The 132,884-nt window shown below is 54.9% G+C and overlaps 2 protein-coding genes across 3 annotated transcripts; one reads left to right on the plus strand and one right to left on the minus strand.

The window, feature by feature from the left end:
• Window positions 1-5,681: 5,681 nt before the first annotated feature.
• PIK3CD (phosphatidylinositol-4,5-bisphosphate 3-kinase catalytic subunit delta) lies at window positions 5,682-52,369 on the plus strand. Of its 2 annotated transcripts, none has more exons than XM_054691734.1 (24): window positions 5,682-5,733; window positions 26,915-27,034; window positions 38,688-38,859; window positions 41,684-41,912; window positions 41,997-42,226; window positions 42,563-42,742; window positions 42,990-43,139; window positions 43,587-43,676; window positions 44,717-44,938; window positions 45,407-45,503; window positions 45,589-45,719; window positions 46,136-46,186; window positions 46,257-46,424; window positions 46,495-46,616; window positions 46,791-46,934; window positions 47,069-47,168; window positions 47,284-47,462; window positions 47,545-47,657; window positions 47,830-47,908; window positions 48,271-48,438; window positions 48,936-49,059; window positions 49,143-49,288; window positions 49,477-49,609; window positions 50,271-52,369. In XM_054691734.1, the coding sequence occupies exons 3-24, from the start codon at window positions 38,719-38,721 to the stop codon at window positions 50,406-50,408; spliced, it is 3,135 nt and encodes a 1,044-aa protein (XP_054547709.1). In that variant the 5' UTR covers window positions 5,682-5,733; window positions 26,915-27,034; window positions 38,688-38,718; the 3' UTR covers window positions 50,409-52,369. The 2 variants fall into 2 exon arrangements, with proteins under 2 accessions (XP_054547709.1, XP_037356587.1); XM_037500690.2 differs by lacking the exon at window positions 5,682-5,733 and adding an exon at window positions 25,367-25,391.
• On the minus strand, window positions 51,906-110,813 carry CLSTN1 (calsyntenin 1). Its single transcript, XM_054691155.1, is given in 22 exon segments — window positions 51,906-53,366; window positions 53,593-53,777; window positions 53,906-54,041; window positions 54,966-55,111; window positions 55,527-55,697; window positions 56,137-56,363; window positions 56,887-57,035; window positions 57,546-57,703; window positions 58,637-58,693; window positions 61,656-61,818; window positions 64,345-64,466; window positions 64,810-64,930; window positions 64,932-64,988; window positions 64,990-65,069; window positions 67,325-67,510; window positions 67,610-67,759; window positions 69,078-69,286; window positions 70,794-70,989; window positions 72,135-72,164; window positions 79,240-79,362; window positions 109,800-109,856; window positions 110,396-110,813. Coding segments are annotated over 22 exon segments (3,333 nt in total). The 3' UTR covers window positions 51,906-53,174.
• Window positions 110,814-132,884: the final 22,071 nt, after the last annotated feature.

Raw genomic sequence — 132,884 nt, forward strand, 5'->3', positions numbered from 1 at the left:
TTGGACCAAGAGGCTTTTGAAGCATCCAAGGTGAAGGGTTAGTATCTCCTGTGGTGCTTCCAAGACACCCCCATCCCGTGGCCAAGCTCACACTCTCCTGCTGGTCGCCAGCCTGGTGCTACCCACAGGGCGTGGCCAAGAACGTGACCGAGGAACAAATGCATGATGTCTGGGCTCTGGGAAGAAAGCGATTCCCTTAACGGAGCTGGGCATTTGCCCACATTTTCCTGATCTCAAGCAGGACCGATGGCCATTCACCCTGCAGCCCATGCACCGTGTCCCGGACGCTTTGCCACCCAGTTCCTCGTGTGCCAGCCTTCGTTGGCACATGTTCTGCATCAGGAGTCCACTGAATATGGCTGAACTGATCTGTAACACGAGGCAAGAAAGGTTGGGGACCCCTGGCTGCCCCCCCCCACACCCCAGTGCCTCAAATCACCTAATTCCCGTTGGAGGAAGATGGCTTCGCCCAGCACCCCACCTGATACCAATTTCTGTATTGATTGGGGCTGGGGGGGTGTGGGTGTATACAAATAACAGAAACTGACTCAAGAGAGTTTGTCCTGGACTGAATATTGCCCCCAGCTCCTGCCACGTTCATACTCACCTGCAACCTCCGAAGGTGGCAGATGAGTGAAGGCGAGGGCACGCTAGAGGCAGGTGTCTCCAGAAGAGGGAACTCACACAGGGAGGGGGCAGAGAAGAGGCCACGGTGCAGGCCAGCCTGGGAGACAAATCAGAGGCCTGAGGCCAAAGCCACCTGGGAGGAGGCAGCCCCTCCCCAACACCTTCACGCCAACCTTCTGGCCTCCAGAACTGAGAAAGAACAAATCCATGCTGGTTTTTTTTTTAACATTTATTTATTTATGCATACAAGAACTGGGGTACAGGTGCCTCCCCAATGGTGCAGCGGGTTTAGCACAGCACTGTAAAGCTGTCTGCAGCCACTGTAGCACCAGTTAGATTCCTGGCCGCCAGGGAGCTACCCACATGGCACAGCAGACCTCTCCTGTCTCGCCCGCTGCTCCCCTCAGCAGTGGATTTCAGTGGATCTCCCTGTTCTGCTCCCCACTCTGTCTCTGGTGAATCCTCTCCCCCTCTGATGCCTCTAGCCTGTACCCCAGTTCTTGTATAAATAAATAAATCTTTAAAAAAAAGAACTGGGGTACAGATTAGAGGTACGGGGGTGATAGGATTCACCAGAGATAGAGCAGGGAACAGAACAGGCAGACTGACTGACATACACTGCTGAGGGGAGCAGCGGGGAGACAGGAGAGGTCTGCTGTGCCATGTGGGTAGCTCCCTGGCTGGCCGGGATCGAACCCACGCTACAGAGGCTGCGGACAGCTTCACAGCGCTGCGCTCAACCGCCTGCGCCGCCAGGGAGGCCCATCCACCTCCCAAACATTTTAACCTTCTTTTTTAAATAAACTTTTAACTTTAGAAGAGTCTAATTTACAGAAAAGCTGATCGCGAAACTAGACTAGAGCCTGTCGCACATGCCCACGTCTAATTTCTCCTGTGGCTACGAGACTCGAGCATGTGTGGCAACCAACGAAACAAGATTGACACGTTATTATCCTCCAAAGTCCACCCTGCGTTGCCATCACCTTGGGCTTGAGCTGGTGTCCTTTTTCTGTCCAGGGGGCCTCTGACCTTCAATCCTCCGCTCCTCGGCCTCCTCTGGGCCACCGCAGCTTCTCAAACTTGCTTTATTTTTGTTGATCCCGCCCGTTTGGGGGAGAACCGTTGGGCGTTTTTGTCGAATGTTCCTCATTTTGGTTTATGTGTTTTTTTCTCACGACCAGACTGACATTTCTGGTTCTTGGGAGGAAGCTTACAAGGTGCCTCCGTCACCACGTCACGTCAAGGGTGCGGGGTCTCGCCCTGACCCTGGCTGAGGTGGTGTCCATCAGGGGTCTCCACGATACAGCCCCCTCGGCCCCCACTGTCTCCTTGTAAGGAAACCACCAGGTGCACCCACACTTAGGCGGGGGTTAAGCTGCTGCTCCTGTGAGCAGGTGAGGTGCCTGCGTCCTCCCCAGGGGCACGCGCGGAAAGCGAGACACCCGGGTCTTCTTCCCGCCCTGGCCGTCGGGCCGCTGGAGTCTGATGGGGCACGGGAGTTTGACACTTTTCCTCTGGGACCCCGAGATCCAGCGCTTCCCCACAGCCTCCAGTCTGCCCCCGCCTCTGTCAAGCGGGGTTTACTGCTCTGAATCGCTCTTCATGTCTTCGCTGTTCACTCACGACCAGCACACGCTCCTGCACCTGCGGTGCGAATCCAACTCGGCTTTATTTTGCTGCTCAAGGCGCCAGTTTTGGCCACAGGGAGCTTGTTCAGTTCACGACCAGGTTCCCGTCACCCCCTTCACCGGTCACCCCATCCCCGTGGGATTTCATTTCCGCTGCTCGGAGCCCTCTGTGCTTCCTGGCGCTGCTCGTCCATTTCCTGCCTCCATCCTGGAACCGTTTCTCCCGTGGCTCCCTTCATTGAGGAGATTATCCGAGCCCCAGAGCAGGGGCGGGGCACACTCACTGCCGCCTGGGCCCTACTGTTTTCTAGACCTTTATCCTTGGCAAGGCAAGGCAGTGAGTCTGTGACATGTGACACCGGAGACTTGTTAACAGGAGAAATCACCGCTCGCCACTCCCAGCCTGCCCAGCACCTGCCCGGCTCCGCCTCTCATCCCGCTTTCAGGCCAGGCCCAAACCCCCAGGCCGCTCTGCCCCCTCCTCCGGGCTGTTTCTAGCTGTTTCTATCCCACGTCTCCTGGTCGTTCCTCCAGCACGGCACCTCGCATGGGCTGTTCCCTCTGCTGTTCCTTCTGCCCGATGCCCTCCCCTCAGACACTCTCACAGCCTCTGTAGTCCTCAGGTCACGGTCTGGCCCCACGTCCTGGCCCCAGCCGAGCCCTGACGCCATCGGTCCCTCCATGCCCCCTCCCTGGCTCCCCTCCTGACCTGCCTTATCTCTCTTTGCAGCCTTAGAGCTTTGTGACACTGTAGCTTATTTTTCTTCATAGTTTCTCTTCCCAGTGGAGTTTAGGCTCAGGGAGAGAGGGGGTCCGCTGGTGCCTGCTTGGATCCCAGCTCTGGGTGTAACTGGCCCAGCTCCCCCAGGAGTGTTGCAAAGACGGGGTTACTCCCCTGTACCTGGGTGCAAAGGTGAATCCAACCTCTTGACCCCAGGTCCCGCTGCACACGACCCTCTGCATGGATCTCCAGCAGTGAACGTGTTCATGCGTCACAACCTGCTGTGGCTGCTATTGGGGAGAAGGTGGAAACAATACTCTTTCTGAGCACAGACAGGGCTGTTTGAAGACAGTAAGCGCTTAACTCCCGGCTCCTGGGCGTGCACTCGGCGGCAGGCGCCGCTGGAGCTCAGGACGTGCGCGCACTTAAGCCGAACAATGATCCTGAAAGCAGCCATTATTAGCTTCCCTCGCCAAGGGTGGAGAAATGGGGGACACAGAGAGGTTAAGTCACTTCCCTGAGGTCACACAGCCCCACTGTGGCGGCGCTGGGTGATTTGGCTCCAGGAAGGTCGCTCCTACCACTGAGCTTCACCCCCCTCTTCTTTGCCAAGACGAAAGCGCGAGGGCTAGAGCTGGATAATTGTTGCTCTGCCTGCCATGAAAGGACCCCCGGCAATAGGGGTTCTTGCCAGGACGGGGCCTGAAGGCAGGTATCTGGGGCCCACAGAGAAGGGTCTGAGGAAGCGGGTGCCTCCTAATTACACCCTGTGCGCCCCCTCCTGTCTTCCACGTGGCTCTGGCTGCCCTCTTTGTGGGCACGTATGAGTGTCAGGGGTGAAGCCCCTCAAGATGCCCCTGCATCGCGGGTTGGGTGGCTTTTGGACCGGGGACTTCTCCAAGAGAGGGTGGGGGAACTCAAGGAGGTAGCCCGGAGGCCTGCAGTCTGCCCCCAGCCCCCGCCCCCAGCCTGCTCCCACCACCCAGCCCTGCTAAAGGTGCCCGGGTGGGATCTCGGGAGCAGTGCGTGTTGACACCTCCTTTTAGGGTTGCTGCCAACGCCCCTCCGGGTGGGGTCATCCATGGGAACCTGTAGCTTCCTCCAAACCACACATGGCAGTGGGTAACAATAAAGTGTGAAAGGGATCAGAAACCGTGGGGAGGAAGGGAGAGGCGTGCAGACCAGGAACTTGGGGACTCAGGAGGACAGAACTTGGGTACAGTTAGCTGGAGCTTCCTGGCACCCCAGGCAGAAGCGGGGGATAAGCCCTATGGCACGGTTTCAGAAAGGAAGTGTGTGAAGCCCGGGGAAAGTGAAACTTCTGACACTGGCCGTGGCCCACGGCGGGAAGGTCTGGAGGCAGCTGGCCCCGCAAAGACTGGACCTTCCAGGGCCGCAGCGCTCTTGCCTGGGGAGCGGCGCGGATGAGATCGTCCTGGGGGCGCTGGAGGAGAGGGTGTGCGGCGCGTCTCAGCATGCCACACACCTCCTTCCTGAATATGACAAAACCCGACCTGAAGCGCCCGCAGCACCGACCTGAGGAGGCAGATGTGAACGTGCTCCTCAGCCGGGCCTCCCAGTGGAAACCAGGGGGCAGTGTTGAAACCTCTCACCCGGGCGAGGGACCGGCCCAGCAGTCCTGGGCAGGCTCCCCCCCCCCCCACCTCCCGCCATCGGATTCGCTTTGGTAAATGTCCACTTCCCTTTGGGTTCTTGGCTCTCTCTCCTCGCAGGGGCCCGGAGACCTCTGCCCAGGACCAGTTTTCTCAGCCTGGGGCAGGAGAGAGGCTTTGAGCCTCAGAGGCTTTCTTGGGAAGGGTGTTAGGTCATTCTCCCCCAAAGGGATTGTGGTGCCCCTGGTCTGCAGGTGCGCTCGTCTGCAGGTTGAGAGGCCACAGCTTGCACCCTAGAGCTTAGAAAACGACCATGCAGTACCCCACTCCTCTGCCAGGATACCCTCCGCTCCTCCCCTTGCTGGCCTCTTGGGTAGAAAGAGCCCCTCTTCCAGCCTCAGGCTCCTCTCTGTCCAAGGGAACAAGCGGGTGCTTTGCCTCCCAGACCGCCGTGGCCTGGGCGCGTGAAGCACTTCACTAGCAATCGCCTGGCTCAAATCCCCCCCCACCTTATCCTAGAGGCTTTGAAGCTGCTGTTGTGAACTTGGGGCGCGGGGGTAGTCCCGCCATCCTACACTTCCTACCCACAAAGCCTGGCGGTCGCCAGCCTTGAGCTCCAAGCCCTCGCCCGCCTGCCCCAGCCCAGGGCCCCAGCCCAGGGCCTCGGCTCCAGGGCTGGGCGCTGGGCGCGGAGACTGCAGGGGCCGCCTCTCCCTCTCCCACCCTCCGGGCTTTCTCCGGCCTCTGGTGGAAATTCTCTGGCGTGTTCACGCGGAAGGAGTGGGGGTTTTTATGAACTTTTGGTTGTTTTCCTTTGTATAAAGAGAAATTTTGTTTTGAAGCAGGACAAGGTGCCGTCTCCAGGCGCCCGGGGATGCAGCGCATCCAGCCCCAGGCGGGGCAGCGGCCGAGGGGCCGGGGCGGGCCAAGAGGGGGGCCGGCGAGCGGGCGGGAGGACCTGTTGTTTTTCCTGTTGCAAGTGAAAAGGAAACAAAGTGGGAAGTGCAGCGTGCGGGCTGTCAGCAGGCGGGCGCCCCCTCTGCGCCCCGCCTCCCCGGCTCGAGCCTCACTCGCGCCCAGCGCTGAGCGCCCTCCGAGGCCTCCGGGCCGAGCAGCCCCAGCCCCGCCAGGCGCCCCGGCACCGGTAAGCGCCCGCCTTTCGCTGCGTCGGGGAGGTGGGCAGAGGAGCACCGAGGCCGGAGACTTTGGGGGGTCTCGGGCGCCGTCCTCGTGGCGTGTCTCTGCGCGCAGAGCGGGTGCGCCCGGCCGGGAGAGACTCCCCGCGACCCGGAGCCCGTCCAAGGGGCGCTGCCCCCGCGGGGCGGCCGGCCGGGAGTGGGGCTGCGGCCGCGCGGGCGCCCCAGGCCGGCCGCGGGGTGCCGGCCCCCCCAGGGTCTGGTCCGCGCGCTCCGCGGAGCGCGGCGGCGGAGCCCGGGGCCGCAGCGAGGCGCCGCCAGACGGGAAGCGCTCGGCCCTCGCGCCCGCCCCGCGCCCGCCGCCCACGGAGACGCCCCCGCCTCGTCGCGGGGTGCAGGCTGCGGGCCCACCCCCGGGGGCCCCGCCGTGGCGCGAGGAGAGGGGCGCGCTCGGCCCCGCGCCCTGTGGCGCCCGGCGCGGGCAGCGGAGACCGGCGGCGGGCGGGGGAGCCCTGGGGGTGCTGCCCCGGGGTGGGGGGACCTGCGCCCGGCCAGGCGGGGCGCGCCGGCCCCCCGCGTGCTCACTGCAGCGCGACAGCCCCGGGGCTGCGGCGGAGCCGACCCGGCGAAGCCGCCTCCAGCCGCGCATTTCCGGCTCCTCTTCTTCTTTTTATTGCTCTTGATCTGAATGAGACTTTTTCTTTTTTAACTCGAGTTTCCTGTTTTTATTTAGCCTCCTCTGGGACCGCGGGAGCTGGGAACGCGCGCCCTGGCCTGGGCACCGGGCGGGGACCCCGGCTGCGCCGGCTGGGCTCGGGGCAGGGGAGGCCTGGGGAGCCCCCCAGGACCGAGGCAAGCGCGCTCCCGAGGGGTGAGGGTGGAACGGGTTTTCGGGGTCCGGGTGGGGCGCGACCCGGGGCGACCCACTTGCCAGGTCCTCGCTGGGCACCGCTAGGATCTGCCCTGTGTGGGGGGCGGCAGGGGGGCGGCTCGGCAGCCCCCCGCCGTGATACAAGTCATTCTGTTCATGTGCTCCCTGGAAGAAGGATCTCGAACCCTCCCCCGCCCCCCGACTGTCAAATGGGGGTTTCTTCACCCAGTGCAGAAACCCCAGTGCGCCCACTCTCAGAAATGCCTGGCACAGTTGCATGTGTGTGTGTGGGGGATTGGGGGTGTTAGGATGCTTTTGGGGTATTTGGGGACATTTCCTCTCTCTGGGTCTCCAGGGCGAGATTTCTTGCTCCAGAGAGACTTTGAAACGGAGGCTGGCCCCCCTCACTGCAGGAGAAGCCCCCCAGGCGGGTGGTGTCTGGTGCTGACAGTGGATGCTCCTGGGTCAGGTGTTTGCAATTCTACAAACTAGGAGCTGAGTGTTGTGGAGGGAAGTAAGACTCAGAAGAGTTAAATAACCTGCTGGTGCTCGCAGTTGGCGCGCAGCTGACTCGGAGGAAGGCAAGGCCCCCATCCTCTGGAGGTGCTGCTGTTCACAGATGAAGGAGGATGTTTCTACTAGTTCTCCTGGGGTGAAGGCGGGGAGACACGGGGTGTCCTTTCAAAGAGGCAACCTCAACCCCTGCCCCACACTCCTAAAGCTGACCACTGGCCTTTAGTCACCAAGTTTGATTCTGTGATAAGTGGGGGTGCAAAGACTTGACTTAGGAGGCTGCCACCCCAAACCAAGAGAGACAGGAATAGAACTTTCTTTTCTGTGCACTCCAGAGCTGAAATTGCCAGCACCTTGGGCCTGCCTGCCTGGTGCCCGCTGAGGTTGAGTCTCTCTCTTTTGCTGCTTTCAAAACCTCCTCCAAGTAATGCAAGACACCGGGGTGCAGGACTGGGGATGGCTCTTAAAACCTGCTCGGCGGTTGCGTGCTCTCCAGTTAGCTAAGCTCACCTGCTTCTGCCCTTGGCTCTCCCCACCGCTGCCGCCCACGCCAGCATTGGCCACTCTGCAAACAGAGATGTTTCTGGAATTGGAACAGGTGCCCCAGAGACTCTGCTGCTGCCCCTTCCCAGTGGGACAAGCAGCCTCAAGCTCTCTGCACCCCAGGCCCTTGAAGTCTGTCTTTGCATTGCCCTGTGGGCTGTGCCCTCCAGCTGTCCTAGCCTCAGCAAGTCTTCACTGCGTTCTCTCTCCCTGGGGGCGAGGGGCGGTGCTGAGAACAAGGCCGGCCAGCAGGGGGGTGCAGCCCTTGGGGGGCTGGTGGACACCCCACCACCATCATGAGACCAGCCTCACATGCTGTCGTGTCTGGGTGTGGAAGGAGCTGCTGGGGATGTGGATGGGGGTGAAGGGGTCAGTTCCTGCTTCACCTTGTTTTTCTTCAATTGCACAGTTAAAGGGAGAAGTGAATGTGCAACTTATGAAGCAATTCCCCTTTAGCTGCCTTAGTTTTCACAACCATTTTTGTTTAGAGAACGGTTCCCTCCCTCCCGGAGGCCAGCTGCTTCTGCGGGCCTGAGGGGGGCCTGCGGCCCCACCCAGTGTTTCCTTACTGTGGGACCTTAGAAAAATTCTCAGCCCAGAGGGAAGTTCAGCCACTCCCCAGGGGACAGTCGGGATTCCCAGCAAAGCTGTGGGAGGGGCCGCAGGGCCACAGGCCTGGGAGTATCGGGCACTGCCCCCCACCCCCAAGTCAAGCCGGCCAGGACTGAGATCTGATGCCCGCCGGAGGCTGCCCCCAGCCCGGCTGGTGCAGAAGGGGGGAAAACATTCCCATCTTTGTGCCCTTGTGGGTGTTTTATAAACGCTCAAGACTGCAACCCCCCCTCTCCTTGCTGCTCATGCTCACACTGAATTTTCTCTCATTTGGGTGGTGGAAATCCCCTGCCATCATATCAGAAATGCTGCCAGTTTCAGGATGGAAAAAGAAAGAAAGAAAAACCTGGGAGCCTCCCTCCTCCCTCTTTCCTTGTGGTCAGGCGCCCCAACTTTTACCAAATGATGGCCCATAAGTCCCCAAGGGCCCAAACCCTTCATGGAGTCTGGGGCTGGCCCGCAGTGAAAGTTCCCCTTTCGGCGGCACCAGCCTGAAGCGAACGAGAAGCTGCTCCTCCCGGGAGGGGTGAGCGGGGTGAGCCGGGCTTCTCCCCGCCCTGGTGCTTTCCAAGCCCACCTGCCTCCCAGCCAGGGGCAGCGCCCTGGAGCGCGGGGTGTGGCGTCTCTGAAGTGGCGGTTCAGTCAGCTTCTCTTTCACTCGTTTTGGGGGAAATTGCTCTCCACTCAGAAAACGCCCGCGTGGCTGCGTGGCGGGTGGCGGGTGGCGGGGACGAGGGCAGAGCCGTCACGGAAAGGGCGGCCGAGCTGCTGCGCCCTGGAGGAGCCAGGATTGATTTCCCGAGGCCGCCCTGGCACATGCCCACAGCATGTGGCTTAAAACAACAGAACATTATGCTTTCGTGCTCTGGACCCCAGAAATTCAAAATCTGGGTGCCAGTGGCCCTGGCTCCCTCCAGGGGCCCAGGGAAGAATCCTGCCTGCCTCTTCCAACTCTGCGCCTCTGACTTTCCTTGGCTTGTGGCCGCATCGTGCCGCTCTGGCCTCTGCCTCCTTGTCCTCGGTGTCTGCGCCTTTTTTCCTGTCTGTCTCTCTGCACCGTTACGGGAGAGAAAGGGAAAAGGAGAGGCGCCTGCGCAGTCACAGGCAGGAGGGAGGAGAGCTGCCTTCTGTCCCCTGTGAGGACACTGTCACTGGGTCTAGGGCCCAGGGCAGTCCAGGAGTCGTGGTCCTGGGGTCCTTAGCAGTGACATCAGGAACCGCCCCTTTTTCTCATAATTGTTTTTCCAAATACTTAAGAGGTTGGGGGTGGGGGCTGTTGAGACATGGACTTTTTTTTTTAAAAGATCTATTTATTTATTTATACAAGAACTGGGGTACAGGCCAGAGGTGCGGGGGGTGAGAGGGTTCACCAGAGACAGAGTGGGGAACAGAACAGGTGGATCTACTGAAATACACTGCTGAGGGGAGCAGCAGGGAGACAGGAGAGGTCTGCTGCACCCTGTGGGTAGCTCCCTGGCTGCCAAGGATCGAAATCATGCTGCAGAGGCTGCTGATAGCTTGATAGTGCTGTGCTTAACCCCTTACACCACCAGGAAGGCCCAAGAGATATGGACATCTTTTTGGGGGGAGTGTTGAGCACAATTATCTTTGCAGGGAGCCAGGGGTTCCCTGGGCCTGGTGGTGCTGGGTTCCCCTGGGTCTGGGTGACTTTAGCAAGGATTTCAGGGTCTCTGCTGCTCTGGCCTCCTTCCTTTCTCCCTTCCCCCAAGTTTGTGGATAGCAACTTTTTTTTTAAAGATTTATTTTTATTTATGCACACAAGAGCTGGGATACAGGCCAGAGATGCAGGGGGGTGAGAGGATTCGCTAGAGACAGAGTGGGGAACAGAACAGGCAGATCTACTGAAACACACTGCTGAGGGGAGCAGCGGGCGAGACAGGAGAGGTCTGCTGCGCCATGTGGGTAGCTCCCTGGCTAGCTGGGGATCGAACTTGTGCTGCAGAGGCTGCAGCTTGCTTCACAGGTTGTGTCTTAACCCCTTGCACCACCAGGGAGGATTGATAGCAGGTTTTTTAATAGCTGGCTCTCCTAAAGACAGCTTTCCCCCCTCCCCAGGGTCCCCTGAAAAGATAACTCTAGAGCTCAGGAGGAAGCCATTCTTCCTTTTCGATCTCCCTTCCTGCCTGTCCTTGGCCCAGCCCAGAGACCCCTTCCTCTGCCCCCGGCCACACGGCTACACTTCTAGGAGTTTCTGTGAAGCCACCCCTAGGAGAAGAGGGGACAGAGCTGCTTTGTCCCCCTCTCTGTCCTCTTGAGAGGCCACCATTGTGGGATGGGGCAAGTGGTGCTGGGAGGGATTTGGGGAGCCCCTATGGGGGAAGATTGAGGACACGGTGGGTGTGATGGGGTGCCCCAGGTTTGCTGGAGGGGCAGGACCTCTTTCCTGCCTCCCCCGGAGGTGGGGAGATTGCTTTGCTTTGCTTCGGCTGTGAAATCTGGGAGAAGTGTTTTCTTATCAATAAGGAAGCAGATCATCACACTGTTACTGACACTTGAAAAAATCACTCCTGTATGGGCAGGAGTGGGGCAGGGTGGGGTGGTGCACAGGGGTGGGGGGGCATCGCCATAGGGAAGAAAAAGACTGTCGGGGAGGGGGGGAAATGTCCCCCTGCCTCTGTGGGTTCTTCTTGGGCTGGTGGAGTAATAAAATTGACATCAGGCAGATTAGCAGGAGAAAAAAACCAATTTCATTACCTGCATATGGGGAATCTACACAGACATAAGGATTCCAACCCTGGCGGGTCAAAACGGGGGTCTATCTCCTGAGCTATAGGAGGGGTGAGGGGCCGGGGCTTAAACGGGGGGGGGGGGCGATGGGGAACTCCATGATGGAGAACAGGTGCCCTGGAAGTAACTAACTGTGTGCCCTCCTCTGTAGACGGCTGTTTAGCTAGTTTGGGGTCACTCCCCTCAAAAGGGTCAGGTAAACCTCCACTGGCCCCGAGGAGGCCTGTTGTCATCTGGGTTTGGGAGCTCAACGGCATCCAGGCACCTCACAAGGTGATTACGGTGACTTAAAGAACGAGGATTGCTTTGCTGGAGAGCCAGGAGAAACGTCTGCTCTGGCCCCAGCCCCTCGCCCCTCTCTGACAGAGGAAAAGATCAATCTGTCCTCAGCTTCTGCCCTTTTCCTAGTCGAAGAAATGATCACTGCTCCCTCTTTTGTGCCGAGAAGAATGTAGTTTGAGGGTGTCATCCAGCTCCAGGTTCATCAGCAAACATGTTGGCCCTAAGCATCTCATCGGTACGTGCAGAGCAAGGATGACGTCTCCCTTCTTCTCTGTCATACGAAGTCTCCCCTTCTCTGTCCTGACGCCCCAGGTTCTAAAACAGGATAAACAGTCCCACCCGCTCCGTTATGCTTTGGAACTTACAAGCACGGTCAGTTCTCCATACACGGTGATGACCTGGATTGTTTCTGCTTTGCTAACCTGTCAGAGAGTGTTTTGATGACTCGTCCAGCCCTAAAACCACCCACAGGGTTACCGGTTAGTTTTGTGCCCCAACTATAGAAAGGTTATTTCTGGAGAGAACCCTAATTCTCGGTAAGACCTCAAGTTTGCATTCTTCTAGGTAGTTAAGACAGTGGGGCAGTTTCTTGTGAGCCCGAGGTTCTTGACTGACCTGGATTCCACGTAATCCACACGCAAAGTCTCATATCTTGGGGACAACTGTCGGAACACGTCGGGGAGGCCTGTCCCGAACACCTCCAGTGCTGTCTTCGAATCAGCCAGCCTGGGTTTTAATCCCAATCACGTTTTATCTGCTTGCCCCTTCCAAACCTCCGAAGCCCCAGCTATCACGTCGGGAAAGCATGAACAACCACCCGCCTCTAAGATTTCATATATTGTCACCTGCGAAGCGTGTAAGCCAGGTGCACGCTGACCTTGGAGGAGCTGATGGCTCGTGGATGGTGCGGCACAGATTTATTCCAGGCTGCGCTGCACACGGAATCCCACCCACATAGATGACCGGCCACACGCACGGCTGTCGTTTCTCTGCAGCCTCGGGGCTTGGGAGATTGACCCTGTAGAAAGGATTCACGTTCTACGATACCTGCCTTTTTTCAAATATCTCCATCCTTAAACCATGTGTGACCAGATCGCCCCAGATCCCGTGGCCGCTGCTGCTTTGGGTAGTTTTTTTGTCGTTATGGGCATTTTTAATGAGCTGCAGCTAGGAGGCCTATGCCTTTTTGATTTTTTTTTTTTTTTAGACATTTGCGTACTTCACACTCTTTATTTTTTAATTTTTTTAAGTATTTCTTTTCTTTTCTTTTATTTATTTGTACAAGCACTGGGTACAGTCAGAAGCGCGGGAGGGTGAGAGAATTCACCAGAGCCAGAGCGGGGAGCAGAGAGAACAGGCAGACTGACGAAGTACACTGCTGAGGGGAGCAGCGGGCAGCAGGAGAGGTCTGCGCGCCATGTGGGACCCTCGCCTGGTGGCTGGGGATCGAACAGGCATTGCAGAGGCTGCGGGCAGCTTCGCAACCCAGCGCTCAACCACTGCGCCACCAGGGAGGCCCTGCCTTTTGGATCTTAATTTTTATGTTTCAATGGTGGTAAAATGTACCTAATAATACTGACCATTTTTTAAAAGATTTTATTTATTTTTGTATAGAAAAAACTGGGGTGCAGGCCAGAGATGCGTGGGTGAGAGGATTCACCAGAGACAGAGTGGGGAGCAGAACAGGTGGATCTACTGAAATCCACTGCTGAGGGGAGCAGTGGGGAGACCGGAGAGGTCTGCTGCGCCATGTGGGTAGCTCCCTGCCCGGGGATCAACTCAGGCTGTTGCAGTAGTAGTGCTGAGACTTAACCCCAGGCCACCAGGGAGGCCCCCATTCTGACCATTTTGAAGTATAAGGGTCTGTGGTATTTAGTACCTTCCCATTGTTGTACGACCGTCAGCACTGACCATCTCCAGAACTTTCAGGATTGAAGTTCTTGCCATTAAGAATAGCTCCAGGGGTTGTTGGGGAAAAAACAGCAATAGTCCACCATTCTCCACTCTCCCCCCAAACCCTGGTACCCACCAATCTGCTCCCTGTCCCTGTGAACCTGACCACTCTCAGTACATTGTTTAAGCGGAGTCACACACTATTTGTCTTTTGGTGACTGGCTCAGCCAAGTGCCCTCAGAGTTCAGCCACATTGTAGCGTGTGTCAGATTTTCCTTTTTGTGGCTGAATAATATTCCATCGTGTGGACACACTGCCCTTTGCTCATCCAGTTGTCAGTGCACACTTGGTTTGCTTCTACCTCTTGGTCCTGTGAATAATGCGGCCGTGAACACTGGTGTACGGATAACTGTTCCTTTGTATGATGGTTCTGGATTCTCTTGCATTGATCCCCAAAGTGGAGTGGCTGAATCGTGGTGACTCTGTGCTTAATTTTTTGCGGAGCGAGTCACGTGCTCTTGTCACTTGCTTTCCCCCTTAATAGGACTCGTTAGCATTTTCCTGCCTTGCTTCATGCTCTAGCCCCTTCTCACATGGGGACACCACACCATTTCCTCCAAAACCTGTGAGGGGCATGTACGTCACTTCCAGACACACACAACACACGCCTCATTCTCAAAGTACGGTAATTGATAGGCATGTGTCTTACCCCGCATTTGAGAATTAGTGCATCAAAGGCTTTGAACATTGTTATGGCTTTTGGAGCTAAATGGTTTTCTAAGAAAGATTGAGCCGCTTTATTCAAGTGATATATAATGGTTTCACAAACTCTGCTTGCATTAATATTGAAAAAAGTGTTTTGCAAATAGACCTAAAAGGCAATCATCTTATCTCTGTTCCTTTATTGCGATGAAGTCACAGAGTTTTTGTTTGTTGTGTTTCATTTGCTAACGGGAGGAGCAGCATGAGCTTTGCTGTCGTGCGATGATGCGGAGGTTAAATCCCTCAACTCCACAGCTGTGTGGATTCAGGTTCCCCCATGGCTGCCCCGCCTCCCTACTGTGTGACTTTGCGTAGATTACTTGCCTGCTCTGATCCTCGATTTCCTCGTCTGTAAAATGCAGCTAATGGGACGATTCCTAGGTTTGTTTTAGGATTATATGAGATTAGTTAGAAAGGGACCATCTCCTAATGCAGAGGCAATACTCGGTAAATGGCAGCTGGTATCCATGTTGTCGTTTTAAGTTTGAGTCTCCATCACCCTCAAGACTCCTCTTGTTTCAACGGGAGAGATGATTTACACTTAAGCTAAAAGGATTTGGGTTCGCATCAGAGATCGATTTTCCTGCAATAAAAGGTGGATGGTCCTAGAAGGGAATGGACGGTCCCTCTCTGACAAAGCGGACCCGTCCCTGGCTGCAGGCTGGACCCGGGTGTGAGCTCCTGGGGCAGCAAATGAACTGATGGGGTGAGGCTCACATCACTAAGAGATGAGGACTGCCGGGGGCGGGGGGCTGCAGAGAATCTCAGATCTTAGAGTTCAGCCCCCCAGGTCGGCTTCTCCACGACCCCACCCCTCCCAGCCCCTAGAAATGCGGGATAAAAACGTTCTGATGGTTGAGTCCAGAAATCTTGGTGTACGGTCTGCTTCGTGTTGTTCCGTCTTATCCACACAGAGAGCCCTTCATGCAGTCTGGGAAACTGAGGCAGGCATTTCGGGGGCACGACCCCATGACTGCCCCAGCTCTGCCCGCGGAGCTTCCCTCGCAGCCTCCAGAGTGAAGGGGCTGTGCTTCCCCGCCAGGCCCGGGCTGGGGACGGAAGTTGAGCGCACCAGCGCCCATCCTTGGTCCGCGCTGCTGACTGTGGCCGAAGAGGAAGTCAATGAAAATCAGGATCTTGGTCTAAATAAACTGCCTGGTGTGAGATTTCTTCTAGGGCCCCCCCCCCCCGCTATGTTGACTTTGACAGCTTGTAGGTGACCTTGGAGAGTTGCTTGACCTTTCTGAGCGTTGGGGATGTCGTCTGAAAACCGAGAAATCCATGTCTCTTACTAGATTGTTGTGACGAGGGAAAGTAAGGGCAAACCCTGCGGGAGGTAACTGGGCTCAGGAAGTTGGTGCTTTTGCTGGATGAATGATTTGCAGCTTCCTGGGAGCGAGTGGATTTCCAGTGCCAGGCAGCTTCTGCCTAGGTTGCGGGGTGGGTGGGGGGTGGTTGCTGGTTGGGGGTCAGCTTGGCTCATCTGCTACCTGGCTTGCCCTGTCCTCTCATAGCTTGTTTCACTGTGTGGGCCAGTTCCTCCTCACTCTTGAGTCAGATGGATGCTGTGGAAGATGTTTATGTTTTTCCCTGTGGCTTCCGCTCCTCACAGCGCGTCTCTCCAACATTCACCAGGGAATGTCCAGACCAGGTGACGGCCTAATGCCCCCTTTCTGCAGGTAAAGATGGGAGTGGCTTTGTCCACTGGTGGCAGCCTGTTCATCTCAGGTGTGTCAAAGTCAGAAGTTTTCATTCGTTTTCCTAACTCTCAGGGTCTGAAGGCGCTTAGGGGACAGAGCTGAGGACCGTGGAGGTAGATCTCTTCCTGGCCTTTTCCTTCCTCGAGTGGCAGGAGCTGCCCCTGGACAGGCTTACCTGGCTGGCACTGCAGGTCAGAGCAGGGAGGTCTGTGTCCAGTGACCTTGGCCATGGCAGTGGACCCTGGGCTGGCCACGCAACCTGTGAGGCCTGCTCCCATGAGCCCTTTCAGTGCAAGCTTGTGGGCATGTGGTGGGGATGACAGGTGGCTGGCAGTGACCCTGACCCCCAGGGGTTGCGTGACTCAGCCTTTCCTTCCCACCCCTCTGGCCAGAGATGGGACATGCAGGCCTCCATCCCCCAACCATGACCTTGCTTTGAAGCTCGAGCTTTATTTTTAACACGTTAATTTTACATTCTAGTCCGTGATAAACCGTGTTTGTTTTACTGTGAGGGCTAGTTTCTCCTCACTTTCGAGTCAGATGGATGCTGTGGGAAGATGTTTATGTTTTTCCCCGTGGCTTCCGCTCCTCACAGCGAATCTCTCCAACCAGATCTTGAAAAACGTGGATGGGGGCAAAATAGTCTGAAGGCTCTAGACATAGTCGTGACGAGAAATGCATGGGGCCCTTCTGTCTCTGTGTGGTTTGTTGGCTGAGTAACTGAAACTTTGGTTTAGGTAGAGAAATACTTAAATGCTACACCTCAAATGTAAACACTTTATTTCAGCCTAAAGCATGCAGGGGCACTTTGGGTCACTGATTTTGCTCCTGAAAGGTCAAGGGCTTTGGTTAAATTAGGTCTGGCCTTTTTAGATCAGGCTAAATGGGCAAGCGTGGTTCTTCTGAGGTTCTAGAATTCTCCCCAGGTTTCTGCTGTTGTCTCGCTGGGTCTAATTCAATGGAAAGTGTTCTCGTGATTTGTCTTAATCGAGTTTCTAAAGCATTCAGCTTTGTTTTCATGGAAACAGCTTTCTCTTCTCACACCCATTTTCCATCTACTTCCTTACCGTGCGTTGTTATGAAGGTGAACAGCTGGTGTGGCTCCCTTGGGGACAAGCGCAGCTAACTCTTTTTTTTATTTCATTTAAATATTTTTATTTATTTATTTATACAAGAACTGGGGTACAGGCCAGATGCACGGGAGGGTGAGAGGATTCACCAGAGACAGAGCAGGGAGCAGAACAGGCAGACTGACGAAATACACTGCTGAGGGGAGCAGCGGGCGAGACAGGAGAGGTCTGCCGCGCCATGTGGGGCCCTTGCCGGTGGCCTGGATCGAACCGGCGCTGCACAGGCTGTGGACAGCTTCACAGTGCTGCGCTCAACCACCTGCGCCACCAGGGGAGGCCGCACAGCTAACTCTTGCCAGCCTCAGTGGACAGGTTCGGGTGGCCTGGCCCATGAGGCCACCATGTTTTGAGGAGGGAACGGAAGCACCTCCCTGATTCTGCTAGGCAGGGGGTAAGATGGAGGGATCTAGCTGGGCCAGAGGTAGGGTTTGACCTAGAACCCCTATCCAAACCAGAATGTTCACCAGCGCGAGCACAGCAAACTCTAGAAGGAAGCTGGAGACCAGTTTCTTTTTCTGTGGTTCCAATGAGAAACCTTCATCCTCACGAGCTCTGGGTCCACCTCCATCAGTGTAGCTCGCTGGTTCTTTGCCTGCAACCCCCAAGGCGACCCTGATGAACGATGAGGAGGCTGTTGTTCTGGAAAGAGACTGGGCTGGTCTCAGAGGCTCCCAGGGGCAGAAGCGACCTGGAGACCCACTCTGGGGACCAGGGGGTGACACAGGGACACTCGCCCAGGAGACACTAGCCAGAGGATGCTGATGGAGCAAAGTGTTCAGAGCCAGCTGTATCGCCCCAAAGCTTGCAGGGTGTCTGCTGCTGTGCAGTCTCATGAGAACAGGGGTGGAGGACATGTCAGCCCGTGACTAGGTGGGGAGGTGGGGCTGAGAGCCAAAGAGTGGACCCCAGAAGAATGGAGTAGATAAGAGTTAGGTGGCTAAGACGTGAGGGGGGACCCATGTCCATCAGGACCCCCAGTGGCAGGGGATTAGTGAAGACAGAGAGGAAGAGAGAAGTAAAGTTCGCAGTTTTAAAAGATATCAGTTATTTGGGGGTGTTGATAGGGGGGGCCTAGATCTCCTGGGAATTATATGTGTGCTCTGTTTCTTGAATGTGTGTGCCTGTCTGTACCGTGCAGTTTAAATGGTGGCGAATCAATACAGATGAACGTCTATAAGGCAGAGATTTGCCAAAGGGAGGGACAATCGATCATCCCCCAGGCTAGAAATCCCACCTCCCCACGGCACCTCACCTTTTCAAGATTTGAAATCCTTTTGAAAATCAGGGACCCTATGCCCAGAAAAAGGCTCCTTAGGAAACATTTTTGTGTCTAATTTCAGGGAGTTCCTGGGCCTCCCCAAGTTGGTCGTAGCCTCTATTAGGCTGCCTGGCAGGGCTGTCTGGGTCTGACCACTGGCTTCTCTGCACTGTGAGATTCTGATTCAGACACAACCTCAAAGACCAGAGGGGACAGAAGACCCGACCCGGGGCCGGAAGGTGCTCACCCAGCCCCAGGGTCGGGGTCGGCTCTGAGCCCTTTCTGTTTTCAGTCCCGCCCCCCTCGTAGCCCGATGTGCTTGCTCCACTGCTGTTCAAATCCTTGTTTTGTCCTAAATGTGCTGCTCCTTTTGGGGGGCTTTCAATGACTTCCCTGCATCGTTGGGGATGCGCCACCTCATGGAAGCCCTGGGGCTTCCGGACAGTTGTGTGATCCCCATTCTGCTTGAGGGGCCTGAGTGTAAGGAGGCGGAAAAGCCAGTATAGGAGAGCTGGGGTCAGTCACGTGTGGAGGATGCAAAAGTCAAGGTCGTGTCCAGGCTCCGCTTGTCCGGGTCTTCGTGGCTGTAAGATCGGTCCGCAAAGCCCCCTTTGCTGAAAGGTCACCCGCACCATATCACCAAGACCCCATGCCACCATGTCCCATGCCCCCAGGTCACCATACCCCATGCCACCAAGACACCATGCCCCATGCCACCATGCCCCCAGGTCACCATACACCATGCCACCATGCCCCCATACCCCATGCCACCAGGTCACCATATGCCATGCCACCATGCCCCCATACCACAGGTCACCATACGCCATGCTACCATGCCCCCATGCCCCATGTCACCAGAGGCTTAGCTGCCTGAGACCTTAGCCCCTGGTTCTCTGCTCCGGGCAGTAGGAGGCTGGCCCCCCTAGGTGCTACCCTGGCTCGGGACCAGTGACCCTGCCTGGGTTCCTCCTCCTGCCTTGCAATGGACCAAACTCTGCTGAGCTGTCACGCACATACCGCACGCTCCCCTGGTGTGCGGCCGTCGCCACATCAGTAAGTATTTCCATCCCTCCAGAAAGGAGCCTCCGGCCCTTGCCTGTCATGCCCCGACTCCCGCCAGCCCCCGCCTGAGGCGCTGCCTATTCTCCTTCCTGTCTCCAGGGGAGGCCCGCGCTGGACATTTCATGCAGTGGCCGGCGCAGGGTGCCGTCTGTGCTGGCCGACTCTTCCCACTCAGCCGGGCTCCCTCCCCTGGGCCCTCCCCGGACGCCCACCTCAGGGAGGGCTGTGCGGTCACCGGCACTGATGGGGCTTCTGTTTGCAGCAGCCGGGCCGGTGCTGGTGATCTGCCGCTGCTGGAGAAATGCCAACGGGGCCCGCGTCTCCGCTTCTGGGGCGCAGGGGGGTGGGCACGCGGGTGTTGCACGGGTCTGGGGCTGGAGCCACCTGCCGGGCTTTGTTGGCAGATCTCAGTGACTCGCCTGCTGCAGGCCGGCACCTCCGTTCCTCGCCCCGGGGGCAGCGTGAGTGTCCTCACGATGTGGCCTCCGCGCCGAGCACAGAGAGCAAGAAAGAGTCAGAGTCAGGTCTGAACCTGCGGTCTCTGCAGCCTGAGCTTCGAGGTCCCCTGCCACCCCTTGGCCTCATTCCCTTGGCCACACAGACAGCCCGGCCACGACGGGACTCGCATTACGTGTAGGTGCACACGACGTGCCGTCCAGCAAGAGCACGGTCCCTGGCCACGGCCTTTTTTTTTTTTTTTTTTAAGATTTATATATTTATTTATGTGCACAAGAACTGAGGTGCAGGCCAGAGGTGTGGGATGAGAGGATTCACTAGAGACAGAGTGGGGAGCAGAACAGGCAGATGGACCGAAATACCACACTGCTGAGGGGAGCAGTGGGGAGACAGGAGAGGTCTGCTGCGCCGTGTGGGTAGCTCCCTGGCCGGGGATGGAATTCGCGCTGCAGTGCCTATGGCTGCAGACAGCTTTGCAGTGCTGAGATTTAGCCCCTTGTGCCACAGGGAGGCCCCCTGGCCACAATCTCATGTGGAGAATGGCCCCAGGAGCCCCAGGACCCAGCTTGTCCCCAAAGGGCCAGGGCTGCCTGTATGTCAGCTTGGGCCCCACGCCCTGGGCCTTTCCACCCGTCTGCCCTCTGGACTGGTGACGAGGGAGTGGGGCGTGTCGTGTACACAGCCTTGCGTTTGGTTCCCCCAGGTTTAGCCACTTCTGGTAGATGAATTCATGCAGGTGACCTCCAGGTATCTGTGGATTCTGTTTGCATTTCTCTCTCATTGATGAGCTGGTTTGGGGATTTCCTCTCATTGGGGTTCAACGGTGTTGACTCAAACCGGCCCCAGGCCCCCGCCCGGCCCTTGGCACTTCCTTCCCCTCCAAGCCAACAGTCAGAGGGGGAGCCCAGAGCCCTCCTTTCCTGGGTGGGCCCTGAGACCGTCTCGAGTCTTGGTAAAATGGACACGTACCACGTGCTGAAACCCTGGTCCTCGCGCCCTCGGTAGCCCGACCATCTGCTTTGAGACGCGGTTTCAGGTGGAGGTTGAAGGCGGCCTCTGAGCCCTGCTCTGCCCTGACTGTCAGACCTCAGTTTCTCACCGAGATGATGCTGATAACTACCTTGTGGGGTTGTCTTAAGGATTTACGGATACTGGGGCCTCCCTGGTGGCACAAGGGGTTAAGACACAACCTATGAAGCTGTCTGCAGCCACTGCAGCACGTGTTCGATCCCCGACCAGGGAGCTACCCACATGGCGCAGCAGACCTCTCCTGTCTCCCCGCTGCTCCCCTCAGCAGTGCATTTCAGTCAGTCTGTTCTGTTGCCCACTCTGTCTCTGGTGAATCCTCTCACCCCCCATGACTCTGGCCTGTACCCCAGTTCTTGTGTGCATAAATAAATAAATCTTTTTTTAAAAAAAGGATTTACGGAGACAGCATTCGCGGTAATGCATCACACCCGCTTAGGGGGCCGCACGCCTGTGGGCATTAGTGTGTGCGCTGAATCCGGGGCCAGCACCGGCAGCCCAGCCGGGGAGGAATCCAGGGGGAATCTCCAAGGGGCGACCAGCCGGGGCCTGGAATCCTGGCGTCCGCACTCACATGGGGCGTGAAAGGTGGGGTCAGACAGGACTGTCCAGCTGAGCGCCCACCCGGGGCTTCTCTCTGGGGGCTCATCACTGCATGTTGACTCCGGGCGCCCCGCACCCCTGCGGGCACAGCGGCCGAGAACAAGGCTGGAGCCTGATTCCCAACTGAGGCCGAAGCTGCGGGGCTGCTGATGGCCTGAAGTCTCGAATCTCGACATCCCCTCACTGCTGCTCACCGCTCTGATCAGGGTTTTCCCGAGCCCCCCAGATTTCAGGGGACGGGACCTAACACCACCTCTCCACGGGAGGAGTGTTCCAGAATTTGCCTCCGAGTGTGAAAACCGCCATGACAGAAGTAAAACGCATGTAGCCTCCGACCACTGTGAGGTTTGCTTCAGAAAATGCTGGCGGCTGCTCCCTCTGCTGGGGCCGTCGATATTGTTGTTAGTTTTAGTATCTCTTGGACTGATAGGGAGCCAGAGGCACTCACTGCTGCTTAACTCCCCCCTGGTAGTCTTAACTCCCCCCTGGTAGTCGGTGACCGTGTAGCTCGGGGATGCTGTCTAGTCAGCAGCGCTGGAGGCATTCTCTTCAGTGGCTTCAAAATTGGACCAACTTAAATTTTTCTAGCCCTTGCTTTCATTTTCTTTTAAATACATCTAGACGTTTCTCCAGGAGATTCTAGAAGATCTGTTTCGTGAGTCCTTATGTCCTTTCTCAGGAACCCCGATGTGTGACTCACACCACACCCTACTCTATTCATTCCAGGCACCCTGTTTGTCCCCTGGGTCTAATTTTCTTCCATAAGTATTCACAAGTGATATTTTCCACAAATGGGGGGGGGTGGGTATCTTCTTCTATAAAAGAGAGGAGGAAGCAGAAGTCTGGATGCCCAGGCTGCCATCCTGGCACTGGACCCCAGGAAGCAGCGGGGTACAGTGGGTAAAGGACACTCCCCTGCAGGCCCAACTGGACCCCTGAGTGATGCCACTCTACTGGCCAAGGTCGTGCCATGTGCTCAAAGCCCTTTTAAAATCAGGGAACAGACTCTGGAAGGACTGGGAAAATGCACCCAAATCCGCACCTAACTCCCCAGCTCCCCGTCCTCCCTTTCGCTGGGGGTCCCCTTTCACCACGACCACCAGTGGTTGGGGTGGACCCCACGTGGGCATTGCAAACAGGAGAATCCCTTTTTCTCTGCTGCTCTCCCCTGCCCCCCAAACTCCAGAAGCCTCAATTAAGACAGACGCTGGGTCTACGCTTAGGGAATTGGCAACAGAAAGAAGCTCCAGATTCTAATTAACTTCACTTTTTAACTACAGATGAGCCACATTTTGAGTTAACTGGGGGCGAGAGTCTGAAAGATTAATGTGGAGATGGCAGGAGACCAGGGGCCAGACACCCATGTCATTAGACTCTTCCTTGAGAGGGAAGAGATCAAGGGATCCAAGGGAGGGAAGACTATGCCCCTACCTGGAAATTCTCCCTTCGAGGAGGAACTCTTTCTAGAGTTCTCCTGTTTGCATAATTTAACTTTTCCCCCTTGTTTTTAGTTGCATCTTATTTTTTTTTTCCTGGCTATTGCCATCCTGGTCTTGTCCCTATTCACCATCTTATCTGATCACATCTAAAAATGCTGAGTGCCAGATTTGGATGGGAAGAGCCAAACAATTTCTGGAAGGTTGGTGGCTGGGATGTGGGTGGGCAGCTGGGAGAAGCTCCTACTATGTCTCGGTGATGTGTCCGTGTGGGGACAGGGAGAAGTGGTGACTGAGGGCGCTAACACACTTCCCTCTTACAGAGCTTCTGGAGCATGGCCAGGACTTAAAGAGGGTGGGGTGGGGAGAGCCGAGATGCTTTGCTGCCCCAAGCTTGGGAGCTTTTCAACAGGAGCAGCTCCTTTGGGCTGTAGCAAGTAGAGGGATAGGAATGCAATTTCTCTGCTCTGATTGTCTAACCATGGTGAAAGGAATTCACTCCAACCCTCCCCTGTGTTTCAGGACTTACTATACCTGGGCCTTGCAGGAGCACTCAGGGAACTGCTTTGTCCTCCCTCCGTGCCACCAAGCAGTTGTGGGAGGTTGAGCAAATGATTCCATCTCTTTGTGTCTGTTTCTCACCCGTGAGAACAAACTCTGATTGAGCCTCTATTACACGTGCCCAGGCGCTGTGGTAGAGACTTGCAGGGAGCTGTCTTAACTAATTCACTTCCTTTTTCCCCAAACAATGGGGTATACTGTGTATCACGCCAGAACTTCCCAGAGCAGTTTCGGTATGTCTCTGGAATCCAGGCAGGACGGATTTCAGTGGTTTGTGCCATTTCAAAGAAATTGGATTTTTCTCTTGTCTCCAGAGGAACCAGCATGCAACATTCTCAATCTGAACCCCAAACCTGATCACTGGTTCCCACTGCTGGTGGGTCCTTGTGGTTGAGCTCATCTTCCACTCAGACTGGTGCAGGAGAGAGGGAAGCCTGCAGAACTGGGCCCGGGAGCAGGGCACCCACTGGGGGGGAGGGGTATGCAGCCACCCAAGCCTGTCTGTCCCTTGGAAAAGCTCCTTGGTGGCATGGCCCTGTGAGGTCATTACCCCCCAGACGCGTGTGCTAGGGATACAGCCCTCCCCAGCCAGGATGGCTGGCAGAGAACTCCCAGCCCCTGTCTGCCCATCCAAAGTCCCACCGGAGGCTCATTTCTCACCTTGGGAAACCCCATCCTGTAGTAGGTCAAGGTTGGCCCTGCTAGGGGCTTCTCAGGCCCCATCTGCGCCTGGGATTACAAGCCACCCTGGGTTGTCTTAAACTGCTCCGTTCCCTAGCTCCCTACTGCGGCCTGGGGTGGGAGGAGTAGGGAGGCAGAGGCCTGAGCCCCGAGTTTGCCCTGGCTCTGGATCTCTCCTTGAGATACCAGTGAGCAGAAATCCCAACAGCATTGCTGAGTACCAGGGGTGGGGGAACCAGAGTGGGGTGGGGCTTTCACGAGGGAGCTCCTGGTCTCTGGTTCTGGTCACCCAGGCTCTTCCAAGATTGCTGGGATCCTCCCCGGTTTTTCCGCTTGCCTGTTCCCTGGTGATGCTGGGGTAGGGGGTGCTCCTGGGGGCTCCCACGGGCAGGCGGCTGCCTCATGCGCTCACCTGCAACGCTCCACGGAGGCTGCGCCCGCCCGCCTGGGTGAGCAATTAGGGCCACCAAGGAGGGGACCGCTTTTGTGCATCCCACCCTGGCCCTCTGAGCCGCTCGCACGCCCTCCGCCGCGCCCCCGGGCGCCAAGGGCTTCACCCGGGCTGTGGCGAGCCGGGTGCGAGCGGCTGCCACGACGTCCGACGCCCCGGGGCGCCGCGGCCGCGAGGCTGTGCAGGGGCGTGTGCGCGGCCCAGCGCCTCGCCCTGAGCTTCGGGTTCCTCGCCGCCCCCGCGGGAGCGCCACGCGCCCGGGCCGGCCGAGCGCCCGAGGGAGGCGCGCGCGAGGGCGTCGGGGCGTTTCGCGGACGGGGCTCCCGGTGCGGCCCAGGAGCCGGGAAAGCCCCGCTCACCTGCCCCGGCGGGCGGGGAACTCCGACGGGAGGCAGCCGGACGGGCACGGACGCGCTGGGCAGGAGCCCAGAGTCCGGCGCGGCCAGTACCGGGCGACCCCCGCCCGGACCCCCAGGCCGGCGCCCCGCCCTGGCCGGCGAGTCCCGGGAGCGCGGGGCGGGAGCTGCCCCGCCGGACCGGCGCGCTCACTGCGCGGGTGGCGCTGGCCGGGCCCGGCGCCCGTGCGAGCTCGGCCGGGGCCGCGTGCGCCCGCTGCGCGGCTCCGCGGCGGCCGGGGCGGGGGCGCGAACCCCACGCCGAGGGGGCGGCCCAGCCGGGGAGGGTGAGCAGCCCGCGCGCCCCGCGCCCCGCGGCCACCGGCGTCCAGCGCTTCGTCCGGCCTGGGGGGGAAGAATTTGCCGACGGTGCCCGCGCGGCCGCCTCGGCCCCGCCCCCCCGCCCGACGCCCCCCTCCCGGACGTCACGCCCCGCCCCGCCCCGCCCGCGCCGCCCGCCCCGCCCCGCCCCGCCCCCCCGCCCGCGCCGCCCGCCGTCCGGGCCCCCCCGGGCGCGCCCCTCGCCGATGCCCCGCTCCAGCCCCGGCCGCGGGGCTGCCCTCAGGCCCCCGCGGGCTCGCGCCGCCGCCCGAGGCTCGCGCCGCCCGCCCTCCGGGACCCGCCCGCCGCGTCCCCGGGCGACCGTCTCCGGGAGCGCGGCCCCCGCCCCGGCACCGACACCGGTACGAGCCCACCTGTGCGGCGCCGCGGGGTCCCGGCGCCCCGCCGCACCCGCTTTGTCCCCCGGGGCGGGGGCCGGGGCCGGGCCGCGGGCGCGGGGCGGGCGGGGCGGCGCGCCGGACCCGCGGGAGGCCGAGGAGGGCGCGCTCGCCCTGCGCCCCCCCGGGGCCGCCCGCGCTCCCCAGCCCCGCGCGGCCGCCCCCCTTTGTGCCTGCGGGGTCCGGGTGTGGGTGTCCGCGGCGCGCCCTTGGGGGCGCGCCGGGCCCGGGCGAGGACGCGCCTGTCCGGGGAGCTGTTTACTCGCCGCTGCTCCCCGCCCCCCGCGGCGCCTCCCGGCCGCCCCGGCCGCCCTTGACCCCCGGCCGGAGGGCGCGGCACGGGCCCCCGGGCCGGCCGGCGCGAGCCCCCGAGCCGGAGCCGGACCCTCCTCCCGCCGCCGCCCCGCGAGCGCCGCCGCGGCGCCTCCCGACCTGGATTCCTGCGCGGCCCCGCCCCGCGCCCCGCGCCCCGCGCCCCGCGCCCCGCGCCCCGCGCCCCGCGCCCGCCCCGCGCCCCGCGGCCCCGCGCCCCGCGCCCCGCTTTGTCTCTCCGCCCCTTCCAGCGCCCCTCCCCGCGGGCCGCCGGCGCGCCCCGGCCGGCTGCCCGTCTCCTTCCTCCGCGGCCAGAGGCGAAGTTGTTCCTTCGCCGGGCGCCCTCCCGCGTCTCTCGTGGGGCGCCCGGGGAAGCCCTTGCCACCCTCCTTTGGACGCCGAGCGGAGGGGCCCCCAGACGCGCCTTCCCGGGCTCCCCAGCCGGGTCCCGGGGGCGTCTCCAGAGGCCACCTGGCCGCGGGCTCGGGAGTCGTGGTGGAATCGACACGGTTCCCGGTGACTTCCTGGGGCCGGGCTTTTTGTCTCCGTGAAGCCAATGATTTCGGTTCTTTGCTCGTGGGCGCCCCACCCAGCCTGGTGGGTGCCTCGTGGGTTCGGGGCAGGAGCCCCTGCCTTGGAGGTCGCTGTGCCGGGGCCCAGGGGGGCCAAGGGTGGAGCCACTGCTGGAGCCCGGCTGGCCTTCAGGTGTCTCTCCCTTCAGAAGCCGCCCCCAGGGGACGGAGAAACACCCCAGAGGCAGGGAGTGGGCCCCGCCCTCTTGCCCGCTTTTCCATTCCAGCCGGGAGGGGGGAACTTTCCCCGAGGACGCCACTGGGTGTCGGCGGGAGCCTCAGGTTCCCCAGCCTGCTTTTGTGGCCACTGAGCGGAGCTGGGACCAGGCTCGGCTCAGATCACTTTGCTGCCAACAGCCCAGCGAACTAGAATGACCTGAGTCATCTGTCTGCGGACTGTCCCTGCCTTGGACCCTGGAGCACGCCTGGGGTTGGCTTCAGAGCCACCAAAGGGAGCAAGGGGGGTGGCACCAATGCAGAGGATGGGAAAGACACCCCCCCCCCAAGCAGCATGCAACTGAGGCCAAGTGGTGGCTTTTGAGTAAAGTCTGGTTGGAGGAAGCTCAGTTTCCAAGATTCTCTTTTTACGTTTTTTTCTTTCAGATGGATGAGGAGCTCAGAGGCCGCCAAGGGCAGAATGAGCGTCATCATCGATTTTACAGCATCTGATCCGTCAGGAAGAGACGCTTCTGCTGCAGGTCTTTCTTATTCCACCCCAGAGAGGTAGGTGGGGGGGACGGAGACCAGCGTGGGGAAGAAGAAGAGGCGCTGTCGTGCTCAGGGGTTAAGCATGTGAACAAACCCCGCGCCGCCTGCCTGTGGGGCCACAGGAGACCCTCCCTGTAGGGCTGAAGTCTTCCAAAGGAAGAGAATGACCCAAATCAGTGTGAGGCGCCGGGGAGGGGGGAAGTGAACTAGACCTCGGTCAGCTTCCCAAGAGAGGATGCTGCTGCCTGGGAAGGAGGGCATGGCTTGGCTGTGACACACCCCAAGCCGGTTATTAAGTTGCAGTGTTTGGCGTTTGGCTTGTTCCGGTCGTGGTGGAGCGGGCTGGCCTATGTGGGGGAGAGGAGTCAAAATATTCCTCAAAGGAAGTGGACTGAGTGTTTGCAAGTCGCTTTTATTTCTCAAGGAGTCCTTAGGTGGAGACACGGTTTCTCCTGAAAGTTAACAGTCGCTATCAGTAATAGGATCTTAAACTTCTAGAATGTTAGTTTGGAAGATGAAGGCTGTTTTTTCATCGTGCAAACGAAGACAGAGGTCGCAGATGGACAGGGGCTGGGCATTGGCTAAACACCCCCCTCTGGAGTCCAGAGGTAGCTGGGCGTGCCTAGCGAGCTCCCAGATTGCTGGGCCTGCAGTCCCCTTTGCGCGCTCTGTGGGTACACGTGGGTGTTGGGGGTGCTGGGGGTGCAAGGCGCGATTCTCGTTGTCCCAACACTGGAGCAGCAACATCACTTCAGGAAGGGAAGGGGCATGAGCTTAGGATGGGGTGTCATCCTGGGAGGCCTCCCCACCTCCTTTTCTCTAGATCTTTGCTGCTACTTTCTGAAATTCACTGTTGAGGGGGGTCTCTTTTAAAAGGTCAAAATATTAAATTTAATCTATAAATCACATAAAAGCAGAGAACCACCGTGGTAGAGGTAGAGTCAGGCGCAAAATTCCATTCAGCACCCTGTCCCACTCCCGCCACCCTCAGAAGGGTGAATCCTGGACTCCCCGAAACAAGGTGAAAACCATGGAGGTTGTAGACCTGTGAGGAGGGCAGGGCTTGTTTCTTCTGCATAACCGCTTCTTGTTTCAGAAGCGCTCTTCCAATGGTAATTAGTCCCCATGCTTTTTACTTACACAAAATGCCCATTTACTGGCAGAAGTTTGCAAAATACAAAAAGAAATTGCAAGAACTTGTTTATAGTCACCCCCATAGTCCTAGAGAGTCTTCTGTGTGTCCCCCGCTGAGAGCAAGGGGGAGCACTTTTGAGACTTGATTTCTCCTTATGGTCAGATATTACCACGGGCCTCCGCGCGAACATGCTGACTGGACACGCGTGTCTATCTCTGTTCCGTTTCAAAATGGGATTAAAGGGGTGTGAGCAAAACTTGTGAAAAGTGGAAAACGGTGAAGAGAAGCCACTTAAAGATTGCCACGGGCTGTGGGGGAGCAGGCCGATGTGTCCTCAGAACCCACCACAGACTTGAGAACTGGGCCTCCAGTGTATCCCTGCAGATGGGGGACAGGATGGGCTGGAAACAGGAAGGTGGGTTGAAAGCATGTATTAATTAGATCCACAGATTCCCTCTCAGCTCATGTGGCCATGTGGCTCCGTCCTCTGCCCCAGCAGAGAGTGGCTGGCTTCCTGGAGGCAGTGTTCTCTTAGAGGGGCTCGGGCAGGGTGGTGAGAGGGCAGCTGAGAACAGGGGCAGGACATCTTTTTTAGTAGCTTCCTTCAAAGGGATACGAAAGGTGGGGAGGGTGACATTTTTGAAAATTCATGTATCTTTAAAAATCTTTCTTAAGCCAAGAAAGGCCAACAAATGGTGCAAAGTGCAATGTCTCTTATTCTCTTTTGACTCAGCTCCTAATGACTTTCTGTATTTCAACTATGACTTTAAGTCTTGGGAGTGAGGAGAAAAAACAAACACCCACTCCACCACGGGAATTGAAAAGTACTCACTTCTAAGCCTGTCTTATAGTTAGGGCCATAGTCTGGGCTCCATTGATGAGATGACAGGGAAGGGACGAGGGATGGAGCAGAGGCTCTATCCATATCAACAACACTAAAGGGCAGAAAAGTCAAGTTCTTGGCACAGAAATGGCAACAACACAAACTGGCACCAGTACTCAACAGTAGCAGCTTTGCCATCAGACGTGATTTTGTATTGTGATCTCCACATAGCATACTACAATTATATTTCTTTTTTTTTAAAGATTTATTTATACAAGAACTGGGGTATAGGCCAGAGGCATGGGAGGGTGAGAGGATTCACTAGAGACAGAGCAGGGAGCAGAACAGGCAGACGGACTGAAAACACCGCTGAGGGGAGCAGCAGGCGAGATGAGACAGGAGAGGTCATGCGACATTTGCCGCACCATGTGGGTATCTCCTTGGCCGGCCAGGAATTGAACCGGCGCCGCAGAGGCTGCTGACAGCTTCACAGTGCTGCGCTCAACCCACTGCACCACCGGGGAGGCCCGCATACTACAATTCTATTTCTTTTCTTGCTCAACTTTCTGTTTTTCCTGAAGTTGATAGTTGCCTCATTTTTTTTAATATAAAACCTTATTGATTCACCAGTGCCTCATCTTTTCGTTTGCTTTATTTTTGATGTATCAGTGACTAAATTTTCCTCAGTTCTCCAATAGAACTATGAAATTCCTCACAGTGCTAATATCAGCTAATCTCTCAGCTTCTTTCCTGCTTGATCAGTGAGAGTTTACGACTTTCCTTGCAACCAGGAACTCTGACTGAGAGAGAGTGGTGAATAGAATTCCTGTGAAAAGTCCCAATACTACTCCCGGACAGTTGGTCTAGAAAGCAACGAGCCCAATTTGGAGCAAGATAGCTGAGGCCCTCAGGAGGAAGAGTGCCAAGAAAAAACCAAAAATGGAGCCGATAGGTTATCTGATGTTTTTTTTTTTTTTAGTATATGTGCTGCCGAAGCGAGCACAGGTTATCTGATGTTTTTGATGTATTATAAGTTTTATAGTTTTATTGCCATGTGGAGAAGAGTTACATAGTTGTACATAGAAAAGAAAATTTAAAATAAGGCAACTTTTATTTTAGGAACTATAGTTAACTCTAGGAATAACAAAAATTTGAACAAGAAAGGAAATAAAATCAGAGTACACCATATGGCTTAACTTTGAACAATATTTACATAGTCATGATGACATAAGCACCAAAGACTCATTAGCAAAAAAGTGATCACGTAGCTATATTCAGAAGGTGGTAGACAGGCTGTGTGTGTATTTATGTGTAGGAATGTATCAACTCACCTACGGGAAGAAGTTAAATGTAGACAAGAAATATAAGTGTAATCCTGTTATTCAGAAATGTAGATATTAAAAACTCCCTAAGTCAACTGAAACTGGTTGGTGGTAGTATGTTTGGTTGTGGAGGTCAGGGAATAGCTCAATGTTTTTTCCCCCGCAGCATTTTAGTTCTAAATTATATTTTAAAATCAGGTGCTGATTTTAAACTTTCATAAGAATTAAAGCATAAGACGTGTTACTATGAAGAATGCCATCATCCACGCATAACCTTGCTATTTTCTTTTATTTCATGCTTGTTACCCTAAATGTGTGCATTTCGGTTTCACTTAACGTGGGGAATGTTGCTGGGCTTGTGGTACACACAGGTGGCATTTTACAGACAGTATCCACTGCCACTGTATATGCACATTTACTGTCACTTATTTTCAGTTTATCTTTTTCACCCACAGTACCACAATGAATAACTTGGCATGTAGCTTTTAACAAAAAAATTTACCTTCCTTCCTTAGGACAATCCCTAAATTTCCATAATGACCAGATTTGAGTCCTTGGGTCTTTCTCCTGGTTTTTAAAAAAATTAATTGATGGGGGGCCTCCCCGGTGGCGCAGCGGTTGAGCGCTGGGTTGAGAAGCTGCCAGCGGCCTCCGCAGCGCCGGTTCGATCCCCGGCTGCTCCCCGGCCACCAGAGGAGGGTCCCACATGGCGCGCAGACCTCTCCTGCCGCGCCCGCTGCTCCCCTCAGCAGTGTACCTCGGTCCTTCTGCCTGCTCTGCTCCCCGCTCTGGCTCTGGTGAATTCTCTCACCCTCCCGTGCTTCTGACTGTACCCAGTGCATGTATAAACAAGCAAAGCAAACAAACAAATAAATAAATAAACATGCCTCTATTAAAAAAAAATTAATTGATGGTTATTTTAATTTAGGGGTTACATTTTTAACTCCTCCATATGTGTACTTGTTCCAGTCACACACTGAACCACTGTGCCAATACCCTGTCTACTTCTTTCCCTGTCCTCTTCTCCCTCCTCCCTGTTCCCGCTGATAACCAGTAAATTTTTTCATTAAATCTAAGATTTGTTTTTCCTGTATTTTGCCTGTATATGTTTTTTGATTATTTATATTCCACAAATGAGTGAAACCATCTGTTATCTGTCTTTCACTTCCTGAGTTACTTCATTTAACAAGATCACCTACAGGTCTATCGAGTTCATCACAAAGGACACAATTTTATCATTTTTAACAGCTATATAGTATTCCATTGAATCTATATTCCACAATTTCTTTACCAGTCATCTGTTGATGGGCACTTAGGTTGGTTCCATGACTTGGCAATAGTGGACAGTGCTTCTGTGAACAAAGGGGTACATAAGTCTTTCAGTATTAGAGTTGTCATGTTTTTTGGATAAATACCTAGCAGAGATGTTGCTGGATCCTCTGAAGTTTCCGCTTTTCTTTTCTTAAGAAATCTCCATACCAGGCCTCCCCAGTGGCGCAGCGGTTGAACACTGGGCTGCGAAACTGCCCGCACCCTCTACAGCGCTGGTTCGATCCCCGGCCCCCGGCGAGGGTCCCACATAGCGTGCAGACCTCTCCTGCCGCCCGCTGCTCCCCTCAGCAGTGTACTTCGTCAGTCTGCCTGTTCTACTCTCCGTTCTGGCTCTGGTGAATTCTCTCACCCTCCCGCACTTCTGACCGTACCCAGTGCTTGTATAAATAAATAAATAATCTTTAAAAAAAAAAATCTCCATACCGGTTTCCATAGAGACTAACCAGCTTGCATTCCCACCAGCAGTGAGTGACAGTACCTTTTTCTCCACATCCTCACCAGCATTTGTTGTTTCCATTCTTTTCCATTCATTTGATGTGTGGTGTTGCTGGGCTCCCCCGGGGGGCCGTGAACTGAACCTCACAGAAGATAGTTGGGATCAAACTCGTTGGGTAGTTGGCTCATTTTTCCCCCTGATGGCAGCAGGAGTCAGTTCTTGCTTTAGAACAGAATTTCCAGAGACCTCTACCTCTCGTTCTTTGATGTCAGACTTGGTTTTCCCCCATTGAGGATTTTTTCCTTTTTCAATAGTTAAATAAAAATTACTGTCCTATTAAATAATGTAAGCTCAAGCGAGACATATTTAAAATGGGAGCGAGCAGAAAAAAGCGAGAGAAGCAGGAGACAGAAGTCAGACAAGGACAGAGGGAGCAGCGCTGGTCCTGTCCCCAGCCCCTCTCACATGAATGTGGGGACACCCACACTGCACTTTATCATTTCATCCCTTCCTGTCCTACACCCTCCAGCCTCTTTTCTTCTGTGGCAGGAACTGAGGGTGTCAGACAGTCTTGCAGACAAACCCCTCCTCACTCCTAGGCCTGTCTTCGGGATGGTCTACTGGGCTGCTGGGGATTTCTTTCCAGTCCCCTTTTTGATCACGTGACACCCCAACCAGCTGACCCCCTCTGACAGGAGCTGTGGAGCAGAGGACAGCAGAGATGCAGCCTGCGTTGGAATTTTGGGGCCTCTCTTGCCAAGACTGGCGGCTCTGGCAGACTCCTTTTGTTTGTTTATGCATACAAGAGCTGGGGTGCAGGCCAGAGGTGTAGGGGGGTTAGAGGATTCACCAGAGACAGAGAAGGGAGCAGAACAGGCAGATCTACTGAAATACACTGCTGAGGGGAGCAGCGGGGAGTCAGGAGAGGTCTGCTGCACCATGTGGGTCACCTCCCTGGCCAGGGATCGAACTCGTGCTGCAGTAGCTATGGATTGCTTCACAGTGCTGACGCTTAACACCTGGTGCCACCAGGGAGGCCCTAGAAGTCATCATGTTTCCTTTTAATTCTTTTTTTTCTTCTCCTATTAGCTCCTGACAGTGCCTTTCCCCCCCACACCCTCACCCCCATCACCCCCACCCCCACCATGGGCATCTGGAACAAAGATGCTTCACGTAAATACCTGCTGTGCGAGTGACTAAGCGGGGCTGGCAGGAGCCTGCACCCTCTGGGCTGAGGAGGGTTTCCAGAGGATGTGATTGAAGGATCTCTGGGCTTCTGGCCACCAGAGCAGATGGTAGTTTCTGGAAAGCTCTTTTAGGGCAAGTGTCTGGGAACTCCATGGGGCTGGAGCCTCCAGGTCAAGCCTCTGAAGTGTCCATATGAATCTACCACCTTAGTTGGGCAGCAGGAAGGTGTCAGTTCTTTGCCACGGGTGAGTGGTGGGCAGCGGACACTGACTAGAAGCTCCCGTGAGCCTAAGAAGCTGGCAGAGCAGCCCATGCAGATGCCACGGTGTGGGGAGCCCATCCACGTGGCCTGGCTCCCGTCGCCGGGCTGCTGGTCTCGCATGGCCCTGCCTGGGTTGATGACAGATACTTGGACGATGTGGGTCACCCGCCTTCAAGAAGTTTCTATGACCACGGCTCCTCTCTTGACCTATTGGGGTTGTCATTTTCAGCTCTGAAATTCAAGAGTGGGACGGATGTTTTGTCCTGAAATTCAAGAGTGGGGCAGGTGTTTTGTTCAAGAGTGGGACAGATGTTAAGAACAGGAACGTCTGTGTCTTCCCAGATGGGTAGGAATGGTTCCGGGGGACCCTCGGACTCTTGCTGCAGAGGTGACACCCGAGGGTGCGTGGCAGGCGGGCCAGGGTGCCGCGTTTACCCTCCGCCCCTCCCTGCTGCCCATCCTTGCCCAGCCTGCTGAGCGTGACTCACGTGTCCCCCAGAAGCCGCTTCCCGCAGAGTGTGACTGTGGCACCAAAAAGGGCATCTTTGTGTTGACTAAGTCTGGGCAGTGGCTCCTGGGGAGAGCAGAGCCCCGGCGCATTGGTGACAGCCGCTGGAAAGATGCGGGAGACAGACAGACCCTGGAGACGCCTGTGCAGAGCCTCTCGATGGTGGCGCTTCTAAGGGAATGAAGGGGGACCGTCCAGCCCTGAGCTCGTGGCAAGCCGCTGGTCCGCAGCTGTGCCAGCCGGGGGGCTGTTCCTTAGAGGGGTGCAGCTTCATCCCCAGTCTGGAAGAAGCATTTGTGACTTGGGGTGCTCCATCCCCTGCGCACCCTCCTCTCTTATGAATAAGTTAGGGTCCCCTGGAGGTTCCCTGCGGCTGGTCGGCTGGTGGTGGCGTGAGCACGTCTGTGGGAATCTTGGGAGAAACTCTTCCGCTGGCTGTTTGGAGCCCCTCGAGGGTCACAGCTGGACAAACTGTTCTTCAGCCTGGGCCAGAGAAAATGCATCAATGGCACACATGAAAACAGCGGCCCCCGGGTCTTGAGGGAGACCAGGCCCTGGCCCTGCCGTGTCCCGTCTCCCGCAGGGCCCGTGCTGGTGGGGAGGCGCGAGGCGCGCGGTTCCTTTCTCGCCCGTTTTCTTCACTGATGTGCTGCTGATTCACGTTGCACACAGAGGGTTCTGCTTCGAGATTCCAGAAGGCTCAGAGCCAGGAGGGATTGGTCAGCCTTTGTCTTTGATGGGTCCATGCTGGTCGGCAGGGTGGTCCCGGCCTGCCCAGACCCTCTGCCTCGGGGCCCTCTCCTGTCCCGGGGCGCTCCCTCGTCCGTGACCTGCTTTCCCCAAGTCATTTCTCTGGGACTCTAAAGCGCTCTCCCGGGCACCACACTGGGCTCTGCCCCTTGGCCGACTTCACTGCTGTGCCCGATAAGCAGCGCAGGTGATGGCGCCTAAAGCCGCGCTCTTGCTGCTCCGCTCCCCCAAGTCGAGTCCTCCCCTGCGCTTCCCCACCTTGGTAAATTCCCACCAGTCTCCCCAGCCCAGTGGGGCCCTCATTTTCCCTTCACTGTCCCCTGTCGGATCTCACCCAGCTCCTCAGGAGATCCGACGCCCTGCCTGTCTCCAGCTCCAGCTGCTTCTGCCCACCTGCCCACGCCTGCCACCCTCCCACGCCCGCCGCTCACGCTTCTCGCCAGCCGCCCCGGGCAGGCAGCCGCGCTCGCTCCCTGCGCAGGTGGGACCCTGGGGCGCCTGGCCTAAACCCTGTGGACTGCCACGGCTCTGAGGGATCCCGGTGCCTCCCTGTTCTCAGGGCTGTGGTCCCCACACACCCCGTCAACTCAGCTCACCCCACCCCCGTGTGTGCAGCGGCTGTGGTGTCCACCTTCGGCGGGGATTTTTTTTTTCTCACCAACATTACAGTGAAACGACATTGAATGAAGACACGGTCCGAGGACCGGCGGTTCACGCGCCGCCTACTGCGTCCCCCAGAGGCCGTGGGCCGGGGAAACTCGGGGTCTGAGAGCCAGGCGCCGAGTCCCGCCCGGACCACTTGGATGGAAGGCCTGGCGCTGACGACTCCCCGGCCCCCAGATCGAGACCCTGGAAATGACCAGTGTCGAGAGCCCCCTTAGGATGCGCTCCAGTCATTGCCCTCCCCAGGGAGCCCCTCTTTCGTCTTTCCCCCCAGCATCGATCAGTTCTGCCCATCGGCCAGCGCCGCTTCTCCGTGCGCTCGGGCTGGCGAGGCCTGGTGCTGGCCTCTTCCGCTCGGGCTCATGTCTGCGAGGCTCGTGCTGCGTCGCGTTTCCATTGCTGTCCTCGCTATCACTCGTGGGCCCCGGGAGAGGAGGCACCATTCCCCACCGCCTGGCGTGGCTGTGTGCCCGCGGGTCGTCCCCCGGTGCGGGCTGTGGGGCAGCGGTGCTCGGGACCCTCGTGGACACATTTGGCTGCGATCCCGTCTTCACTCGGTGTCGCTTCCCCGTAACCTGCTTGTGTTCCGTGTCGCCTCCCGGAGCGTTGCTGTCTCCAAGAACCTGGCGCTGACACTCAGCGAGGACTCACTGGACACGCTTCTTTTGGGTGCCCACCGCAGGGGTGGGGTGCTGGGTCACCCCGCATACGAGTGTTCAGCTTTTGTTGATACTGACACTTTTCCAAGGTGGTTGTACCAATTTGCATTTTTGGAACGGGCCTGCGTTCCAGGATTAGCTAGCATCTGCGTCTCCTGCGTCCTGGAGAGACGCGCCTGGGCTGCCTCGGGGGTTGGGGCTGGTGAGCAGCTGCATCCTGGGTCCTGGGTCCACAAGGAGGAAGAAAGGCCCCCCTTTCTCCTGTCCCATCCTAGATCCCTGCGTCCCAGATGCCTGCACATTGTTGAAAGCTGATTTCCATAACCCTTAGGGATGGGCAAGTCAAGGGACAGTTTGTCCGGAAGCCCCTTCCCTGAGCCAGAGTCCAGGATGCCCATGAGCTCACCTCAACCTCAGGCCAGAGGTGCCCCTGACTCCCTAAATTCAGCCAGCCATGGTCAGTGGGTGCTCCAGGATTCCTGACCGTCTACAACATTTTGAAACAGAAAGGAAGCCTGGCCATTCTCAGAAAGAGGAACCTCAAGTAGGATGTGGTTTTCTAATCAGGGGAAGTGGATCCCAGCCATGGTGACACGGCAGTACAGGGGCTGCGCGGATGTTGGGCAAAACAGCTCCTGCATCCAGCCCAGGGCACCCCCGGGGGGGGGGGCAGGCAGCCAGGCCAGGGCTCAACTGGGGAACCCCTGGGGGTAAGAGCGTCTCCCTTAAATTCAGCATGTCCTTTCAACATTTTCAAAGGCATTTAAATCTGGGAGGATGTGATCTTAGGGAAGGGAAGTATTTTCTAAAGAATGAAAACAAAACATCAAGAAAAAGATGCATCCATTTGACGACACTGAAAAACGTCTTGTGAGTCAAAAGGACACCATCGAGTGGAAAGGCCCCTAGCACCCGGGATGTTCTCAACCCACGTAATCAACAAAGGCATTGAGCCTACAGTAACCAGAGATGCCCCACTGGCCAATGAGAAAAAACCCCACAGACACATGGACAAAGGGTTTTAGTGGGCTATTGGCAGGAGAGAGGTGTTTTATGGGTAATCAGGAGAATGCAAATGAAGCTGTGCATCAGGATAAACAGCCAACCATGCCGAGTGCTGGCGAAGGGCGAGGGGGCAGTGGCCAGCGGCGGAGGCACTGGGAACGCCTCACGGGCGGAGCCACTGGAAGGGGCATGACACCTGCTCAGGTGTGTATCCTGGACCTGCCCGCCCAGGTGGCAGCCACCTGCCACTTAACTGGTGAGCATTTGAGATGTGTAGAATGTGGTTGAGGAATGGAATTATTTTTAACATTTTATTTAACTTCAGTGCATTGAAATTTCAGAATCGATTCCTTTATTGAAAGACCTTTCCATTGGGAACACCTCAAGCCTGACGTTCACCCGTCAATTGTACGAAATCTACGTCGCGATGAAAGCCTCGTGTCCAAGTTGCCGTATCCTCTAGAAAAGCACAAAGTATAAAAGTTAAAATACCAGATTTCAAGGGTTTAATCCCCAAACAACATAAAATATCTCATGGGTCGCTTTTCTAGGTTGATAACATTGAAGTGACCGAATTTTGGATATAGTGGCTTAAATAAAACATAGCAGCACACTTCATTTTATCTTTTCCCCTTTTTTTATTTTTCAAATGTGGCTGCCAGTAACTTGGACTTTCTCCGTGTGGTTTATATTCTGTTTCTCTTGGATACTCTCCTGGAGACTCAAAGGTACTCAAGGAGGCATGAACGAGTACATTGCAACACTGATGGAATAACCAGAAAGAAGAGAGACGAACTTTGAAGCTCAGCAGCAGGAGAGGGGGTCAATAGACTGTGGTTTATAATCGCCCCGTGAAATACACCGCATGAGAGTTCAAAGCCTGAGCTGGCGCTCCCTGTGTCAGCCGGATAAGGATTACCTTGAGCAGCAGATTCCCGTCACTCGAAGGTGTAAAGCATGCAGAATGTTGGGGATTGTTTGTGGATACATGTTAGTATAATGAAAGTATAAAAACATGCCTGGAAGTGATAAGCCATGGGAATCCAGGCGGCGGTGGAGGGAGGAGCTGGAGGGAACCGGAGGCCGAGAGGAGACCTAGTCGGGTCTGCAACGTCTGTTACTTGCTGAGCGGTTGGGCAAGACGGGGAGTTGGGTAAGATGATCTCAAGAGCTTGTTTGATGGTCAAAGCCATTTTTAAGCCGTTTGGTTTCTGCTTAGAACATTTCTAAGAACTGAGCCGTTGTTTCCTCAGGTTTGAGGCTGCCTGACCGGCTGACCTGCCACTCCCCACCTTTGCCAGCCCCCTGGCCGAGCCGGGGTCGCCCACTGGTGGGTGTTCTAGAGGAAAAATGACGAGGCAGGGGTCTGCTGATGTCTTGGTTTGAGGGGCTGCAGTGAGGGGTGCAGCTGGAGTGTCCAGCTGTGATGAGAGGCAGCTGGACTGTGGTGGCAGCCACTGGGGGGCCAGGCCGGGACTCTGTCCCGAGCTTCCTGCTGTCTGGGGTCCTGACATCGTTTTCCAAATGGGTCTCTCAAAGGACCCCCTTGACTGCGGGCCTCATTTTGCTTTTGCTTCCTTTTCAGGACAGCTGGCGTCTGAGACGTGAGAAGCAGGATGCCCCCCGGGGTTGACTGCCCCATGGAATTCTGGACCAAGGAGGAGAACCCGAACGTGGCCGTTGACTTCCTGCTGCCCACAGGGGTCTACCTGAACTTCCCGGTGTCCCGAAATGCTAACCTCAGCACCATCAAGAAGGTACACCCTCGGCCTCGAAACTCGTCCTCTGGCCTTGGAACCCAGACAGATGCTTATGCTCACCCAGAGTTTCTCAGAGCTGAATTTCATATGAATTTTATTTTTTATGAGATGATATTTCTGAGGTGGTGTTGGTTTAAATGTTATTTTAGTGGTGCAGGTTCACACCCCTGCAGATGCAGGTTATCACGCCACCAGAACACCAGCAATCCTCACCACAGCCCGCTGGCCTCCCCCACCTTTGTTCCCCGTCCCCCCCACCTTCTAAGGTTTGTTTTGATTTAGTTTGTTCTTTGACTTTGTTTCTTTATATTCCACACCTGAGTAACATCATCCAGAGCTTGTCTTTCTCCTTCTGACTTTCTGCACTCAGCATCATCCTCTCCAGTTCCATCCATGTTGTCACAAAGGGCAAGATTTTATCTTTTCTTTTTTATGCCTGAGTAGTATTCCACATGTGGTGTGTGTACACACACAGACACACACACACACACCACTTCTTTTTTGGGAAATGTATTTTATTTTATTTTTTTTATAGAGGCATGTTTTTACTTATTTATTTATTTGTTTGTTTGTTTGTTTCATTTATACAAGCACTGGGTACAGTCAGAAGTGCGGGAGGGTGAGAGAATTCACCAGAGCCAGAGCGGGGAGCAGAGCAGGCAGAAGGACCGAAGTACACTGCTGAGGGGAGCAGCGGGCGGCAGGAGAGGTCTGCGCGCCATGGGGGACCCTCCTCCGGTGGCCGGGGAGCAGCCGGGGATCGAACTGGCGCCGCAGAGGCCGCGGGCAGCTTCGCAACCCAGCGCTCAACCGCTGCGCCACCGGGGAGGCCCCGGGAAATGTATTTTAAAGGATAGAAATAATATCCATGAATTGTTGCTCCAAATGCATCTCCCCTCCTTCACTGGGCCCATTTTCCCTCATGATGGCCCAGGGGTGCTGCTCCCCCAAGGCCCTGACTTTCTCTAGGACTGAAAACACATTCATCGTTGGTGACGGAAGAGGGTTACCCATCTCTCTGTCTTCAGAGCTGTCATCATAGTAAACGTTATCTTTGGAAGTACTTTTTGGTTTTGATGAATAATTTTCAGGGCGGCTGACTGAGTCAAGGGATTAGACTTCTGGAGAATACTTGGTGGGTATTGTCTTGTGACTTTTCAAAGGGCTTGTCCCACTGACAAAGGGAGGGGTTGAATGGCTTATGCCAGGGAACATGATGTGGGCTCTAAATTTTAAAAGCTGCACTTTTGGAGTGGCGGGCGGGGTGCCTGGGGGGAAGAAAGAAGAGAAGAGCGACACCATCTTTGGGGTATTTTCCTAGTTTCCCCCCCCACCCCGGGAGATTTCTTTCAAAATTAAATTTATTTTTTTTAATTTCAAAAGTAATAAGGACCCATTGAAATTTAGGAAAATAAGAAAATGTACAAGGGGGCCTCCCCGGTGGCGCAGCGGTTGAGCGCTGGGTTGCGAAGCTGCCTGAAGCCTCTGCAGCGCCGGTTCCATCCCCGGCTGCTCCCCGGCCACCGGAGAAGGGTCCCACATGGCGCGCAGACCTCTCCTGCCGCCCACTGCTCCCCTCAGCAGTGTACTTCGGTCCTTCTGCCTGTTCTGCTCCCCGCTCTGGCTCTGGTGAATTCTCTCACCTTCCTGTGCTTCTGACTGTACCCAGTGCTTGTATAAATAAATAAACAAATCTTTAAAAAAAAAAAAAAATTTAAAGGCTTCTGAGGAAAATTTAAAAAAAAAAAAAAAGAAAGTGTAGAAGGAAGAAAATGACTTACGATCCAGCCCTATAAGACAGCCACAGTTAATGCTGTTTATTTCTGGATTTTTCCCCCTTTAGACAGCATGCATGTTGGGTGATAATTCCCATGATACACTTTAGGATTTTTTTTTTTGAGTTGTAACATTGTAGCATCCTTTTCATGTTATTAACTCTATGTAATTATCCTTCCAAAGCTGGTTGGATTTTCCTGCCACCAGAGCATGTGGGGGACTCTGGACACTGAGGTGGGACCTGTCAGTCCCCACGTCTATGTCACACCCCACTGGATTTCAGTTTCTTCATGTTTTCATTTACACCAGGGGCCAGATAGTCGATATTCTAGGCTTTCCAGCCAAAGATGATGTGCAAAGGTCCCAACTGGCTGTTTTCCCGGAGAAACGTTAGTCTGGTACATCGTGGTTTGTATCAGTACTTTTGTGGTTTAAGGAAATCGTCCTGATGACATGGGCTGCACTGCAGCTTGGGGTTCTCCCGCTGACAGGTGCATTCTGGAGCCCCCCATGTCCCTAGCTTCGGGCACCCCCAGATTCTTCCTCCGTGCTGCCTCTTTGTGTGCTGAGGCTGCCATTACCTGCCCCCACGGCAGCAGCCCTGGGCAGCTTCTTCCTCCTTTGCTTTCTCTGGGACTCTGCTGTAAACATCTTTGCACTGAAGCGCTAATGTTAGGGGGCTTCTCCAGTGGCCCCTGGGGACGCATCACCCCAGGGGCATGCTGACAGCCTAAACTGAACAGCCCAGTTTTGTGGGACCCCTCTGTGCATTAACAGCTTCTGAATTAGTTGACAGCATTTAAAAGGCATGATGAACCCCAGAACAGCTGCCGGGGGGGCGTGCCTCCCGCCTGCAGCCCATGCTCACAGCTCCAGATCCTGCGTCCCCCAGCAGAGAGCATCCCTGGGGCCCACCTGGCCCGTGCCCCGGGGATCCAGAGAGGGTGGCAGTCCTGGAACCCTGCCTTGCCCTGTGAGGGTGGGGCGTGCGGACTGAGACCAGTCTCTTGGCCGGAGGGGCCCACCTGCCCGCTGTCCCTCCCAGGCGCTGTGGCAGCGAGCCCAGTATGAGCCGCTCTTCCACATGCTCAGTGACCCCGAGGCCTACGTGTTCACCTGCGTCAACCAGACGGCAGAGCAGCAGGAGCTGGAGGACGAGCAGCGGCGGCTGTGCGACATCCAGCCCTTCCTGCCCTTCCTGCGCCTGGTGGCCCGCGAGGGCGACCGGGTGAAGAAGGTCATCAACTCGCAGATCAGCCTCCTCATCGGCAAAGGTCCGCCCCGGGCCCCTCAACCAGGCCCCTGTGCCCGCCCCTGCACCCCTGCCCCCCCACCCCCCCCTCCTCCCTGCCTCTCAGGTCTGCACGAGTTCGACTCCTTGCGCGACCCGGAAGTCAATGACTTTCGGGCCAAGATGCGCCAGTTCTGCGAGGAGGCGGCGCTGCGGCGGCAGCAGCTGGGCTGGGAGGCCTGGCTGCAGTACAGCTTCCCGCTGCAGCTGGAGCCCTCGGCCCGGAGCTGGGGGCCCGGCACCCTGCGGCTCCCCAACCGGGCCCTCCTGGTCAACGTCAAGTTCGAGGGCAGCGAGGTGAGCCTGTGGCCCTGCTGGGAACATCGCCCCTTTGCTGCCATGTCTGTGGGGGACACTTCCCGCTGGGACTCCCAGGTCATCCACCAGTTCCCGAAATTCCCCTCCTGCCGTGACCAGGGGGGTTGTGGGGCACCAGGCGGCTCAGTGAGGCCGACTAAGCGAAGGACCTTGATCACTGGTCCATTCATTCCTCCAAGAGCGGTTTCCTGGGCGCCGCCACGTGCCCGCGGGGACCTCACATCCAGGGGAGGGGTGCTTGCTGCGGGCACAGAGGTACCCAGAGTCCACGGGTTCCCCGTCAAGGCCGAGGGCTGATGCTCCCTCCTTCCCTAGGAGAGCTTCACCTTCCAGGTGTCCACCAAAGACGTGCCCCTGGCGCTGATGGCCTGCGCCCTGCGCAAGAAGGCCACGGTCTTCCGGCAGCCGCTGGTGGAGCAGCCCGAGGACTACACCCTGCAGGTGAACGGCAAGCACGAGTACCTGTACGGCAGCTACCCGCTCTGCCACTTCCAGGTGAGGGCTGGGGCAGGGGGTGGGGAGGCTGCCCCTGGGCCCTTCTCAAAACCCCCAGGCTAGGCCTTTGGGGGTCACAGCAAGAGCACCCTCTGGGCGGCCGCCCCTCCTGTGCGCTCAGGGACAGCTCCGTTTGACGAGGTTGCCAGGGAAGGGGCAGGAGGTGCCCTCGAGACCCAGGCTGGGCAGGGGTCAGCATGGGTGTGACCCCTGTAGCCACTTGGCGCTCACTCTGCCCCCACCTCAGTATATCTGCAGCTGCTTGCACAGCGGGCTGACGCCCCACCTCACCATGGTGCACTCCTCCTCCATCCTGGCCATGCGGGACGAGCAGAGCAACCCCACCCCCCAAGTCCAGAAGCTGCGCACCAAGCCACCCCCCATCCCCATGAAGAAGGTGAGCGGGGCACCGGGCAGCACCCTCCCCTCTCCCCTCCCTCCCTGCTCTGGTCCAGCCCTGGAGTCTACCAGGCAAGGCCCAGGGCCGGCTGGGGGTTGGGGGCCTCTTGTCTCATGCCCCTTGGTTGGTTGGCATTGACAGCTTGAGCTGGGGCGGGCACCTGGTGGGGTGGGGTGGGGAGCCTGCCTGAGGGCCCAGGAGCAGGTCCCTCTGGCTGCCCTTGCCAGGCCCCCCTGCGCCAGAGGCACGCTCCTGCCTGTGGAGCACAGGGGTGCTGGGCCCCAGGGGCTCTGACCAGCGGGTTTCTGTGAAGGGCGGTGCTGTGGGCAGGCAACTGAGCCTTGCCGCGCACCCGCAACACCCAAGTGGCCACGGGCCTTGTCAGTGTCCAGCGAGCCTGGGGTCCCTCTGCTTAATGGCCCCGCCTCTCCCTCCACCGCCCAGCCCTCCTCTACCTCCCTGTGGGCCCTGGAGCAGCCCTTCTGCGTCGAGCTGATCCAGGGCAGCAAAGTGAATGCCGACGAGCGGATGAAGGTAGGGGCTGCCGGGCGGGGGGCTGGAATCGCTGGGAGGGGGGATCTGGGGTGTTTTTTTGCACAAACAAGGTGGCTGTGGCCTGGAGGGGCGGCAGAGGAAGAAGGGGGGGTCACACAACGAAAGCCACCTGACCACATTACCCAGCATTCCTGCCTGGGGTGGCTGTGAGCCGCTTCAAAACAGGAAGGGGGGAGGGGAGCGGACCGGGGTGGGGGGTACTGAAGCGGGCGATTCGAAGAAACGAGGCTCAGTGAGTTCTGGGTATTTGACTCTGGTGGAGGTTGTGGGGCCAGGCCCAGCCTAGGGACATGAAAACTGCAATCTGGGAGGTGACAGGCCTGGGAACAGGAGCTGCTCCAGCTGGGCTAGGGGCTGGGGGTTCCCAGGGGGCATGGAGAGGCGTGTCCATGGGGGGGAGAGGCTGGAGAGAGGAGGGGCTGGAGGGGGCAGCTGCTTCTGAGCTGCAGGGACAATGTGGGACTGTTCACACCCTCAGCTGCAGCCCTCAGGGCAGCCTGCGAGGTGCAGATTTTATTGCATCATTGGCAGGTCCACTAGGCCCAGAGCGTGTCTTTTTGGGGAGCACTTTCCACTGGGGCCACTGCACCAGCAGGACACGTCTGGCTGGGCTCCCTGTGGGATGGTGGAGGAGGGGTTGGGGTGGGCAGTGAGGGCTTTCTCAGGGGGTGCTCAGGCTTCACACTCAGGTCTCAGACGACTCTGAGCAGCGGAGGGGCCCTGGGGTGTTAGAGCTGGCAGGGCCTGGGGCTACCAAAGTCCAGTGGGGAAACCAGCCCAGAGCAGGGAAGGCCGCCCAGCCCTTGGGCCCCTCCCTTCACCCCGTGGCCCCTGCTCCTGCACAGTCAGTGGGGGGCCCCCTTTGGCACCACTTGCTCCCACATGGAAAGTGGGGTCCAGACCCCGGGAAAGGCAGCCCGTTGGGGAGGAGATAGGACCTGCGGTGGGTGGGAGGCTGGGGAAGGCCGCGGGGCCAGGCCCCTGCCGCCCGTCACCCTGCCCTGCCCCTCCTCCCCCAGCTGGTGGTGCAGGCTGGCCTCTTCCACGGCAATGAGACGCTGTGCAAGACGGTGTCCAGCTCCGAGGTGAGCGTGTGCTCGGAGCCCGTGTGGAAGCAGAGGCTGGAGTTTGACATCAACGTCTGCGACCTGCCGCGCATGGCCCGGCTCTGCTTTGCGCTCTACGCCGTGATCGAGAAGGCCAAGAAGGCTCGCTCCACCAAGAAGAAGTCCAAGAAGGCGGTGGGTGGGGCCTGCGGGAGGCTGGGGAGTCCGCGCACCCCAGTCCTGGACCCCCAAGTCCGGCCTTGCTGGGGCCTCCAGGCCCCACCCTGGGGCGGCCCTGGGGCGGGGTCTGTGAGCAGAGCCAAGGGCTCTCTGGGCCTGGCCTTGGCCCTGGGGGGGCCGCAGCCGCCTGTGCGGAAAGGACAACGCTCGGCTCAGGGGAGGGAGCGGCTGAGGCGGCGGACAGGAGTCCCCACGCCCCGTGTGACTGACCCTCCAGCCGTGCTGACTCACCCCTGGCTGAGCTGGCAGGCCTTCTGGGCCCTGTGGCGGGTCCTCGGGGAGCCAGGCAGGGCGCCCCCAGGAGCCGAAGGGCGCTGAGCCGGAGGGGCGGATGCTGTGGCCGCCGCGCTGGGGGTCTGGGCCCAGCCCGCAGAGAGCGTGCAGGCTCCGCGGTGCTGCTCTGACGGGGCCGCTCCTTCCCAGGACTGCCCCATCGCCTGGGCCAACCTCATGCTGTTTGACTACAAGGACCAGCTCAAGACAGGGGAGCGCTGCCTCTACATGTGGCCCTCGGTGCCAGGTCAGCCCACGCCCCAGGGGGCGGCGTGGGGAGCGGCCCGGGTGTGGTGGCCTCCCTGTGCGATGCCATCTGTCCCTGTGTCCAGACGAGAAAGGGGAGCTGCTGAACCCCACAGGAACCGTGAGGAGTAACCCCAACACTGAGAGCGCGGCCGCCCTGGTCATCTGTCTCCCCGAGGTGGCCCCCCACCCTGTGTACTACCCTGCCCTGGACAAGGTCAGTGAAGGCCCCCCTGGCCCCCGGGGTCCAGGGTCCACCCTGGCCGGAGGCTGTGGGACTACAGTGAACTGGCCCAGCAGGCCCTTTCTCTGGTGCCACCCCAGCATGGTCTCCATACCCTGTGAAGCCCAGGGCTGGGAGCTAGGGCACCCCACACAGTGGGGGACCTTCTTGACTCTAGAGAATCTTCATGTGCCCTCGGGGGGTGGTTCTCAACCAGAGGGCACTGAGGCCCCAGGGAATTCTGGGCAGTCAAGCAGTTATACTGACTGACCCCCATGGAGAGGCCAGAGATGCACTAACTGCCCCACATCACAGGGGCAGCCCCTGCCACTGACAGTTGCTGGCCTTCCCCTGGGGCGCTGGGGCTGACCTGGCCCCGGCCCCCCTCAGAGCAGCCCCTCCTGTTGCAGATCCTGGAGGTGGGCCGGCACGGGGAACACGGGCGCTTCACGGAGGAGGAGGTGAGCTGGGGGCCGTGGACGGCGGGGTGCAGACCCGGGTGCCAGCCCTCACCCCACCTGCACCCTTCAGCAGCTGCAGCTGCGGGAGATCCTGGAGCGGCGGGGGTCCGGGGAGCTGTACGAGCACGAGAAGGACCTGGTGTGGAAGATGCGGCACGAGGTCCAGGAGCACTTCCCCGAGGCGCTGGCCCGGCTGCTGCTGGTCACCAAGTGGAACAAGCACGAGGACGTGGCTCAGGTGAGTGGGGAGATGCCAGGGTCGGGGGCCAGGCCTGGTCAGCCGTGCCCTGACCGTCAGCTTCCCCCAGATGCTCTGCCTGCTGTGCACCTGGCCCGAGCTGCCGGTCCTGAGCGCCCTGGAGCTGCTGGACTTCAGCTTCCCTGACCGCCACGTCTGCAACTTCGCCATCAAGTCCCTGCGGAAACTGACGTGAGCCCCTCTGGCGCCCTGCACGGGGGAGGGGCCTGGCCTGACTTAGGATGCCAGGCATGAGGGGACTGACTCTCCTGGGGGCCTGCGGGGATGAGGCTGCCTCTCGCTCTGCTGCCCCCCACTCCAGACCCCAGTCCTGACCCTAGCCCTGGCCGGCTCCCTTCCCTGCAGGGATGACGAACTGTTCCAGTACCTGCTGCAGCTGGTGCAGGTGCTCAAGTATGAGTCCTACCTCGACTGCGAACTGACCAAGTTCTTGCTGGACCGGGCCCTGGCCAACCGCAAGATTGGCCACTTCTTCTTCTGGCACCTTCGGTAGCTGGACTCAGCCGCCCCCGCCCACCTCTCCCTAGAAGGCCATCGGGGGAGGGGCCTCCTCTCGCTGGGTTCAGCCCCCACCAATCCCTCCCCACCCCGGGCCTGGCTCAGCCCTGTCCTCCTTCCTCCAGCTCTGAGATGCACGTGCCGTCCGTGGCCCTGCGCTTCGGCCTCATCATGGAGGCCTACTGCCGGGGCAGCACCCACCACATGAAGGTGCTGATGAAGCAGGTGAGGCTTGGGGCAGGCAGGGTGGGCCCGGCCCCCTGAGGGCCCCCAGGGCCTGGCTGAATCTGAGAGCCATCCCTCCCGGCCTGCCCACCTTCCATCCTGTCCTCCTGGCCAGGGGGAAGCACTGAACAAACTGAAGGCCCTCAATGACTTCGTCAAAGTGAGCTCCCAGAAGACCACCAAGCCCCAGACCAAGGAGCTGATGCACCTGTGCATGCGCCAGGAGCCCTACCTGGAGGCGCTCTCTCACCTGCAGTCCCCCCTCGACCCCAGCACCCAGCTGGCTGAAGTCTGGTGAGCCTGAGCCCACGCCTGGGAGGGCCCTTGTGCCCCACAGCCCCCCGCGGGGCCCGCTGACCGCTGTCTGGCCCGGCAGTGTGGAGCAGTGCACGTTCATGGACTCCAAGATGAAGCCGCTGTGGGTCATGTACAGCAACGAGGAGGCAGGCAGCGATGGCAGCGTGGGCATCATCTTCAAGAATGGGGATGGTAAGCGGGTGGGGTGGGGGCCAGACAGCCTGCTGTGCCCTGGCCCCCCCCACAGGGTGCACTGCCCTGGGGGAGCCGGCAGGCCAGCTGAGGGGAAGGCAGTGCTGGGTGGGGCCGGCCTGGCTGGGACACAGACCCCACTAGCAGACGCTCTTCCTCCCGGCGCCCGCAGACCTCCGCCAGGACATGCTGACTCTGCAAATGATCCAGCTGATGGATGTGCTATGGAAGCAGGAGGGGCTGGACCTGAGGTGAGGGGCCCTGTCACCCCTCGGTGACCTCCCCAAGCCCCACACCCGGCCCTTGGAGGGTTCCCCCATCAAAGCCAACATTTACCCCTCAGCTGGAAGGCTGTGGTGAGGGCCCTGGGCCCGGGGAGGCGGCGGGCCCAGGAGGAGGCAGAGGCCAGCCCCGCTTGCCTGGGCTTTTCTCTTCTAAGCTGTCAGGAACTGGGTGCCGGCTTCCCTCTCCCACCCCCTCCAGGCACCTCCCCGTCCCTGGGCTCCTCCCAGCACCGTCTGTTGCTCTTCGACCCTTGAGGGGCACCTCCTGTGGCTATTTGTGGTCAGGCTGCCCCAGGGACAGCCCTTGAACTTGGTGTCCACCCACCTAGGATGACCCCCTACGGCTGCCTCTCCACCGGGGACCGCACAGGCCTCATCGAGGTGGTGCTGCGCTCGGACACCATCGCCAACATCCAGCTGAACAAGAGCAACATGGCGGCCACGGCCGCCTTCAACAAGGATGCCCTGCTCAACTGGCTCAAGTCCAAGAACCCGGGGTAGGTTTCGGGTCCTGGGGAGAGACGCTTCTCCTTTCCAGAAGGTGCAGTTTGGGGCTCCGAGGGAGGGGAGGGCCTGGGGAGTCTCCATGCATCTCCGCTCAGCTAAGGACCGGCCCCTCTCGTGGGCCCGGCCCTGTCACGGGATGACAGCCTTAGGCCCCTGGACAGCCGCCGCCCGCCCTTGGCTCACGCAGCTGAGTGGACGCCGCTCGGCGGTTCTTCCGCCAGAATCCCGCAGCTGCACGGGCCTGGCGGCCCAAGATGGCCGTCGGCCTCCCGCCCCGTGGAGTAGACCAGGCCCCACGGGGGGAGGGAGGGACTATGAGGTTTTCAGGCCTGGGCTCCGGGCCTAGCCCGCCGCCTTCCTCCACGTGCCCGGTGCTCTGTGGGGTCTGAGCGAGTCACGAGGCCGATTCCCAGGGCGGGACAGGGACCTCAGCTCTTATAGACGGAGCTGCAGAGCTGCGTGGCCATGCCCCCCCCCCCATCCCCAGGGAGGCCCTGGACCGAGCCATCGAGGAGTTCACCCTCTCCTGCGCCGGCTACTGTGTGGCCACCTACGTGCTGGGCATCGGCGACCGGCACAGCGACAACATCATGATCCGCGAGAACGGGCAGGTAGGGGCCCCCCCGCCCCGCCCCAGCCCCGCGGCCCCCAGGATCCAGGCCTCCGCCCGACGCCTCCGTCTGTCCTCCCTTAGCTGTTCCACATCGATTTCGGCCACTTTCTGGGCAATTTCAAGACGAAGTTTGGAATCAACCGCGAGCGCGTCCCGTTCATCCTCACCTACGACTTCGTCCACGTGATCCAGCAGGGCAAGACGAGCAACAGTGAGAAATTCGAGAGGTGAGGGTGCTCGGACCCCGGGAGCCCCCTCCCTGTGCCTGGGGCCCCAGCGGGGTGCTGGGCTGGGACTCAGCTCCGTCCACCCTGGAGGGGCGCGGGCAGCAGGTTTGTGGGTCCCCCAGAAGGGGCGGCCCGGGGTGAGGGGGGCTGAGTGGACCCACAGCCCTACCCCCCCGGCTCCCTGGCAGGTTCCGGGGCTACTGCGAACGAGCCTACACCATCCTGCGGCGCCACGGCCTGCTCTTCCTCCACCTCTTCGCCCTGATGCGGGCGGCAGGCCTGCCCGAGCTCAGCTGCTCCAAAGACATCCAGTATCTCAAGGTAAAGCTCAGGCCAGAGCCCGCCAGTCAGGGACCCCAAGGCCTCTCCCGGGCTCCCCCCACCCAGTGTGGGTGAACCCCAGGGGCATGCCCACATCGTGCAGCTCACACGGCCCCAGGACCAGCAGTGGGGGCTGCAGGCACACAGCTGGAGTGCACCCCGGTTCTGCCGCGGGGGCGCTGGGACCTCCGTGGAGCCCACCCGCTACCTCTACCGACTGCCGCGGTTTCCTCCTGGACACAGGAGGGCGGGACTCGGTGCCCAGCCTGCTAATAAACATTTTTCTGTTTTGCAGCTGGTGAGAAGCCCAGGATGGGGGGGTGGGAGGGCTTGACCCCCAGCCCCAGCCAGGTGTTGTCTTTGGGGACCAGGACCCCAAATGGAGCTGCTCCTCCTGCAGGTTTCCGGCAGAGAAGGGGAGGCCACCCGCCACCCCTGGGGCTCAGGGGCCAAGAGGTCCTGGCACGAGCTGGTCTTTTCCCGAGAGCGGGTCAGGGGCTGTCTCGGCTTGGGGTCAGCGCCAAGAGTCCTGCAAGGGACATGTCCACTCCCTTCACTCGCTTCCTCGAGGAGGGACGGGAAAGTCCCCAAGGGGGCAGAAGGGAAGCTTTCCGGAGCTGGGCCGCTCTGCGGGCTCACGGCTTGGATGGTTTTGCCCCAGGACTCCCTGGCGCTGGGCAAGACGGAGGAGGAGGCGCTGAAGCACTTCCGGGTGAAGTTCAACGAAGCCCTGCGGGAAAGCTGGAAGACCAAAGTGAACTGGCTGGCCCACAACGTGTCCAAGGACAACCGGCAGTAGCACCCCGCAGCCCGGCTGGGCCTGTGAACCCGGGAACCAGGCACCCTCGCCCTTCGGGGCCCAAAACCTGAACTGCGCCCCACGGGGAAGAACTTACACAACCGCCTTTTGTTTACACTGGTTATTTATTTATGACTTGAAATGTTTCAGGAACTCAACAGCCATATTCAGAAACGCATCCTCCTGCAGGGGAGGGGTGCCGCTCCAGCGCCCCCCCATAGCAGACTCGGGGGCGGACGAGAGATGGGCACCCCAAGGTTGCATCTTGCTGAGGACTATAACCCCAAGTCTTCCAGCGGGTGGCTCTGGACCCAGGCAAGACGACGCTCGCCATCGGGGAGACCGCCTTCTCGCCCAGACCCCACGGGCCGCCTGGGCCCTGGCGCCTGCTGTCCCCCGGGACGGGACACGCACCTCTTCCGTTCACCCCTCCATCTCCGAGTCCCCACTGACTGAGTTCTGGGCAGCTCCCCGGGAAGCATGGTGCCCTCCTGAATGGGGGGCGTCCACTTGCCACTTTTGAAGTGACTCACGGGTACGGGCATTCATCTCTGCTGCAAAGCAATTTCGTTTGCGGGTAAGAAAACCGTGGCCAAACTACTTCCTGAACCTCCGTGGTTCAGGAGAACGGCCCCGGTCCCTATGAAGCATAATATATGGTGGTCCTCAAGACACATTAAAGAGCGTGACGGAGCTCATCTGAGTCACGGTCACGGCAAAAGCAGGGCAGAGTCCTTTGTGCAATTACGATCGGCTGCCTCTCCCAGCAGGCTGGGGGGGGCCCTTGAGAACCTGCCGTGTCATCACCTGGGGTGCAGTGGACTGTTTTCTCGGGTGGTTCTCAGCTGGCTCAGGCTTAGCCTTAGCTCTCCTAGTTCCCTGGGTCTGAGGAGCCCAAAATGCAGGTTCCCAGGCCTCTCCCTACCATCTGGCGCCAATGGGGCTGGAAATCTGGGCCTGGAGGCACCCATGGTGGCCGCCAGGGTCTCCCCACTGTGCTCACACCCACTGCCGGGCTCAGCGGACCCACGCGGAGCCACTGCACGGCTCAGGTGCACGGCCTCCGACAGAGACAAAATCCCCGGGGCTTGGGGTGAGGGGACGAGGCACCTCCAGTGCCCCCACAGAGCAGCCCCACCCCACGGGTACCAATGATGTGCTGCGCCCATCGGTGCCACCTCGCCTGCTCCAAATGGGAGACGCCGAGCACAGCTGTCCACCGCTGCTCATTGACGTGAGTCCCAGTGTGGACGGCCCTTTGTGCCCTCAGAGCACTGGCGAGGGGGTGCAGCCTAGGTCCCTGGTGGGGGGAAGAGTATTTGCTAACGTTTTAATCACGGGGCTGTTCCTGACACGGGGAAGGTGAGCTCTGGGGGGACACAGATTGACTGGCTTTTGGGAACCCGACGTGACAGGTGACAGCGGTGAGAAGAATAAAAGCCTCTTCATGGAACATTCTCGGCTCCCAAGGAGACAAGGGGATGCAGGATTAGTACAAAAACAAGACAAAACAGCACAGACCCCGGTGGAGTTAGAACCAGAGCTTTATTGTGCACACGCCGGTGCTCCCAGCCCCGCCAGGCCCGGCCCGCGCCAGCCTCTACCCACGGTCTACACAGCAGCTACAGGGACAGGACACGAGGACGCCACACACCACACAGGACAGCCGGCGGCGGCGGCCTCGGAACTAGCAGTTATGATCACAGAACAGTATCCAAATGGCTCCCTTTCGTTTTAGAAAATCTAGAATTTTACACGAATTGAGGAGTGCTGCGGGGGCTCTGCTCGGGCTGCCCTTCCCTCCCCCGCCGGTGTGGCTTGACCCGAGGTGGCCGGTGTGGCCCACGGGGGCTCCGGGGGCGCTTGGCCTTGGGCGCTGACCGTGCTGTCAGCGTCTGTGCGGGTCACTCGGGCCGCGCCGACTCCCCACCAAGGGCCGGGCTGCCTGCACTGCCGAGTCAGCGGGCTCCTGTGTCCTCCTGTGTCCTCTCGCCAGCAAGGACACGCCGTCCCAGGCCCGGGCCCCGAGGCTGCAGCCCCCGGGAGCGTGAGAGGCCAGGGAGCCCAGCGCTCCCTCCCGCCGCCCAGCCAGCCAAGGGCAGAACCCCGAGAGAAAGCCTGGCTGTGCTCGGCCCCAAGAGGGGTCCCTGATGCAGTTCCCTCCTACGCCGACTGCCCTGGTCACACCCGGGGCAGTGGCCTGAGGCCGGGAGCGCCAAGGGGGCCGGCCTGCTCCTTGGGGGAGCAGCGGGGTGGAGTGGGGAAGCAGGGGCCTGGGGTCTCTCCTGCCCTCAGTGTCGCCAACTTCACTTTGATTCCAGTCCTGGATTACACTAGCACGAAGGACACGAGGAACCCCAATTTATTTACAAAATATTAAAAAGTCAGTTTATCATCTACATATTAACCCCCATTCTGCCGTTTTGTACATGCACTAGTTTGGAAAAAATAAAAACTTTAAAAAAAAAGAAAACGGGGCGGGGGGAGGTGGCCATTCTGACCCTTCGTCACCAGGTCCAGTCATTGCAGCTTTCCTGGAGGTGCGAGGGGCCTGCGTGGAGCGGGGTGACCAGAGGGGGGGGGCGCTCCTCATAACTTAACGGTGGGGGCGGAGCGGGGTGCACACGAGCAGGGGCGGGCGGGCGGTGCGGGGAGGGGTCTGCAGACCTACTGGCCGGAAGGACTTTGTACATCGTGGACCCTGGGGGCTGGCGGGACACGCGCCGCCGGAGTCCTCGGACGCGGGGGGCGCAGGCGGCGGGGGGCTCAGTAGCTGAGGGTGGAGTCGTCCCATTCCAGCTGCTGCGGCCGGGCCCCCTTCTGCGGGCGCCCGTGCTCGCCCTCCTCCTCCTCGCTGCTCTCCGACTCGGCGCTGGTGATGTCGTCCTCCTCCTCGCCGTCCTCGCTCTCCTGCTCCTCCTCCTCCTCCTCCTCGCTGCTGTGCTGGTCCTCGTACGTCTGCCGGGAGACGGCGCCTGAGCCGGGCCACCCCTGCTCCCGGCCCCGCGTCGCCACCCACGGTGAGACGGAGACTCCGGGCCCCCTCGAGAGCGCGTCCACACGCAGCCCATGATGTGACCTCGAACCAGGCCTCGGGGGCCTCCGCTTCCCCCCGCGTGGGTGACGCGGCACGGGCCGCGCGGCGAGGCCCGGCGTGGGCCCAGGGGCCGGCGCCCACACCCACCTCCATGGGGTTCACGGTGATGGTCAAGGCGGAGTCGTCCCAGTCCATCTCGTTCTCCTTGCCGGCGTCCTGGTCCCGCAGGGTGCGCTGGTGCGCGGCCCGGATCCGGAACACCCCCAGGATGATCATGAAGACCAGGAAGCTGACGCACACCACGATCACCACGGTGGCCGTGCTGGGGACGACTGCGGGGGGGGCAGGCGACGGCCGTGAGGGCGGCCCAGGGGCCCACATCCCCACCGTGTTCCGTGGGACCATGAGAACAGGGAGAGTGGATGGAGCCGCAGAGCCTGCGGGGGGGTCCCCATCCTACCTGCAAAGGGGTGCGGGTTGGCCAGGTTGTGCCCCGACAGGTCGACGAAGGAGCGGTGCTCGGGGTGCACGAACTGCGGCTGGGCGGCCATGTGGTTGGCATGCTCCACGGGGTTGGCGGTGTGGATCACGTTCACCTGGGCATAGGGACGGGAGCGCGGGAGCCTGGGGTGAGCGACACCCCTGCACGGCGGGGAGCTGGGGGGCCGCACTTCACGGGCACCGGGGAGCAGAACAGGGCAGCGGATCATGGACAGTGGCCGCGCGGGGCCGTCAGGCACCCAAGAGCTCCTCCCTGGTCTAATCACTTCTGCTGTGCTTAACAAAAGCATCTGTCCCGAGCAGAAAGGAAAACACCAAAGCCGGAAGCCATACTGGGCATCGGAGAAGCACCACCTGCAGCACAGCCACTCCTCATGGCCCCAAACCACAGCCACATGGAGAAACAAGCTCGCCCAGCCGTCCCTTAGCTCCAGGGAAACGCTCCTGGCTTCTCAGCCGCAGAGCCTAGCTTCTGCTGCCCGAGGCTGGGGAGGGTGGGGCCTCCCATCCAGGACAGTCCCCTCGGGTCCACTCCTCCGGGTCACAGAAGCTGAGCGATAAAGGAGCAGCGCCCGGAGGAGTGGGGTCTTCGGAGCAGACACCGCCCAGGGGCTTCCGGGGCCTGAGCCACTGCCGCCAGCTCCGCGCACACAGCTCCACTCAGGCCGTGTCTAGCACAAGACCCCGGCCCTCTCGGTGCTGTTCCTCGCAGAGCTGGGCCAAATTCAAGAAACAACCTGGCCACCCCCGACCCCGGCATCGCCTGCCACCGGCTCTTGACCACCTCCCTCCAAAGGCCCTGGGGCCCCCGACTCTGGGCAGAGGCCCCTGTGAGAGGGGAGCACTGTGCTACATCCCACATCCTGTCCCCCAAAACCTGTTTGGTAGAAGCTGCAGCAGCCCCTGGCGGGCAAAGGCTGCCACCCCAGGCGAGCCTGAAGACTGGCACCTGCAGTGTGAAGCCCGTGAGGGCAGCACAGCCCAGGCTGCTGGCCCTTCTCAGCCCGGCCCGCACTCACCTCCACCTGGAACTCGTTGCTAACGTAGCGGCCATTGAGCTCCGAGCAGACGAGCTTGAACTTCCGGTCCAGCAAGGCCCTGGTGTGCCAGTTCCGGTAGCGCAGGAGGTGTAAGGCCTCCTCGTAGCTGGCCATGGTGTCCACGCCTGCAGGGGTGCACAGAGGACGATGTTGGTGGCTAAAGCTGGACACGGGCAGAGCCAGGGCCGCAAGCAAAGGCGACGCGGCAGCTGCCCAGCTGGCCCGTGCTGGGCCTTCCAGTTGTGAGAACCAACGCAGAGCATGTGCGCGGGTGTGGGGCTGCTTTCCCTCTCGGGGGACATGCGCTCACATACTTAAGCTCTGCCCCTTTATAAGGACGGGGGCCCCTTTCTGAAGCAGCCCCCCTGGCCTGGGAGGACGTGCATAGCCAGCCCCAGTCAGGGCTGCAGGGAGCCTGGTCACTCTGCTTCCCAGCCGCTCCGGGGCCCCTTGGCGTCCTTACGCCAGGCAGGCAGGGGCCCGAGAGGGCACAGTGTCTGCTTCCAGGCTCGGCGGCTCCACAGCCGCGCCCCCACTCACCTGTGAAGATCACACCCAGGTCGGAGCTGCTCACTTCGATGCGCTTCTGCTGCAGGCGGCCCGTGTCCACCTCCAGGCCCTCCTGCTCCGGGTTCAGCTCCTCCCCCTCCACTGTGACCTCGCAGGAGTCCAGGTCGTGCACGATCTCCTCCGACACCAGCGACTCTTGCACTGCGGGAAGGGCCCGGCCAGGAGTCGCAGAGGATGCTGGCCCTGCCCCACCCCACCCCCCGAGCCCTTCCGGGACCAGGTCCGAGGTCGTGCTCCAGGAAGGGAGATTTACGTGCCCCCCAGGAAGGCCTGAGGACGGGGACCCTGGCTTCCCGTGGGCACGAGGCCCGCGCAGTCTCAATCTCAAGCCCTCGAGGTCCGTCTGGACGCCCAGGTCAAGCTAGGAAAAGGGAATAGGCCCTCCAGGTGGGCTTCCGAGATCACGACGGGCCTTGGCCCGGGGGTGCGATTCCGCAAGCAGACCCAAGAGCAGCATGTGAAATTTAAATCCCCCCAACCCCGGAGGAGACGGCTCCGCGAGTCAGCCAGCGGCGGCGGGGTTTCACCCCCTGGTCGCGAGCCCAGGTGCGGGCGACTGCCCAGGCAGAGGAGCTGTTACCTGTGGGGTCCTCGTCCCCATCGCCTTCGGGCTCCACTTCCCTCGTGATGGTGCTGATGATGCGGAGCTCAGGGAAGAGGAAAACCCCCTCCGGACTTTCAAATTCAGACGCCGCTCGAGCGAAATGGTGGACGCCACTCAGGCTGATCTTGGGCTCCTCCGGCTGCAGAACCATCACGTAGCCGTCCAGCGGGGAGACTGCGGCGCAGGGGGCCTCATTGAAGCACCTGCCAACAGGGACAGTGGCGGGAGGGTGGTCAGGGCCCCACACGCCAAGGCACCCAGGGACACAGCCCTCCGGGGAGAGGAGCCCAGATATTACGCCATCCTCTCAGGCCCCTCGCTCAGCCCCTCCGGGAATGGGGGAGGCCAGGCCATCCCCAGCAGCAAAGGCACACATCTTCTCCAGGTCACCAAGCTAAAAACGGGCTTGTTGGGGCCTCCCTGGTGGCACGAGGGGTTAAGACGCAACCTATGAAGCTACCCGCAGCCTCTGCAGCACAAGTTCCATCCCCGACCAACCAGGGAGCAACCCACATGGCGCAGCAGACCTCGCCTGTCTCCCCGCTGCTCCCCTCAGCAGTGGATTTTAGTCAGTCTGCCTGTTCTGCTCCCCACTCTGTCTCTGGGGAATCCTCTCACCCTCCACACCTCTGGCCTGTACCCCAGCTCTTGTATGCATAAATAAATAAATCTTAAAAAAACAAAAACAAAAACAAAACAGGCTTGTTGTTAAAAATCAGCACCTACTTGACCCTGCTGGTGATTTTGAGTCTCCGGATCCCGGGTGTGGGGAACTGGCGTGAGTTCAGGTAGGAAACGTGCTGCATGGCCTTGACCAGCTCCCCAACATCCTCCCCTTCCAAGGTCAGCACCGACTGACCCGGGCTGGCCTGGATCTGAAATTGTGCGTGGGAGAGAGGAGAGGAACAGGGTTTGCACAGCAAGAACATATCGAGGGGCCCAAGGTGGGGTACCATGCCCCCCCAATCCTCGCTCTGGGCGTCTCTTCCACACGCTGTTCTCTTATGGGAAACCAGTCATAGTGAGCAAAATGTTTTACGTAGCTTCGTGAGTAGTTCTAGCAAATTACTAAACCTGAAAGGGAAGAGGACTGTGGGAACCCCAAAATTTGTACCACCGATGTGCAGGTAATCTGAGGGCCCAATTCCTGAAAGTGGCATGCAGAAAGGGGGGCAGCCTCTCAGCTGCGTCCTCAATCCACTGTGTGCCTGGTTCCAGCTCCAAGTCATCTGTAGCAGAACTGAACCGTAGGGCACACGGTGAAGGTGGTGTCCCCAGAGCTGGAGAACTGGCTGGGGTGGGGGAAACCCCTCGTGTTTGTCACATAAAGACAGCGCAGGGCTAATCACAGAAAGCGCAGCCCCAGCCGGTGGAAGTGGGGTTACCTTCACGCCCCCGCCGCTGTCCTCGGGGAGCTGCAGGTCCAGCCCCTCTTTGCAGGTGTACAGACAGTCGATCACCTTCTTATCCGCCAGCTTCCCGGAACGGATCGTCAGGCCAGCCAGGTTCCCTCGGAAAAACTGGGTCATGCGCAGGTCCCCACCTGGAGCGCGGCGGGAGGGGGGAGGTTACGCGCGCAGCGGGCGCCTGGGCGCTCCTCAACGCGGTGTTACTGGTGGAAGCTGGATGGATGGACATGCGGGTTAGTCAGACCAAGTCCCGTTAGCCTGCGAGCTACGTGGAAGCGCGGTGAAGGAATTAGGTCGTTCATGGTCATGCACGTGGTCTGCGGAGGGTCCGCGACGCCCCACACAGCAGCCAGCCCTCCGGTGGCCCCACACACCGTTGCCACGGCTTACAGTGACGCTTCCCAACCCCCCCCAGCCCCTGCCTGTCTAGAAACTTGGGGCGAGCCCCCCCCACACATGCCTCGGGAGATAAAGTAGCGTTTCCATCCGCCCCGAGCCAGAAGCCCAGGGTCGAGGCCTCTGGGTCTGTGCCCTGCGACGAAGGGAGGATTTACTAGGAAAACGGGCTCAGAGCGTGGCCCCTGACGGACTAGCACAGAGCCAAGCCAGGTGAAAGGGAGCCTGTTTTCTGGCTGATGGCGGAGAGACCAGTTCGGGGCAGCAGCGCGCCTCACGAGGCCGTCCCTGGGGGCGGAGGTCTCTAGGAATCGTAACGTTGAGTGCCCCTCCGCACAGACTTCCGAGAATGGGTCTTTCCTGTCTCGGGGTACAGACCCCACCTGGCCGGGAAGTGTCAAGGAGGGCACCCCATGCAGTGGTCGGGTGGATGGGATGAGACAAACAGCAGCCCCCAGTGCATGGCAATCACCAGGCCGCGCCCTCACTTCAACTGGGGTCGGGGTGGGCGGGACGGGGGTCCATGAAGCAATGGGAAGCAGAATGCAAAGCGGCAGCTCCAATGGTGTCTGGGACCAAAAGGCAACTTGGACATTTCATGCGAAATGTGGAATGAATGGATGTCTCGTTTTTTAAATGAACACAACCGTGAGGGGGGGGGATCCAGCCACCTGCAGGGGCCACAGGCGCGGGCTCGGTCTCATTGTCACTTTCAACTCCTGAATACTCTGCAGAAAAGCAAGACAGAGACAATAGGAGAGGACCGAGAGGTTAGGCTCGTCAGACTCAGCCTGGAACGTCAGTTTCGAGAAGCTGCCAAACACAAAACACAGAGCGAGATCCCCCTCATGTCGTTCTTGGGGACACACCCCACCCGGACCCAGAGGCACAATCATCTTCCGGGGCGCTATTTACACTCCCCCCCCGGCCCAGCTGCTCTTTTCACCACCTCTCCCCGCACCCTCCCGCCAGCACATGGGCTGGATCCAGCCTCACACGGACGAACAGGCACCGTGTGGACTCTCCCGTGTCTCCGCCTGTGCTGCGGAGCTGGGGTCCGAGGCTGCTGGCCATGGCCTCGGCCCAGCCGGGCAGAACCAGCAGCCGCATCATCCAACAGCGGTTCAAGGCGCAGGCAGAGGATGGAGGGGCTCCGGGACCGTGGAGGGGGGCACGGGAGAGCTGGTGGTGGGCACGGTGACCACATCTGAAGACGTGGGAGCCTCCACCCCGTAAGTCACACACACAGTTGGGAGCCAGTTACCTCAGTTCAAAGAAATTCAGCAAATCAAAGTGTGTGTATTTTTTGAAAGCTTGACCCAGGTGCACCTCGCTCTAGGCTTTAACCCCTGAGTAACAGAGTAAAGAAGAGTAAAGAAGGCATTTTAACCACTTTTCCTGAGCGGGAAGGGAGAGTCAGAGCGTTAGGAACTCTCCGGAGGACTCGAACCCTGGCTAGCACCAGTGTCCTCAGAACAGGCCGCGGAGGCTCACCCCGGGCTCCGGGCCAGGTGAGTCTCATCCTGGGGGTGGGGCGGGGAGGCTGCATCTCCCTCACAGCCGGCGCCTGCCGTGCCAAGCCACAAGGGGGCGCCGGGGCTGCAGCCAGGGGGCACAGGTGAGGCCAGAGCACCTGGGAGCCTGGGAAGCCTCCTCTGGCTGGATGGACAGGCTGGTGGGGGCTGCGGCTGTAGCCCAGACTCCCGCTGCACGCACAAGGGAAGCGCTGACAAACCCACCGAAAGGAAGCTGCTGGGAGAGCATCCTCTCCGCTAGCGAGAGATCTTTACCACTTTGTGTCTGTTCAGTGTGGGGACTTAAGTGGATTTTTCTGGACGAGGCTGAGCGGGCTGAGGTAGAAAGGATGAGAAGGTGCCTGAGATGGTCCAGGAGGAGACAGCGAGGTGGGCGGGAAACGAGAGGTGGGGCATTTTAATCCAAGCAACAGAGTCCTCAGGGTCCGAGTAACATTGAGGTTTGCGCTTGTATTTCTGTTCTTAATTTTTAGGTCATTACTCAGAAATTGCTGTTTAATTCGGGAAGCAAATTTGAACTGAAATTTCAAGAATAGCAAGTAAAAAATTCCTATAAGCCCAGTGACTTAAGTCCTCAGGCTCTGTTTCCACTTCTCACGGGTAAAAGGTCACCAAAATTAAATATGGGAATCAGGGGCCTCCCTGATGGCCTAGGGGTTAAGTCTTAGCACTACCACCTCTACAGTCTGAGTTCGGTCCCTGGCCAGGGAGCTACCCACACGACGCAGCAGACCTCTCTCCTGCCTCGCCCGCTGCTCCCCTCAGCAGTGTATTTCAGTCCATCCGCCTGTTCTGCTCCCCACTCTGTCTCTGGTGAATCCTCTCACCCACCCCCTCAACACCTCTGGCCTACACCCCAGTTCCTCTAGGCATAAATAAATAAATCTTGGGGAAAAAATAAAAATTTTTAAAAATTTGGGAATCAGGTGAGGAGGTTTAGACTAAATATCGTCTGATTCCGTCTCACCGGAAGGGACCCAGAATGAGTGCCAAAACTCAAGTTCTCCTAGAATAAGCAAAGCTGTCCTGGGAAGCAGGCGCTTTTATAAACTTCCAACATAACTCAAGGTACAATGTTTCCACAGGGAGAAAAGCAAACCCCAGGGGCGCTCTGAGCAGGTCCGCACAGACGGCAGCTTGGTGGATCCTGAGGGCAGGAGCAGGGTGACCCTTAAGGGTAGACAGAGGGGCCTCAAGGCCTCGCACTGGATGGGGGTGTCCCTGCTGATTTCCACACGACTCTCAAAATCAGCCTCTCCCCAGCTGCAAAGGTCAGCCGCACACCCCCGGGGCAGCCTCGGCAACTGCACCTTTGTCACCAGTTGACTCTTCGATTTTTGGCCATGACTGCGAGCGGCCGTCAGCCCCACCCGTTGCCTCGCTTACCCTGAGACCACGGCCCGCTGCGCCTGCTGCTGAAACCTGCTCTGCATGAGCTAACGGAGCAGCCGGGTGTCTCTACGCCCCACACCAGCCCGGCCGTGCTCTGGTGGCTGGGTTCGCCTCGTCACCTTTGAGATCCTATGTATCTTATTACTAGAGGATTGACTATCCCGAGATGGGGTTCGCAGGCCCCAGCAGATCACCCCAGGCCTCAGAGAACCCTGATCCAGTGGGGACAGAGCTCGGGTTCCGCATGCACGGGCTTCAGGGGTTCAAACCCCAGACCATGGGAAACCCCGTGATTCTGAGCCTCAGTGTCTTCAGCAGTAAGACAGGGATAAAATGACCCCCTCCTCGAGTCATCATCGCAGGGACTAGCAAGGCAAGCCCACGGGGTGGCCCCTCACACCCCACCTCATCTCTGCGGAGGCACCCATGGCCGCAGCCCTCTCCCCGCAGGAGGTCAGGGCTGGCCCTGGGACAGCTTCCCCGGCTCAAGCTCACACGCTCAGGGGTCTGTGTGCTTCTTTGTCCTTTCCTGTTCCTGGGAAAATAAAATGATCCCCCATCACACCCTAGCTCCGTGCAGGAAACTGAGCACCCACAAACAGAGCTAAAGGAGTGTCCCCAAAGAGGCTCTGCCCAGGACAAGGGCAGATGTAGGAAATGAAGGCACACGGCGTGAGACACGGAGGGGAGACAGAGCGCCCACGCCACCCCCACAGCAGGGGGGTGCAGGACTCCTGAGACCTGGGGGAGGGAGCAGGGTTACCTTGCCAGCAAGCCCCCACCACGAGCTGAGTGTCTATCCTGGACGGGTGAAGCGGGTAGTCTTCAGTCACGGAGAAGGGCTCGTGAGCAGCGCCGTCCACGTACAGAGTCACGCTCGGGAGCTCCACGTTGAGCACGTAGTGATGCCACTCCTCGTCACACACCTGCCGGAGGCCGGGTGCATGAGAAGCCACCGCCTGTGTCCCGGGGGCGAGTCGCCCATCACACACAGCTGTCTTCTGGAGAGGGAGAGTGTGACCACACACCTCCCCTCGCCCCCTGGGACTACATCGCCCAGCCGGGGCCACGGCCACACCGCCGACCCTGGGACACTGCTGGTGGGTGCCTGCTCTCTCGTCCCGTGACCATATGAGACTGCAGGAAACCTGAATACCCACTGGGTATCAAGGATATCAAGGAATTGTGGCTAATTTTACAAAAGGCATGGAAATAGGGGGCCTCCCTGGTGGCACAAGGGGTTAAGCCTCAGCGCTATCAGGCTATGGCCAGCCACTGCAGCATGAGTTCGAGCCCCAGTCAGAGAGCTGACCACACGGCGCAGCAGACCTCTCCTGACTCCCCGCTGCTCCCCTCAGCAGTGTGTTTCAGCAGATTGGCCTGTTCTGCTCCCCACTCTGTCTCTGGTGAGTCCTCTCACCCCCTGCACCTCTGACCGGCACCCCAGCTCTTATGTGCATAAATAAATAAATCTTAAAAAAAAAAAAAGGACAGGGACATAGTATAAGGGTCAGATTTCTATGTATCTCTACAAAGTGGAAAGCTGTATCTGGAATTTGCTTAAAATGTATCGAGTAGTTTTCCAAGGGGTAACAAAATTAGCAGGTAGGGGCTGGGGGTGATGGACCAAGACTCAGAGCTGGGAACTGCTGGAACAAGACCAAGTAACTTGGGGCTATTCGTCACCCAGATCTGTCTACTTATACCTATGTCTGAGATTTTCCGTAACAGTCTTAAAAATGCATCAGAAGAAACGAAATAGAGCAAGTCCTCGAATAATGTCATTCTGTGAAAAAGTAGGTAAGAAAGACGTAGTCTCAGCCAACAGCGAACAAGATGGCGTCACTCGAGGATCATTTTTTTCTTGCTTTGAACTTACATGAACATGAATGAAACTGTATATAGACTCACGTAAGTTTTTTTTTATTAAGTTTTTTTTTTCTAATAGAGGCATGTTTTATGTATTTATTTGTTTGTTTGTTTATACAAGCACTGGGCACAGTCAGAAGCGCGGGAGGGTGAGAGAATTCACCAGAGCCAGAGCGGGGAGCAGAGCAGGCAGAAGGACCGAAGTACACTGCTGAGGGGAGCAGCGGGCGGCAGGAGAGGTCTGCACGCCATGTGGGACCTCTCCCGGTGGCCGGGGAGGAGCCGGGGATCGAACCGGCACTGCAGAGGCTGCGGGCAGCTTCGCAACCCCGCGCTCAACCGCTGCGCCACCAGGGAGGCACTTCTTTAGTTTCTTGACAATAATCATGGTAAGCATTTCTAAGCTAGGACAGATCTATGTAAGAATTACATCACTTATTGGGGCCTCCCCAGTGGCGCGGTGGGTTGAACGCAGCGCTGTGAAGCTGTCCGCAGCCTCTGCAGCACGGGTTCAATTTCTGGCCAGCCAGGGAGATACCCACATGGCGCAGCAGACCTCTCCTGTCTCGCCTGCCGCTCCCCTCACCAGTATTTTCGGTCCGCCTGCCTGTTCTGCTTCCCACTCTGTTTCTGGTGAATTCTCTCACCCTACCATGCCTCTGACCTATACCCCAGCTCTTGTATAAATAAATAAATCTTAAAAAAAAAAAAAAGAATTACCTCAGTTAGGAGACAATGGCCCCCAGTGGACTCACATTCCACATACTTTTCCCCTCTCTCACTTTTGCTCTTACACATCTGTCCCGTAACTAACTGTCTGAGACAAGCTTACGCTTTAGCAACGACAAGCATCTGTGTCAGCTCTGGGCCAGTAACACCACGAGACAAATAAAATTAAATTAAGGCCAAAGTTTTCCTTTTTGCCCCAACCCTAAATCAAGAGAAGAAACAATCTTTGTGTGGGAAGGCTCCCTCGGCTTACAACACTGCCTTGCTTCCTGTAACACGCTGAATTTTTCATGGGATTCTTGCTTTTCATCATAGCAGCTGGGAAATCAGCTCAGCAAAGACACGGCCTCATCCACAGCAATAAAACATGAGCTAACGTCAAAGCTGTCAGCGCACTCAAGCTAGAACCCCGTGTGGTATCTGAAATATGTCAAGAACGCTGATGGCTTGAACATTTACAATATCCCGTGGTGCCTCTGAATTTGCAGAGACACCCTGGGGTTCCCTGGCACAATCCGGGAGCCAAAGCCTTAAATAATAAATAAACAAGTACGTGTTTCTCAGCTCCAGTTTTTAAGCAAATGCTGCTTATTTCATGAATTTTTACACTACTTTGAACACGAGCCATACAGTTTCTTTTTATTAACATTATGTATCAGATACATATTTTTTTTAAAAAAGCAACGTAGGCTTTCCCAAGAAAGGAATTCAATGGATTTAACAGACTGCCCTATTCCCCAGAGACACAGAAATAAAATCGAAGATGTCACTGCCCGTGAACAGCAGCTCCCATGCCAGGCGGCCGGACTCGGTTACTCTCCGACAAGACCCCCATCAGCGAGTTTCCCACTCACCTGATTCAACTTCCAGTGGAATTCCGCTGGCTTGTATTTCTTCTCCTCCGAAGGATCCTGGCGGAGGAGGAAAACAAGCCGGCAGCCGTGGATGTACAAAGAATAGTGATGCCTGTTCATATCTGCAGAGAGAAATTCTGCTGGTAAACTGCCAACTTAAGACCCAAAGGAGAGGTAAGAGCCATTTCTTTAATGGATTTTGAAGACACAGTTGGATCAGCATAAATGAACCCTCCAGCTGGGTCAAGGCCAGGCTTCAAAACAAAGACACTTGGGCTTTGCCTCTAGAGAGGCGGGAGCCAATCTTGAGTGACCCGTGTGACAAATACCTGAATACCAGGGGGACTCTGGAGGACGCGGCACCCCGGGGAAAAGCACAGGAAAGTGTGTGTCACCGAGCGGCCAGGCTTAGGGGGAGGCCAAGGGCCCTCCTCCAGCGACCCCTGCACACCCATAGGTGCCCACCTGTCTTGTCTGAACTGCAGAGAACTGTCTCCTTCTTCCTGCTGAACGGCCCGTGCCTCATCCACACAGAAAGCGTGAAGGGCTCCTTAGGGTTGACAGAAACCACGCCATCCGGAACCCTGCACCGCCTGAGTGCCGTTGAACTCGAAGACCTGGTCGCTATCGTGGCCGTTGCTATCGTGGCCGTGGTCAGCCCGATTCCACCGTGTTGGAAGAGCCGCTGGGAGAGGGGAGCAGCTCGGCGGTGCCAGACGCAGCACCTGGGGCAGAGCACACACCTTCAGCCAGGGCAGTGGGTCCAGCCTTGCGCGGCTGCGCTGCCCGCACTGCTGATAGATCTGCCAGCTCGGCTTCCTTCGCCTCCCAAAGCAGGATTTTTATTACCGAAAGAATTCGTAAAAAATAACCACAGATTTTTTTTTCAAAGGCAGAAAAAGAATCCAAACCTGTAATCCCTACCCAAATACACCCACCATTGGGTCTTTCTTTGTGAAATACACGTATTAGAAACATGGAGCCAGGGCCTCCCTGGTGGCGCAAGGGGTTAAGCTCTGCACTATGAAGCAATTTGCAGCCTCTGCAGCACGAGTTCGATCCCTGGCCAGCCAGGGAGCTACCCACACGGCGCAGCAGACCTCTCCTGACTCCCTGCTTCTCCCCTCAGCAGTGGATTTCAGTCAGTCTGCCTGTTCTGTTCCCCACTCTGTCTCTGGTGAATCCTCTCACCAACCCCCCCCCCCACACCTCTGGCCTGTACCCCAGCTCTTGTACACATAAATAAATAAATCTTTAAAAAAAAAAAAAAGACAGAAAGAAACACGGAGCCAGGCTAGGCAGTCACACAAACACCCACTCCCATTACTATCCTTCTAGAGCATAATTTAAAACGTCGGGTGGCGTGTGACACACAGACCCACCACCACTTACTCAGCGACCCCCCTGGAGGGCACCGGTGTTGCTAATCTTCTCCAATAATCCTCGCCTTGATGAGGCTTTAGTGTCCTCATGATTAATCTCTCACGATACTCCCAGGCAATGGCATCACCAGGTCAAAGAATGTGATCTTTTTTTACAGCTGCTGTCTGTATTGCCAAGCTCAATTTTCTTTTAAATTTGCCCACAGAAGAGCCTGTTTGCCCTCCCAGTCACGTGGTCTGTGACTTCTCTACCCGAGGAGGGACATGGCTTGGCTGGAGCAGCCTGGCATCTGAGAAACGTAAAACTTGGGTCCAAATCCCTGCTCTGCCACTTCCTAAAAGCATGACCTTAGGCAAGCTACTTAGCCTCCCTGGGTCTCGATTAATTCCTCTGTACAATCGAGGTCGATGCCACCTTCAGGCGAGGTGGGAAGGTGGGTGCCACGTGCAGAAATGCCCAGCATCCAGCAAGCACTCAGCCCTGAAGCTCTTTCCTCCCAAGCTACATTTCCTGCTGACAAACTGGTCATTTAAAATCATAAACATATTGGCAGTACTAGAGAGGAAATAAGCTTGATGTGCCCCATGGCTGAAAAGGGCACACGTTCCAGCTCTCAGGCAGGCGATCACGCTCTTTGGCGACCTAGACCTGGGTGATTCCATCACCAGGAGGGGCCAGCAGAGAATGGGCTTCCCCTCGGCTTCCTGACCACAGGACAATCACAATTATGGGAAGAAAAGCAGCCGATCCAGGCCAGGGAGCAGAAAGGTGAGCTTCGGAACACGCTCCCCACAGAGCCGTCGCCCAAGTAGCTCTCAGTCACCAAGTGCCCTTGTGACGATGACAAGGTCACAGGTTGCTGGTGTCTTACCACCGCCTGTGTGTCCCACTGGCCTCTCCCTCATTCAGAGGGACCAGAACAATATCCGGGCCGGATGGCGAAAGCCGCAAGCTGGTCTCCGACGCTGCCCTCCACCTCCCCACGCGGCGCCTGTGATCCAGGGTCTGTCCAGACCCAGGTCCCTTTGGTTTCTCAATTTTCTACTGCATGTCGGCCAAAAGCTACCGCATTTCCTATGTATTTTCCTTCGGTTCTTAAACATCTCATTTCACTTAAAACTCACTCTACTGACGTAAGCCTGACTTTGATGCGTCTCAATGTACACTGGAGAAATGCTTCTTTTAAATCAGAATTTGGTTCTTTTTTTTGTAGATGAGCGGGAGTGAGAGGATTCCCCAGAGACAGAGCGGGGAGCAGAACAGGCAGATCTACTGAAACCCACTGCTGAGGGGAGCAGCGGGGAGACAGCAGAGGTCTGCTGCGCCCTGTGGGTCGGCTCCCTGGCCGGGGATCGCACTCAGGCCATCGCAGTGATAGCGCTGAGACTCACCCCTAGGCCGCCAGGGAGGCCCCAAATCAGCGGTTCTTAAGATGCACACGTGACACTGCAAGCGGACTCGCAGGCCCGTGCCCGAGGGGGCGCCAGCCAGCGGGCAGCAACAGCCACTAAGAGAGCCCGTCTCCGCTGTGGCTTATAACGACGAATACACACACGCATACCCCGCAGGGAGGGGTGTCTCCGCCCCGGCCCCTTACCGCAGAGCCGGTGGAGGGACTTCTCCGAGTAGGTGTCGCGGTCGCAGCCCTTCCCGATGTGCTCGGTCTCCAGCTCCACTGTCGCCTGCACCGAGGCCACGGGCTCGTCACACGTCTCCAGGTGGATGCTGGGGAAGAGGGCCAGGGCGCCCGTGCCCGGCTCGTACTCAACCCTGTTGTTCCATCCTGCAGGGGCACACATGGGGGCGGGAGAAGGAGAAGCCACGTGTCAGGCTTGCGCGGGGGATGGCGAGTTTGGCGGGTGTGAGGGCGGACGGGGCGCACCTTGCCACCCGGGCGTGCAGGCCGGCTTGACGCTGATCTTCACCAGGACGTCCTCCGCGGCCCTCTTCTTCCCGCAGTCGTAGGCGGTGACCATCAGCTTGTACTGGTGCTCCTTCCCGTAGTTCAGCTTCTCTGTGTTCTTTATATAACCTTCGAGAAGAAAAACAGCGGTGAGATCCAGCCCCAGCTGGCATCGCCTTCGTCATGCTGTGCCAAGACGGGAGACACGCTGATCCAGCCGTGTAAAGACGGAAGCAGCACGACCCGTGTGTGTGGCATGACCCATGTGTGGCATGACCCGTGTGCGGCACAACTGGTGTGTGGCATGACCCATGTGCGGCATGACCCGTGTGTGGCACGACCCGTGTGTGGCATGACCCATGTGCCCGGGTAGCGAACACTTGGGGGGTTTGTTTGGGCGGGAGGAGTGAGGCCATAACTCGACTTCCCTTTATTCTTACCAGTTCTGTTTCTGAGGGGGAGGGCGGCTTATATTTATTTTAGGATTCAATGCTTAATATAAAATAGAGACAAAATAATTCAAGTGCTTCAAATCCTAAATATGAGGTCAAGCTGCACTCCATAGTTCGAGAGCTGTTGCCAGCGGCTGGCGTCCCCCAGCACAGAAGGGGCTGCTGCCTCACGCGAGCACAGGTGTCCGCAACGCCCTTATTTCATCAGAAATTGTGGGCTGTGCCCTGGCAGGGGGCGCGGCAGCATCACCGAGGACCTGGCATGAGCCCGCTCTGTTCAGCGACGGGGTGGGGGCGCCTGGTGTTAGGGCAGGAGCCTTCATCTCGGAGGCGACGCGGGAGATGGAATCTAACGGCGAACTGGGAGCGAGACTAACTGGAGGTCGGTCTTCCTCAGTGGGAAGGCGGGACAGCAAAGACTCAAAACAAGCAAAGTGGAGGTTCTTAGTGGGCTCCGGGGGGAGGAGCACGAGGAGAACGTGCGGCCAGCAGGTGCGGGGGAGTGTCCCTCTGGGGGCAGAGAAGCTGCAGCAGTGGGGGAAGCTCCCCCAGTCAGGCCCATTGGGGGCTGGGTGCCTGCGCCACCCTCAGACCCACGCCGAGGTCCAAGCCACACGGGGTGGCGTGAGAGGTGGGGCCTTTGGGGGGGGGACGAATGTTTCAATGAGGCCGTGATGAAGTGCCACGTTGGGACTCTATGCCCTGGATGAGGAGAGCCCAGTGCCTGCTCCCCTGCTGCTGCGTGAGCACGCAGAACAGAGGCTGCCTGGAGCCAGGACGCGCTCACAGACGCGGACTTCCTGCGCTCCGATCTGGGACCTCCAGCCCTCCAGAGACGGCTGCCGTCCAAGCCACCCCGCCCGTGGCGTTCACTCGAGCGACCTGACGGCCTCACAGACGCGGGTCTGGGTGTGGGAGGCACTGAGCGCAGCGAGAGGTGGGGCTGAGCCCAGGGCGCAGCGGCCGCCCAGCCCAGGAAGCACCCGCGGCCTTACCGTCCTTGTCGATGGAGAAGGGCACGTCGGGCGTGACGATCTCGTAGCTGCAGATCTGGCTGAACTGTGGGGAGCAGTCTGCGTCCTCGGCCTCCACCCTCAGGAGGCTGTCGTGCTGCCGCCCCGCCACCGCCGTCGCCTTGTAGGACTTCTCCCGGAACACCGGGGCGAATTCATTCACGTCGGTCACCTGGATGTGCACGGTGGCCCTGCAGGGACAAGCAGGACACTGTGGGCGCTGTGTCCCACGCGGACCCTGACTCTGCCCGGCCTCTGAACGCCCTTTTGCCAACGCCCACCAGTGAAGAGGCTGGGGAATAAACCACAGGACACCCGTGGCCCAGGCGCGAGCGGCGCATCCAGCCGTGGGCGTTGGGTCTGCAGAGGCTGAGCCTTAAGGGGTTCGTGGGCGCTGCTGAGTGAGGAGTGTTGTTCTGCAAACCCGCTGGAGGGTGTGTGCGCACGTGTGGAAGGCCTGAGGAGGTAGTAACTCGGGGATGGAGAAGCGGTTACCATGATGGGACGTTTATAGGGAGGTAATGTATTTGTATAACATTAAAGTTTTTTATTTAAAAGACTTCAATTCACTTTCATTTTAAAAATAAATAAATAGATTTTCTCTTTTCTGATATTTTATGAAATTCAAATGATGGAGATGAAGATGAAACGATGGCCTATTTTCAGCCTAACACGGAGACCCCTGACAGTGAAAACAGGAGTTTGAGCTGCTGCTTCCAGGCCCTCCCTCGGACCAGGGAGACAGCAGGCATAAGCCGCGGTGACAGAAAATAAGAGACTCGGGATTTTCTCTGGCAATATGGGACAGAGCAGGCAGAGGGAAGATGAACTATACCAGACATCTGTTAGTTCTCGAATCATAAAGTCAAAAAAATATTCTGTTGCCAATTCCAGAAAAAAAAAAAATGAGAGCCGGGGGAGATGGGATAAGAAACAGAGATGGCTCCAGGAGTTGATGAGCATTAAAACAAGTTCTGTCCCGCGTCTACGGAAGAGACAGCGGAAGGTTCCCACCCCTGCCGGCGAGGACCTCTCGGTGTGCAGGAAACCAGTAATATCATATGAAAAGCATGAGGGTGACTCACGGGCACACAGCACCCCACTGCTCGCCAAGCCCCCGCACGCCATCCGTCCACCCGGACCCTGGCAGTGAGCTCCTGCGGGGTCTTCTCACCCACCACCCCACCCACGTACCCCTCTTCCCTGAGACGGTACCCCGAGCGGAAAGTGACATGCAGCAGTTAACTTTGCAGCAGCCTGCACCGAGGGACACCGGGAAAAAGGTTTACTTTGCTAAGTCCGTGCTAGCAAGCGGCGGAGAAAGGAGAATTCTAACCCCACGCCTGCCCCCGCGTCCTCCCAGGGACCAGCAGTTCGCCCACCGGCCGGAAGGACGAGGACGCGCCCGTGTTCATCCAACGCTCAGGGCCAAAGACTGAAAAAAGACGCCGTGACAACACAACCTCTTCCTCGGGAGCCACCCGGCTGCTCCACCTTCCTGGGCAGGGTCTCTGCTTCATTAGCCCTGTCCTGGCCGAGATAAACTACTTCTTTCGTTTCCCCCACACCCAATACGCGACGGGCACTTGCTGGTCTCTGATCACAGAGCTCAGGACGATCTCACAGTGGAGGGGACTGTCGGGACCCACGTCCTGCCACATCTGGGCGCCGGGGCAGCGCCCTGCCCGCTGTACTCACTTGTGAGACTTCTTGGTGTTGGCACCGTCGGGGCCCTTCCCGCAGTCGTAGGCCTGCAGCGTGAAGGTGTAGTCCTTCTGCAGCTCGCAGTCCAGCTTCTCTTTGGAGCGAATGATCCCCTCGCCAGTGGACTTGTCCACGACCACGGCCTCGAAGGGGACATTCTGCCCGTGGATTGTAAACCCGCAGATCTCACCTGGGGGGTCAAGCGGCAGGTGAGGGTTTCTGCCACACAAGCCTGCGGCACGTCCCAGCCTCCCCCGCAAAAAAGAAATGACAACGATTTGGCAGCCAGGGGTTTAGAGGGTCCGTGGATAAAGCAGGGGCGCTGTGCTTGAACAGGGTGAGTTCTGGGCTTTAGTGAGAAGAAGCGCGTTCTGGCTTTCCAAGCAACGTGTTTATTAACTTTGCATCCACTCATGCAGGAATACAAAAGAGAGAAAGAGAAAATATAGACAGGCATTTCACAGGAGTACTTAAGAGAGCTCCGGGGCAAACGAGGTCTCATTAGAAAACAGCCAAGGCCTGATAACAGGGAGAAGCTGCCCCAGCAGCTGGGGAGAGCCGGGAGCTGTTTTGATTTGGACCAGAAAGAAGGCTAGAGGCTCAGTTACGTGTTGAGAGAGGCAGCGGCGTGAGCTATAGATTCAGCACCATAATTACAGAAATTCTGTCAAAACAAAATCACAAGAAACAAGTCTTCCTGTGCAATGAGCCTGGCTAAAATTCGGGAATCAAAACAAACTACTAAATGAGAAAGGTAGAAATACCAACTTTTCAGGCATCCATTTCAACAGCTGTCACCCACTCTGCAGGCTCCAGTGCGGGGGGGGGCCCCCCACCCCACACCTTCATCTTTCCTTTGTCCTGCTAGACCTGGGGAGAGACCTGCCTGGGCGCTCCAGCCCACGTGAGTGGGTTTTCTAAACGTGTAAATTAAGAGTTGAAAATCTAGACTTCCAGTCTCACCCGTGGGAGAACAAATATGTTCCGATGTATGTGAAAAAGTCACAAAATGTATCTCGCATAAAAATGAGACAACTCTTCTAAAATGACATAAATCTAATGGAAAACTGCTCCGAAGTAACCCTCAGGTTCAATTAAAAAAGGTGCAGAACGATCCCTAGAGTTCAAATGGATGTCTGATTTCCAGATATTTCTAACCAAGGGTTTGGTTACATACAATTTCCATCAATATCTTTAAAAAATAGAAACAAAGTAGGCGAATCGGGATAAAAAAAGCATGACAGTTTCTTCTGTTTAAGGGCTGATTCCCAATTTTATAAACAAAGTTAGTGGGTTAATATTCGTAAGAGAGAGAGAGAAAGAACCCTTGATCACCTTCTTTGGTGACTGTCACCTCAAAACTCTCTAAAGGGAGAAAAGACAAACCCAAGTCAGTAATACAGGACAGAAGGAAGAGCAACATATCACACAGAAAGCTTGACACGATTCAACCATCGGCCCGGGGAGGCCAGATGCTAGAATCACCAGAGCAAAGCTGGACTCCGGGAACAAAACATCTCTTTGCATCCATCTTACCACGTAATTCAGAAATTCCACTAATCTGCGCATGCGATGCCGCTAGAATGTTTCCTGATACCCCCAGGTGTCCTCTGCACTTCTCATGAACACTTGCATGGTTTAGAGGCAAACCTGTTTGTTATTTTACAGTTTTCAGATTGTCGCTGGCAAGGAGTTTGGAGGCCAGATTCCAGCACTCACTCATTGTTACACTGGAGGCAACAAACACTGAAGAGAAGGACTTAACCCTTTGTTCTTGTGACGATAAAATACTATGTTTCCTAATCTCAAATACCCAAGGGAGGCAACACATGTAGAAACTTCCAGGGGCCACCAGCTTCACAGGGAGTGAACCAGGGTAGGGCCGACTGCAGTGACCGCGGAGTCCAGCCTCAGCCTGTCACCTCGCCTGCTTCCACCAGAGTCGGAACAAGAGTGCCCAGGACCCGCTGCCTCTTCCCACTCTCAGGGGCACCTTCTCTCCCCCAGAGGCAAAGCATCCTCAGGCCCCTGGCTGGGTGAACGATTTTAACGCGCACTGTGTCTCTCACGGTGACGGCGCACAGGGCCCCTTCACCTGGCTCGTTCTGGAGGATTCCAGGGGTTCGGACTATATGCCATTTTTGCGACATGTTTTCCACTCAGCCTCTGCGTGTAGGATTTGGTCATCCTTGTCAGCCCTGGCAGTTCTAGTTCACTTATTCTCGCTACTGCAGAGTGAGGACCCAGTGAGTTAAGACCCATAACATGGCTACACCCTCCCCTGGCGTGAGGAAAGCGCTCCACAGATGCTGGGTGTTGCTGTGACCATTACCTGTGGTGTGAATACCCCCTTATCCATGCCCCCAGTGGCTGCCTGAAACAGAGCACCAAGCCCTACACCTGTTGTCCTGTTCTCTACACACAGACCTAGGATAGAGCTTGGTTTATAAACAGGTGCAGTAAGAGACTGACAGCAGAAGCTAACAGTGAAACGGAACAATGATGACAACACTCCATAATGAAAGTTCTCTGTCTCTCTCTCAAAAGCCCTTCCTGGATGTAACTATTTCTGCATGATGGTTGTCCGCTGGTCAGTGAAACCTCAGAAAGCAGAGCCGCAGGCGAGGACCGCCACGGGCCCTGGGGCAGTTTCCACCGCTGGTGAGCAACACATCCTGCCGTCTGCCGCCCACGTACAGCGTCCCCAGCCCTGCGCCGGCCAGCAGCACAGTGGCACTGGTCCCGCGGGGCTGTTTCAATTAAAATTCATCTTAAAATTAAATAATGTCAAAAATCCTGGTCCTCGGCCCAAGGGCCACATCCCAGTGGCTCGCTGGCCACAGGTGACCAGCAGCGACTGGATGGAGCCTGGAGATCCAGAAGCTGCCATCCCCAGTAAGTTCTACGGGGCAGCACTGCTCAGGGCGGGGAGCAGAGGCACCACGTCCAACCTGGTCAGTTTTCTGAGCAGCCTGAGGTGCTTAGGAGACTTTTTATCTTTTTAAAAAAAATCTGTTTTGTTTTCAGTGCCCTGTAAGCAAAGTCTTATTGGAAAGGAGACGGGCTAGAGGTTTGCACCGCGAGGTCAGAGGTCACATCAGCGCTCAACAGACGAAGCTTGCTGGTCTGGAGCTGGGCAGCAGATGTGTCCAGCGGTGGTGGAGACCGTGCTGACTCCTCACTCCCCACAATGTGCCTCGCTTTGGGGCGTCTATTACCAGTATATGACACATTTAAAACGAAATGGTCCTGCTTTAAATCAGAGGAAGCCTCGCAGTCTGGCTTGGAGTTCACTGTTCTAAGGAGAAAATGGTGGAGCAATTCCGCATCATCTGAGTGGAGGGAACTGACAGTGACTGTGTCTGCACAGGTGGATGGCGCTGGGACAACAGCCTGCCTGTGCGGTGCACCTGTGCTGTATCAGGGGCTCGAGACTCTCTCCCGTCGGGCAGTGCCCTTGAGACTGTCTGACCATGAGACTATCAGGCGTAGAACTGTTTGCCAACAGATGGAAACTCCCGAAGGCTCTCTGAGAACTGGGCTGAGGATGGAAAAAACTCGGGGAGGCTCTGCCAGTCTTACACTGCAGGTGTCGGGGGAGGCGTCACTGGTAACATCTGAGCAGAAACCAGAGGAAACTAAGGGAGCAAATCACAGCATCCTTGGGGGAAGAATTTCAGACAGAGGGGCTGGCAGGTGCAAAGGCCCTGAGGCAGACATTGTTTCGGTGGCTGAGCAAAGGGGAGGCTGTAGGTAAGGTCGAAGTAACCTGAAGCTACAGTGGCTACTACAAGAATCACAGCTTTCCTGCCAAGTAAGGAGGAAAAGACTGGAGAATTTTGAACAGAAAAATAGGTAAAAATAACCCATATTCTAAAAAACTCCACCCGGCTACTGTGCCTGAAGGACAGCCGTAGGAGGCCAAAAATGGATACTTGCACGAGACTCTGGAGGCCAGGGCCGGGGGCACAGGTGGGGTGATGAGACACAAGGAGGGGCAGTAAGAAGTGGCCAGATTCGGGGCGTGTTTTGAAAGCAAGACCAACCACACTATAGGATGGTGAGAAAATTCCATGAGGCAGAGACCAGAGAAGGAAGATCTGGGGGACCGGAGGCCCCACCGGCTCCATACACGCATCTGTTGTTAAAAACAGAAAAAAGCAGGTCCCCACAGTCATATGGAGCCTCCACCCAGACGTCTGACCTAACGTGATCTCTCCCCAAAACGCGATTCTAAGCCAGGCATCCAGGTGTTTCCTGACCAGCACCTGTGAGGTGACCTGCACAGGACACCCGTGTCCCCGAGAGGAGGTGGTTCTACCTGAGATAATCGTTTCCTTTGCTGTAACCTTTGCCAATAAATAACCTCTGTTTTGGGGAGCCCCCAGCATTCTCTGCAGGATGCTGGCTGATTCACCAACTGATTAATAAAGCCAATGAGATCTACATTTGTGAGTTGTGGTTTTAACGCCGTATGGCAATTTGTTAGGGAACAAAGTCTCAAATGCGTGGTGATCCAATGGAAGAAAATAAATTATTTTGAGACTCATTATGCATTTCCAGGATGCCCCCTTGAAAATGTGAGTTCAGGGCCTCCCTGGTGGCACAGGTGGTTGAGCACAGTGCTGTGAAGCTGTCCGCAGCCTCTGCAGTGCCGGTTCGATCCCTGCCGGCCGGTGAGAATCCCACATGGGGCAGACCTCTCCTGTCTCGCCCGCTGCTCCCCTCAGCAGTGTGTTTCAGTCAGTCTGCCTGTTCTGCTCCCCACTCTGTCTCTGGTGAATCCTCTCACCCCCCACACCTCTGGCCTGTACCCCAGTTCTTGTATGCATGAATAAATATTAAAAAAAAAAAAAGAAAATGTGGGTCCACTGACGACGAGAGCAGCAAAAATGTGTATTTGTATTTTCTCCGCTTACCCCCACCCAATGCAGCATATTTAAGCTGGCTCCTTGCATGGGTTGGACCAACAGGATTTGGTGCCTCAAATCCAAGGATCCCTTTTAAGGGACCCCGCCAGGCGGGCTGGTACTTTGGCCTAGAAAGACTTAAAAACTGCCCACCAGATGGACACTGGACACAGCAGGGGCAACAGACCTCGCCGGGCAGACTTCACTGGGCCAACCTGGGTTTTCCGGAACAGCCGGTCACATGACCCCTGCTGCCACCGTGGAGCCACCATCTGCAGCCTGGGCCAGGGCACCCCCCTCACGCAATTAGACGAGGATGACGGATCGACCGGGGCAAGGCTGGGTGACGGAACAATGACAACGGCTGCCGCATGTCAGCAGAGAACTGGCGAGGGTTCGCCGAAGGCAGATTTTGTAGGCAACGTTTAGGAGAATTTCCAGGAGAATGATATAGGACTTCGAAACCAACTGAAGAGAGACAGAGGGAAAGAATCTGGCCTAACCATCTGGTGGCTGATGGTGCCATGCAGGGACGAGATACACCCGGGGTGGGGGGCTGGGTCTGTGCTTCTCCGACCCTGGCCACTGCCATGGGCTTGCTGACCAGCTGGAGGGCTGGAAAGCCGGGCATTATCCAAGAGGTACAGAGAGCAGCCTCTGAGCCAGTGGGGGGCGCTCACAGCCAACTAGTTGATAAAAGGTGAAGCTTTCCAGGTTCGATCTCTATTTCCTGAACAGAGACTGCCAGGAGTGGGGGGCAGAGAGTCTGAAGCCAGACAGGCCTCCCGTGCTGCCTTTCCTGGCTCTGGTTGGCACCTGGTCTCACTCACACAGCACTGCTGGAGAACAGACAGCTCAGCCACGTCCCACGTTCCACGTCCGGTCACTGGCCTCTCTCTTCCTACTCCCCCTGGAAGGCTGTGTGATTTTTGTTTTGTTTTGTTTTTTTGCCTCTCTCTCTGGGTTTCTGCTTTTGGGTCTTGCCCTGTGTTCTTAAGGGTTTAAGTGAGGACTCACAACACCATCACCCTGTAATACTTCTATTGTTTCTGGGCCTCCCTGGTGGCGCAGGGGTTAATGTCTCAGTACTATGAAGCTATCCACAACCGCTGAAGCATGAGTTCGATTCCCAGCCAGGGAGGCAACCCACACAGCACAGCAGACCTCTCCTGTCTCCCGGCTGTTCCCCTCAGCAGTGTATTTCAGTGGATCTGCCTGTTCTGCTCCCCACTCTCTCTGGTGAGTCCTCTTACCCCCGGCACCTCTGGCCTACACCCCAGCTTTTCTATGCAAAAATTTTAAAAAAGAAAACAGATACCTGCTGAGCTGCCAGCACCTGCTGCCACGTCCCCACTGACCCAGCCCCGGACCCCACCCACTTTCTCTGCTCGGCCAAGCTCACCAGCTGGATATCCAGGCGGCTCCTCATTTTTGGTGCCCTGTGGCTTCCTTGCTGGCCGGCCCAGGCTATTCCTGCAATAAGCTCACGGGGCCTGATCAGCACAGTTGCTCAAGGCACCGTAGCAGCCAGGGAACGCCTCACCCCAGGGCCATGCCTCCCAGCCCAGGCTCACCAGCCGCCGCCGAGCCTCCACCTCCTCACTCACCACAGTGCCTCTCCGATGTCAGCCGAGAATTCCTGGGAAGCTCTTTAAAAATGCAGCTTGCCAAGCCCCCTCCCTAGAGACTCTGACTCAGCAGCTCTAGGGTGGAGCCCAGAGATCTGGGTTTTCAAGGAACACTGCCAGAAGGTTCCCATGCAGCAGGCTATGCCTGGGGAGACTGGCCCACCTGGGGTTCCCAAGCCTCGCTGGCTGGTTACAGGTTTCTGAGCCTCTACCCTGGAAGACTCAGAGAACTGAGAGGAGACAGGTCCCAGGGAGGTCAGGCCGCACTGGAAAACCACCTTCAGGGTAACATCCCGTCTAGTCAGTCAGCAAGAGCACCTCGCACCTCAGGTGAGCTTTCTCCCGCCCTCTGCACCCCTAGGTCACACTCAGCAGGCTGACTAGTCATCCCCCTTTTGGAAGCCTGGTCTGTCCACCTCTGCTCTAGCTCCACCCCAGCCCCTGCTCCTGTGAAAACCCAGCCTTCCAGCTTCATCCCATATATCTGTGTGCTGCCTCTCTCACTGGGTGAATTGTAATAAATTGGCTGAATTTATTATATACAATTTATTACATATATATTTTTTAAAGATTTATTTATGCATACAAGAACTGGGGTACAGGCCAGAGGGGTGGGGGGTGAAAGGACTCACCAGAGACAGAGTGGGGAGCAGAACAGGCAGACTGACCAAAGTACGCTGCTGAGGGGAGCAGCAGGAGAGACAGGAGAGGCCTGCTGGGCCATGTGGGTTGCTCCCTGGCCAGCAGGGGGATCGAACTTGTGCTTCAGTGGCTATGGACAGCTTCATAGGTTGCGTCTTAATCTCCTGAGCCACCAGGGAGGCCCCGTAATTTATTATATATATTAACACTCTAGCTGAGTGACTCAAAGCTGATGCATTAGCTGCTCTGGGCCTCGGCTTCCTCTCTTTAAAACAGGGATGGTAGCCTGGTGGCCTTGAGTTAAGTCTCAGTGCTATCACTGCAATGGCCCACTGTGGCCTGAGTTCAATCCCCAGCCAGGGACCTGACCCATAGGGCACAGCAGACCTCTCCTGTCTCCCCGCTGCTCCCCTCAGCAGTGGATTTCAGTAGATCTGCCTGTTCTGCTCCCCACTCTGTCTCTGGTGAGTCCTCTCACCCCTCACACCTTTGGCCTGCACCCCAGTTCTCATATGCATAAATAAATAAATCTTTAAAAAAAAAAAAAGAAAAGAAAATGACCTTCACGGTGTCAGTTTTGATGCTGAGACAAAGAAGGGGTGAGCAGCACATCCCCCCATCTGTCAGGGAAGCCACTTGGACTGGACATGAAGCAAGAACAGCTCCAACTGGACAGTGCTGTGAGACGTTAGCAAAGCCGCAAGCTGCCAGAGCAGGCCTGGAGCCGGATCTCTAGCTGCTCCAGTGGCCCACGTGGAGGTGCTTGAGTTAAATGTGTGTTAGGAGTAAAATCTCAGCCAAAGAGATTCCTCTAGAAAGAAAGACTGCTCAACTTTCTCAAATAAGTGTTTTGAGGGAACAGAAACTGGGGATGCACAGGGAAATCTCTAGCTGTGATTGGCCAGATGCTGCTCCCAAGGCCAGCAGCACCAGAACAGGAGCCCAGGGCCCGCGTCCCCCAATCAGCGATGTAACGCAGCAGCGGGAGCTCTGCGTCTGTAGGCCCTGGACTAGCTGCTCTCTACCTGGTGACACCAAGGTAGGCATACAAAATGCAATGAAATATTCTGCCTCTGAGCAAGCACAGACTTTTTCTGTTTTTTTAGGGGGAGCAAGTACACCAATGATTAAAATTAAAAGGAAAAAGGCGTTACAAGGTTGTCCACGCTAGAGACATTTTCAGAAATAACCCACATGGGCGTGTGATGCCCGACGCCTGTCCAGCCCAGGCCTGCAGGGCAGGTGCATGCCTGCTCCTACCTGCGAAGCGCAGGGGCGCGTCCTTGTCCAGGGCGATGAGCGGCGGGTCCAGCAGCACCGTGTTGTCGTTCTCCGTGACGATGCCGTGATAGGTGGGCTCCAGCCACGGCTTGTGCTTGTTCACTGCGTGGACACCGAAAAAGAAGAGAGAACAGGCACACGGTCAGCTCCTCTGACTCCACAGCTGGGACGGCCGCATGCAAGCAAAGGAAAACAGATTCTTGCTTCACTCCCTACACCCCGGTTAATTCAGAAGGGATGGATGACTTGGACGGAAGACCTGAAACCGTAACGTCCTTAAAGGAAAACGCAGGGGACCCGTTCTGGTCTTGGCGCACTTGGCCCGCAGGCTGAAGGGTCTCCCTAACTGCTGATGCCCCATGTCTCTCCAGGTAGCTCTGACGTGGGCTGCACAGCTGCCCAGGGTCGGAAGTGCGCTACAGCAAGACAGGACATTTTCAAGAACGTCCTCCAAAGCGCCATGGTTTGTCACCAATCCCTCCTTTTAAAGCACACACATAATCAGATCAATTTATCGCTAATATTTTATCCTGGGCCTCCCTGGTGGCACAGGGTTAAGTATCAGCACTATCAAGCAATTGCCAGCCACTATGGGAGCTGACCCACATGGCACAGCAGACCGCTCCTACCTCGCCCCCTGCTCCCCTCAGCAGTGTATTTCAGTGGCTCCACCTGTTCTGCTCCCCACTCTGTCTCTGGTGAATCCTCTCACCCCCTGCATCTCTGGTCTACACTCCAGTTCTTGCATGCATAAATAAAATCTTTAAAAATAAAAATAATATTTTATTCTACTTGGTTTTCATATTTTCAGGTCTTACTCATAAAATTATAAGCATAACAAGAGTAAAGGTTATTACAAAATTTAAATGTTGAGAACTCCTGAGATCTAAACTAAGTGAATTTATTAATCCAGCAAGAATGTAAAAATACCAGGCAAAGCAAACTGCAGAATGCCAGTGACAGGGAGTAGGAGAAAATGTTTCTGTTACCCTAATAGAAAGGCCTGCAGCTGAAAATGGCAATGGTTCAAGAAGAAAAAATAAATCCACAGCTGTGTTGCCAGTCCTTAAACTTTCCCCCAGCATGCTAATTCTAGAACTCGAAATTTCTAAATTGCTCCCTTTGGCCGTCAGCAGAATGAAGAGCCCTGGCCAGCTCCAAAGACTGAACTTTTGAATATTTAATAAATGATATTTTTAATATTTCATCATATTCAATTTGCATTATAAAATATTCATAGAAACAAGTGACTGCTGTTTCTGAAATCATCCCCCAAATCGCAGATCAAAAAAAGGGACTGCCAGCCATGTTAAGAATCCCTGCCCAGTTCATTTCATCCATTCTGGACCATATAGACACCACTGAAGTCTGAATGCCAGCGCCGTAATTAAAGTCACGGAAGAGCAAGGCTGGTGGCTGAGCAGACCTCTGCAATGGTGGCTGTATCTGGGCTACACGCCTAGTATTTCAGGACAAGGCTAGTGTTGGGGTTGCTGTGGGGTCCAGTCATTAGATGTCACCAATTTAAAAGTCAGGATAAAAAGAGCAGTCAGGGGCCTCCCTGGTGGTGCAAGGGGTTAAGCTGCCGCACTGTGAAGCTGTCCACAGCCATTGCAGCACGAGTTCGATCCCCGGCCAGGGAGCTGACCCACATGGCACAGCAGACCTCTCCTGACTCGCCCGCTGCTCCCCTCAGCAGTGGATTTCAGTCAGTCTGCCTGTTCTGCTCCCCACGCTGTCTCTGGTGAATCCTCTCACCCCTGCATCCCTGGCCTGTACCCCAGCTCTTGTATGCATAAATAAGTCTTTTAAAACAGAAAAGAGCAGTCAACTTCAGGGTTAACTTTCCATAGAAAACTCCGTCTCCCTGGCACCATTCAACTCTGTGAGCTCCTCGTCCAGGTCACCGAGTCACAGCGGCCTGGACACCAGCTTCCATTCTGATTTACTCATTCATCAAGGGCAAGCCACTGTTTACAAAACAGACGCATGCCCTTCTAATTCCAGAATACCTCCGTTGGTTGTGTCGACCCAGTAATTACATAATAAAAATGACAGCTGAGTGTTCTAGGAGACTAACTTCACGGGTAAATCCTGGAAGACCTTACACATTTGGTTTGCAGATTCCAGCCTTTTAACCCTGGGCCTGCAGAAGCCTGCAGCTCCAGGACACCACCACTAGGTGGCGGGAGGCGCTTCGACAACGCGCGGCGGGGCAGGGATTTGAACTGCCCTACTGGGGTGCGTGTCGCGTGAGCAGCCCTGGTGAGAGCCGCTGTGCACAGCAACGTGTCCCCAGATACATCAGTACAGATGCTCTGGCTGGATTTTTTTTTTCTTTGAGATCACTTGGGGTATAGTGTTCCAAAACCCAAATATCAAGAGGCCCAGTCTCATGGAAGCTCCAGGCACCCCGAGCTGACCAGGTGGGGAAGTGTCCCTCCACCACGCGGCCAGAAGCCAGCAATGGAAATAACCTGAGATGGGCCCCCAGAGGCCAGAAGAGCAAGGGGGCTGCCCAAGAACACCCTTAAAGGAGACATGCTTTTAGGGAGTCTTTCAAGCAGAACTCATGCAGGCGCACGCTCGGGTAACAAAGACATGTGCCTCGCTGCGGGATGGGGAGACGGCGAGGGATGTGTGGGGGTCTGCTGGGGAGGGGCTGAACCTGGGTGTAGGGTGAATGAGTTAACCAGGCTCTTTACACCACTGGCCTCTCGCCATCGCCTGCGGCCTTGATGGTGCTGCCGCAGGAGGTGCTTGGGCGCTGGGCGAGTGGGCCTGATGGCAGACACCTGAGCACGGGTGTGTGCGCGCATAGGTGTGCACACCTGAGCCTTGCAGTCAGGGATTTAAGGCGGCGTCACTCAGGGACCGGGAGGGCTACGGGAAGGCAGCTACGAAGGACAGGCGGCGCGGCTGCAGAAGAGGGGAGACCACGCGACAACGCCAGAGACCCAGAGAAAGCTTAAAGGTTTGTGGGGGGCTGGGACGCACAGTTGCCTGCCTGCCTTCCAGCACCCCTGCCTGGCCAGAGCCAGCCTCCGTGCCTGGTTCCCCGAGAGAGCATTAAACCCTGAAAAATCCACCTAGGGCCCCGGGGTTCTCCTTGCCCGAATCCACAGTGAACCTGCCCTGTGCGTGCTGGCACTAGACTGGGTGACGGGGGTGCACAGTGAACACCCCGATTCTGAGCTGCAGTAACGAGCTCTGAGTCCTTCACCCACAAGAAGCTGTGAAAAGCTTCAAACAGTAGCATCTGGTAGAAAAAGCAGGAACCAGTTCAGACAGAACGTGGGGAGTAAATGAATTCTGTCTGCCTCACTCCCTGCATGGGGGAAACAACTGTTCAACCACCGCACCCCTGTTTCTGCAACCCTGTGAGGAGGGCATTGCGGCCCACAGCCTTGTCTCCTGTTATGAACTCCTAAGTGAAAGGTGCCCCCCAACCCGGTGCCTGCCCCATTCTCAGCAAAGAGCCGGTGCCACGTTTTAGCAGTAACTCAGGGCAGGAAGACGAGGGCTAGGTTGGGGAGGGGGTGCGATCCATTTCTCCCCAAATGTACAACCTACAGGAAAGGACTCCAGTGGCCTCAGACCCTGTAGAGACCTGATTTCACCTCTTCTGTATTTAGTGAAAGGAAAGCAGAGTGACAGGTGCTACCAAGCATTTGCACTTTTTTAAATGAGACTTTAATCAAGCAAAGTAACCTGCATGATAGCGCCTCACTCCCCGCCCAGCTGACCTCACTCGGGTCAATCTGGGAACTGCTCAGGTCAAGCAGTAGCCGTTCCCCCTGAGCCCGCAGAAGTCATCTTTAAATGACTCAATTTGTTTCTAAAACCAAACACTTGCAAAGAATCTCTAGACAAATTCCGTAGCTGCGGGTCTAAGGGCTTTGTCACCACGATCCCAAATAATTTAAGGAGCAAGGAAAAGATCTACAGATGAGTGTTTTGCTAGGGTGTCTCAGCCTCAGCACTAGGGCCCTCCGGGCCTTGGGGGGATAGTTAACTAACAGCACTCCTGGCCTCCGTCCACTAGAGGGGAGTAGCCCCCCCCAAGTTATAAGGCCCCAGATGTCTCCAGCTATTACCCAAAACGCCCTGGCGGCCAACGCTCTCCCCAGCTCCTCGGAGAAGCACTGACTCAGACGCACCTCTTTAGGGAAAACCTAGGTTTTCCGCATTAAAATCATTATAAACTTCAAAACTGCTGATGCTAATTTATGTGTATCTATTGATGTGAGGCTCATTTTAAGAACCATTTAAAGTCACATTTCAATGTAAAGTGAATCCTTAAATTAAGCAAACAAGCAATCTTTCTCATGGTTTCTCTCTGCGCCTCCCAGCACCGTGCCCTGCTGGAAAGGCATTGGGGAGGGGGGCCCTTCAAGAAGGGGAAGGGCGCCGCTGGGAGACGCAGACTGTCTCGCGGGTCCTGGTGAGGGCAGACGTGGGGCGCTGAGCCAGGGGTCCGTCGCCATGGTGCGGTAAGAGACTGGCTCTCCCTGGCGAGAAGCATGGCATGTGCAGGGCAGGGTCATGGGAGGAAGAGATGGAGAAGGCAGCAAGGATCTGGGAAGACCCCCTCATCCGGGGGGAGGTCAGGACTGGGTTCCCTGTCCAGGACTGTGCGGCACTGGGCTGATGGACCAGTGTTTCCGGGCAGGACCAAAGATGAGGGGCAACAGGGTGGAGAAAAATCCAGGGGCTTCTGTTTTCCTTCTATCCATCCATCCATCCTTCCGCCATCCATCTACCCACGCACCCTCCCCTCTTGACTGAGCCCTGGACATTCTTTCTAGGTGCAGAAGAAATAAGTGCATGAAACAGACCCTGCTCACCCAGAGCTCGAGTCGCGGTTGGCTGAATTAATTTTAAGCACATTTTGCAAAGGAATTCTTAGGGAGCAAAGCCACACTTGCTAGAATGCCAACTTTTCAAGCTGAAGAGGGGCCTTCTAATTACTCCTCTAAATTCCAAGCAAGTTTTGTTTTTTTTTTAATTGTGGTAAAATAGGGCTTCCCCAGTGGCGCAGCGGTTGAGAGCTGGGCTGCGAAGCTGCTGGCAGCCTCTGCAGTGCTGGATCGATCCCCGGGCACGGGCGAGGGTCCCATATGGCGTGTGGGACCCGCTGCTCCCCTCAGCAGTATATTTCGTCAATCTGCTTGTTCTGTTCCCTGCTCTGGCTCTGGTGAATTCTCTCACCCTCCCGCACTTCTGACTGTACCCAGTGCTTGCGTAAATAAATAAAAAATAAATAAAATAAAAAAATTTTAAAATTGTGGTAAAATACACATAATAAAGTTTACCTTCTTAGCCATGTTTAAGGGTACTGTTCAATGGTGTTTCTGCATTTACACTGTATACAGCAATCACCACTCCCATCTTCCTACCTCGCACCTTGCAAAACTGAAACCATGTCCCCAAATCAAACAACTTCCCACCCCCAGGCCCTGGCACCCACTTCCTGTCCTGTGAATACAATTACTGGAGGCACCTCAGGAAAGTAGGTATCTGTCTTTTTGTTACTATTTTAGTCCACTAAGCACCATGTCCTCAAGGTTCACCCATGTCACAGCGTGTCAGAATGTCCTTTGTACAGCTGAGTAATATTCCACCATGTGTAGCTGCCACAATTACCCAATCACCCATCAATGGACACCCGGGTTGCTGCCTCCTCTTGGCTCTTGTCTATGATGCTGTTACCAGCATGGGTGTGCTGGTATTTTCTCAACACTTCGCCTGATCTTTCTAGTCTTTTAGGTCTATGCCCAGAGTGGGGATGGGGTGGGGTTGGGGGTTGCTGGATCCCATGGTAATCCTCTCCATTTTCTGAGGAATGTCTACACTGTTTTCTAATAGGGGCCACACCACTTGACAGTCCTGCCACGGGCATAGAGGGTCAGGTTTCTCTGCATTCTACCAACACTTGTTCTTTTTCTGGCTTTTCACAGTAGCCATCCTAATGGAAGTGGCCGAACACATTTTACACCCAATCATTTGACCTTTTTATATAACATAAGATATAAACAGTAGAATAAGGAACCCTGTGTGTCTGTGGCTCTACCACTCCGGGGAAAATCTTATTTCGCTCACACACCAATTTCCAATGATTTCAAAGAAATCCCAGACAGCAGTTAACTTCACCCTCAGTGCATCAGCAGACTCCTCCGAAAGATAATGGTTCTTTTTTTTAACTAAACATAATGGCATCATCCCCTGAAAACTTCACAATTATTTAATAACATGAAATCCAGTTGCGATTCACACCCATTTCATTGTTTATCAGATAATTTAGCTCCAAACTCTTCTCCACAGAGTGAGTGTTGCCTCATTCTACATTCCCCGTTCACAAAGGGAAAACTTCGAATCACTCATCACACCTGAGTAGCGCTGCTTTCCTGGTCCCACATCTTGATGCTCCTGACCAGGCTAAAAATCCTCTCTGGTCCTAACTTGCTGGGTTTTTATCATGAGTGGGTGTCAGATGCTGTCCAGTGCTATTTCTGTACCAACACGATTGGGTGGTTTTTCTTCTTGAAGCTGTTGATGTTGTTTTGTGTACATGGAATAAATCCCATTGGGTCAAGGTGTCTAACCCCTTTTATACATTGCTGGATTTTACCTGCTAATATTTTATTGAGGACTTCTTAAAAGTGTCTTTATTAAGGGGCCTCCCTGGTGGTGCAGGGGTTAAAGTCTCAGCACTATGAAGCTATCACCAGCCACTGCAGCGTGAGTTCGATCCCTGGCCAGGGAGCTGAACTGCATGGCGCAGCAGACCTCTCCTGTCTACCCGCTGCTCCCGTCAGCAGTGGATTTCAGGAGATCTGCCTGTTTTGCTCCCCACTCTGTCTCTGGTGAATCCTCTTACCCTCCCACCTCTGGCCTACACCCCAGTTCTTGTATGCATAAATAATCTTTTTTAAAAAGTCTTTATTGAAATTGTCATTTCAAAATGTTGGGTTTTAAAAATGACATTTTAAAAATGTCAGTATATTTCAATTCACTGCTGTTTTAACCTGAAAGTTGAATCTATCTGGCTTTGTATATTCAACATGAAACAAGGCATGTCTCCTGAGCACTGACGTTGTCCCTGGTGCTGCATGTGCCCAATCCTGCTTACCACGAAGCCTGGTTTTCTGAAGGCTCTAGTTAGGTGATTAGAAGGAAGAGTAACCGTCACCATGCTATTTCTGAGAAATTAGGGTGTGATGTGCATTTGAAAATTAGGATTTAAAAAAAAAAAAAAACCCTAGTGAGATTAATGCTTCTGATGTTAAGCCTGGGTTAGATACAGCCCCCCAGCCCCGACAGACAGCAGCTGCCGATCTGCTGCTCAGGCGGCAGGAATCCCAACACCACCTGAGAGAACCCAGTGAAAGCGGCACCTCCTGCCCGAAGATACTGCAGAGACAGAAGAAACACCTGGCAGGTTTTAAGGGCCCCAAACACCTGCTGAAGCCAGTGTCACTGCTCCCCCGCGAGTGAAAGCTCTAGTAACGGCCCCAGAAGTCGGTGTCTTCGTCCTGTGCACTCCGCGAGGCTGGAAATCAAACTGCAGAACCAGGTTCTTTAATGCTGGTGGTTCTCAAGTTTTACTTTATTTCACGATCTTTAGTAGCAGTATCTTAACACTTGATGGCGACTGCCCCGCATGCCACCTCCGGAAAGAGACCAAGGAGGAAAGAGAAATAAGCTGGGACCTTGCTGCTGCACCTCCAGGGCCCGAAGCTAGTGACAGAGGAAGGCCGACAGGAACGCGTCAATCTGAAGGTGAAAAGAGGAATGTGCCCTGAATGATGGGGAGACGCGTGAGAGATGAAGGTAGAAACACTGCTTTAAAAGTAAAAAATGAAACTCCCAAGGAAGTTGCTTCCGTCGAGTTCCTCCACTTTCAGAGCAGTGCGCTCCCACGGAGCAGGTCACACAACTCAACATTCTGACTTCACTGTTCAGGAGCAAGACGCAAGGGAACTGGACGTGTGGGTGGATGGATGGGGATGGATGTGGGTGTGCAGTCGGGCAACCAGGCGTAGGGGTCCTGGGGGGCTGGGAGGCTGGGAAGCCTCCAGCCAATCTTTAGACTGTTCTCTGAGCTCTCTGGAGTTCTCTCTCCCCCATCATGTCATGGTCTCCCCTCTTCTGTGGTCATGCTGCTCATCCTCCTGCTGCCACCGCAGCTTTTAGCCCCACCTCCAGGCTCAGGTGTGCACATTTGCCCATGCGCGCACACCCTTACTCCAAGTGTCCACACTCAGGCACATGTGATGCACACCCACACTCCCAAGCAACTTCTGCGTTAACATGATCAAGGCCGCAGGTGACGGCCACAGACACTAGTGATGTAAAAGCCCGAGGAGCTCATTTACCCTACAGGGTGGGGCGGGTGGGTGGATGGATGCGTAACGCAAGCTTTTCCTTCTTTAAACAAGGTCCAGGAGTGCTGAGCAGCGGGCCTGCTGAAACCCGCCCGCACCATCTGCAACGGAGTATAACAACGGACCCTGAGCCACCCAGAGGGCTAACAAATTTTATTCACCATGATCAGGAATGTATGTATTTTAAGGAAGGCTCAGAAAATCATTTACTGTTTACATTTTTAAAGAGGCAACCCTTCAGTTAGCCCGCATCTCATTTTTTTTTACCACTCAGATTTCCACAGAGTTATATTTAACTTTCCCAAGTAACCTGATGCCACATCCACACACTCGGCTAGTAAGCAAATGAAACCCTTGACTCGCCTGAGGCTCAGAAGTCAGTTACTTTTCTATTCAAACTCTGTTCTACTCACTATGAAGATTTATGCCAAAAAACTAACAGGCCAGGCACCGACCCAAAACATGACGGGCTAGTCGGACAGTAACGTCTGTGTTCCCTGTGGACTTCAGTCCCCGAGCTTCAAAAACAAGCCCCTCACGCCCTGACTGAGAGCCTGAGCTTCTGCACAGGCCTTCCGGTGGCTCCAAAGGTGGGGGAACCCCTAAACTGAGGAAACAGAAGTTCCCTCAGGACTTGGCTATAATGGGAGAGGAATGGTCCTGGGGTCACAGGATGCCTCTCGGCACTATAGAGAGCACCCCGCAGCCTCCCCCGGCCCCTGACCAGACTCAGAACCCCGCTCCTGCAGCAGGAGCCCCGCCTGGAGTCGGGTGTCCTGGGCTGACCCCACAGACCCCAGAGGGGACCCTCGTGGGTGGTGCCTGAAAAGGAAGCACCATTAGCAGGCCGACACCCCGGGGAACCTGGGCGTCCTCTTGGACCCAGGTGAGTGGACAGTAGGGTCAGGTACGGGGTCGGGGATCCCCACGTTCTCTCAAGCTCTGCTCCTGCAGGCAGTAGCTGTGTGTGTGGAGACTGCGTGGAGCACTTCAGGACTAAGTTTTATGAGGAGTGAAAAAGGGGAGGAGGGAACTGGAGGCTTCCTCCGCCTTCCCACACTTCTCGCTGCCCTCTGGAGAGAGGGAACTGGAGCGACTTCATTTCCTGGAGCCCACAAGGGGAGGGGGACCCAGCCACAGGGCCAAGAAAGTGCCAGATGCTCCCCCCAGCAGGGGCCCCACTGGGTGGGATGGGGGCCTTTGGGCCGTCCTCCCTCTGCTGAGCCCCCCAGTCGGGCGGCCTGAGGCCAGGCAGGTGTGGCTGGAGCTTCAGGCGATTCTGACCACCCAGCTCAGCAACCGTATCAGGACGGCTCATGAGCAAGCGGCCTCTGGGAGTCCTCTGGTAAGAGCAAGTGGGCAGTCTTCACTGGTGCTGTCTCAAGTTCATGCTTTGCCCTCCACAGGTGCCCCCACAGAGCCCCCCTATTTTACGAGGGCCCCGCCTCTTCTAGGACATCATGACTGGCAGCTGCCTGGACACTGGCTCCTTGGTTTTGTTTTAACAAGCTCATCTCACATGTGGTTGTTGCTTCTCTGAAATGTAACCGGTAGCATCTCTCACCGGCGAAGCGGCACAATATGGCGAACTTGATCCCCGGCGTCCCTCCACGCCGTGCTGCGCAGGCCCCTACCAGGTCCGAGGGCGCCCGCGCAGGCCAGGGCTCCCGGCACTCCTGTGCCCGTCCCCTCCAGCAGAACACGTGTCCAGGGTTTCCTGATGTCTGTCTGCACCAAATCAAGACTCACCTGGGCCAACTCTGCCCTACTTCCTAAGCGCGCTCAGGCTGACCAGCTCGCTGAGAAACCAACTTGAGCTGGATGCTAATGGCGAATGACTTAAGTACCCACACTGACATTTTGCACAGAACTTCAGTGAGCTAATATAAAAATAGTAACTAAGGTAAGAAATGCAGGCAGCCTGCAAGCTGGCAGGAAAAAGTAATTTTGGAACAGAGCCCTCTCACACCTCTCAGTCTACATCTTATATGCAGGGAAATTATTCAGAGCATGTAATTTGGATACGGTTCCAAATTCTATTTAGCTTTGAATAACAGAATTAAAATATTAAAAATGCAGCATGACAGGAACAAACCTCACTATTAGTACATTTCAAGACCCTGACTTGCACCTCCGGTCATCGGCACTTGTAACGCACGTCAAGCAGAAATCTATGCACAAAGTACATGCCGTGATTTCCTTAATTTGCCTATTTTGCAACATTATCAGAAAATACAGGCCAGGTCTGCCCTTTTCTTTCTTCTTTCTCGTCATATTTGTCTTAAGTTAAAAAAGGACAGGGCGCAGTCCTGAATCTTAAGGTAACAGTCCAGGGGTGATTTTCCAGATTCTGCATGTTTTTTTTTTAAGTCTCCTGACCTTCATACACAATGGAAAACTTTATCAAACATAGCTGGAAAAGGCCACATGGTATTCATGCCGGGCCGACATTCACAATCGATGTAAAGTTCCTAACAGCTGTCACCCAAGAGCTGTCAGAAATTGACTCCATTGTCTAACAAATCCATTGTAGACAATCGGGGAAAAAAAATCAAGAATCTGTCCTTCTTCCCCTGTTTTTGCTCCTTGATTGCTTATGTTCCTGCAATACTAGGGATAACAAAATAAATGCTTTTACAAGAGTTCTTACATTATTTAAAAAATAAACATTTTAATGATAAACACAGACAACGTAACAGCTCAGTCTTATTTTGCCACTGACTCTCTCAAGAAGCGTGTTTATTTTTATTAGAAAGAGCAGAGTCGGGGCCTCCCTGGTGTCACGAGGGGTTAAGACACAACCTATGAAGCAATCTGCAGCCTCTGCAGCATGAGTTCAATCCACGGTCAGCCAGGGAACTACACACATGGCACAGCAGACCTCTCCTGTCTTGCCCCACTGCTCCCCTCAGCAGCGTATTTTGGTCAGTCTGCCTGTTCTGTTCCCCACTCTGTCTTTGGTGAATCCTCTCACCCCCCTCATCTCTGGCCTGTACCCCAGCTCTTATACGCATAAATAAATAAATCTTTAAAAAAAAATGAGCAAAGTCAACATAACAACGGGAGAACTGAGGTCTGAGGCTGGACGACATGGATGAGGAGAGAAGGTCCCACGTCCTCTGGTTACTTCAGGTGTTTTAAACACCAGGACACTGAGAAAACTTCCTGATGGGAGTGCTAACCTACACTAACGTTGGTCTTTAATGTTGGTTGGATGAGATGTATTTTATTTATGCATACAAGAACTGGGGTGCAATCAGGTGTGCGGGAGAGTGAGAGACAGAGTGGGGAGCAGAACATGTGGATCCACTGAAATCCACCGCTGAGGGGAGCATCAGGGAGACTGGAGAGGTCTGCCCTGCCATATGGGTCAGCTCCCTGCCCGGGGATCGAACTCATGCTGCAGTGGCTGACGCTAGCTTCATAGTGCTGAAGCTTAGCCCCTTGCGCCAGCAGGGAAGCCCAAGAAATCTGCAAAGATTGTAGCATCTGGATTTTCAAAATCGGAAAATGAATATCGTAAACTGTATTTGCATGAGTTTCACATTAATCATGGGCAAAATCCCAGGTTGGCTTTTGTGCCTTAGAGAAGGAAAGGGAGTCAGTGGCTGTGTTCATGAGATCAAGGAACCTACTACATTGTCTACTGGGAGACACTGGACACGCCATCCGCTACACCTGATCAGTGAATGCCAAGCAGCCTAATAACAGCTTTATCTAATAAGCCACAACTTGCATGAAAATCTAGAAATAGCTTAGTGGCCTGGGGCAGGCTGCCGGCCAGGCCTCCCCTGTGAGCTTCCTGTGACTGCGACTGACAGGGCAAAATGAAAACAATGGGTGGATTTACAATAGGCTGACCTTTGGGCTACTGCAAAAGGTCACAGAAATGTGTACCCAGGAGCCTGCAACCGTCTCTGGTAACATTTCAAGGGTGCAGACTTGGTTGGCTTTCTTCCACATGACACCAAATTCGTCCATGATACAGAGCCAGAAGGGACAGATGGCACGTGGGACGGAGTGTGGACCACACACAATGCAGAGGACTGTGAGGCTTGCACGAGACGGGCCCCAAGTTAGAAGACAGAAGCATGGACCCGGGGTTCAGGCGAGATAAAGTCGGTGCGATGAAGCAGCTGAGAAGCTTACACTGGGGTGCCAGCCACGTGGCACCCTGACTCTGCTCCTGCCAGGGAACTCCACCAAACTCTCTGTGCCATCTTCAAGGTGGGGGCTACACCACGGAGCACCCAAGGAAAAGCCAAGCAAGTCGGCCAGCGGAGACTCTGGAAACAAAGCCACCTGAACAACAGCTGAAAGACAGAGGATGCTTCACTCTGAGTCAAAGTCGGTGTGGGGGGGATGGGAGAGGCCACTCGCTTTGCTGGTGGGAATGCAGAATGGCTGGCACTGCTTGGCAGTGGTTCCTCAATAAATTTAACACAGAATTACCATCAGTCCCAAGAGCTCCACTCCAGGCGGTATACTCAAATTCTCACATGTGGACATTCATGATAGGGAGAAGCAACCCCAAATGTCCACCTAAGGATGGTGGCAGACAAAAAACAAGGTACATCCCCACAATGGATGTTATCCAACCTTTAAAAGAAATGAAGTTTCGGGCCTCCCCGATGGCGCAGCGGTTGAGCGCTGGGTTGCGAAGCTGCCCGCAGCCTCTGCGGCGCCGGTTCGATCCCCGGCTGCTCCCCGGCCACCAGAGGAGGGTCCACATGGCGCGCAGACCTCTCGCCCGCCCGCTGCTCCCTCAGCAGTGTACTTCGGTCCTTCTGCCTGTTCTGCTCCCCGTTCTGGCTCTGGTGAATTCTCTCACCCTCCCGCGCTTCTGACTGTACCCAGTGCATGTATAAACAAATAAACAAACAAACAAATAAATAAATAAAATACGTGCCTCTTTAAAAAAAAAAAAAGAAAAAAAAAGAAATGAAGTTTCGGGCCTCCCTGGTGGTACAGGGGTTAAAGTCTCAGCACTATGAAGCTATCATCAGCCGCTGCTGCACGAGTTCGATCCCTGGCCAGGGAGCTGACCTACATGGTGCAGCAGACCTCTCCTGTCTCCCCGCTGCTCCCCTCAGCAGTGTATTTCAGTGGATCCATCTGTTCTGCTCCCCACTCTGTCTCTGGTGAATCCTCTTACCCCCCACACCTCTGGCCTGTACCAGCGCTGTATGCATGAATAAAAGTAAATCTTTAGGGCCCCCCTGCTGGCACAAGGGGTTATGCACTGCGCTATGAAGCAATATGCAGCCTCTGCAGCATGAGTTCGATCCCCGGCAGGACAGGGAGCTAACCACATGGCGCAGCAGACCTCTCCTGTCTCGCCTACTGTTCCCCTCAGCAGTGTATTTCAGATGCTTGTTCTGCTCCCCACTCCGTCTCTGGTGAATCCTCTCACCCCCTGCATCTCTGGCCTGTGCCCCAGCTCTTGTATGCATAATAAATAAATAAATAAATCTTTAAAAAATAATAATTAATAAATAATAAATAAATCTTAAAAAAATAGTAAATCTTTAAAAAAAAGAAATGAAGTTTCGTGTTATCATGGGATGAACCTCAAAAACATGCTAATTGAAAGAAGCCAGATGTAAAAGTGTGCATTATTGTATGATGCCAATGTGAAATATCCAGGATAATTAAGACACGAAAGGGGTTGCCAAGGACGGGAGGGGGGAACAAGGGGTACAAGGGTACTGTTAATGGTTCTAAGGTTTTCTTCTGGAGGGATATAATGTTTTGGAACTGGATGGAAGTGGTGACCGCTCAGGATTGTGAGTATACTAAATGCCACCTAATTGAACTCTTTAAGATGTTATGTGGAGAATTTCCAGTTTCTAGTCCAGCTTGGAAGGGGCTCAGAAGTCACCACTTCTGTCCTAACAAGTGAAAAATACAACAAAATGAAACATCAACTCATCTTAGATTCACCAGAGAAGGGAGGTCCCAGGGCAAACCACTACCCCCAAAACTGTAGAGACAGACAAGGAAATACAGAGACAGAATCACAGTGTTCCAGAGCAGGAACCAAGGCACGGGACACAGCCGGTCATCTGAAGCCCCGACACATCCACAAGCTTTACCTCCAGGAGCCCAAACAGGTCCTCACAGCAAACACAGGAGAAAATCACCCTTGAGCTTGCAGCAGAGGGAAACACACCAGAGCATTCCGTTCCTAACAAGGCCTGCCCTTAGGAGAGCCTGCCCTGCTGGGGTTTCATCAGACAGGATCTCTGCACACAGGGGGAAACAAGGACTCCAGCCCACCCCAGCCACCCACCTGGGCCTGGGAGCACCAGTGAGTTTCGCAGATGGGGGCACAGACTGAGCCGGGACCTTGGCACCGCAGAACACGTCCCCTCCTCCCCACCCACCTTGCGCTCCATTACCAGATGCCTGCTAACCAGAGTTCCTTGCACCCCATACGTTATGTCCAGCTTTCAGCAAAAAATCACAAGGCATACTAAAAAGCAAAAACCCCATCTGAAAGCTGGAACAGGAGCATAAGAACCAGAGTCAGATACAGCAGGAGTATGGAATTATCAGGTCAGGAACTTTATGAAACCACAGGAATATGCTATAAGTTTAATGGAAAAAGTAAACAACAGCAGGACTCGAAGGATAAGCAGCAAGATGAAAATGCTAAATAATAAACAAACACTAGGAATCAAGAGCAATGTAACACGAAGAATGCCTTTGGTGGGCTGGCTTACTAGTACCTGGACACAGCTGAGGATGCACTCTCTGAACGCGAGGCTATAATAACAGAAACTTACAAAAAACATAAAATAGAGAAGAAAAAAAGCAAACAACAACAACAACAAAATATCCAAGAACTGTCAGGCAACTATAACATGGGCAGAATCAGAGAATCAGGAAAACCTAATCAAGAAGGAAGCAAAAGAAGCAACATTTGAAACAACAATGTCAGAATTTCCCCCAAATCAATGTCAAACACCAAACCACAGATCTAAGAAGCTCATAATAGATGCAACTACCATAACCAAAAAAATCCTATGCCCACACACATATTATTCGAATTGCAGATAATCAAAGACAAAGAAAACATCTTGACTGAATCCCAAAGGGGAGAGCATGTAACTGTAAAGGGAGGAGGGTAAGAACTACCTCTGACTTCTCAGAATTCATGCAGTCAAGAAGAGAGTAGAGAGAAATATCTCAAGTGTGAAGAGGAAAAAGCCCAACTAAGCATTCTGTACCCTTTGAAATTATCCTGCAAAAGTGAAGGAAAAATACTTTCTCAGACAAACAGCAATCAAGGGGATTTATTGTTGCCAGCAGACTTGCCTTATAAGCAACGTTATAAGTTGTTCTTCAGAAAGAAGGAAAATTATATAAATCAGAATCTTCTAGCTACATTAAGAACAGTAGAGAATGAAAAAGTAAAGGTGAAATAAAATCTTTTCTTTTTCTTATTCTTAATTGGTTTAAAACATGTTTGTTTGACATAAAAATAGCAGCAATGGAATTATGTACACTTACGTGTATATAGATAGGCTTCCGCACACATCTGTGTAGGTTATAGGGTATGAAAGACATTCATTGCTATGATGACAGCAATGATATAACGAGGGAGAAGAATCAGGAATATTACGTTATAAGGTACTCAGATTACCTGTGAAGTGGATTAGTGTTATTTGAAAGGGGAGTTGGATCAGTTGTAAATATACAGTGGAAACTCTAGGGCAACCACTTAAAAAAAATTTTAAAAAGTATATTCAATATGCTAAGAGAGAAAAAAGAAAATGAAATCACATAAAATGCTTGATTAAAACCACAAAAGGCAGGGCCTCCCCGGTGGCGCAGCGGTTGAGCGCTGGGTTGCGAAGCTGCCCGCAGCCTCTGCAGCGCCGGTTCGATCCCCCGCTGCTCCCCTCAGCAGTGTATTTCATCAGTCTGCCTGTGCTGTTCCCCGCTCTGGCTCTGGTGAATTCTCTCACCCTACCGTGCTTCTGACTGTACCCAGTGCTTGTATAAACAAACAAACAAATAAATCTTTTTAAAAAAACACAAAAGGCAGAAAAAGGAACAAAGAACAAGGGTAACAAATAGAAAGCAATAACAAATATGATGTAACAAATATGATGTATATTAAAGTAACCACCTCAATAATCACTGTGAACATCAAAGGCCTAAATACACCAATTAAAGGACAGAGATTGCCCAGGTGAATTAAAAAACAAACCAATACCCATGTATATGTTGCCAGCAAAAGACTCCCTTGAAATTCAAAGACATAGATTAAAAATAAAGAGATAAGAAAGACATAATCCTAACTTCAAAAAGCAAGAGTAGCTAAATGAATTGCAGACAGAGCCAACTTCAAAGCAAGAAATGTTACCAGGGATCCAGAATCATTACATAATTATAAAACAAACAGTTCTTCAAGAAGATTTAACGGTCACTAGCTGTTAAGTGTTAGTTACTTTTGAGCCACACCTAAGCCAAACAGTGTATGCCATTTCTCAGGCATGGATGTTAATTCAGGAAGGACCTCTAAGATAATTTTGTCCGTTAACATGCACTATATATCCTCTAAAGTACTGATTTTATGAAAGCAGCTTTCTTGCTTCTCTGGAAAAGTCACCAAAAGGGACACCATCTCCCCTCTGCGCAAAATGGTACGTGGATCTGAACTTGGATTTCTGGATCATTTTGCTACTTTGAAAGAAGGTAGCATTATGGAATCATTATGGAATGATGCTGACTAGACTGAAGGCAGAACAAGAAAAGTAAAGAAGACAGGTCTCTGATGATGTTGTCAAACTACTAAATCAAACCTACCCCACAGCCTATCCTATTGTGGATAAACTTTTAGACAATAAATCATTTAAATTGCTTTAAAAATGTCAAGCACATTTGCCTGAGTCTGACAACAAATCATCAAAACAGATGAGACAAAACTAAGAGAATTATACAAAAAAGATGAATCCACTACCAGAGCTGGAGACTTCAACACCCCAGGAATGGACAGATCCAACAGCAAAAAACCGTAAGATTACAGCTGAACTCAACAGCATTACTCAAACTGGATACAAATAACATGTAGCGACTACTTCATCCAAATGACAGTCTTCTCAAACTCACACAGAACATTCACCAAGACAGACCGTATTCACCAAAACACCTTAACAAAGTCACAAGAATAAAAATCATGCAATGTCTGCTCTCAAACCGCAAGGAGTTAAATGAGAATCATTCACAGAAAGGTATCAGGAAATCCCTAAAATACCTGGAGAATAAACACCATGATACTAAATAACACATGGATCAAAAAAGAAGTCTCCAGAGAAAATTTTTTATAACTTGAACTAATGAAAATGAAAATACAGCCTATTAAAAATTTGCAGGATGCAACAAAAGCTGTGATTGTAGAGAAACTTATGATATTGAATGCATATATTAGCAAAGATCTAAAATCAATAATCAAGGCCTCCCAAGTGGCACAAGGGGTTAAGCAACGCACTATAAAGCAATCTACAGCCTTTGCAACACAAGTTCAATCCCCGGCCGGCCAGAGAGGTGACCCACATGGCACAGCAGACCTCTCCTGACTCGCCCGCTGTTCCCCTCAGCAGTGCATTTCAGTCAGTCTGCCTTTCCTGTTCCCCACTCTGTCTCTGGTGAGTCCTCTCACCCCCCACATCTCTGGCCTGTACCCCAGCTCTTGTATACATAAATAAATCTTTAAAAAATAAAAATAAAATCAATAATCAAAGCATCCATCTTAGGAAAAGAGCAAATTACATTCAAAGTAAACAGAAGAAATGATGAAAATTAGGTCAGAAATGAAACAGAAAATCAGTAAAACAAAAAAGCTGACTACATCAATAAAATCAACAAACTTCTAGACAGCCTAACAAAGGGGGAAAAGAGAGAGAAGACATAATTTACTAACACCAAAAATAAAAGTTCCTTCTGCCACATGAGAACATGGCAAGGAGGCTGCCATCTGCAAGCCAAGAACAAAGCTTTCATCAGAAACTGACTGGCCTGCACCTTGATCTTGGAATTGCCAGCTTCCCAGCATGAGGAAATAAATTCCTCTTAAGTCAAAAACAGAAACAGCAGCACGGGTGAAACGGTAGTGGGAATTTTACAGGACTACACCTGAGAGGAGAAAGCAAATGAACAAGGATGTAAAATATACATAAATAAATAAATTTAATTTTTAAAAATACAACAAAAAAATAATGTATAAAAAAATAAATAAATGAGAGAGGGGAGTAGCAGACCTGAGAATATAAAGAAGAAAAAAATCTACCAAGGAAATGGTTGACATTAGCGTGGGTGATTCTGAATGCTATGTGATATTGTTCCGGTTGGAGAATAAAGGGGCAGTATAAGTAACAACAACAAAAAAAAACACAAGACAAACTTGAGAGGGGACATCACTACAGGTCCCACGTACATTACAAAGATAAGAACATCACAAACAACTCTATGCCCACAAGTTTGACAGCCTAGACAAAATGGACTCATTCCTTGAAAGACACAATCTATCAAAAATTACACAAAGAAACAGATCATGGGACTAGCTCACATCTATTAAAGATATTGAATCAATAGCTAATAACCTCCCAAAACAAAGCACCAGACCCAGATGGGTTCACTGGTGAATTCTACCAAAATTTAAGAGAAAAAATTACATTAATTCTCTACAATTTCTTTGAGAAGGCAGGTGTGTAGAGGAAATATTTCTTAACTCATTCTGAGCCAGTATCACCCTAATATCAAAACCAAACAAAGATTTATACTACAACTACAGACCACTCTCTCTTATGAACATAGCTGCAAAAAAACATAAATGCAAATTCAAAGCCATGATGAAGAATCACATGCCAGGACCAAATATTTATCCTAGATATGCAAGGCTGGTTCAACATTTGAAAGTAATTTAATGACTCCATCACATCAACAGGTCAAAGAAGAAAAATCACATGATCCTATCATTAGATACAGAAAAAGTATTTGACAGCAAATATGTCAACAATAAGAAAACAAATATGATTTTTTAAATGGACAAAAGACTCATACAAACACCTCATCAGAGAAGATAGAACTTAAACATATTCAGACAAGACATGCAACCTCGTGTGTCATTAGGGAACTGCAAATTAAAAGTGATACACTATACATGTACTAGAGTGGCCAAAATCCAAAACACTGATAACACCAAGTGCTGGCAAGGATGTGGAGCATACAGAATGCTAACTCATTGTTGGTGGGAATGCATGCTGCAGTCACTTTGAAAGACAGTTTGGCAATTCCTTACAAAACTAAACATTTTCTTACCATATGATCCAGCAGTCCTGCTCCTTGGCATTTACCCAAGTAAGTGGAAAACTAAGTCCACACTAAAAGCCTGCACGGGAATGTTTATGGCAGCTTTATTCACAAATGTCAAAACCTGGAAGCAACCAAGATGTCCTTTATGTGGGTGGATAAATAAAACTGTGGTCCATGCAAACCTGGGATATTATTTGATGCTACAAGGAATGAGGAAAAACTTAGTGAAAATGAAAATTAAAAGCATATTACCAAATGAAAGAAACCAATCTAAAAAGTCTACAAGATTTATTATTCCGTCTCTATGGTGCTCTGGGAAAAGTGAAACTAAGGAGCTGGAGTTGCAGGAGTTTGAGGGAAGGGAGTGATAAATAGGTGGAGAATTTTTAGGGCAATGGATTTTTCAGGGCAGTGAAACTATTGTGCGTCACACATATCCACGACAGGATTTATGTCATCATACATTTGTCAAAACCTATAGAATGTGCAACACCAAGTGAATCTTAATGTAAACACTGGCCTCTGGGAGACAATTTGTCAAAGGAGTTTCCTCAATTGTAAGAAGTACCGGTCTGGAGCAGGTGTCAATGGCGGGGAAGGCTGAGGTGGTGCGGGGACAGGGCCACAGAAATGCTGCCTTCCACTCAAGCTTTCTGCCATGTTCTAAATACATACGAAATTTGTTTACTCCTCCCAATAATCCTGAAATGGGTGCTATCATCTCCCTTTTACAGACAAAGGAACAGAGACTCGCCTGGTCAAGGGCACAAAGTGAGTGAATAACTGAGCTGGGACTAGCGCTCCAGTGGCTAAGCTGCGGAGTCCTGTTCTTAGCCATGCACTGCACTGCCACCGACTGTGCCTGCAGCATCCCGGGAGGACGCAGGGACAGGAGGAAGACCAGGTTGGTCTGATCATGACCGCTGGCTCCACAGTGAAATGAGGCCCCTATGCTGGGGTCTGAGCAGTGTGTGCAAATTTCTGGGAGTTCTGCATTAAAAAGGCACTACAAAATTTAAAAGAATGCAACTTTATTAATACAATATATCCTTTTCTCCACATTTTTAAGATTTTTTTTATGCATACAAGAGCTGGGGTGCAGGCCAGAGGTCTGGGGTGGGTGAAGGATTCACTAGAGACAGAGTGGGGAGCAGAACAGGCGGATCGACTGAAATCCACTGCTGAGGGGAGCAGGGGGGCGAGACAGGAGAGGTCTGCTGAGCCATGTGGGTAGCTCCCTGGCCGGGGATCGAACTCAGGCCGCAGCAGTGATGAGACTGAGACGAACCCCTAGGCCACCAGGGAGGACCCTCTCCACACTCTTTAAGGCTTCACATTTTATCTTTCCTGAGTCACTGCATGTGAAACGCCAGTAGCAAGACTCTGGATTTATGTTTGCGGTGCATTCCTTGTTACAGAGAGGAGAGAGGCATGCTCCACCAGCTCCGCCAGTCCCACCTTTCACTTGCTGAGCTATAAAAATACACCGACAAATACACTGGCTTCAATTGTTCCCTCTGGCAAAATAGGGTGATGGCACTCAGTGATTTCCAAAATCCTTTCCATTTCTAGACTCTTAGTCATATAATTAAGAAACCAGTTTCCTATTGATGGAGCAGATTTTTCAATGTCTGGGTTTACAGAAGTGCTCAACATCCTAATTCAACATATACCAGTAACTAGAGGTTGAATGAGAAGACAAATTGCCAGATTTTAAAAGTAGTGGACTTGGGCCTCCCCGGTGGCACAGCGGCTGAGCACTGGGCTGCAAAGCTGCCCACAGCCTCTGCAGTGCCGGTTTGATCCCCGGCTGCCAGCGAGGGTCCCACATGGCACGCAGACCTCTCCTGCCGCCCACTGCTCCCCTCAGCAGTGTACTTCGTCAGTCTGCCTGCTCTGCTCCCCGCTCTGGCTCTGGTGAATTCTCTCACCCTCCTGCGCTTCTGACTGTACCCAGTGCCTGTATAAATAAATAAATAAATCTTTTAAAAAAGTAAAAAATAAAAGTAGTGGACTTTATCCTAAAAGGGTAGAAAGGAGTAGATGACCTCTCAAGGGTCATCAATCCAGGGCAAAGCCAAAACCAACCACCAGCCGCTCTCCACCAAGACAAACAGGTCCATGCCACAGATGACTTCTTCCAGATGCTGGGAAAACTCTAAAACATTTTTCAGAAAAATCAACAGCAGAGAGACTTCTTTTATTGAAGAAGAGTTCTACAGAGAATTTTTACAATGACAACAGCCACTTAAAGGTCTCCAAAGGGCCATCTAATGAGTACTGAACTAGGGGGAAAGGTGGCTTTTTTTTCCTAGATCTCATTCTACAAAAAAAATGATTAATAAGTGTATATTACCAAACAATAAGCCTGATCTTAACATCAACTTACACATTTTCACCTGTTTGTGGCTTCATCATCCAAAACATACCCTATAGTAAAACTAAAAAGAAAACGAGGGGCTTCCCTGGGGGGTACAGGGGTTAAAGTCTCGGCCAGCCACTGCAACCTGAGTTCGATCCCCGGCCAGGGAGCTACCCACATGGCGCAGCAGACCTCTCCTGTCTCCCTGCTGCTTCCCTCAGCAGTGGATTTCAGTGGATTTGACTGTTCTGCTCCCCATTCTGTCTCTGATGAGTCCTCTCATCCCCCCATCTCCTGTACCTCTGGCCTGCACTCCAGTTCTTCTATGCAAAAAAAAAAAAAAATACATATATTGTAATTGTGTGTGCTGTTTTACCACAAATTTGTCCGATTTTCACTGACAATCCCTTTTGTAACTTAAACCGTTTTGAACACTGTTTCCAGGGGAAAATACAACTTGAGTTCCAACTTGAATTCCTAACAGATCAATACAAATTGCCTTTTCAGGGCATCTGGGAATCAGAAACGAGTCCCAGGAAACAGTACACAAGACAAAGCTGGTCCGGGCGTTGAAAAGCCATCACTAGAAGCAAGCACGAACTGAGGTGGCCCAGGCACCTCAGCCGGGGTCCTCGGCTATGAGAAGGGAAAAACAAAATGTGCCTGAGCATTTCAGGACAAAGATCTCAATCTGACCAGAGCTAGACATTTTTGTTAGCAGGGTTCTACCCCTGTCCATTCCACCAGCTTGCCTCAGTTTATAGGTCTGTCTTCAAGTTTCCAAAAAAGAAGGTATCCTGGGCCTCCCTGGTGGCGCAGCAGCTGAGCACCGGGCTGTGAAGCTGCCCGCAGCCTCTGCAGCGCCGGTTCGATCCCCAGCTGCTAGGCGAGGGTCCCACATGGTGCGCAGACCTCTCCTGCTGCCCGCTGCTCCCCTCAGCAGTGTACTTCGGTCCTTCTGCCTGCTCTGCTCCCCGCTCTGGCTCTGGTGAATTCTCTCACCCTCCCGTGCTTCTGACTGTACCCAGTGCTTGTATACATAAATTAATTAAAAAAAAAAAAAAGGAAGGTAGCCAAGATGCACTATCCCAAGCAAGGCTTTTGCCCCAAGCCCCAATCTGCTCTACTATTCACTCACTTCCAGACCTTCAGACTTCTCCCTTCAGATCAAAACCTCCACAGCCCAGCCTGAGTGGCCAGAGTCTGCTTTTTTTTTGCCTCTTTGCCCCCAGCTTCATGCTGTCCATTAGCACTGAAAAGCACATAAGCATCTAACAGGAAAAGGGAGCAAATGCAGTGAAGACCTTCTGCGCAGACTCACCTGCCTCACACATCACTTTCACATGGTGGTAAATCTCTCCAACCTTTCAAAGATACTCAGAATCATCCGTTGATCAACTACCAATCGAACAAGCAAATACAGATGAGTCACGGGCATTTGTGATGTGTCTAAAACACTTCATTCAAGGAAAGACTCATGCTGCTTTGGTTATTATTAACCAAAGTCACCGCGAGGGCGGCTGGATGATGAAACTGCCCTTGGCACCTGTTCCTCCAGAGGTTAAAGGGTTTTAAAAATGTCACACTTCACATCAAAAAGCCTTCCGGTCACGTCGATTCCAGGCTTTGAATGTTTGCAAGATGCTATTTAGTTGCGTCTCTTAATTAAGAGAAGGCTCCGTACGCCTGGGCATGGACTTCCCAACTCTTGCCAAGTGAAAACACTTTATTCAGGAAGCATGGGCAGATATTAATGGATATTTACAAACAACTCAGAAGCCAGATTAGAAACATTGCCAATTTGGGGTTTGCTAATCCAGGCTGAGGATTAGCAAACTACCCCAGTATTAACACAGCACTGCTGACCCAGGGGCCGCGGCCCACCTTCCTGCCCCCACGGGGCCTTTACATTCACCCAAGGAGAGGGACAGCAGGAGAAAATTAAATTCAAGTTAACGCATTTTGCTACTTCCTAGCTACTATGATAAGGGTTTAAAATGCCTGGCCAAAAAAAAGATCAGGGATCAGCCAAGAATTTTAATTATTTCTGCTGTCCTTGTTGCTAAGCCCATATGTAATAGGAAACTGGCATGAATTAGTCAAGGTATTTTAAAGGTAAATACGGTGGCTTGATGCCAGGCTTTAATCTCCCAAATCAAGAGGACCCTATTCCTCAGTTAGCCTCTGCCTGGATTTGCAGGCATTGTCCAGAATGAGGTTAGAACAGCCTGGTCCTTTGTCAGGTGCTGGGGCCACAGAAGCCAGCAACCCCCACCCTGAGGCCACCAGAGAATAAAAATCTTCCGATGAGAGGCAGGGCGGCTGCGGGAGGGCCCCGGAGGAGGCTGTGCATCAGCTGGTTCATCGGAGAGGGTGCCCAGAGGACCTAGCATGCCGGCTACACTCCCAGGGCCAGGCCCACATCGGACAATTAATTCTCCACCACATCCGTCTACCGAGACCCAGGGCCACTTTCCTGGGTGTGCTGGGCTCCCGTCTGGTTTAACGGGTTTAATGTCCGTTGCCATCTTAAATTCCTTAATAATTTTGAACAAAGGGGTCTGCGCTTCCACTTTGCCCTCGGCCCCCGGTATTGCACAGCTAGTCCCATCAATATTCATCATCAGTGATATCTCAAATATGCGAAGTTAAATGTGACTGGATTCTGCATTTCAGATGGAATAAATGTGTTCTTTGAAAGTCACTTCATAGACAACCTTCACAAATCACTCAGAATCATCAGTTGATCAACCATCAATTGAACAAGCAAATACAGATGAGATTGAACAAGCAAATACAGATGAGTCACCCACATTTGTGACGTGTCTAAAACACTTCACTCAAGGAAATATCCACTCTCCCGTTTTACATAAAATTTAAGTTTATGGTATTCGTTTTTCTTGGTAGTCCTTAAAAGGAAAGTTCTGTATTATATAAAAAAAAAAAATTAAGAAGAATGCAGACTAAATATGTCTTACACTTTAGACATAAGACATTCATTTTCACTGAGCTTTAAAATTCACTTTGGGGGCCTCCCTGGTGGCGCAAGGGGGTAAGCACTGCACTATGAAGCAATCCGCAGCCTCTGCAGCATGAGTTCCATCCCCAGCCGGCCAGGGAGCAACCCACATGGCGCAGCAGACCTCTCCTGTCTTCCCGCTGCTCCCCTCAGCAGTGGATTTCAGTCAGTCTGCCTGTTCTGTTCCCTACTCTATCTCTGGGGAATCCTTTCACTCCCCTCCCCACATCTCTGGCCTGTACCCCAGCTCTTACATGCATAAATAAATAAATCTTTAAAAAAAAATAAAATAAAATTCACTTGACTCTAAAGACATTTCTAAGCATTTGATACTATGACTGAAAATTGGGTAAATAGCATATTGTACTTTAAATAAGATCAAAGGACTAGACAAAATAATTTACTTCAATAAAAGCACAGTTTTTAGCCAATTACCATAACAAAAATGTCATGAATGAAAAAAAATGTCATTTTCTAAACTAGTTGCAGTTTAAGAACTCTAATGTTTCTTCCATTCGCTTTCATAAACCTGATGCTGAAAACGAGGTATTTACACTGCTGGGGGGGGGCATGTGTCCCCCAACACTGAATCTACAGCGCTGTCCTCAGTCCTCACATGACAGGTGGACAACGGGGCCAGGATGGACACTGGCTCACAAACACACCCAGCCTTTCTGAAAGTGAGAGGCAGCAAAGACAAAGAAGTACAGAACTGGACGCCTGCAAAGATGTGGAGACTTGACAAGATTCAGAGCCAGGGAAAGCCAACTGACGTCCCCAGCAATGTTTGTAAGGGAAGGCTTACTGTGTGGGCTCACAAGTGTCCCGTGCTGAATGACCAATTGTCAGGACGCGTGAAGAAGCATCTGTTTCATCAGGAAGGCGACTGAGGCACAGAAGACAGACCTTCCAAAAGTTCCTTTCAACTCAAAGTCCAACCCCTGGCTAGAAATAACACAGGCAAGATAGGGGCAAGGAAGGACTGGCTGGATGAGATGCCAGTTTATTCCTAGAGAGGGGAAAAATCAGCCACTTAAAACACAAGTAAGGGGCCTCCCTGGTGGTGCAAGGAGTTAAGACGCAACTTTTGAAGCAGTCCACAGCCTCTGCAGCATGAGTTCGATACCCGGCCAGGGAGGTGACCCACATGGTGCAGCAGACCTCTCCTGCCTCACCTGCTGCTCCCCTCAGCAGTGTACTTCAGTCAGTCTGCCTGTTCTGTTCCCCACTCTGTCTCTGGTGAGTCCTCCCACCCCCCCGCACCTCTGGCCTGAACCCAGCTCTTGTATGCATAAATAAATAAATCTTTAAAAAAAAAAAAAACCAACACAAATAAGACTACTCTTGAGCAACAGCAAAATATGTATCTGATTGGACAGATGCTCCTAGGAGTGACTACAGGGGTTGTGAGTGAACGAGGATCATGCAGCCAGTTGGGAAAAAAGTGTGGCAGTTCCTCAGGTTAAACAATTACCCAAAGACCAGGCAAAGGCACTCCCTCCCTGTTGCAGACCCTGGAGAAGTGAAAATATAAATACCCGCACAAGTGTTCACAACAGCATTATTCATAAAAAGCAAAGTGGACAACAACCTAAATGCCCATCGACTGATGAATAGAGAAGGAAAATGTGGCCTCTCCACGCACTGGAACATGGTCTTAGTCTGGGTGATTCATCAACAACAGAAGTTTATTTCTTAGCGTTCTGAAGGCTGGAAAGTCCAAGATCAAGGTGCCAGCAGATTCAGTGTCTGACTCGGACTCACCTGGTTCATAAGCTGCACCTTCGGCAGGGTCCTCACAAGGCAGAAGGGATAAGGGCCTTGTCTGAGGCACTTTCAGAGGGTGCTAATCCCACCCATGGGGGCTTCACCCTCATGACTTAATCACTTCCCCAGAGCCACACCTGCAAATACCACCACCTTGGGGATCAGGTTTCAACATATGAACTTGCAGGACATTTAGTCTGTAGGAAATACTGTCCGTGGGAGAAATGAACACTGATACCTGCTACATCATCATGAACCTTGAAAACATCAGCAGCGAACGTAGTCACAAGAGGCCACACAGTATGGATTCCATGGATATGCAATGTCCAGAACAGGCAAATCCACAGAGACAAAAGCAGATGAGTGGTTGCCAGGGATGGGGGTGGGAAATCTGGAGCAGGTCTAAGGGGTATGGGTACAGTGCTTCTTGGTGGTGGGGGGCATGAAAATGTTGGAAAGTTAGATAGTGATCATGGTTACACAACTTTGTAAATGCACTAAAATCACTTAATTGTATACACATAAGGCGAATTTTATGGTATATGAATTATATCTCAAAAAGCCCGTTTCAAAATTTATAAAGAGTGGACATGGGAAAAGTCTTCCGAGATCTTAAACAACAAGTTCAGGGAAACAGATCAAGGCAGACGTGACGCATCGCAGCACCACAGCCCTACTGGTCACAAGTCACGCAGCTGGGTGCACTGCGCTGGCAGGTCACGTTCAGGTCGGCCCAGAGGTGAAAAAGCAAAGCCCAGCTCTTCCTTTTCTCTGCTCCTACATACTTCTTTGGAGGGTTCTAGAAGGAAAGAAGCCAACTTCCAGATGTGTTTTGCAGGTTTTTTAAGCTGTTCTACATTCAGTTCCTTTGAAGGAATTGAATCTTTGTCTCAAACTTGAAAAAGAAAAAAGCCTTAGCAACAGATTGTGAATATTTTCAATCTAATAATAATATCATCCCACAGCTAAATAAGAAAATGAACCAAAATATGCCTAGAGCATAGGCAAGAAAGGGGCAAATCCGGGACAACGGGAGCAGCATCCCAGTTCCCGGTGGTGGTGACTGTGGGAAAGACAGGCCTGGTGAGCCAGCCTGGGCAGGGGGCTGTCACCTCGAGGACACCTACTTCTGGCCTTTGCACCCCATCTCTATTGTGTGTCAATGCTACTTCTGCATCGTTGGTTTTGGATGGATTTTTTTTTTAATGGTGCAGTAACTCAACACCGCAAGAATCCTATCCGCCAATCTTGAATTCATATTCCCAAAGCTCTACTAGATTATGTATTTTATAACAAATCATTATCTCAAATTTTCTTTACCAAAGAATTCAAGTACCTGTGCTATACCAAATTAAGAAAATGCATATTTTTTTAAAACCTAATGATCTGAAATTTCAATTAACAAGAATATGTGAAAAAGACTCCAGCCGATTTTCAGGATCATCAGATTTCCTATTTTGTTTGGAGTCATAAATAAAAATCCTATCTAGAAAGTAACATGCTCCTGTCTTAGAAAGCAATAATAAAAATAACTCAATCCTTTCTTTAAAAAAGTCTTCAAATTTTAAATCCATCAGGTTCCTCCCTTGAAACATTAAGAGTTGGCTATGTAAACCAATGTTACCTCATTATAGGAGAGAGAAAAAAAGAGTTGGTTTAATAGGCTTCACCAGGTACTGAAGCATGTGTCATGGAATTACAGCATCTTCTTATTTCAATGCAAAAATAATCAATGCAAAAATAATCACATTTCATTAAAATTCCACTTATCTGTCATAGTCCTTCTGTCTAAAACTGAAACATTAATTTTGGGGACTCTAAAATCAAAGACTACTGACAGAGATCCTATATGATATGAACTCTTAAAACTCGCCTTTTTTTGGAAGAATTCCTATGAAACAGTATGGCTTTATGCTCTTTCTCCTACCCGCAGTATGCAACCGGAAGTTAACAGAAGGTTCCAGCTAACTGAGTTACAACTCTTAAACTGGAATACATCCAGGATTATTCATATTTCATTATTTCTTTAGCAATTAAAGGTCTATGTGAAATAAATGCTATTTATTTTTGGCAATAAAAATATGAGATTAAGCATAATACTGAAGCCTATATTCAAATGACTTTTCCCTGACAGTTGTTTATGAAAAGCAAGGTAATCAATCAAGAAACCATTTTCCCAAAAACCTGAAAATTGCCATTTAAAAAAAGACTCAAAGTGGTCGCCAAGAAGCTACAGCCATGGAAGGCTGCTGCATTTTTTATTATCTAATATCCCCAACACTGCAATCCCCACAAGTTCATATCACACAGGATCAGAAAAATAGCCTACTGACGAATTCCTACGGCCCTGCTGCAGCACGGAGGTCTGTTTTATCCTCTTGGATGCATTATGAGACCTGCAGACCTCCATCCCACATCTGGAAAGAACATTCTTCCAACTTTGCTTGATGTAACTTTTAAAAATCAAATGGCGAGCGTTTCGATACTGAGTGTCAGACCCGAATTTGACAGTCAACAGAATGTCGGCTATGAAAGAAGTATTCAAAGTTTATCATCCTGATGGGAAGGAACATGGAACAAAAGATGCATTTGCCCCTTCTGCCCTTCAACTTGGAACACCATACTTCTCTTGATACGGCATGCCGAGGAAGAATTTTATTAAAGGAGAATTTTATTAAAAGCTTGCTAAAATGCATTAATGACCGTTTCATCTAGACTTCCTCAGCCCTCGCCCCCATTTTTTCCTGATTAAAAAAAATCAGAAAAATAGATGCAAGCACTCTCCTGACTCCACGCAGATCACTTTGCTCCAAGACCAAGAAAGCGTTTACGATCCCCAGCTCCTGCAGAAGCACCTATCTGCAATGCGTAAGCTTCTCGCTGGCAAGATCGGTCAACACCGGAGAGCCTGAGCCGCGGGAAGGCTGAGCCCACGAAGGTTGAAACAACAACAAATAAATTCTCTAAGAAACAGGTCTCGCCAAGTATCGATAAAATCATTTCGGCCCTGAGGGGCCCGAGAGGGGTCTGCGCTTCTGGCGAGCAGCACCCCGGCAGGTCCTCGCACGCCCCGAACCCCGCCAGGAAACCCGCGCCGTCGTCGGGGCAGGCAAGGGGTTCCCGGCGCAGGTGCGGCCGCGGTCCTGGGCTCACGCGACCTCACCTCTGCGGGGAAAGGTGTCGGGGGGGCAAGAAGCTCCAGCCTCGGGTCGTGGCAGGCGGAGCGCGCGGGGACCCGGAGGGGCGCGGGGGGCGAGGACGCGGGGTCCGCGGCCCCGCGGGGAGCCGCATCCCGGGAAGGCGCGGAGGAGTGGGCGCTTACATAAGCAGCCGCCAAAATCTGTGCCTGCACCCCCAGTTTGGAGCACGCCCGAGCACACCCCACACGGACAGGGCATCACCCCCGGGGGGGCTTCTCCAGCCGCGGGCGCGCGGGGAAGGCAGACGGGTCCTTCGGGCCCCCGGGTCGGCGCGGCCCCCACCCCGGCGGCCAAGGGGGCGCCCCGGCCCGGGAGCCCAGCCCGGGACGGAGCCAGGCTTCCCCGGGCGCCCCGCTCCGGCCCCCCGCGCCCCGCTCCGTTCCCCCGCGCCCGCTCCGCCCCCCCGCCCCGCTCCGGCCCCGCGCCCCGCTCCGGCCCCCCGCGCCCCGCTCCTGCCCCCGCGCCCCGCCCGACCCGCTTACCTCGCGCGGCCCAGACCCCGCGGCCGCCCAGCAGCAGCAGCAGCAGCAGCCGCCAGGCGGCCGGGGCCGGCGCGGGCGCGGCGCGGCGCAGCATCGCTCGGTCGGGGCGCCGCGGCCGGCCCGGGCGGGAGCGCAGGGGCGCGGGGTGCGGCCGGGGCCGGCTGCGGGCGCCGCGGCGAGCTGGGGTGCGAGGAGGCGCCGCGGGACCCGGGTGCGCGCTCGGCCGGGCGCCTCCCCTCCCCTCGGCGCGGCGCGGGCTTCGCGGGCGGCGGCGCAGCTAAGATGGCGGCGCGCGCTCTCCGGGCCGCGAGGGGCCCGGCCGGGGGCGGGGTGCGGCGCGAGGGGCGGGCGGGCGGCGCGGGGCGCGCGCGCGGGCGCGGAGGGCGGGGGCGGGCGCGCGCCTCCCCGGCCGGCGGCGGAGCCCGGGGCGCGCGCCGGCGGGGACGCGCCCGGGGTGGGGGCCCCCGCGGCGGGGGGGCGGCTGCACCCCGACCCGGCCCCCGCGGGGCGCGTCCACGGGTCCCCGCGCGCCCTTCAGGCCCCGGAGCCCCGCGAGCGGCGCCCGGGGCCCGCGCCTCCCTTTGTGCCCGCCGCACCCCCATCCCCAGGGGCGGACACCCCGGGGGCGAGGGGCAGCCGCGCGCACCGTCGCCCCCCGACCCCCGAGCGCGGCGCGGTGAGGACGGAGCCGCGGGGCCCCGAACCGGGCCGGCCGGGCGGGGCCGGGCACTCGCGCTCCGTGGCCGGCGGGGGCTGCGCCGGCCGCGGCCGCCCGGGCCCGGGGGTCGGTCCTGAGCGGCGACCCCAGACGCCCCCATTTGCTGAGGAAACCGGGGGACTTCGGGGGGCTGTGCGCGCGCCCTCTGCGAGCTCCAGTGCGGGGCGGGCGGGCCCCCGAGAGGCGCGGAGCCGCCCGGACAGGGAAGGGCCCCGGGGGTCCCCCGCCCGGTCCCCGCCGTCCTGCCCCCGGGCGCCCCGGCCCGGCCGGGCCTGAGGCGACGCGTCTGGCTCCATTTTGCGGATGAGGAAACAGAGGGAGGGAGACGGCGGGAGGCCCAGTGGACACCGCAGCCCTCGAGGGCGCGCGGACTGCGGAGACGTCCAGGGCGCAGAGTAAATAACAACAAGATGCTGATCCTCAGCCGGGGGCGGGGCTGCGGGGGAGGCGGCTCGCTGCCCCCCGCTGTCTCCAGCGCGTCCTTCGCTGAGAGGGTCTGGCTGGTGGGCTTTGCGGGGCCGCCTTGGGGGGCGGGGGGGGGGGCGGCGGGCAGCCTGGGCGGCAGGAAGCATGAGTAACTGGGTCTGGGGAAGCAGAGAGCTCATTTAGGACACTAGTGGGTGCAGAGACACCCCAAAAAAAGGTAGCAGCCAGATGGTGAGGTGGCTGAAATGTCAGGATGAGGGATTTGGACCTGGAGCTCTGGAAGAGCAGGGAACCAGTACCCCAGAGGACCCCAGGGGAGTGTGAAAGCTGGGAACTCCCCGCTCCTGCCCATTATGCCCCAGGGCTTCCTCCACCAAGACCTGGAGACGCTCCCCCCTCCCCTGCGTCCTGGAGGACTGGCCTGGCCTTGGGTGACCCTGCCGGCCCCTGCCATCTCCAGCCTCAGGCCCTCCGCTCCGACAACTGCAGCCACACTCCCCCTGACCCCCAAGTCACTGACCGGCTCCTGGCAGCTCTGCCAGACTTTCCCCTCTCCACCCCAGACCCCACCCAGCTGACCTCAGGGCTTGCAGTCCGGAGACTGTAATAGTTCAAGTTTGTTCCTGCTCGGGCCAGCATCACGGCACCTCCCCCACCTCTGCCCTGAGCCTCTGGTCCTGCCAGGGGGAGTCCGGGCCGCCTCCTTCAGGAAATCCTCCTGACTCTCCTCACTCCTCGACCCCCCTACCCTTGACCCCACACAGCCCAGGCTTAATAATCGGCTGGTTTGCGCCGCTCGGTGACTCATCCACGGGTGTTCCTGCTCTGTGGGGAGGGCCTGGCTGGGGCAGTCAGCTCTGCATGGGACAGCTCTGGCTCCTGCGCCACCAATGACCTTGGACAGGTCATGGGACTTTCTGCATCTTTCCTCACCCGTGACATGGGATGACAAAACCTATTTCCTAGTTATATTTTTAAAGACTTATTTTTATTTATATATGCATACAAGAATGGGGGTGACGGACAGAGGTGTGGTGGGTAAGAAGACTCACCCGAGACAGAGTGGGGAGCAGAACAGATGGATCTACTGAAATCCACTGCTGAGGGGAGCAGCGGGTGAGTCAGGAGAGGTCTGCTGCACCTTTGGGTCAGCTCCCTGGCTGGGGATGGAACTCTTGCTGCAGTGGCTACAGATAGCTTCACAGTGCTGAGACTCAACCCCTTGTGCCACCAGGGAAGCCCCCTTCATAGTTATTCTTAACATTTTTTTAAGATTTATTTATGCGTACAAGAACTGGGGTGAAGGCCAGAGGTATGGGGGGTGAGAGGAGTCACCAGAGACAGAGTGGGGAGCAGAACTGGCAGATTGACTGAAACACACGCTGAGGGGAGCAGCGGGGAGACAGGAGAGGTCTGCTCCGCCATTTGGGTGACTTTCCTGGCTGGGGATTGAACTCTTGCTGCAGTGGCTGTGGAGAGCTTCATAGTGCTGTGTCTTAACCCCTTGCGCCACCAGGGAGGCCCCAATAGTTATTCTTAAATTAAGATGATGTAATAAAAATGCTTCCGAGAGCCCAGCACGCAGTAGGTCTAAACATGGTCATTTCTTTTTCCCTCAGGAGCCTCCTGAGCTCCTAGTACACTGCCGCACATACAGTAGGTGCTTAATAAATAGTGATGAACCAAATGGATCGCTGTGTTGTTTTTTTTTTAATCATGGAGTTCATACCTCTGAGGGTAAAAAACATACTCTTTAGGTTTCCAGGGGCCTTCAAGATTTACAAAACATCAAATTAGAAAAGTATAATCTCATAACTGTATTTTGAGTTAATAGGCTGGTGCCAAGAGGGAAAATGTAATATATTCGGCTCTATCAGGAGCACAAACAAAAGCTCTTTGCTGTCTGGAATCCTGATCCCTTTTTCTTCTCACCCTCCCCAGTCCCTTCTAGGAACAAAGAAAGAAATAGATCAAAAAGGTCCCTCAGCAGGGGGGCAGTCACAGGCTGTGAGCTCCTGTACCCCTGCACCCCTGCCCAGGGCGAGCAGTCCAGCTGCAGGGCTCAGCTGAGGGTCTGGGAAGCCCAGGGATCCAGGGTCCTCCATTCCCGGAGGGCCTCACCATAGCCTCGGCCATAGGCCTCCCGGGATGGACTAGTAAGCCCTCAAAATGGCCCCGAGGTGGGGAGTGTAGGCTGTGGGGAGCAGAGAGACCCCCTCCTTGCCTCGCTGAGCCAGATGCTGATAAAGAGACCCTAGAACATGAGGAAGACACCAGCCAGGCTCTGAGTGAGGGACGTCTGGGACGGGGACCGGACTTGGTTAGCCTGGGCAGGAAGCCATGAAGTTTCAACCGGTCTGCACAGGAGATGGAGGACACAGTATTTCCATCTTGTAAAATGACTGTCGTTAACAACAGCCTCCCCACCAAGCTCTTTCCCTCGTCTGTGCCTCCAGCAGCCCTTCCCGGAAGGTACTTTGATGGTTCCGGGTGAGAAACACTCAAGAGCAGTTTGCTAGAAAGAAGAACACCTGAGGTTCAATTTCCTGTCCATCGGAGCCCAAAACAGAGCCTCGGCCCCTCCCTGAGACCAGTCACCAAAGAAAAGGCCCCAGCATGGGCACGCTTTCATTCTAATCACACACCCAGGGCAGTATGCACACGCACCACACCACGTGTGGGCCAGCAGGGGCCCTCCGAGCATGTACAGTCAAGGAGGTAGTCTTGGGGACCCCCAGAGTTAGAGCCAAGCCAGACAGAAACTTGGATAACCGGGAGACACCTGCTTACAACTGGCATCTAAGGGGGGTTCTGCAGCCTCAACCTGTGAGGTCCGTGCTGACTCTGGGTAGTGTGAGAATTGAATGAAATCGTAGGACACCTTTTGGTGTCCATGGAAAAATAGAGAATTGCTCGACAGAGAAGCCCCCCGTATTTGGTGTCAGAAGCGCAAGCCTGCCCATCAGCCCCTATGGAGGACTGTTTCCAGTCTTTTGATTCTCCAGGGTGCCATGGAGAGCCTATCCACCATGTTATTGGGAAGGGCTGAGTGAGCACCTTCATCTCTCCAGTCTCAGCATCTCCATCTGTGAAATGGGGACAAGTCCATGCTGCCTCCTGGGGTGGTGTGGGCAGTGGGCCAGCCAGCAAGCAGCATTAGCTGCCGTTTGCTCTTATGACTGTCCAGGGCTCGGGTCTTCAAGGAACTCTTGAAAGAAAGCCTGACTTGGGAAGGAACATTCCATGGTCTCCAGGGAATCGGGTCGGGGCCTGTTCCAGACTCTCACGCTTTTACGGCTCTCAATTTGCAAAGGAACGAAGAATTCCTTTGCATGAACATCAGCCTCACTGGCTGGTGACACTCCAGGGAAGGAAAATCTCACCTTCCTACAGAAGCCAGGCAGCTCGCCTTTGCACCTGCAGAAGGCAGGACGGGCACTGGGGGTCTCCTGCGTAGAAGCTCTCCCAAAGGTAACACACAGCTTTACTCCCCCCTACCCCCCGCCCCTGCTCTGGATGGGCTCTGGGGGAATCTCTCACTTTGTGTGTGGCAGAGGGCACGGGGGCATTTTATTCTAATCACACACCCAGGGCAGTGGGCACACACACCATGTGTGGGCCAGCAGGGTCCCTCTGAGGATGCTCAGTCAAGCTTGGGTTGCCCTGCCCGATACCCAGGAAGGGACTGGGTCTGTAACAGGGTGGTCCCCAGGAAAGGGGGAAGTTTTGGGTTTCCTGCCCCACCCAAGGGAGGGTGTAGCTGAGCTGGGAGAGAAGAAGCTGCAGAGGAAACTGGAAAGGAAGAAGCAGGATGGAGCCAGAAGGAGACCTGGAGGAGGCACGTGGAGCAGAGACACATGAAGAAACTGCGCTTGGTTTTTGGTCGTGGACGGGGTGACACAGATGTGGGTGAGACCCGTGGGGAGGTTAATAATGGCAGCTTTTATCTTGATTTTGATTTTGCTCTTTTCCTCCCAGACTTGTCTGGTTGTTTCTGACCCTTTTCTGTGGGTCCCCGCTGGAAGGTGCTTTGGACTTAGGGCAGCTTTTGGGCCTTGCTCTGGGCCAATCCGGCTTGGGTGGACTTTTACCCACGAGGGGACGGGTAACTTTGGGTGCTTGATTTAAAAACTATATTCTCTGCCTTTCCTGTATTGTTTCCTAATTGTATTTAATTTCCTTCCTATTAAAGTTTCATATGTTTTGTGCTGATGCGGCGGATGGCAGAATCTATTTAGTGCAGGCAAGTTTGCGGGGTCTGGGGGTGCCCCTCTCCCTGCCTGTAACAGGTCGAGCTGTGGTTCCAGGGAGAAACAGTGAGGACTGCAGTCGGGGCAGGTCTCAGCCCCGCAGGGGTAACTGCGTGAACTTGGAGGCTGCAGGCCTGGGGTCCAACTATGGCTCCATTATAGTCCCCGGAACTGGGCGGAGAGGTGGACTATAAAGTATTAAAAAAAAATCCTTGTGTGATCTTGGTTCACACGGACCTGGATTCCAGTTTTTAGCAAAAAGACCAGACACCCGAGTTACTCTGAGCTTCACTCCGCATCTGGGGGTCAGCTTCATTCTACCTCCTTTAGAGAACTGTGTTTAGCTCAGCCTATGATGTCCAGACTCTCAATCAGGGGGTCTCTTCTTGCCGTGAAGATGATGGTGACGTGGACAGTGATGGCATGTGAATGGAATGCACTTCAGAAAGTCTCAGGGGATGATAGTTACAACTACTTTCACGCAGCTCTGCAGAGTTTGCATTTGCCTAACACGCATGCTCCCTTTTCTTTTTTTTTAAGATTTATTTATTTATGCATACAGGAGCTGGGGTGCAGGCCAGAGGTGCAGGGGTGAGAGGATTCACCAGAGACAGAGTGGGGAGCAGAACAGGTGGATCTACTGAAATCCACTGCTGAGGGGAGCAGCGGGGAGACAGGAGAGGTCTGCTGTGCCATGTGGGTCACCTCCGTGGCCAGGGATTGAACTCATGTTGCAGAGGCTGCAGATAGCTTCACAGTGCTGAGACTTAACTCCTTGTGCCACCGGAGAGGCCCCAGCATGCTCCTTTTTCAAAGGGCCTCTCTGTGTATTTGGCTCCAAGAAAGGGGGTGTTAATCAGCACGATTTAACTGATGGGGAGCGGGTGTTCATAAGTGTTGAGAGACTGTCCCAAACCTTGCAGCAGAGAAGGAGCAGAACCAGCCTCAAAGGGGCTCAATGGACTTTTTGTCCTTTTCTCTTGACCTTGAAGCTCCCTGGGCCACCACAGGCCAATAAAAAAATCAACAACCCAATTTCAGAATTTCTTGTCCTTTCAAGCCTCTGGCTCATTTAGTTGCTTGGGGATACCTCTTTCTTCTCCTTCGTCATCTGTGTAGCGGGGATTAATCACACCCCAGAGATGGAGAAATAATGAGCGCGACTCACACAGTGTCTGCTGTGTGGGCCAGGCCTTCACGGAGCAGGAGCACCCGCCAGCATTATCTGATTTCATGCTAGCAGCAATGAACACGGTGATTAGTCTGCATCTGCACAGGAGGACGCTGAGGCTAAGAGAGGCAAAATCATTTGCTCCAGGTCCCACAGCAGAGTGGCAGAGCCCATGCAAAGCTAGAGCTGTCTGGGGGCCTCCCTGGTGGCGCAAGGGGTTAAGCATCAGCACTGTGAAGCTTTCTGCAGGTACAGCAGCACAAGTTGGATCCCCAGCCAGGGAGCTACCCACATGGTGGAGCAGACCTCTCCCGTCTCCCCGCTGCTCCCCTCAGCAGTGTATTTCAGTGGATCTGCCTGCTCTGCTCCCCACTCTGTCTCTGGGGAATCCTCTCACCCCCCCCCACACCTCTGGCCTGTACCTCAGTTCTTGTATGCATAAATAAATAAATCTTAAAAAAAAGAAGAAGAAGAAGAAGAAGCTAGAACTCTCTGGCCCCAAAGCTGAAGCTCTTGACTGTCTTCTGGAAGGGCCTCTGATGGGAATTTTTCTGCAGGTCCTGAAAAGCCAGAGGGGCAATCAGAAAGGAGGGGTGGGGTGGGCTGCTGTTCTCACCTCCATCCTGGCCAATACACCCTCCAGCTCCAGGTGTTCATGGAATGGAGGTGGCCAGGGTGGAGCCAGGACATGGGGGTGGAGCCGTGAGAGGTGGCAGATGCCAGACCAGGTACCCTGCACCACCTGACGGGCAGCTGGAGATCTCCCCCAAGGAAAGAGCTGCCTGTCCCACCGTCCCAAGCTCACACGTGCGGACGTGACCTTCCTACCTGCACGGGGCTCTTCGTGGGTTCGCAAACCCTTCCTGGCTGTCTCCTATTCACCCCCAGTCTGCCACTTCTGGCTCTGTGGCCCTCACCTTTCCGTTTTGTCTCCCATAAAATGGGGATCATGAAGAAACATGCCCCACGGGGGTGCTGAGTGGATGAAATGAGAACACATCTGGGAAACAGCAGCCCGGGGCCCGGTGCAGGTGGGTGCTGGTAGATGGTGACCTCATCCCAGGTGGGGCCCTCCTGGGTCAGTCCCAGGTGTGGGCGGGGTGGAGGCCTTAGTGGTGACTAAACTTCCTCCTTCTGCCTGTCCCAGCCCGCAGGTTTTTTCTTTTTTTAAAAAAAAAAAGATTTGTTTATTTTTGAGTTGAAGAACTGGGATGTTGGCCAGAGGTGGGGGGAGGTTAGAGGATTCACCAGAGACAGAGTGGGGAACAGAACAGGCAGATCTACTGAAATCCACTGCTGAGGGGAGCAGCGGGGAGACAGGAGAGGTCTGCTGCGCCATGTGGGTAGCTCCCTGGCCAGGGATCGAACTCAAGCTGCAGTGGCTGGGGATAGCTTGATAGCACTGAGACTTTAACCCCTGCGCCACCAGGGAGGCCCCAGCCTGCAGGTTTTTTATAAACCCGGAGACCTGAGTCCTTACAGGTGTGTCCAGGGAGGCCAGAGCCCCCCCCCCTCGCCCCCTATGCTGACCTGGCGCCCCAGGCATATTCAAGGCCAGCACAGTGGGGCTCTCCGCCAGAAACCTGTCACTGCTGGCCTCAGTCCAGCCTGCTGGCAAGCCGGAGGGGGACAGGGACTTGGACCCCAGGGCCTCCTGTTTCCAGTCCCCCCGGGCCTCAGGGGACAGCCAGAAGTGAGGCGATTCCTTGTCCCCTCTTCTCTCTCCCTGCCACTGGCTCACTGAAGTGGCTCCAGGAGTCCATCATCCAAGGGCCTGGATTAGGGGATGCAAATGAGGAGCCATCCCAGGAGGAAGACAGTCTTTTCCCTGCAGCAGAGAGGAGGGAGAATTCTCTATGAGCTTGTGACCAGCTTAGCAGGAGCCGGTGACCCCGCACAGCCCTGGAAACGCAGGGAGCACATTGCAAGAACATGCTAGAGCAAAAGGCCCAACTGCCCCTCAGCCTAGGCCCTGGTAGGGGCGTGGAGGACAGAACGAGGAATCTGCTATCCCACACCCGCCGGGCCCTGCTGCACAGGCCCAGCCAGAAGCCAAGAGGCCCGGACTGCAGGCTCCAGGCTCAGCGGGTCCCTGTGTGAAGAAGTGTAGAAAGAGGGAAGACACAGATGAGGGGGCCAAGAGTGAGGAGCCCCAGACTCATGACAGGGGGTGGGGGTCTGCCTGACACACGCTGGGCAGGGATTCTGCCAGGAGGACGCCACACCAGCAGCCTCCAGGCCTGAGCAGGCAGAGCTGAGACCCCAGGCAGCCAGATTTGCGTGCTGAGAGGGCAGAAGGAGGGGCCAGGACACTTGTATCTGCCCTTCTGGGGGGATCCCCAGCCCTCTGAGGATGGTCTACCCTCTGCCCCGGCCTGGATCGTCACCCCAGGAGTGGAGCAGAGGTTGCAGCTCAAGGGCCCCAGAGCTTGTCTGGGGCTGATCCCACCAGGGGCCCCACTGAGGATCCCTGAGGCCCCCCCAGCCCGCTAGCTCCCTCTGAGCAGGGTGAAGGGGGAACTGATGTTAATTTGCTCGTAGTTACTAATTTGAAAAGGAGCATGAACAGCAGAGCTCAGTTGCAGGGATGTGCCCAGGGTATAGTTTAAGCCAAATTATGTGCTATTAGTGCATTTGCTCTTTGTTCCCGTGGCGTATTAATTGCAGATCTGGTATTTTGGCAATTAACACAATTACAGGCTCTTGCTTCCTTCCGGCAGGACGCAATCCAGTGCTTTCGGCCACAGCCTTGGGCTGGTGAGATGGAGGGAGAGGTCGGCTGGGGAGGGTGCCGGGTGCGAAGGGCTGAGCTGTGATTCCCCCAAGTTCTAACCCCGGCGCCGCTGACTGCGGCCTTGGTTGGAGAAAGGTCTTCACGGGAGTAATCGAGTTAAAATGAGATCATAGGAGAGGGGGGTCCCGAAGCCATTATGTCCTCCTGTGAGGGGAAATGTGGCCCTCCAGAGGGGAAGGGAATGACGTATGCAGGGGGGCCGCGTGCAGGCTGCAGGCGGGGCGGGGAACAGGTTGTCCCTCACAGACTCGGAAGGAGCCAGCCCTGCCCACACCTCCACGGTGGCCCTCCAGCCTCTGGAACCGGGAGACGATGCCTTTCTATTGTTAAAGTCACTTAATGGGGTTTGTTAAGGCAGCTGAAGCGGACCGAAGACCTGTCCCTGTGCCAGGCAGCATCAGTCCCGGGTGGGGCAGGGAGAGCCGCGGGCAAAGGAGACAACAGATTTGCTGTCCGATCAGAAGTCGCTGGAAACCCCAGACCCTCGTCCCCAGGGCTGGCCGGGCAATGTCACCTTGGTCCCCAGGGCTGGCCCGGCAGGCAATGTCACCTTGTTCTCCAGCGAGTGGCAGCTGGCAACCCCCTCCCCCCTCTCTCCTGAGTCACCGGGCTGGTCTACCTGGATGCCTCGTTTCCTGTCCCTTTGTCATCATCCCCTAATCTTGATCCACCTTGAGCGAGCAGGCGCGCCTTCTTTTCCAGGTTAAACCTGTGCTGAAGGCCCGGAATCTGCTTAGAGCCCCACAGTTACGGGACACTTGTCAGAAATCTGTCCTCCTTCCACACGCACAATAACTCCGCAGGTCGAGCTACCCGTGTCACGGGCAGGGCAACAGAGGCTTGGAGAGTCACAGACCAGCGCAAGCGGCAGAGCTCAGACTCGAGCTCTGGTTTTCAGCTCGTGAAACTTCGATTTCACCTCTAGTGCTTTCTCCCCCGCAGCCCTTCGGCTCACGGAATCCTCAAAGAACTTAAAAGAAGTCAAACCAGGACCTCCCTGATGGTGCAAGGGGTTAAGCACCGCACCATGAAGCAATCCGCAGCCTCTGCAACATGAGTGTGATCCCCGGCCGGCCAGGGAGCTACCCATATGGCACGGCAGACCTCTCCTGTCTCCCTGCTGCTCCCCTCAGCAGTGGATTTCAGTCAGTCTGCCTGTTCTGCTCCCCACTCTGTCTCTGGTGACTCCTCTCATCCTCTGGCCGTACCCCAGTTCTTGTATGCATAAATAAATCTTTTAAAAAACAATGAAAATTTCACATAACGTAAACTTAAATATAATCCAGGAATTTACACCAAAATATCAGAATCTTATTGAAATGCTTTTTTTGTGATACATTGTAGTGGCAGGATGGCCGCAGAGCAGGATCCCTATGATCCGAGCAGACGGGGTAAGGAGAAGTCCTGGAGCCCTCGGTGGCTTTTCAGGTTTTTATTGGGATTTACCAGGCACACAGCAGGCAGGGGTGCTGGGGGGCCGGGACTCTTCACTCTTTCTAGGCTCTCTGGCGTTCTCTGGCGTTCTCTCTGCTGCTCTCGTGGTTCTTCTGGCGTCCCCGTGATGCCACCCTTGTAAGCCCAGTCTTAGCCCAGGTGAATCCCATCTACCTAGGCCCACACCCTACTTCAGGTGCCGCCATCAGACATGCGTTCAGGACCACAGGGTTCCGTCATCCATCCTAATGGCAGGAGGGCAGAAAAGCCTGATGCTTTTTACCTTACCCTACAGACATTTTCTTCCTTTTTTTAACGATTTATTTTTATTTATTTATGCATACAAGAGCTGGGGTGTAGGCCAGAAGTGGGGGGGGGGGAGGTGAGAGGATTCACCGGAGACAGAATAAGGAACAGAACAGGCAGATTGACTGAAATCCACTGCTGAGGGGAGCAGCGGGCGAGATGGGAGAGGGCTGCTGCTAAATCAACTAAATGCTGTCAAATGTCAATGAGCGACTAACACCATATATATAAATTCACTCCAACTGATTAAAGACTTGGACACAAGAAGAGAAACACAAAGTACTTGAATGAAAATAAAGGGGCGGCGTGCAGACCTCTCCTGCCGCCCGCTGCTCCCCTCAGCAGTGTATTTCTTCGTTCTGCCTGTTCTGTTCCCTGCTCTGGCTCTGGTGAATTCTCTCACCCTCCCGCGCTTCTGACTGTACCCAGTGCTTGTATAAACAAAACAAACAAACAAACAAATAAATAAATAAATAAAACATGCCTCTATAAAAAAAAAAAGGAAAAGAAAATAAAGGGGCCCCACAACAGGGCCCCGACTACAAGATGGATTTGGGAATACAACCCCAGCAGCACTGGAAACAGAAGCCAAAACCAACAAGTGGGACTGTATCTAAACTTATCAGCTTATTTATTTATTTATTTATTTATTTTAAAGATTTATTTATTTATACAAGCACTGGGTACAGTCAGAAGTGAAGGAGGCTGAGAGAATTCACCAGACCCAGAGCGGGGAGCAGAGCAGGCAGAAGGACCGAAGTACACTGCTGAGGGGAGCAGCGGGCGGCAGGAGAGGTCTGTGCGCCATGTGGGACACTCGCCCCATGGCCGGGGATCGAACCGGCACTGCAGAGGCTGAGGGCAGCTTCGCAACCCAGCGCTCAACCGCTGCGCCACCGGGGAGGCCCTTATCAGCTTTTTAAAAAAAGAATTTTAATTTACTACTCTTTATTTTTTTATATAAAACTTACCAGCTTTCATACCACAAAAGAAGCCAACACAAAAACAAAAAGGCAACCCACAGAATGGGAAAAAGTATTTGCATGACATGCCTCTGACAAGGGTTCATTTCAAGATCAACACGCCCTTCCTCAATCCCAGAGCACAGAAGCAAATGACCCAAATAAACAGTGGGCACAGGAGCTCCGAAGGCATTTCTCCAAGACACAGTCCCGTGATGCGTGGACAGATGAAGACACATTGGCCATCACTTCATCTAGGAGAAATTTAGGAGAAATGCAGATGACCCACATTGAGGCACTGTGGCCGTGAGAATGGCCTGTGACAAAAACTTGCATGATTCCTGAAAAAGTAGAGCCCTGAGTCAATTGATACCAGCTGGAAGTGCCACAGGCGGACACACGGAGCTGACCCAAAGGGACCACCTCAACAGCGGGAAGGCAGGGCTTGAAAACAAGGAACCCAGAAACAACAGGAGGGGACACCAGATTCCCCTGTGGAGTGAACCCACTCCTGGGGTCCCATGTGGGGCCTCCTGTTGGAGCAGGAGAGTCCCCACCCCCACCCTGGGCCCAGGGTGGGGTTCGTGGCGAACTCAATGGCACAACTGTATTGCATTTGATTTTATTGAGATCTATTACTGTTATTACATGTGATGCCCCTTTGGAACTTTATTATGAGCGGACGTCCTTTCATAGCCTTTATCGTTATTACAAAAGGTACAGTATCGAGCTCCAGTGTATTGCAGTTAGAGTCAGCGCTGTTACTGTTATTGCACGTGCTGCTCACGTAGACCGCATTGATTTCAATTAAGGTCAGTTCTGTTGTGGTTATTACTGGTGGTGATCACATAGGTCTCAATCTGAGCTCAAGGACCTTCAGCTCTGTTACACTTTTTTTTTTAAGATTTATTTTATTTATTTACGCATACAAGAGCTAGGGTACAGGCCAGAGATGTGTGGGGGGGGAGAGATTCACTAGAGACAGAGTGGGGAGCAGAACAGGTGATCTATGAAATCCACCGCTGAGGGGAGCAGCGGGCGAGACAGGAGAGGTCTACTGCGCCATGGGGGTCAGCTCCCTGGCCAGGGATCGAACTTGTGCTGAATCTAGCTTCATAGTGCTGACACTTAACCCCTTGCACCACCAGGGAGGTCCTCTGTTACACTGTTTACACATGCTACTCATGTCGAAGTCTATGGTAGCTCAGTTATCATCAGCTCAGTTATAGTTATTACTCATGTAGAATTCTATTTTAGCTTAATTGTAATCAGCTGTTATAACTATTGCTCATGGCGCTCATGTCAAACCCAATGATCTCAATTAACGTCAACTCTCTAATAGTTATTACACAAGTTGCTCATCTAGGACTTGATGATCTTAAGCATGTTAGCTCTTTTGCAGATAATACTCGTGGTGCTCATGTGGAATTCAATCTGAGCTCCAGCACTGTCAGTTCTGTCCAGTTTTTACTCATGGCTCCTGTATAATTCAATTGTGAGCTCAATTAACATGGCCTCTGTTTTAGTTATCACTCCTGGTGCTCATGAGAACTCAATTTTTTTAAAAAAGATTTATTTATTTATGCATACAAGAGCTGGGGTGTAGGAGGCCAAAGGTGTGTGTATGGGGGTGGTGGTGAGAGGATTCCTCAGAGACAGAGTGGGGAGCAGAACAGGCGGATCTACTGAAATCCACTGCTGAGGGGAGCAGCGGGGAGACAGGAGAGGTCTGCTGGCCATGCGGGTCAGCTCCCTGGCCGGGGATCTAACTGGTGCTGCAGTGGCTGGCCATAACTTCATAGTGCTGACACTTAACTCCTTGCACCACCAGGGAGGCCCGAGAACTCAATTTTGAGCTCAAGTCCCTTCTGTTCTGTTCTAGTTATTACACAGGGTATTCATGCACAACTCTATTGTAGCCTGAGTAAGATCAGTTCTCTTCCAGTTATTACACAAGGTGCTCATGTAGAAATCTATTGTAGTTCAATTACAGTCAGTTGTGTTCAGTTGTTACATGTGGTGCTCATGCAGAACTTGGTGATCTCAACTAAAGGCAGCTCTGTTCGTTATCACTCATGGTGATCATACAGAGCTCAATTCTGAGCTCAAGCACCTCCAGCTCTGACGTAGCTATGATACATGGTGCTCATGTCAAACTCTATTGTGGCTCAGTTAATGTCAGCTCTCTTAAAGTTCTTATTCACGGCTCATGTGGAACTCAATTCTGAGCTCAAAGAATGTCACTTCTGCTACAGTTGTGAATGTGTTACAGGGCAGAGAGAGGGGCAGCCCAGACCCCGCAAACCTGCCTATTCTACATGGGTTCTGCCATCCGCCGCATCAACACAAAAACATAGGAGACTTTAATGGGAAGGATCTTTAATAAAAACTAGGAAACAATACAGGTGAGGCAAAGAGTCCAGTCTCTAGATGAAGCACCCAAAGTTACCCATCCCCTCGTGGGTAAAACTCCATCCATATGGGGTCGGCCCAGAGCAAGGCCCCAAAGCCTGCCACAAGTCTAAAACATCTTCCAGTGGGGACCCACAGAAAAGGGTCACAAACAACCGGACCAGCCCGGAAGGAAAAGAGCAAAATCAACATCCAGACAAAAGCTGCCATTGTCACCTCCCCACGGGTCTCACCCACATCTGTGTCACCCAGTCCACGACCAAAAGACAAGCGCAGTTTCTTTACTTGTCTCTAGGCTCCACGCGCCTCCTCCAGGTCTCCTGGCTCCATTCTGCTTCCTTCCTTAGTCTCTTCTGCAGCTTCTCCTCTTCCTGCTCAGCTCCACCCTTCCTTGGGTGGGGCAGGGAACCTCCCCCTTTCCTGGGGACCACCCTGTTACAATGGTGCTTATGTGGAACCCAATGAACTTGATCAACATCAGCTCTGTTGTTATAGTTATTTTTTTTTAAAGGTTTATTTATTTTATACCAGAACCGGGGTACAGGCCAGATGTGCGAGAGGGTGAGAGAATTCACCAGAGACAGAGCAGGGAACAAAACAGGCAGACTGACGAAACACACTGCTGAGGGGAGCAGTGGGCGAGACAGGAGAGGTCTGTCTCACCATGTGGGACCCTCGCCGGTGGCCGGGGATTGAACCGGCGCTGCAGAGGCTGCGGGCAGCTTCGCAGCCCAGCGCTCAACCACTGGCCACCAGGGGAGGCCCTGTTATCGTTATTTTTCAATGTGCTCATGTCAAACTCAATTGTGAGCTCAAATACCTTCAGCTCTGTTCTAGGTATCACTCACTGTGCTCCTGTGGAGCAAAAGGATCTCAAGTACCATCGACTCTGTTCTAATTATTACTCATAGTGCCCATGCAGCTCTCAACGAATATGAGCTCTCAATCCTATATGACTCATGGTGATCATATAGAAATCAACTCTGAGCTCGACAACCTTCAGCTCTTTACAGTGATAACACATGGTGCTCATGCAGAACTCAGCTGTGAGCTCAAGTACCGTCAGCTCTGTTCCAGTTATCACCCAAGTTGCTCATATAGAACTCTGTGATAGCACAATGAAGATCATCTCTCGTCATTATCACTTTTTTTTTTTAAGATTTATTTTATTTATGCATACAAGAGCTGGGGTGCAGGCCACAGGTGCGGGGGTTGGGGGGTGAGAGAATTCCCCAGAGACAGAGTGGGGAACAGAACAGGCAGATCTACTGAAATACACTGCTGCAGGGAGCAGCAGGTGAGACAGGAGAGGTCTGCTGCGCCATGTGGGTCAGCTCCCTGGTCGGGGATCGAACTCAGGCCACAGTGGCTGCCATTAGCTTGATAGCCTGAGACTTTAACCCCTGCACCACCAGGGAGGCCTGGCAATGAGTCTATTTTTGCATAATTTCAAGAGGGAATTTTGTCTGCTTAAATTGGAGAATTGGACATGTATTTCATTGTGTAGATTTGATTGAAATTAAATTCTTCCAGGAAGTTGAATTTGAGCCAAACCAAGAAGAGAAGAATCTGTTGTTTTGTTTGTAGGGTTTCAGAGACCTCCAACGGAGGTGAGGAAGTTTGCCTCCATTGGCAGGACTAGACAATTCAGAAAAGAAAAAGCTCTGGTAACCTCGAGAAGAGGAAACCCCAGGTGGAGTCTGGTAAGACTGACCTTGTTCCTGAAGCCTGCATGGACAGGATGTTGAGAGCTCACTCTGGTCCCGTAGGGCGTGTTCCGACAGAGCCAACTGAAATTGCTGTTTGGTGTTGTGTCTTGTGACTTAATGCAAAAATAGGTAAAATGGACTGAAAGTAGATTCAATTTGCAAGTATTTTGCTGTATTGTTGGATAAAATTGGGATCAAGATGGAGAGAACTTGTTTCTGGATAAGATGAACCAGTTCTAAGATTTTTTCTTCCAATAATTTTGATATAATGTTTGCTGTTTTGTTTTGGCTAATGCCTCCAGATGTTTTTTTTTTTTTTTTTCCCCCTTTGGCATGGACTAATAAACTATTTTCCAGGAATGGAGGACTTTTGTTTGCCACACTGGACAATGCCTGGTGACCGACTGGAAAAAACTGTCATCTGAGGCTGCACCCCAGCATCCAGATATTTGACCTTCATCACCATAGAAATGAGAGACAAAATGCAAAAGGGGGGAATTGATGGCAGGAAAGGATGCCCTGAACAAACTCCACAAATAGGTTTTATGGACCCCACCCCCACCCCAGACCAAAGAGAGCCAAGTCACCAGCGACTACAAATCCCATAATGCCGTCACCACTGAGGAAGGTTGCTGGGAACTGAGGGTGGAGTTAACCGGCCAGAGTCTTCTGGGGACAGCCTGTCCCAACCACACAGCACTCTTCCCCTGGGGCACCAGCACGGCCCTCCGTGTGGCTCAGGGGCCAATGTCCCTCTCCACAGCCAGCCAGCTACAGGAAGAGGACATGACTAAGTCCCAGCAACTGTGTCTGGTCTAGCAGGTGGCACTTGGCCCTGGCAGGGCCAATCAGGTTGGAATTGTTTGGGGCACTGAGAGAATGAAGCTTGGCTTCTTAGAAGCCACCAGGAAGGTCAGTGTGACAGGAAATGAGGAGACCAAAGGCAAAGTCAAGTAGAAACAAGAAGTGGACTTGATGGGAGAGAATGTTCCAGAAGCATCAAGTCCCTAGTTCCAAAGAGTCCTGCTTCCTACAGTCTTAATCCTACCAGCTGTCCCCAAGGACACCAGTTACCTGAGGCAGTTGAAGTTGGATTTCTGTTGCCTAAACCCCTAAAATCCTGACCAATATAAATCCCTGGGCCCCGTTAGTGACCCAGAATTGATTACCAGTCAAGACAGGCCCAGCAGGACTGGGGGGTGTGGGTGCCACGGGGATGCCAGGGTCCAGCCCCACAAAAACATGCCCGAGGCCTTAGTGAGAGAAAGAGGATGCTCGCCTCCCGCAGGCTCCTGGTTCCCTGCAGCATGGTTTTGGTTCAGAAAACAGAGTTGCTGCATCTCTGAGTCACAGAGGGCTCAGCTTCAAGGTCAAGATGAGTCATTCATCTGACAAGCCTTTTGTTGAGAGTCCACAATGCATCGGGTTCTGAGGACACAGCAGTGAAGGTGCCAGATGGGGCCCTGCTCTTGAACTTCCCTTCCAGTGAGAGGAACGAGGATGAAGGAAAGAAATGTAATAGGGTTTTTTCCAATCAAGTAAATAACCAGGAAAACGCAATAGAGCATGTCAGAGAGTGGGAAGAAAATAGGGTGGCCAGTGAAGATCCTCTGAGAGGATGCTACAGTCCAAACTCAAAGGTTGGGGTCCCCACCCAGAGTGGGCAGTGTTCAGAGGTGGGGCCTTTGGCCGGTGCTTGGGTCCGGAGGGCACCCCCGCCTGGCACAGGGTTAGCACCCACACGGCTCTGACCTTTTCCACCAAGAGAGGACAAGCAAGAAAAGGTGTCATCTGCACCCCAGAAAAGGCTCTCACCAGGAGGCCAGTGTGATCTGGGGCTTCCAGCCCACGGAACTGCAGGAAATAACGTCTGTTTTGTGTAAGTCACGCAGTCTGCATTTGTTAGAGTCACCGAACAGACACATCCGGGTGACGTTGGAGCTGATGCCTGCAAATAAAGGATCTGCCATGTGGGAAGAGCCAGCGAGGCGGAGGAACAGCAGGTGCGCAGGCCCTGAGGCAGGAGTAGGCTTGGCCTGTCCGGAGGGGCGGACGGTGGGGTTGACAGGGGCTGGGCGGGGAGCTCCGGAGCAGCTGCCGGCAAGGCCAGGCTGCTGCAGAGGCCTGGGGCTGCCCACAGCAGGGAGGAGGATTTTACAGTAAATGCCAAGGGCAGCCCCAGCCAAGCAGGGTCCAAGGTGAGGAGCTGGGCATGCTGTGTTGCCGCAGGCCCCAGAAAGCAAGCAGCTCCCAGACAGCACCCTGGGGTTCCCAGGCACAGCAGGAGCCAGAATCCTGTGGCTTCTGGGCCCCGGCGGGCGGGGGCTATGGTGTGGCTGCTATTGCTGCAGAGATGAGATGCAGCCACGGAACAGGCTGCTCTTCACCGCTGGGCTGGGGGCTCTGCAAGGATCTGCTGGGGCAGCTGCCTCTAGAACACACCGAGGGCCCTTAACGCTCCCACCTGGAATGGCTGGTCACATCCGCCCGCCTTCATGGCCAAAGCAAGTCAGCACCAAGCTTCACTGAAAGGGAGCACGGGATAGAGTCCCTCCAAGTGCCTGGAAGACAGAGCTGGGAGTGTTCACACCACCTCCTGTTGTGCCGAGGGGAAACTGAGGCTCAGACCCCTGGCGAGGAGTCCCCCAATGCTGGGGGGAGCAGGCTCTAGCACCCAGATGGTCTCTGCATGCCCCGTCTCCTCCCACCTGCCCAGCATCTGCTCTGGCTGATGGTCTGTAAGAGCGTCACCACCTAAGCCTCTCCTGCCCTCCATGCGTCAGTGAGGAGCACCTGGGAGGAGGGACAGGGTGCCAGGACACTAGCCTGCCTTCCTGCCCCCAGGACGAATGTTTAGGGCTCTGAATAGACCACACAGCGTGACGGGGGTGGCCAGAGCAGGCCAGAGCTGGTGCCGGCAGCTGCCCCATCCAGCAGCAGGAGCAGCAGCAGCAGCAGCAGGAAGCCACAGACTGGGTGGGTAATGGTGGGAGGCTGGCTCACCTGCAGTTGCCACAACCTGCACCCCTGGACTTGCCTGGACACATCACCCCCAAATGCTGTCTTCTTCCAAAGCAGGTTCTCGGGCTCTGTCTGTCTTCTGGGAGGAGCCAGGGGCCGGCAGCTCTGGGGGGTGGAGGGGCATACCATCAGGCTCTCTCCAGGAGAGGAGGTGTCCATGGAACACGGGAGAAGGACCAAGGGACCCCCTGACATTCCCCCACAGAGGAGCCTAGGTCTGCGGCTCCTCCAGGCTCCTCCTTGGCTTGAGCGTGGAGGCTACCTCCCATGTCTGCCTCCCACAGCCCCCTCGACCACTGGGCAGGACTCATCCCTCCCATGTCTGCCTCCCCAGCTCTTGCGCAGTAGGCCCACAGTCAGCATCTGTGACCCTGGGCCTTGTTGACTCTCGGGGGGCCCTGAGAAGTCCAGGCGGGCAGCCAGATGGCAAGGGCTCCCCTCTAAAGCTAGCTGCCTGAGCTGGGAGGATCTGCAAGAGATGAAGGAAAGTTCCAGATACAAATCTGGCCCCTCTGCTGCTTCAGCAGTTCTGGGTGGGGGTGGGGCTGACTCAGTCCCCAGACCACCTTCGCCTGGAGGCTAGGCCACCCCCACACCAATTCCCAAGGGGGCAGTCCCCCCAGCAGGAGGGTCTGACTGAGAAGGGGTGGGTGGCAGGGGCAGTCAGCACCCCTGGGCTGACACAGACCCCTCCTCGGGCTAGGGGCTGAGGGGGCAGAGAGGCTGCACCACAGACCTGGCTTGGTGCCACTCAGGCCAGAGAAGCCCAGTGGAGGCTGCCTCTTTGGTGGGGTACATGTGGGGTGTGGGAGAATCTGGAAACAGCAGAGGATGGTGCTGAGCCCACCAGCTCTGTGTGGCCTGACCCAGCTCCTGGCCAGGCCCTGTCCCCAGCACGGCTTGCTCCCTGCACCACCCCGCAGGAGGGTCCAGGGCTCTGGTCCATGGGGTGGGCCTCTGGTGTTTTTCTCTCACACAAGGACGCAGGAGGATGTGCGGTCCTCGTAAACAAAGGGCTATTTTTACCGCCTCATTGTTCCTCTCTCAGTGTCCTTAGCTCCCCACCAAGGTGAGCCCCAGTCCTCCTCACACACAGGCCACTCCACCCTGCCCCGCTGGGTGCCCGCAGCTCTGGCCACCACCTGTCCTCAGAGCTTTCTGGGGCTGCACCTGGGGAGAAGTGGGTACCCTGGCCTGCAGTCAGTGGAGGCAGGGCTGGGCAGGGACAAGAGAACAAAGGCCGAGCCTGGGAGACTATGGCCCCAGTGGGCACCTCAGCTGAATCCCCTCCCACCCACGTCTCCAGCCCACCCACCCGCGGACTGTTCAGAGGGGACCCCAGAAGTAGAGGCAGTGCCCGGCCTCCTGCCAGCAGGGAGGCCGAGGGTTGGGAGCAGCCCCTCAGCCTGAGTCAGAGCTGCGAAGCAAACTAGCAAAGCTGACCGGGACTGACCCAGTGTGTTGTTCTGGAATGCTCTCCAGTCCGTACACCGGGGCAGGCTGGCCCCCAGGTGCTCACACAGACGCCAGATGACCTCCGGGGTCAGGCACCTTCATTCCCAGCTCAGGATGAGGAGAGAGACTTGGAAGCACTGACTTGCTTAGTCAGAGCTCAGGCCTGGCAGAGTCTGGATTTGAACGCTGGTCTGTGAAGCTTGGTGCTCGAGTCCAGGAGCCTGCGGCCTAGCAGCCGCTGCTCAAGGCCAGAGGAGCTTTGTCCGGCTCCTCCCTCTGTAAGCCTCGCCCCACCCCCTGCCCTCCCCTTCCACGGGCTGGTGGGACTGGAGTGGGGACCCTCTGGAGGGTGGGGTGTGCCTGGGATCTGTGACGAGGGGGATGCAGGCAGGGAGGAGGGGAGACATGCTGGGCGCCGGGGGCACAGCGGCTCCCTGCCCACCCCTCCCCGCTGGTTGTGGATCAGTCTCTGCAGTGGAAAGGAGCCTCTGGCTGTGATTTTTTTTTAACCACTTGATCACGATCAAGGATTTAATTTTATCCCCTCCCCTGGCTGGCTCGGGTTCTATTTGGAGTTTAAGCACCAGGAGAGGAGGAGGGTCCCTCAAAGACAGGACTCGTACCCCCAGGCTCTGGAGGCCCCTCCCTGCCCATCCAGCCAGAGACAAGGTCCATCTGGGGCACCCACTGGCACAAGGCACGTCCCCGCCCCTCCCAAAGCAAAGCCGCTTAGCTGAGGAGCGGTGGGGTGGGGCGGAGGCGGCTTCCGCAGGCTTCTACGGGGATCTCAGCTCTTTCATCCTCCTGGAGAAGGCCTTTAGCAAGCACCTGATTGGACCTGGGACTGCAGACAAGCCTGGCTTTGAATGACTTATAAGCGAGAGGGTGGGGGCAGGGACAGCAGCATGCAGCTTCAGGGGCACCATCTGTGCCGACCGCCCACTGTGGGCAGGTCAGCGGCTGAGGCTGTCCCTGTGCATGAGCTCGTCCACTCTAGGCGGCAGCCTCAGAGGGGAGAGGCCCTTGTCTTCCATTTTTCCAATGCTAGATAATTTGCCCCAAACCACACAGCGACCAGGCGGCAGATCCCAACCTATATCCTGCCAGGAGGCCTCCAGAGTTCCCTCTGTCACCACAGTGGACACAAGCATCTGTTCTGGGGTTAAACAGGTACACCCAGGTAAGAGAGATCATTGTCTGACCAGGGGTTTTTCTTTTTTATTCACAGCATTTTTGTGTAAATTTTGCCAAAGGTACAATTGTTTTTATTATTATTTCATTTTACAAATAAGAAAATTAAGGCTGAGGCCAGTCCAAGGGTACAGAGGTCACAGCAGGGAGGCAGGGCTCCCACCCCCTCCCAATCTGAGCCCTTTTGTTAAAGTGACTTGGGGACAGGTGTGTGTGTGTGTGTGGGGGGGGAGCTGTGAGTAGGGAGCCCCAGGACAAAGCAGAAGACTTGATCTAGAAAAACCAGCCCAGCCTGCAGGTGAACTGCCAGATCCGCAGGGATTCCTGGATTGGAGTGAGGGGAAGGCCACAGTGAGGGGGTTAGAATGGGTGGCTGGGGGCGCTGCTGGAGCATCTTGATTCGGAGGGAGACCAGTTTCAAAACCAGGCTGGAAGGACAGCAGCTTGAGCCCAGAGTTGAGGGCTCCCCACGGCCAGCTGGGAATCGAACTCCCAACATTCTGTGAACAGCCTGCGTGGAGGCTCGGAGGATGCACAAGGGCCAGGCCTGTCCTGGGTCACACAGGAGGCCGGCAGAGGCCCTGGGCGACCTGGCGTCGTGACACAGGCTCGAGCTGTCCCGTCAGACCCGGCAGCAGTGACAGGTGCAGAGTCTGGGTCAGAAAAACGGGGCTCCTCGTTTGATCTGACTTAGCAAACTACGTAACCCCCATTTCCTCACCTGGAGAATGGGGCGATGACATACTTGCCTCACATGCGGTTGAAGGCAGCACCCAGGAAGGGGTCACACCTGTGCACAGGTAGGCCCCATCCATGCGGGCTGCATCATGAAGACAAACATGGCCACACCTGGCAAAGGATGTTTGTGAAAACCGTCTCCTCCCGTGGCCAAGGACCTGGAGGCAGAAACTCTCAGGGCTCCTGGGTCTGAGGTCACCTCCTGGGGATACGCAGGCGGGGCAGGGCTCCCACAGGTGTGCAAACAGGACGGCCACCTGTTCCAGGCTCTCCTCCCAGGTGAGCCGACGGGCGGGGTTTGGCTCTGGTCCAGGTGGCAGCAGCTCACCTGGCCTCCCTGTCCACAGGCCGGGCAGGTCCCTCCGGGAAGTCCTTCCAATGTCAAGGGATAAAGCGACCGCAGGGCACTAGCTGATATTTGAGAGCGTTTCACTGTCCTCGGCCTTGAAGGAGGCCTTTCTTTCAAGTAGGACCAGCAGCCTGGTCCCTGATGCCCTG

The sequence above is a fragment of the Talpa occidentalis genome, unplaced genomic scaffold, assembly GCF_014898055.3.
Source record: "Talpa occidentalis isolate TD23 unplaced genomic scaffold, MPIMG_talOcc4v2.1 talOcc4.9, whole genome shotgun sequence".
Taxonomy (NCBI): Eukaryota; Metazoa; Chordata; class Mammalia; order Eulipotyphla; family Talpidae; genus Talpa; species Talpa occidentalis.

Coding starts and splice junctions, on each gene's coding strand:
- PIK3CD (XM_054691734.1), top strand. CDS start 38,719: ATGCCCCCCGGGGTTGACTGCCCCATGGAATTCTGGACCAAGGAGGAG. Junction 38,860..41,683: donor ACCTCAGCACCATCAAGAAG/GTACACCCTCGG, acceptor TGTCCCTCCCAG/GCGCTGTGGCAGCGAGCCCA. Junction 43,677..44,716: donor ATGCCGACGAGCGGATGAAG/GTAGGGGCTGCC, acceptor CTCCTCCCCCAG/CTGGTGGTGCAGGCTGGCCT.